This window comes from Ahaetulla prasina, chromosome 2, assembly GCF_028640845.1.
Source record: "Ahaetulla prasina isolate Xishuangbanna chromosome 2, ASM2864084v1, whole genome shotgun sequence".
Taxonomy (NCBI): domain Eukaryota; kingdom Metazoa; phylum Chordata; class Lepidosauria; order Squamata; family Colubridae; genus Ahaetulla; species Ahaetulla prasina.
Genome location: NC_080540.1, coordinates 195,676,687 through 195,798,582, shown reverse-complemented (window position 1 = coordinate 195,798,582; position 121,896 = coordinate 195,676,687). Strand labels below are relative to the sequence as shown.

The 121,896-nt window shown below is 40.6% G+C and overlaps 3 protein-coding genes across 3 annotated transcripts; 1 reads left to right on the top strand and 2 right to left on the bottom strand.

Moving 5' to 3' along the window:
- Positions 1-487: 487 nt before the first annotated feature.
- NOA1 (nitric oxide associated 1) lies at positions 488-16,164 on the bottom strand. The gene is made up of 7 exons (XM_058171530.1): positions 14,845-16,164; positions 12,056-12,220; positions 8,816-9,027; positions 5,502-5,633; positions 3,703-3,819; positions 1,870-1,987; positions 488-857 (listed from the first exon to the last, which is right to left on the bottom strand). The coding sequence occupies exons 1-7, from the start codon at positions 16,046-16,048 to the stop codon at positions 628-630; spliced, it is 2,178 nt and encodes a 725-aa protein (XP_058027513.1). The 5' UTR covers positions 16,049-16,164; the 3' UTR covers positions 488-627.
- A 6,160-nt stretch (positions 16,165-22,324) lies between these two features.
- POLR2B (RNA polymerase II subunit B) lies at positions 22,325-57,859 on the top strand. The gene is made up of 25 exons (XM_058168952.1): positions 22,325-22,464; positions 23,657-23,729; positions 24,089-24,239; positions 25,759-25,871; positions 26,020-26,239; positions 26,772-26,930; positions 27,663-27,827; positions 29,313-29,509; positions 36,293-36,412; positions 37,679-37,865; positions 39,341-39,484; positions 43,699-43,838; positions 43,927-44,038; positions 44,399-44,553; positions 46,163-46,361; positions 46,486-46,654; positions 47,634-47,730; positions 48,151-48,245; positions 48,605-48,855; positions 48,947-49,036; positions 54,911-55,018; positions 55,481-55,594; positions 55,687-55,847; positions 56,294-56,489; positions 57,696-57,859. Exons 1-25 carry the CDS (start codon positions 22,446-22,448, stop codon positions 57,783-57,785), a joined length of 3,525 nt encoding a protein of 1,174 aa, XP_058024935.1. The 5' UTR covers positions 22,325-22,445; the 3' UTR covers positions 57,786-57,859.
- An 89-nt stretch (positions 57,860-57,948) lies between these two features.
- IGFBP7 (insulin like growth factor binding protein 7) lies at positions 57,949-95,851 on the bottom strand. The gene is made up of 5 exons (XM_058168954.1): positions 95,281-95,851; positions 66,372-66,481; positions 60,210-60,326; positions 58,580-58,703; positions 57,949-58,117 (listed from the first exon to the last, which is right to left on the bottom strand). The coding sequence occupies exons 1-5, from the start codon at positions 95,732-95,734 to the stop codon at positions 58,098-58,100; spliced, it is 825 nt and encodes a 274-aa protein (XP_058024937.1). The 5' UTR covers positions 95,735-95,851; the 3' UTR covers positions 57,949-58,097.
- Positions 95,852-121,896: the final 26,045 nt, after the last annotated feature.

Genomic DNA, 121,896 nt, shown 5'->3' with positions numbered 1-121,896 from the left:
AGATCAGTCCCATGGTCTCTGTTTTCAAGGAAATTCAGATATAAGAGGGAGTGAAACAAGTGACAATCATCACATAAGCCTGCACGGATAATAGTGCTTTGTCCCCTATGATTAAAAACTGCCTTGTTAAAAGAGTGTAGCAATTTGTTTTAAAATATGTATTGTATTTCTTATTTGCAGCTGTTTATGCTAACATGTGACCTACATTTTGGAAACTGATATCTTTAAAGGAAGGTTGTGAATAATTTGTAATAAAATAATTATTGTGGACTAAACAGATGTAATTTATGTACAGTAGATAAATATTCTAAACCCTGAAGGAAAGTTTCATATATTGTTGGAGTTGTAAGAGGTCATCTTTCCTTTCTAGCAATATTTGGCTACCAAAACTAGAAAAAAGCTGAAAAGAATTACTGGTCTTTAAAGAAAAGGAAGTATAAAAAGAAATACTATAGACTGCAATGTAAAACAGTACAATACCACAAAGTTGCAAGTAAATATGACCTTTAATGTGCAGTGACAATTTATCAAAACAAAATAACAATAAGAAAACTAATGTCTTTACTTTTAAACAAATAACTATTTGCTGTTTTGGGATTAAAAAAATTACATTGGTGATTCCATTGTTTATAAAACCTTATATTTTATATTTTTCTCATTTATATTAGATTTTAAATTTTGCACGAAGGAAGGTGGTCTTTTAGTTCTATAGGCTGAACTTCCTTTCACACGTTCCCCTTTCAAATGAACAATGTATGGCAGCAGAGGTGGTTGACGTATAGTTACCAGTGTTCCTTCAGGAGTATAGCATCTTAATTGCATTTTGTTATTTGAAGGAGCTGTAACTGCAACCCAACCTAAAGAGAGGAAATACATCACTTTATTACTAAACAAATAAAAACTCTTAATTTGATTTTAATTTGTGAACTTCAGTGATGCAACAGAGAGTCATATTAATTTCCACATTAGGATCAAAGCAAGAGCTATTTTAAAAAATCTTCAGTGTTTATCCCAAAAGTCTTCATAACAGTACTTGACAATGTCAACAGAATTAAAAGACCAAACATTAGTCTTAAGTATTAAAGTTCTTTTTTTGTAGTAAATGGAAACAATATTCTGAGAACTGGTTGCTCCCTTCATGTGGTGCACTAGGCAGATCTAAAAGATTGCAGTATTTCCTTGTCTGACAAGAGAGCACTCTTTTTTTCAGGTATGGGATTGAAAACCAATGGGAACCACAAAGGCAATTTATAGGAAAATGTTCCTAATCCTTAAGAAAATAATCCTAAATTTCCTGTTGATGTGAATATGACAAATTCATAGAGAAGTGTAAGCACCTGCTACATAAAATAAATTCTGATAGGAAAAAAAACCTTGCTCAATGCCATAAAATTCTTTCCCACTGAACAACTAGCAACTTGGGCATTCTGCTTGGACTTCTTTCAGAATTATTTGCTGAAGAGAAGATGCTTCTTATATAAGAGAGTAAAAGATTGGATCGCTTTTGACTGCAATCCTATCTGGATTCACATTGTGAATATAGTGACTGGGAAATACATCCTTTCATTCAAAAATCTGGAGTACAGGTATCCTTCCTGAATGATGGTAATTGGGACTAGCCACTATCACTAAGTGACATGGTCATAAAGCATGATATCACTGTGGCTTGCTGTGATGTCATAATTGCAAGCCAGGCACCTAAGCAGCCAGATTGTGATCACATGACTTTGGAACACTGCTAGGGCCACAGCTTCACAGATTGTAAAACCCCCTCATTCAGCACCATTTTGAATGAGGGCTGAATGAGTGGTTGTAATTCAATCACTACCTGTAATAGGTCTATTCAAAAGAAAATTTAAGGATCATTACCAACAGATGAGAGCTTTATATCAGCTATTGCTTCATCTGCCCCAATTCCTTTCAGCATCACTTCCTGAGGAACAAGTGGTGGAAATTCTTTCATTCGTTCTTCACCTCCCATTGGAACCTTGTGTTACAAATTAGAAATACAGTCTTTTAAATAATAAAAATTAAGATTCAACTGACAAAGTTAATCAAGTTATACACTAAGTAATAACACTTTAGTAATTTTCCTAAGTATATATACCAGGTAGATACTATTTATAATCAATTTCTGCCTTCAGTTTTATAATTTAGTAAAAGCAAAACAGTAAAAGTAGAAAGCAAAAGAAACAGAAAAAGTTGGAAGCCCAGTGATTTAAAAAAGCATTGAAATTGTAAGTGTGTTTCTAAAAAAGATTTAGGTGAAGCAGTAGCTGATGTGTAGTGGGTTTTCATGTGAGAAAAACTACAGCTGAATACGCATGGATAAAAAAGGCAGAAGACAAGATTAAAGAATTTCAGAAGCAGTTAAAATGAGAGAGAAAAGGATAATGAAAAAGAAGATGGACAGACATCCGAGATATGGCTGAAGTGATCAGAGAAAAATGAAAATCAGTTAACAGAATGAAAAGAATGAGACAAATAGATAAAGTGAATGAAATAAAATATGCCTATATGTAGGAGATGACCAGGTTGATCGAAGGTTGGATCAAATGTATCATCAGTTTGGAGTCTCTACACTCCTGTAAGAAACCCAAATCCAATCTATCTTGAAGTCCATTGACTTATCTGGTGCCAATTCGCCTTCACTGTTAGTAGTTCAGATTCCTGTGTATAGGTAGCATGAAATAAAACTTGTAGTACTTTTAAATTCTATCCTAGTTCCTTATTTCTTCTATCTGACTCTTATCCTGCTATCTTGTGAAGTCAAATGCAGAATCCCAAAAGAAGAATCAAGGCTAAACTGCAGTGTTTGTTACACAGCACGTGTTGGTGGGACTCACTGCTGAGAATCTTAAGAGAAACCCTATCTAACAAAGGGATGCACTCATATTTATACATCCCAGAAAGATGGAATGACACTAAAACATAAGCAACAGATGATGTCAGTATACGTATTCATAAGTAAAGGATCTGGACCTCAGGTGACTATCTGAAAGAAGGGGCAGTATGAGAATGCCAAGTGCAAAAAATAGATAAATAAAATTCTCATTGCAAATGTATGGGATTATCCTAAAAAGATAAGCTGGCCTTATATTTCTATGTATCAACTTGTTTTAATCTATTCCAGTAATCTAAGAATTGGTTTTCCCCACAGTCCAGCATACAATTAAGTTAGAAGAAATGAACTAAATTTGCTTAAACTTGAAACTTGTCTTTGAATTAAGTTGTTTAGTGGGTAAAAGCTGCCAATTTCAACAGAACATGCAATCCCGTTAAGTGTTTCATAAGCAGAGAACAATACATGGGGAACATTTCAATATTTACCAACGGACTGCATCTTGGCAGTGGTGAGAGTTAAGTTTCTACATAAAAGATGAGTGTCAATGAACCTACTTAATGACTGTTTCTTTGTATTATATTTTACCTGGAACTTACATACAAGCTGCTTTTTACTATTTTTTCCCCGCAGAGATTGGAAAGACACAATGTGCAAAATTATTATCATTTTTGCATAAAGTGGAAGACCACCAAGATAGGAAAAACTTGTTTGAGACAACACAGTCCTGGTATTGTCTAACAGCAGAACAAAGCTTCTCTTGTCCAAGTCCCAAGAGGCATAATAATGAATGCCTGTGAATGGAGAGAATCACAAGGCTCAACAGATTCTCCAGTCAGTGTACATAAGTGCAGGCTTACCTTTAGTAGTGTTTGACCTGCATGCTTTTGATAGCAAGCATCTGCTTTTTCTGTGGAGATAATATGTACTGGCAACAAATTAGACGCCACAACAGAAAACCAGGAGGACTGATTCCCCTAAGGAGTAAAAAGTTTGAAAATTAAACTGCCTGAAAAATTCTTAATTCGATTAAGTCTTAAAAACCAACTTTATTAATTGGTGTAATGATAACTTAGCTTCTGAAGGCTGCTAGTCTACTGTAATAGTAAATGAATGTCATAGTAAAACAATGGCATTTTAGTCCCCACAGTTGAATTATTCAACTTTTATTGGAATAATGTAGTCTTAAGTTTATTATCCCATTTTACCCTATTTAAAAATGAAGTAATTAGCTTAGGTTTTTTTTTTTTGAGGAAAAACATTTCATCTAATTCATATGGACGAAGACCAAACAATTTTAAAGCAATGTAAGATATTGAAGTCCCGAATAAAATGATAGTTCCTGAGTCATAACAAGTCATAGTCTGGTATTCCATCCTTGTTCTTTCCTTTAGATTTAATTCATTTTCTCATTCACAGCAAAAAGCTGTCGATCTTACCAAGGTAATAATTTGATAGACCAAAAGGGAAGTCTTAATTCCTTTTCTAGTGAGAAAGCAAAGCCCCAAAAAACATTTTTCTTGTCATTTGGGACAAAACTTGTAGGAACTCACTTCAGCCATATGGCAGTGTCAACTCTATTGCTTGGAATATTGCATATAACCAAAAAAAGTATAATGGAATACTGAGATTCATTTTCCATCCCTATTCTGTTAATGTTCTCTGTGTGGAATGCCTCTTTATAGACTTAATTCTATATGATACTTTGGGAGGGGGGCTGCAGTTATCAGTGACCAAAGCTGCTATACAGTACATTCATTACAGGTTTTTGGTCACCAGGTAAGAATGTATTCAACATTCTTAGATCTTGCATATCTATTATAATAATACATCTGGAAAAGACTTTGTCTATTTTGTAATGTCTAATGAATGTTGAAGGAGAAACCCAGGTTACTACCTTGCAGAGGTAGGTTAGGGACATTCTCTAGAACTGCCACATCACTTTTCTCCTCACAAAAGGGTATATCTGGCTGTTTCTATGACTTCCTTCTTCTGGATGATATGGTTGGTATGTTTGGGATTGCTTCTATTGTCTGATTTCTGCACTGCCCCCCCTCCCTCCTCCTTCTTGCAGGTGCATACTTTTCTGGTCTTCACTTGAAATTATTTCTGCATGGAATTCCTGATGTTGTTACTCTGTGGTAGCTGAGGAGATATTCATAAAAGTATTGTCCAGCTGCTGCTTCAAAACAACTTTTCCCCACTTTTCTACTTGCCACTCACTGCATGTTCCCCTTTGGTTTGACACTCTTGAGAAGCTTCCCAGAGCATACAATAGTCAGTGACTTCAGATCCCACAAATCCTTCCATACACAGAGATGGCACATGACTGGTTATGAAGTCAGGAGTCAGGTGGTTAATTTCGGTTTCCCTGTCTGCTGTGTGATTTTTTTTAAAAAAATAATTCCGTTCTGTGGCTTGATTCTCTCCTTCCCCCCCCCCACTATTTTTTAATTGGTCCAGTAGTGGGAGTGAATGGGATGCACTGAGAAGTAGAACCCACTGAGAGCCCCCACCACCCATCAACTCTGATAAAGTGGAAATTATTCAGCAGCACGAGAACAAAAGAGTTGATTACTGATACCCTCAAACAGTCCAAATAATATCTTGTTCTATACATCGTCTACACTAAATTCAGAATTCCCACTGCAACTCTTACCTGTAAATAATCTATACGTCCCAATGCACCCAAAAATAGTGTCATTCCAGGTCTAAGTATAAATGTTCTCGGAACAATGGCAAAGGTCGGCAAAACACATTTTATTTCTTTTTCTGTTAGGAGATTTAAAACCTAAAAGAAAATCAGAAAACATGAAAATTAGAGGCTGAAATGTTAAAATATTACAAGGGTTCACAAATAGATGGCATGTTGGATGGGGCTAAAATATAGGAAAATTGATGAACAGCACTCATACAGACTCATGCAATAGCTAGGATCCACTTCCCTGTTGCAAAAGGACAATTCAAGACAAATAAACTCAGTTGCAATTATTCTACTTTACTTAGTTACGATTGAATTAATGAGAATTGTAATCCAAGTGGCCATAATCCAAAAATGAATATGCACACTAGAGATGTATTGTAATTTTCTGCAGCCTTAAGTCCCAAAAAATAATAATAATACACTATTCTGTTTCCAAATAATACACAACCAAATTTGGCATGCTGAAAGACAATAGTTAATCAGCGGCTTTACAATAATGCAGGGCAAACAATTTTTAAATCATGGGCAGTTTCTGAAAGCCTAATGTTTACCTTTCAATGCAATGAGATGAAGAGAATTAAACATTTCACTGAACAGCTGCCACCCAATAAAAGTGAGCAAAGTAATTGTTTGGAAATCTTCTTGGCTCAGAATAGTGTTATATTTGTCCACCTACCAACCACTCATTGACATTGTTTGCCACTAAGAACTGCTATGGAGAGAAGGAAAAGAAAAATACACTGGTATATCTGGTTGGCTTCCATGTGAACACATCTTTGTACTGTGCCCAGTTTTTTCTAAACTATATTGCATTTTATATTAAGCTAAGAATCAAGTTAAATGTTGGAAGTTTAAACATTTTTCAAAAAGCTATGATTTAAAGTTTGAAAAATGGTAACAGGAGTCTGGAAATAAAAGTCAGGATTGAAGACAATAAAAGCTAATAAGGTGGATATTGTTCTAACACCACCTTCTGTTAAAGGTGGCAAATATATCTGAGGGAGTATCTTCCTCTTCTTTTCCCCATAACAGACCTGTAAGATAGGTTGGGCTGAAAGTGATTGACTGGCTGAAAGTCAGTCAGTCAATACTGTATATAAATGTGTGTGTGTGTGTGTGTGTGTACTACTATTGTGGCATTTTGGAAGTTCTTTTCTCAAAAACTAGATTATTTTTAAGCAAATTAAAAAGTACCTTTCAACAAATAAGTCCCCTTTTTCATAATTTATGTTCCTGTTCTGTCTACATGTGGCAATACTGTAAAAAACGTTTATTTCTTCATTTTAAAGAATTCTCTCCTCTGATCCAGAAGAACTGACTATGTAACAGTCTCAAATAATTTATTCTTTTGCGAAGGTGACTGAAAGGTGGTAGGTTCATAATAGAAACTGAGTGAAAACCTATATAGAAATGAGGTATACCAACAAATCGATAAGGAATGTGGCCCCTTGAACTATAAAACAGCTTTTGAGGCCTATTATTCTGATATTCTTTTGGACCACCTGGCAGCAATGGGATTTGTGTGCATTGTATTGCATTGGTCACAGTCTTTCTTCTGTTAATCTTTCTTGAGCATTATTATTTTGACTACAGCTCTTTCTTATCCTTTGCTTTATTCAACATTTACATAAAGCCAGCTGGACAGATAATGCCATCAACGTCTGCTAGCAGTATTGACTGCCACTCAGCATCAATGAATGGATTGAATAAAAGTAAAATACACCTAAAATTATATCCAGATAAAACAGAAATACTATTTGTCAGAAGAAAGTCAGGTTCAAGATTTTAATTCAATATATTTTAGATGGGCTGCATACACTCGAAAGCTCAGGTTTATAACTTTGAAGTACTTTGATCTTTCGTTATCTTTGTTTTGAGAAGTGGAGCTAATGGTAAAAAACCCATGAACAAGACAAAGCTTTATTTTCCATCTTTAGTCATTCTTGAGTATTTTGAACTTGGCAATATTTAGCAAATTATTAAATGATGACTAGCTTACAGCAAGGATGTTGATAAAGGATAATTGGTGAAAATCTAATTCTTGAAAATTGTCTGAAAGGCTAAAGATGAAATTATAGCAGCTTTGCTTCTATATGGTTGACCTGGCTGCTAGGTTGTAATTTGTATAGCATTTTGTCATCTTGTCTCCTCGTAGACACTATTTTGGTCCACATTGCTACTGAAGGTATCCTCCCTGGATTCAGAATTAGGTATTCTTAGGTAACTATTGCTGGGCCTTCAACCTTTCCTTGAAGGGAAGGATATTGAGATGGTTGCAGTAAAACAACGACTGAAGCCCTAATGAACTGGATTATCTAGGTCTATTTCAGTCAAAATTCAAATCTGAAAATGGGATACAGAAGACAATGACAGAACCCAGATGAGGAATGTATCTTACTGTATTGAAATGTCTTATGGCAGGGGACCTCAACCTATTTGGAACTACGCCACACAAATGGCTTGTGTGAGAAGGTCCATTTGTGTGACCGTCGGCGTGTGGGTGCACCTGCTATTTGCACAAATGAAACTGTGCGTGTTCACATAGAATCATCCCTTCTCTCCCCACTGCCAGTCTGTCAAGCCAAAAATGCTGGAGTCTGCTGCCTTACGGGATTGGAGATTTCAGACATTGTTTGCAAGGGTTCTGTTTCTTCCTCAATAGGCAGGTACAGTCAGTTTAAGTAGGGAAAAGAAGATCAGCACACAGATCACTAGTAGAAAACTAGATACGCCATAACTAAATAGCATAAAATCCATGCTTCCATCATTATCTTTGGAAAAACGTACAGAGAAAAGGGGAAGAATCTTTCTTATAAATCTTTACAAAGCACAGCAACTGTACAGCCATAACTTTTTAAGGCTTTGATAAGAGCATGTATGTAACAGAAATTTCACATTTAATACTCAGTGTAAGCTATTTAAACCTAAATGCTAAACTAATTCAGATGTTTTCTTTAAAATAATTGGCAAGATTTGAAAATAAATTGAAAAATAAAAGTAGTTGCTTTCACTATTTTGATAATGTTTTGTGAAGGATTTACAAAATGCTAAAAAGGCTTTTACAATGATTATATTTCTATACATAGTTGTGTTATTTATAGTTGGATTTTTTTTCAGAAATGCTCCAAGTAGCCCAGACAGTCCATATATGAAATACATTTTCAGCTCCTCAATACTTGAAACAGAGAAGAATTAAGATCACAGGAAGCTGCTGAAATAGTGGTTTCATTTCTGTTTTAGATATCAAACAAATTTAACAGTATACTCACGCATTCATCTTTTATAATCCCTGGTGTATCGTGAAACCAACGACAATCTTTCACTTCATTGTATGTCAATTCAATTTTTGTGGTATTAGCTTTGAGTGGAAGCTCAAAGGAGGGTTCTTCCTCCATGCTAGTAGACAATGCCTCAACATCAAAATCAATTTCAATATTTTTCTTATTTTTTCCTGGTTGTTTAAAGGTTCTTCCAATTCTTCCTGTATCAAAAATAGAAAGATACACAGGTAGATATAGATTATTTCTTTTGTGATATGTTGTTCTGAGGCTAGCAAATGTAATAATTCAACCAAAAATTAACGCCTAGACTTTGTATAGCCATTGCATTAGGCCACGGGTGTCCAAAGTTTTTTTGGTGAGGGCCAAATACAGAAAAATAAGCAAAGGCCCGGGCCACACCATTGAAGGGGGGGGGGGAATTTTTTTCCGTACCAGTTCTGTGGGCGTGGCTTATTTTGGGGTGTGGCTTGGTGGTCATGTGACTGGTGGGCGTGGCTAACTGCTCATGTGACTGAGTGGATGTGGCTATGGGCATAGAAACTACTCAGAGGGCTAAAAAAAGTAATTTTTGACCAGTCCTCACACTTATGACCATCCTCACATTTATGCCCATTGCAGCATTTTTAACAACCATATCACTCATTTCACAACTGCTTCTCTTCACCACGGTTACAAGATAGGGTGCAAAATGTAAAGATAGTTGTAGGTGTGAGGACCAGTCAAAAGTGTGAGGACAGGTCAAAAAAAACTTTTTCAGCCCTCTGAGTAGTCCTTATGCACAAAATGCTGCAACAGGCATAAATGATGACCGGTCATAAGTGTGAGGACTGGTCAAAAGTGTGAGAACCTGTCAGAAATCACTTTTTTCAGCTGTCTGGGTAGTCCCTATGCACAGTTTAGGCTTAAGTATATACGAAAGTTTGGTGGTTGAGACACGAAGGACTTCACAGAGATGGCTATCAGTCATTCTGGATCTCAGTCTGCTTTTGTTCTGATTTAACAGAGAAAATGTTTGTTCACATATGTATGTTGAGCCAAACAGGCTCATCATTCTTTTTGCGTGGCGTCTCATCAGAGGAAACTTGGCATGATCCAAACTCTGATAGAAGTCAGGGAGGGAGAGAAGCTGATGTTGACTCTTCAGAGAATCATCACATTGCATTTCAATCAGTTCTAACTGCAGACTCTCCTCCACTTCTTCTGCATCCACCAGGAAGGGGGTCGAGAACAGCTTGATTTGTTTTTCAATGACAGAAAAATCTTGAAAACGCTGGTTGAATTCTGTCACAAGAGATGTAATTACAGAAACATATTTCTCCTTTTTAGCAGAAAGGTCTGTCTTTGGAAAAGCAGACTTGATTTCAGACAGCGCAGGGAAGTGTGCAGTTTACAATATGTGGATATCATCTTCATTTAAGGGGGGAAAATGTTTCATATTCATTCATCTTGGCCAGGGGTGTCCAAACTTGGTATCTTTAAGACTTGTGGACTTCAACTCCCAGAGTCCCTCAGCCAGCAAAGCTGGCTGAGGAACTCTGGGAATTGAAGTCCACAAGTCTTAAAGAGACCAGGTTTGACACCCTGATCTTGGCTTTTGTTTTGTATTTGGTATGAACTTGAAACTCCCTTCGTTATTCCCTGCCCAAGGGGTGGAGGCGCGAGGAGCCTCGCCAGGCGGCCCGAGGAAGGCGAGGGTAGAACTGCTGGGGTCGGGCACGGCCAGCAGCCTCTTTCTCGCTCGCCGCTGCCTCCTCCGCCCCCTCCCTTCGTTATTCCCTGCCCAAGGGGTGAAGGCGCGAGGAGCCTCGCCAGGCGGCCCGAGGAAGGCGAGGGTAGAACTGCTGGGGTCGGGCACGGCCAGCAGCCTCTTTCTCGCTCGCCGCTGCCTCCTCCGCCCCCTCCCTTCGTTATTCCCTGCCCAAGGGGTGGAGGCACGAGGAGCCTCGCCAGGCGGCCCAAGGAAGGCGAGGGTAGAACTGCTGGGGTCGGGCACAGCCAGCAGCCTCTTTCTCGCTCGCCGCCGCCTCCTCTGCCCCCTCCCTTCGTTATTCCCTGCCCAAGGGGTGGAGGCGCGAGGAGCCTCGCCAGGCGGCCCGAGGAAGGCGAGGGTAGAACTGCTGGGGTCGGGCACGGCCAGCAGCCTCTTTCCCGCTCGCTGCCTCCTCACCTGTTTCTCGATGGCTGTCACTGCCGCCACGTGTGTCCGACATGGGGAGGCACGAGGAGCCACACCAGGCGGCCCGAGGAAAGCGAGGGTAGAACTGCTGGGGTCGGGCACAGCCAGCAGCCTCTTTCCCGCTCGCCGCCTCCTCCGCCCCTTCCCTTCATTATTCCCCGCCCATGGGGAGGAGCCGCGAGCCTCGCGGCGAACCACCGGGCAAGCACCGGGAGGCGGCCGAAAAGGGCCATATTCAGTTATACTTTCAAAATTTGCTGCGGGCCAATAAAAACTGACCCGCGGGCCGCAGTTGGCCCGCGGGCCGTAGTTTGGACACTACTGCATTAGGCTATAATACTGTTTTTTATTTTAGAGTAGTATATTATGAAAAATCAACCAATTGTTCAATCAATAGATTAAGGTTGAACAATCCACTGCTTTAAAGTAATGTGGATGCTAAGTACAACAGTCTTTCATTCTGTAAATTCTGACTCCTCTCCACTGTACATTCTAAACATTCATATTTTTTAACCTTCTGTTGAGTGAATTAAAAAATACACACAGCTGTCTTTATTGTATTTTTTCTTTAAACTTATATCTTACCTGACTCAAAAGACTGTGGAAATGGTAATAATAGAAATTATATATTAATAGAATCTGCCCCGATAAATCTTAGCTTATAAATATTCTTGTAAATATTTTCATGGTATATATGTGGTATTTTCTAGAATCAAGTTTCTTTTCATAACTACTTGTGAAAATATTTGCTTTGGAGAATTATTTATTTTGGACATTCAGAAAAGTTTCCAAATTGGTAATTTTTAATTTCTGAATCAATTTAGAAAAATCTGGTTCTCCAAGTGCACAGAAGTATCTAAACTATCCAAAACAATTTGGAGCCACCTAATTTCATTATTTAGGTGGATTTTATAGTCAGATAATTAAAAAGATCCATTTTACATATGCAATAATATCTGCGTTTAATTGATCTCTGCATTACACATCTGGACATCCTTGGAAAGATCTATGAAATATTTGTGAGTTGCACAATACCCAAAGACCTCACCTACCTATTAAGTATCCTTGTTTTTTGAGAATATTCAGCTGCTTTTGTTCATTTATACTAAGGTCTTCTTCACTTTTCTCTGAATCTTCCTTTAGCCTTTCTTGCCTCCTGAGTACTCTGTAAGGTGTAGGATTAATAATTGGAAATTTCAGGAGGTTCAATGTAGTGCCTAGGAGGAAAAAAATAAAAAAAAAATCCTGTAAATTTCCATGGTTGGTCTAGACAGAATTGGCAAAGAATTAAGAGACTAGAATAGGTTTAAACAATATAGGTCACAAAATTGTTATGTGAGGCATACACCTTTTGCGACATGTCAGAAAATGAATTTGTGAAAGATACTGTAGCTATAGGAAGACCCTATTAAGAAAATGAGATAATGGATAGCAATTGTTAAAAGGAGAAATATTGAGTCAATAAATTCCCATTTCAAATCCTGCTCAACCATGACTAACTTTAAGCAAGTCTGAAATATCAATATAATATTGGATTATCTTACACCGGTCAAATGTATTACAAAGCATACACTGTCATTATATCCACAAATTAAAGCAACAGTTGATAAACCTTATTTGGTCTAGGGCTGCACTATAATTTCCTGCCCTGTTTGATGATTCCAGGGTCTGTGGCTAGTGGTATCAATAGAATAGAGATGGGAATATTTTTGCTTCCTATTTTGTCCACTAATGCCCCACCCCTCTAAACAGCTTGATTCAGTAAAGCCTATTTTGATTTTTGATCACGTGACTGTGGGGATGCTACAACTTATGTGAAAAGTGGTCATAAGTCAATTTTTTCAGTTGTAACTTTAATGATAACTAAATGAATGGTTGCAAGTTGAGGATTACCTGTAATGTTTTTGACATCAATACAGTAGGCTAATGAGGCAAAACCATAAACAGTTGAGACAGATTCACCTTACTGTATTGTTATTTTACTTGAAAGGCAGAAACTTTTGAGGAAAAAAAAGCAATTGTTAGATTTTTAGAAAAAAAATTATAGGGCTTCCATTACATTATTACATGAATGTTTAGGGATCCTGTATAAAGACTAACACAGATCTCAGAATAATGTTTATTTAAGAAATGTTATGTCCAAATTTTGGCATTTACCATAGTTATGTTTAAAAGTTACATTCTTTTTTAAAGAAAGACTGAATTCTTCACAGCCATAAAATGAATTCAACAGTAATATCTTTTACTGGTTAATTCACTGTGAAACCTATGACTGTTACCAAAGTGTTCTCAACATACTTGTTATAAAATTATTAGCATTAGGTTTCAAACAGCATTAGTTGTCTAGGAAGAATTATTTAGGCTTTCTATAACTCTATTGCCTGTTTTACATTAAACTATCATTTTCAGTAATCATGCTGCTTCTGCTTGCTGGGAAATCTTTGTGAGGTCCAGCACCCAGAAACACTTTGACATTGAGATAACATGGCACCAGGACTGGGCAACTTCTAACCCTGATCTGTTTAGTATCTGACACAGTATAGCGCCCCTTCAGCTTTGATCTGGACAGCCTCAACTGAAATTGAACCATGGAAATATAAATGGGGGTTGGTTGATAATCCTAATTGTGACTGTGGAAACGTCCCACAAACTTTACATCATATTGTAACAGAATGCTCCCTCAGAAGGTTTCCTGGATCCCTGCATGAAAGGATACTGTTGTCCAATGGCTAAATGATTTAGATATCCAGTCATGGGTTTTGTCACTCCAGTAAATACTCATGCATAATTTAAATTTATTTATACCATGTTTTCCCCCAAATAAGACTCTGTCTTATATTTTTTGAACCCCGAAATAAGCACTTGGCCTTATTTTTGGGGAGGTCTTATTATTTTGGGGCACATGGAGCAAGGTGGGGCTCCTCTTGACATCTTGATTTCCAGCTCTGCGTTTAAATATTTTCGGGGAGGGCTTAAACAAACATGCGTACTGGTATATTTAAACCAGACTTTAGACACATCCACATGGCATTTAAGTTGCGCTAGCACAATATACTCTACTGTGTTTAACTTAGGCAGATTTTTCTTGTTAGTTCACCTTCTCAGGTTTACATGATATACTGACCCATACACTGGACTGGGTTTGTAGAATATAGTAGCTAAACTGTAGTTGGCTAGCTTGTGATTCTGAGCCAGCAGTTGCTTTTAAATTGGGAACAATGTAAAGAAATCTGTAAATATTACAGATCATTCCAAGAATACTGTGAAGAATAAGAGTGCTTAAAAGGTTAACACATTTTCTGATACATTGGGTATATGTGAAAAATCCAATTTCATCTCAGCAAAAGGATTTCTATACAAAAACAACTATGATAAAGTAGTTAAAGTACTGGCAGAGAAACCAGGAGACTGTGAGTTCTAGTCCTGCCTTAGGCATGAAAGCTGGCTATGTGACTTTGGGCTAGTTACTTACTCTCAGCCCAATCTACCTTACATTATGTTGTGGGGGGGGAAAAAGAGCACTATGCATGTTTTCCACCTATAAGAATAAAGGCAGGAAAAAAATCAAATAAATAAATAAGAGCTATGGAACAGTCCTTAAGTAATGCGTTTTAAACAAAGTGCTCCAAAGTTCCATGTGGGTTTTCCTGAATGGTCTAAAGCAGGGATCTCCAGCCTTCGCAACTTTAAGCTTGGCGGACTTCAACTCCCAGAATTCCCCAGCCAGCAAAGCTGGCTGAGGAATTCTGGGAATTGAAGTCCACCAGGCTTAAAGTTGCCAAGGTTGGAGATCCCTGATCCAAAGGATAAATTGTCAAAGTATGCCTTAATTCCCTCTTACCAGGGAAAGGTGAGATGGTTGCTCTGTGGATCACCTCAGAAGCATTGGATTTGCAATAGTCAGAATGCAAGAGAGTATTAAAGAGAGTAGACTTTCCACTGTTGGCTGCTCCTACAAGGTACACATCCCCATTTAGTTTCCAAGACTGCTGCAACTTGGAGATCAGGGCTTCTATTCCATAGCCTGTCTTGGCACTGATGAGGTGCACATCAATTATACGCTGGTTTGGGGTTCCCGAAGGCTGGCTCAAATCCACAAGGCCAGCATCCACACAATTCTTCAACAGCACCTTCTGGAGGTGCTTCAGGTATTGTGGCGAGTCAGCAGGCAGAACATCCACCTTGTTGCCTAGGACAAATACGTGGGCATCGGTCCCCACCAACTCGGAGAGGTCAGTAAGAATGGAGTCCGGCAGATCCAGCATATCTACCATGCAGAGCACAAGGTGTGAGCGTCCATGACGGGGCGGCCGTTTTAAGGCGGCGCTCACCAGCTTGTAATATGCCTCCCGAGTCATTTCCACCTTGAGGGCTTGGTGGTGGTGCACCAGAAGCCAGCAGCGCTGGCACACCGTTCCCTCCAGCGCCTTCCTGACGGGGTCCTCCCAGGCCTTCGCCCCCTCCTTCGGTTCTCCTTCATCTTCCTTCCGCTGCAGGAGCGCTTGAGGCCCCAGCAGGCTCAGGTATTTCTCGCTGGGCAGATATCCCGGCACGGCCGGATCCCGGCAGTGGAGCTCCGCGCCGCATCCCGAGCAGCTCACTCCGCTCGACCGCACCGAAGCGTCCGGCCGCCCCGCCGCTTCGTGAGTCCGTGCCGCCTTCTGGAGTCCTTCTCGACGCTGCTCCGGCTGCTTCTCTCTTTCAGCCCGCTGCTGCTGCTGCCGCCGCCTCTGTTGCTGCTCCTGCTCCAGCTCCTGCACCACCGCTGCCTCCACCAACCGCTTCTCCTCGTCGAAGGGCAGCTCCTCAGGGACGTATTCGGGGAAGACGAACTCCTCCTGCTCCATCAACTCGGGCGACACCGACACCGCCGCCCTTCCCCAGCGTTCACGGGGTTCCTTCCCGAGTGGGAAGTGAGGGGGGCCGCCCGCCGAGGTGCGGCCAAGCAGCGCGACGATTCTTTTCCCGCAAGCAGGCGCGGAAAGCGGGGGCGGCTGCCAAAAGCGAGGAAGGCCACCGGCAAAAACCCGCCGGAAGACGTTCATCGCCGCCCACGAACGACGAACGGAGCTGGACAGCCGAAGTCACACCAACAATGCGGCCCCTTCAGCTACTTGCGACCTCCGCGGGAGGAGCGCAGGCGCAGGCGAATGGTTGAGGGCTCCTCCCCTTCCTGGTGAAGTTCAGGATTTCAAGCCTGAAGCGCCCTGGAGCAGGAGACCTTGTCAACTTTAAGACTTGTGGACTTCAACTCCCAGAGTTCCTCAGCAAAGCTGGCTGAGGTACTCTGGGAGTTGAAGTCCACAAGTCTTAAAGTTGATAAGGTGGGAGACCCCTGCCCTGGAGGGATGGCCTGAGGCCAAAAACTCAAGCCCAAATTCATTATTAAAAATTCCGAGTTCAGGATTCAGTTTTAAGGGTTAGAAATGAGCAGAATTCAGGAGAGCTCCGGATTTGTCTTGAAAGATTTGAATAATTTCAGCAATGCCACGCTGGGGTTCTCAGAGGAAGCGAAAATGGGACTTTAGAGCAGGGGTCTAGAGCTTTGCTGGCTGAGGGACTCTGGGAGTTGAAGTCCACAAGTCTTAGAGGGACCAAGGTTGGAGACCCCTGCTTTAGAGAAGCAGTACAGGAAGAGTATGGAACCTGTGAAGTTTGGTGTTGGGAGAAAACTCCTGGCAATGCGCCCTGGAGCAGCTATGAAAACAAACATATTGTTGTATTTGCAAAACAACAGCAAGAAGTGAGGCAACGCAGGAGAACCATTAACAGTTCTTTTATTAACTACAAACAATTAACAGGTGCGCAAGCGAGCAAGCTCTAAACTGACAGCCCTTTTATATTGGAGCTGTAAACAGCTCAGCCAATAGCAGCTCCTTAATTCTCCCGCTGGCTATAGCATTGGCGGTTAACCAATCAACTGCTGGTTACTGGTCATGTGTTCTCCAGCCGAACACAACACATATAATCAAAGAAATTGACCCAGAGTTGTCACTCAAAGCACAAATAACTAGGCACAAATTATCCCTAACTCCATAGAAGAAGGCTGTGATGCTGGAAAGGGCCCGGCTAATGCGAGGCCGGGCTGGCTGTGGGAGCTGAGCTCGTTGGCGGGCACCCGGCCGTAGCTCCTTGGGAGGCCGATCAGGTGCGTGGCTGCGGCGGCGTCAGGCTCTTCTCCGGGGTCCTCCCTTCCTGGTGAAGTTCAGGATTCAGTTTTAAGGGTTAGAAATGAGCAGAATTCAGGAGAGCTCGGATTTGTCTTGAAAGATTTGAATAATTTCAGCAATGCCACGCTGGGGTTCTCAGAGGAAGCGAAAATGGGACTTTAGAGCAGGGGTCTAGAGCTTTGCTGGCTGAGGTACTCTGGGAGTTGAAGTCCACAAGTCTTAAAGTTGATAAGGTGGGAGACCCCTGCCCTGGAGGGATGGCCTGAGGCCAAAAACTCAAGCCCAAATTCATTATTAAAAATTCCGAGTTCAGGATTCAGTTTTAAGGGTTAGAAATGAGCAGAATTCAGGAGAGCTCGGATTTGTCTTGAAAGATTTGAATAATTTCAGCAATGCCACGCTGGGGTTCTCAGAGGAAGCGAAAATGGGACTTTAGAGCAGGGGTCTAGAGCTTTGCTGGCTGAGGTACTCTGGGAGTTGAAGTCCACAAGTCTTAAAGTTGATAAGGTGGGAGACCCCTGCCCTGGAGGGATGGCCTGAGGCCAAAAACTCAAGCCCAAATTCATTATTAAAAATTCCGAGTTCAGGATTCAGTTTTAAGGGTTAGAAATGAGCAGAATTCAGGAGAGCTCGGAATTGTCTTGAAAGATTTGAATAATTTCAGCAATGCCACGCTGGGGTTCTCAGAGGAAGCGAAAATGGGACTTTAGAGCAGGGGTCTAGAGCAGGGGTCTAGAGCTTTGCTGGCTGAGGTACTCTGGGAGTTGAAGTCCACAAGTCTTAAAGTTGATAAGGTGGGAGACCCCTGCCCTGGAGGGATGGCCTGAGGCCAAAAACTCAAGCCCAAATTCATTATTAAAAATTCCGAGTTCAGGATTCAGTTTTAAGGGTTAGAAATGAGCAGAATTCAGGAGAGCTCGGATTTGTCTTGAAAGATTTGAATAATTTCAGCAATGCCACGCTGGGGTTCTCAGAGGAAGCGAAAATGGGACTTTAGAGCAGGGGTCTAGAGCAGGGGTCTAGAGCTTTGCTGGCTGAGGTACTCTGGGAGTTGAAGTCCACAAGTCTTAAAAGTTGATAAGGTTGGAGACCCCTGCCCTGGAGGGATGGCCTGAGGCCAAAAACTCAAGCCCAAATTCATTATTAAAAATTCCGAGTTCAGGATTCCGTTTTAAGGGTTAGAAATGAGCAGAATTCAGGAGAGCTCCGGATTTGTCTTGAAAGATTTGAATAATTTCAGCAATGCCACGCTGGGGTTCTCAGAGGAAGCGAAAATGGGACTTTAGAGCAGGGGTCTAGAGCTTTGCTGGCTGAGGGACTCTGGGAGTTGAAGTCCACAAGTCTTAGAGGGACCAAGGTTGGAGACCCCTGCTTTAGAGAAGCAGTTGTGAAATGAGTGATATGGTTGTTAAAAATGCTGCAATGGGCATAAATGTGAGGATGGTCATAAGTGTGAGGACTGGTCAAAAATTACTTTTTTTAGCCCTCTGAGTAGTTTCTATGCCCATAGCCACATCCACTCAGTCACATGACCACCAAGCCCCCCCCCAAAAAAAGCCCCCCCCATCCCCCCCCCCCCCCGGGTGGCCCGGGCCTTTGCTTATTTTTCTGTATTTGGCCCTCACTCAAAAAAGTTTGGACACCCCTGGTCTAGAGCTTTGCTGGCTGAGGGACTCTGGGAGTTGAAGTCCACAAGTCTTAGAGGGACCAAGGTTGGAGACCCCTGCTTTAGAGAAGCAGTACAGGAAGAGTATGGAACCTGTGAAGTTTGGTGTTGGGAGAAAACTCCTGGCAATGCGCCCTGGAGCAGCTATGAAAACAAACATATTGTTGTATTTGCAAAACAACAGCAAGAAGTGAGGGGCCGCCCGCCGAGGTGCGGCCAAGCAGCGCGGCGATTCTTTTCCCGCAAGCAGGCGCGGAAAGCGGGGCGGGATAAACAGGCGCTGCTCCCGCCGCCGCCCGTCCCCAGTGCGGACTGAAGCGGCGGTGCCTCGGCTGCCCAGGAGGAAGAGGCAGCGGGAGGCGGACGGAGAGCCGCTGGTGGTTCCGGCCAAGTTCCGCTCGGAGGCCGGGCCAGGCAGGAGGCGGCCCAGGGCTGGTGAGTCAGGCGGGAGGCGGGGAGTGGGGGGGAAGAGGCTGAGGGGATCGCCACCTGGGAGCCACTGACTGCCACCTGCTCTCCGCCTAGAGACGAAGGGCCACGGGAGGCCGCCGCCCCCGCTGCTGCTTCAAGGGCCGGAGGACGCCAGCCGCGGACTCAAGGTCCGGGCGGCCCTACTGCTTTTGGAGGCCCCGGCCACGCCCCGCACGCCCCCGCTGCCCACCAGCTGCTGGAAAGGGGCCCCGGCTAATGCGAGGCCGGGCTGGCTGTGGGAGCTGAGCTCGTTGACGGGCACCCCGGCCGTAGCTCCTTGGGAGGCCGATCAGGTGCGTGGCTGCGGCGAAGCGTCAGGCTCTTCTCCGGGGTCCTCCCTTCCCCTTGGGGGCAGCTGAGCCGTCGCTCTTTTGCGGCGTTTCTGTCCCCGGAGCATCCCGAGGCCGAGTTCGCCTTCAATCCAAAGGACAGCATCACTGCTCCCACTGAGAGCAATGTTCTTCACATTATAGGTGAGTTAGAAATACACACAGTAATCATGTGTCAATATGTCACCTCTTGTGTGTGGCCGGCCACACATGAATTCTAGGCTTATATACTGTTTGTTGTCCAGCCGCATGCCTTTCTGAATAATTATATTTAAAATATTACATTAAAATCAACATAACACAAACACACACGTACACAAACATAGAGATACACATGCACATATATATAACTCACACACATATAGTATACTTAAGCCTAAACTGTGCATAGGGACTACCCAGTCGGCTGAAAAAAGTGATTTCTGACAGGTTCTCACACTTTTGACTGGTCCTCACACGTACAACTATCTTTACATTTTGCACCCTATTTTGTAACCGTGGTGAAGAGAAGCAGTTGTGAAATGTGTGATATGGTTGTTAAAAATGCTGCAATGGGCAGAAATGTGAGGATGGTCATAAGTGTGAGGACTGGTCAAAAATTACTTTTTTTAGCCCTCTGAGTAGTTTCTATGCCCATAGCCACATCCACTCAGTCACATGAGCAGTTAGCCACGCCCACCAGTCACATGACCACCAAGCCACACCCCAAAATAAGCCACGCCCATTCCCCCCCCCCCCCGGGTGGCCCGGGCCTTTGCTTATTTTTCTGTATTTGGCCCTCACTCAAAAAAGTTTGGACACCCCTGGTCTAGAGCTTTGCTGGCTGAGGGACTCTGGGAGTTGAAGTCCACAAGTCTTAGAGGGACCAAGGTTGGAGACCCCTGCTTTAGAGAAGCAGTACAGGAAGAGTATGGAACCTGTGAAGTTTGGTGTTGGGAGAAAACTCCTGGCAATGCGCCCTGGAGCAGCTATGAAAACAAACATATTGTTGTATTTGCAAAACAACAGCAAGAAGTGAGGCAACGCAGGAGAACCATTAACACAGTGGTTCCCAACCTTTTCTTGTTTGAGGCACAACCTTTTCTTGTTTGAGGCACCCTTGGAAAGCCTTTCAAAAGTTCCCGGCACCCTTATAAGGAAATAGATATTTAAAATCTCCGTAGCTCAAAAGTTCCCGGCACCCTCAAAAGATCTCACGGCACCCCTTAGTGCCGCGGCACACTGGTTGGGAACCACTGCATTAACAGTTCTTTTATTAACTACAAACAATTAACAGGTGCGCAAGCGAGCAAGCTCTAAACTGACAGCCCTTTTATATTGGAGCTGTAAACAGCTCAGCCAATAGCAGCTCCTTAATTCTCCCGCTGGCTATAGCATCGGCAGTTAACCAATCAACTGCTGGTTACTGGTCATGTGTTCTCCAGCCGAACACAACACATATAATCAAAGAAATTGACCCAGAGTTGTCACTCAAAGCACAAATAACTAGGCACAAATTATCCCTAACTCCATAGAAGAAGGCTGTGATGCTGGGAAAGGTGGAAGACAAGAAGAGAGTGACCAGCAGCCAAGTGGATGGATTCAGTTACAATGGCAATGGGTGTACTGTTGGGGAGACTTGAAAGAACAGGTTAGGGGCAGATGTCATGGGGAAAATCTATCTACGTGGTTTCTAGGATTGAAAATGACTTAATAATAATAATAATAATCACATAATCAACCAATACTGGAACATATAGAAAACCCCTTTTTGCAGCTACTGACCCACAACTGAATCAGAAATCTATGACCAGCAGATTCAGATCTAAACATTTCTTGAAAACAAATTTATTTATTTTGAATATTCAAACTAAACTTGTTCTCTTATTTAGGAATAACGTATTAACTGCATACTCTACTGCATTCCACAGGACTTGCTTCTCTTAAGAAAATGAGCACATTGGATGTCTTAGAGCATTAAAACGGTTGCTCTTCTTGAAGGAATATACAACTCCATCTATTATTCCTAGATCAATAACAGACTGAATCAATAAAAGACTGTGACCCCTTAGGTATTTTGGGCTCCACTTTTAATTTTCCCCCCAAAAATTAATGACTATTATCTTTTTAGAATTCTATAAACGCAGTGATTACTGTTAAGATTATATTGTGGAAGACAGGGAGAAAAATAAACTCCTGAAATAATTGCAGTCTTTTTGAAAATCTATCTGAACTGTCACCCGCCAAACCAGGGCGGCATTCATTTGCATACGAGATACTTTGCTTTTTACCGTCGCTTAACAGAGAAATCCTAAATAGCAATAGTACTTAGTTTTATATACCGCTTCATAGTGTTTTACAGCCCGCTCTAAGCGGTTTACAGTCAGCATATTGCCCACAATTTCGGTCCTCATCAAATTATAACTCAGAAAATCTGTCTACTCTGATTCGTGCTATCTCTGCACACAACACTGCATATTAGAAAAGGGGGGAAAGGAGGACTGTTCGGATGCCTATGCAGCCCGTCCTCAGATAACAATTCACGGGAAGATCTTCCGCGCAGCAAAACTAGCAGGAGAGAGGATACCGCATAAAGTCCCGCTATACGGCTACGCATGCGCAAATGTTTTGCCGAAGGACCATAAGCCTTTGCACGGCCCTTATGGGAAAGGAAATGAGGTTTTGAAGAGATAGGAAGTAGCCGAGAAACGCGAGCTCTGCGCAAGCGCGATAATAATCCTGTGGCTCTGTTTCAGAAGTGAGCCGTCTCGGTGGCGGTTAGTGTCTTGCGTGTATTCGTGACCAGCCGAGAGGCACCTTTGCCAAGATGTATGATGCGGACGAAGGTGAGTCTCTTATTAAGGCAGCTGCTTGGGGAAGGGAGCCTTCACCTCCGGGGAGCTTTGTTCCATATCATTTCTGGCTCCTAAAACTGTTTTGTTGATTTTCCTGCTGGCATCCGAAGTTACCTGCTGATTAGTAGCCTGGCTGCTTTTTAATCATTCCATATTGTTAAAGATGGTGGGAAATCCGAAGGGTTTCGATTATACTATTGCAACTATTATGATAATTTCTAATCAGATCAGGCCGATATAGATTGCTTCTCCGTGATTTAAGGTTGGAGGAGGACAGTGTAGGATGGGTCCAAGGGGTGTGCAACGGATCCCATTGTTAGAATTGTAATGTAATGTAAATGGGGACGTTTGATTAAGAGCCACTGTTCAGCATCAGGTTAAACTGGATATTTTAATTGTATTTCAGGAAAACAAGTCAACTTCAAACCGCAGCATAGGAAGTGGCTGTTTCAATGTATAGTGATACAAAATATATCTTAATTTTTTTCAGTTCAGACAAGCTGCAGTTAAATGACAGCGTGACATTTTCTGTGCAGCTGTGCCTGCTGGCTTGTAGGGTTTCATTTTTAAAACTTTAAAATTCTCTCGTCAATATGTAATACATACAGTTTACAAAATATAAGAAAAAATACCTAGAAAAAAGATATTTGGTAAAGATGTTGAAGATTGTTGGCATGGGATTTATCAGTTAATATATGCAATATTTTTTTTCAGTCACTACAGATCAGACCAGAAACAAAATCCAGCATTTATTTTCAGTTATTTGGTCTTCCTGTGATTTTTAATCTGTATTAGACATGATTGCTTTCGCAAACAAAGGCACAGGCAATGGATTGAACATGTCCCATTGTTACATGAAATTTATTCCCAGATAATTGTAGCAGACATTTTTTACTCCTGTAAAAAAGAGTTTTTAAATTAGAAATTACATTATGTAATCCAAAAGCAAATTCATAACTCAGTTATTTACCTTAACTAAGGTAAATAATTTATAAGAAGATCTCAGATTCAATTTCCGTACCTCTGCTCAAGATATTGAAAAGATGTTACTAATTTATTATCCAGAGATTTTAAAAGTAAACATCAAAAATAATAAACTACTAGCATTAAAAATAATACTTCCTATGCAAAGGAGTAGAAAGATGCTGTAGAAGTTCTTTATCTTCCCCCTACTTTTTTATAGATATGCAATATGATGAGGATGATGATGAAATCACTCCAGATTTGTGGCAAGAAGCATGCTGGATTGTCATCAGGTAACATTTCATACTAAAAAGATACAATGTGTTGTATTCCCAGAATGAAACATTCTTTATAATCCATGTACATTTTGGGAGAAGAGAAAATCAGACGGACGTGTTTTTTTCAACCAAAATCAGTAGAACAATGCATTTTTACTCAAAGTTATTGCACTAAACTTAGGAGAAGCTACTCTTAAATTTAAAAGAGTTGTTGATTGTAACTTATAACTTAAAGCAGCTACTAGTGAAAGTCGTAGATTGCAAGATGCATTTTTCTTTTATTTCATATAGGTGGGAACACTTCTTTTTTTATTGTCTATGCTATGGTAAAAATTGAATCTAAATATTGACTGGCTCTAAAATATTTTCCAAAGCTCCTATTTTGATGAAAAAGGTCTGGTTCGACAGCAGCTGGATTCTTTTGATGAGTTCATTCAGATGTCTGTGCAAAGAATTGTAGAAGATGCCCCACCAATCGATCTACAAGCAGAAGCTCAACATGCTACTGGTGAAGTAGAAGAACCAGTAAGAGACTGCTCTGTTTTTAAAGATAGTGTGAAGCACAAGTTGTGATTGTCAACAGCCAATTGTTGTATATCCTAAAAGAGCTAGTTGAGTGTTTTATCATAGAAGAATGGATCTGCAGTCTGAATAAGGAAGTATATGTTTGCATTTTGTTTTGTTTTTTAATCTCGGCAGTATGCTACGTAGGGTATTAACATTTATTTAAAATATTCTGCCTTGTTATTTCACTTCAGAAAAAAATTGTAGCATATTAGTTACAAAATAGCAAAGAAATCTTGCACCACAAATCCACGCATATCCACACACACATATACTGCCTCATAAAAAAAAATCTGGGTAGTAAATTATAAGTAAACAAGAATAGCTTCTATACATAGTCCTCTACTTACAGCCATTCATTCAGCAGTCATTTGAAATTATGACTGCTGAACACAGGGATTTATGACCTGTTATGGGCGCTGCAGCATCCCCACAATCATGTAACAAAAATTCAGGTGCTTGGCAATCTGCTTGCCCTTACGGCCAACTGCAGGAACACTGTAGCTGCCCCCACCTGCCTATCCCTCCCTCATCCTGCCTTCCTGGGCCCCTTGGGCCTTCCTAGTTTCCACCAAGCTGGGTCTCCCACAGATCTTGGGCCTGCTTTTTGCACCACTGGGTCCCACACCCTTGGGTTTCTCCTGCTCCATCATGCCTCGCTCCACTTCTGAAGATCGCCTTTCACAAGGAGTAGCAGCTGATGTGTAGTGCAGACTTCCTATATAGAAGCTGTGTGCTGCCATCCCAGAAACAGGCACCATTTTGGAAACAACCGCAGTTCTCACAATCCAAGAATTGTGCATGTTCCCAAAATCCCTCCTGCTTCTAGAATGGCATGAGGCACCCTCTGTATAGGAAGACTGCATGGTGGATCAGCTGCTTCTCTTTCTAAAAGGCAATTTCTGATTTCACTTTTAGCTTTCTCTTTGGTTTCTTTTGTTTATGTTAATTATCTTCCTTTTTAAAAATCTTTAATGAAATGTGTATATTAGAAAACCAGATGTAATAATTTATTGTTAGGCTGTCCAACTTGACAATATAGCTATAACATACTACACTAGTTGTAGTTGCAAGGCCAACTTCATAGGTAACCTACAAGCAGGGGCATTATGGTAGTCCAGTTTAAGATTGTCAGTGCGTGTATTATTGCAACCAGATTATTGCTACAGAAAACAGACCAACCCAGGCTATGAAAAGGCACTTCTTGCTACAGAGGTTGCTTGTTACTCTATCAGAAGTAACAGTTTAAGGAGCAACTTCCAGTTATACATCCATTCCTTCATCCAAAGCAGATGATATAACCTTCCAAATTCGCAGAGAATGTAATTGGCTCTCTGTCATGTTCCTTTTTGGTCAATATTCACCTTCAGTTTCTTGATCCTCATCAAAAGGTTTGCATAGCTTCTCCTCACTTCATATATTTGATAAAGGTGCCACTGGATGAGATGCCTAACTGATACCATGCTTATATTATTTTCAGCCACGTTATCTTTTGAAATTTGAACAAATTTATCTGTCCAAGCCTACTCATTGGGAAAGAGATGGTGCCCCTTCACCTATGATGCCAAATGAAGCCAGGCTCAGAAATCTTACGTAAGAGCTGTCTACTTCTATTATTTATTGTCCAAACAAGGGTTGTATAATAATTTGAAGTACTGTACAGTGGTTCAAAATAATCTTGATTATATTGGTATTTAAATGATTTGAGAAGATAAAACATACTGTAAACTTTCTTCCAAAGGTATTCTGCACCACTGTATGTGGACATCACTAAGACAGTTATTAAGGAAGGAGAAGACCAGTTGCAGACACAACATCAAAAAACATTCATAGGAAAAATTCCAATCATGTTGCGATCCACGTACTGCCTATTAAACGGTTTGACTGATCGTGATCTTTGTGAACTGAATGAATGCCCTCTTGATCCTGGGGGCTATTTTATTATTAATGGATCAGAAAAGGTAAGGTTTAGCTATCTTAAGGAAAGAAGCATGAATAAGAATCTTCCATCTGCTTGCTGCATTATAGCTGTTCTGTCTCTTTTGAACATTCGTCTTTACATTTAAATTTAGAGGGTTTTTTTTCTTCAAAGAGATTGTTTAAAGAGAGTCCCATAGTGTTTTTTGATTAACCATCTGGTTTTCTATATTGAATTACATCCTGGGTATTTAAAGATTACAAAATATGTGAAGAATGTGTGAGTTTTTCAGTTATTTAACAAGAACAATCAACACAAGGGTTTGGTTGAAACAAAATAGATTGTTTGGGTTGTTGTTTTTTAGTGGAGATTGGAACATAGAATTCTTTGTACCATGCCTATTCCGTTTTTTTTAAGAAGTGAAAATAATATAAATATTATAAATAATTATGTATATCATGACTTCCAGCAATTCTTATGATTATAGTTTGTAGCATTTCAAAAGACTGTTTTAACAGTAAAATGTTTAGCTATTAAACAGGGTTTTTAAATGCTTGTTTATATTCTGCAAACAGGTTCTGATTGCTCAAGAGAAAATGGCTACAAACACAGTATATGTGTTTGCAAAGAAAGATTCTAAATATGCATACACAGGAGAGTGCCGTTCTTGCCTGGAGAACTCCTCTCGACCAACAAGTACTATATGGGTTAGCATGTTGGCTAGAGGTGGGCAGGTGAGAATTTGCAATTCATAATTTTCAATGCATAACTTAAAAAAAACTAGAGATTGATAAATGAATAGAGTGATCTTCCTTCTGACCCTCCTGTCTATATTGTGCTTGCCTTGATTTGTCAGGACATAAGATTTATTTCATTCTTTTACCATGCCGGTCTAAATTGCAGGAGTGAAAAATGCAGGCCAAGGTCGAAATCCAGTCAGTTAGAAATCCTGTTGGATTTCCCAGAGTCTGTCCCCACCTTCCAGGGACTATTTTGCCTGGGGTTGTGTTGTTGTTGTTTTGGGGGGGGGGAGTTAAGAAAATTGGGTGCCTTAAGCCCATTTGACACTTAGAGCTCTCAAATGGGGAAAGTTACAACAACTTCTGAATTGTGTATAAGATATGTCTATATCTTTGCCTGGGAATGGACAAAAACCGCATTGGTCACTCTTGTGGATACTTTGTGGATACCTGACTATTCTTGTTTTGCTGGACCTGATAATGATCTCTAAACTGTCAGTTTATGGTGTTCTACTGAACCACTGCAAGGATTAGAAGTTGGAGATGCTTTTTTTTCTGCTCAACTTGAGTTCATAGGTCCAAGGGATTTGGCTGTATGTGGAGAAAGGGAGAAAGATGAGAAGAGATCCAAATGATTTTTTAAAAAATTGCACTGCATCTGAAAATCATCAAATAGTGCCTAAATACAGTTTGATGGCATAGATGTTGTGTTTGTTCTAACTTTAGGGTGCAAAGAAGAGTGCGATAGGTCAACGTATTGTGGCAACTTTGCCATATATCAAGCAGGAAGTGCCCATCATTATTGTGTTCCGTGCATTAGGGTTTGTATCTGACAGAGACATCTTGGAGCATATAATTTATGACTTTGAAGATCCTGAGATGATGGAAATGGTAAAGTACATTTATATATATATTAATTGCTAAGTTAGATTAATGTATATTGTTAGATATGCTTTTCTGGCATTAAATTCCAAAGCAAATTGAACTGCATGTGATTTCTAGAGGAAGGAATCAACTGTTTCTTGGAGAATAAAAGGATGGTAGTAAAGAAGAGAGAAGCAGACCATCAGTGCTCTCACTGCCATGTTGTCAAGGCATGTATAGAATCATGCACCAGGAGGATGCCATGGCCAAATAACAGAGTAGCCTAAGAGTTGGAAGTTGGACAGTTAGTGAAAGAGTCTTGTCAGGCCTCCAGAAGTGTGGGAACTTAAAAGATGCAAGCAGCAGCAGCATTGTTGTCATTCAGAAGCAGTCCCCCTGCACCTTTGACAGACAAGATACAGGACATCAGCAGTCCAGAAATCTGAAATAACATCATATTGGTGAGAAGAAGCACTAACAAAGCATGATTGGCCAGTTTGAATAATGAAGTCCATTGATGCCAGAATGGGCATGCAGGATGGCAGAAAATCAGATAGAACTACGGTTTAACTTAACACAGCCTATTCCATCACAGAGAATGTATGGCTGAAGCTATGCAAAATGTTAGGAGTTCATTCATTAGACAGTCTTGACTTCCTCATAGAAACAGGAAATCAGAGGAGATGTGTTTCATGTTCTAATATAAAAAATAGAGCAAGAGAACGCATTGCCTGGCGTTCACAGCCAGTGTGATATTGCCTCTTTCCTGCTTGAGTAGTGTCATGTGACTGGCCTCAATAGACACTTGGATGGCTGCTCTGAGATGCAGCCACCTATGTTTATAAAGATGATAAACTACAATATATGCTGTAGATCCTCTTCAGGCACCAACTTCATTCACACATGGTCACAAAGAGGCCATATAGCTCTTACCTGTTAGCTTCACCTCCAAGAGTGGTAGTTGAACCACTCCAAAGTATCTTTTTGGTAATAGAAAGATGGACCTTACACTCCTTACTGTAGGACAGAAAGAGAGTTTCTTCACTGTCTATGCATCCTTTACCAGTTACAGTGTGTTAGAATGAAATTTAAGGGATGAGCCAAATCACATTGAGCTGAAATCAGCACAAGCTATTAAAGAAAGGGGGTTTGCTTTATGGAACAGGAAGAAATCAAAATCCCTACTTTCTAGTAGAAGAGGTAGAATTAGCTCTTACTTGTTCAGTTCTTCTTGTGATCAGAAAGGTACTTCAATTTACTATAAAGCACCTTGAACTATAATTTCCTTATTTTGCTTTAGAAACCTAGAAATTACATAATACTATCCTTATTTGTGCCCATCAATAAACTTTTGTTTCACAAGGATGAACATTAAATAAGTTCTGCAGGAAACATGTTAGAAGTTGTTGACTCTTGACTATTTTTGTGCGTTTTCATTTACTAATGTATTTCTAAATACCAAGAAGTTCCTTATAGAAGGTAGCTCTCATTTTCTTTTTGTGTGCGCAACAGGTTAAGCCCTCTTTGGATGAAGCATTTGTCATTCAGGAACAGAACGTTGCATTGAATTTCATTGGTTCAAGAGGTGCAAAGCCCGGTGTTACTAAAGAGAAGAGAATCAAGTACGCCAAAGAAGTTTTACAGAAAGAGATGCTTCCACATGTTGGTGTCAGTGACTTCTGTGAAACTAAAAAGGCTTATTTTCTTGGGTATGTATTGATAAAGAATACTATTCATGTAAATGTTTATGTGCTCATATTGGCTGGGGATTATGGCAGTTGAAATAAACATGGGTAAAATGTCCCAGGTAGGGGAGATTCATATTTGCAATATGAAGTCAGAGACTTGTTGGGGGAAAAATGATAAAAGTGGAACATCTTGCTGCTTTGGGAGTGAGTATTTTAAAATATATTTATTTATGATATAGTGCATTTGTAAAGTTCATTTACTGGCTCCGTGTGATGCAATGAAATGCTGTCTTAAACTCCACTAGTGTTTTATTACGAATGAAGGCAAATATAGGTGTCCCAGGATAATGATGCGAAATCGAATTTGTTTTTTTTGTTTTGTTTTTTTTATTGAAAAGGTTTTACAACAATTAAATTTTTCCCCCTCCCCCCCTCCGGACTTCCCGGAGCAAACACAAGGTATAGTTCCTTAAACAAAACAGTTATACATTAAATTTTTAAAATCTAACACAAATATAATCTTTCTCTCTCACATAACCTGACTTCTTCCATTAAAATCAAAAATAACATCCTTCATTCAAAAGCAATCCGAAATTTCTTAATCTGATATCTATTTTGAATATAATCAATCCAGTTCTTCCATTCATTTAAATATTTTTCTTGAGTACTGTCTTTCAAGAAGGCTGAGATTTTAGCCATCTCAGCCAAATTGGAAACTTTCAATATCCATTCTTCTATTGTGGGTAATTCTTTTTTCTTCCAATATTGTCCAATCAACAGTCGTGCTGCTGTTATTAAGTTCAAAATCAACTTAGTCTCAATCACTGTACAGTCCGTTGTTATTCCCAAAAGGAAAAATTGCGGTAGGAACTTTATCTTCTTCTTCAGAACATTCTGCATAATCCACCAGATTCTTATCCAGAAAGACTTAATTTTCTTACAAGTCCACCATACATGAAAATATGTAGCATCATCACAATTACATCTCCAACATTTCGCTTGCATATCTGGATACATACATGATAATTTCTTAGGATCTAAATGCCATCTATAAAACATCTTATAAAAATTTTCCTTAAATTCTGCGCTATGTAAATTTAACATTTCTAACCCAAATTTTTTCCCATGTTTCCAACATTATTGGTTCTTGAATATTCTGTGCCCATTTTATCATACAATCCTTTATTAAATCTCTTTCAGAATCTATTTCTATCAACACAGTATACAATCTCTTTATATGCCCCTGAGTTTGATTTCTAATTTGTTTAACCAGATTTTCTTCATTTTGAATGATACCAATTTTCTGATCTTCTTTCCATCTAGCCTTTAACTGTCCATATTGAAACCAAGTATAATTCCTCCCTTCTTCTTTTAATGTATCCAAAGATTTTAGTTGTAAATTTCCCCATTGTATAAAAGATCTTTATAAGTAATCATTTCTTGTTCCTGTTCTATATTTATATTCTCTACTGCGTGCGAGGACATACCCATATAGGAATTTTGTAATTTAACTTATAATAATATTTTTCCAGACACGCAGAAGAGAAATTCTCAACACATGATTCTTAAAAGCTTTATCTACTTTCTTATCATACAATAAATATGCATGCCAACCATATAATAAATCATAACCTTCTATATTCAAAATCCTTTCCTCCGTCAAATTAAACCAATAACTTATTACCGAAAGAACAACTGCTTCATAATACAGTTTTAAATTAGGCATTTTAATCCTCCTCTTTCCGTGTATCTTGCATTATTTTCATTTTGACTCTCGCTTTTTCCTTCCCATATAAATTTATTAATTCCAATCTGCCATTCATCCAAATTTTATCTTTCTTAATTATTGGTATCATCTGAAACAAGAACAAGAATTTAGGCAAAACATTCATTTTATAGCTGCTATTCTCCTAACAAAGATAATTGTAATTTTTCCAAGTATTCATTTCCTTCTGAATTTTTTTCCATAACACATCATAATTATTCTTATACAATTTTCCATTTGATGAAGTAAGAAAGACTCCTAAATATTTAACCTTTTTTACAATTTCAAATCCTGTTATTTCCTCTAGTTTTTCTTTCTGGTTCTTAATCATATTTTTGGTTAACACTTTTGTTTTATTTTGATTCACTTTAAACCCTGAGACCCTTCCATATTGATTAATTACTTCCAACAAATATACACTCGAATTTATAGGCTGAGTCAACATAACAACCAAATCATCTGCAAATGCTCTGACTTTATATTCATATCTTCTAATTCTAATACCCTCTATCTCCCTTAACTCTCTTATCTTATCCAATAAAGGTTCCAAAGATAAAATAAACAATAAAGGTGATAAAGGACACCCGTGCCTTGTTCCTTTCGCAATTTTAAAACTATCTGTCAAACTACCATTAATTATTATCTGAGCTGTTTGCTCTCCATAAATTGCCCTAAGTATTCGTATAAAACCATTTCCAAATTGCATTTTGTCTGTTAATTTAAATAAAAATTCCCAATGCAAACGATCAAAAGCTTTCTCTGCATCCAAGAATATAAACGCTGCGGAATCTGATTTTCTTTTCCAAATATTCCAATAAATTCACTATCTGCCTAACGTTATTCCTCATTTGTCTCCCTTTTATAAAACCAGACTGGTCAGTGTGAATCCTTTGTTGTACAATTTCCATTAACCTATTTGCCATTATTTTTGCAAAATCTTATAATCATTATTCAAGAGTGAAATCGGTCTATAATTCCCAGGCTTAGTACAATCCTGATCCTCTTTTGGTATCAATGAAATAAAAGTAGTCCTCCATGATGGTGGTACTCCTCCTCCCATCAATATCTGATTAAATAACTCCATAAGTGGACCAACTATCTCATCCTGTAACTTTTTATAATATATTGCTGTAAGTCCATCTGTGCCTGGGGATTTCCTATTTTTAATTGCTTTATTACCAAAATAATTTCCTCAGAAGTTATAGGCCGATTCAACTCTTCCCTTTGTTCATTAGTTAAACCTTTAACCTTATATTCTTTCAAATATTTATCAATATCCATATTCAATATTGTATCTCTGGCATATAAATTTGTATAATATTCCAAGAAAGCTTTTTTAATTTTATCCTGTTGAAATCGCACTTTACCCTTGTATTCAATTCCTTCAATAGTACGTGCTTTCTGTCTTTTCCTTAACATATAAGCCAACCACCTCCTGATTTATTGGCATTACAAAAAGTATTATGTTTAGCATATTGTATATTGGTTGCCACCTGATCTGCCATTAACATATTAAATTGACTCTGTAATATCTTTATCGCTTCAGTAGTTTTTAAATCATGTGGATTATATACCAATAATTGTTGTTTCCTCTGAATTTCCTCTTCTAAATCCCTACGCTGTTTTTGTAGTTTTCTCCTCTGTCTACTATTAATATATATCAAATTTCCTCTCATAAAGGCCTTGCTCGCGTCCCACACCATTTCTATCGAAGTTCCCTTTCCCAAATTATAATCAAAAAATTCTTTCATTTGTTTTTTACATTGATTTACATTATCCTCATATCTAAACAAATTTTCATTTATTCTCCATGATCTTCTTCCACCTTCATATTGCAACTCCATCCATACCGGACTATGATCAGTTAAACACCTTGGAAATATCTTTGTTTTCCTAACCCTAGAAAGCAAGTCATTGGTAATTAATATAAAATCAATACGTGAAAAAGATTGATGCCTATCCGAAAAATAAGTATAATCTCTATCATCAAAATTCTGCCTTCTCCATATATCTTTCAACTCAAAATCTTCCATCAAATCAAAAAGATTTAGGCAATTTTGCATGCATAGGAATTTTCTTAGAAAGAGTTCTTTTATCTTTTCTAATGTCCATTACACCATTCCAACTCCCTAATATAATAAATGTTTTATAGTCCCAAAAAGTCAATTTTTCATGTAACAGTTTATAAAATTTTTCTTGTTGTTGATTAGGTGCATATATGCCAATCACAAGTGTCTTTTTTCCTTCTAAAATCAATTCAATAGCAATATATCTTCCTTGAATGTCCGTTTCAATTAATTTACTTGATATATTTTTCTTCAAATATATAACTATACCATTTTTCTTATTCGGAGCAGAAGAAACAAAATGTTTACCTAATTTTGAATTAATCAAATATTTCTGATCTGATAATTTTATATGTGTCTCTTGCAAACATATCACATCATTTTAAATTGTTTCAAATAATGGAATATTTTTCTTCTTTTCTGTGCTGAATTTAAACCATTAACATTCCATGTCAAAAATTTATTTGCCATCTCTGGCCTCTTGAAGCTTCTGAGCAATTAGCTGAAGACCCTCACTCTTCGGCTTGGCTCCTCCCACAGCTTCAGTAGTAGAATCCCGTTCCTGTCTTTGAAGTCGCTTCCTCCATCTCCTTACGCCTAATAGCTCCCTTGTCACTCTTTGTTCTTGAGATTGTTCTTGAGGTACTGATATCACAGGTGCAGTTTCAGCTTCCCCACTCTGTTTCTCTTGAAGACTTTTATCCACTGTTTCTACATCCACTTTCAATACATTAAAAAGAAAATCTTTTGCTTTCAATTCAGTATCAATTCGATATCTCCTGCCTTGAAAAAATACTGTTAAACCAATTGGAACCTCCCATCTATATTGAATCTGATGCTTCTTAAGCTCTTGTGTAAAAACCTAAAATCCTTCTATCCTTTAACATTTTAGCAGGGATCTCTTTCAAAACCAACACCTCCTGTTCTGCTATTTGCAATTTCTTTTGGTATGTAGGTTGCAAAATCTGATTTCTTATTGTAGAAGTTAAAAAATAAATTACAATATCTCTTGGGAGCTTTTCTGCCTCGCTACCCAAGAATTAACCCTATATGCCTTATCAATTTGAAAATCAACTTCTCGAGGGTCCATGCCTAACATTTCAGCTAAGGCTTCTGATATAACTTTTTTAAGATCTTCTTCCTTCCGGTCTTGAAGATTCTCAAAGCCTTCTCCAACGCTCTATATTGCAATACCACCACATGATCCTCATTTTTATCCACTTTATTTTGAAGCTCTCCAACTTTATTATCCAAATACTGATTTGCTTGACTAATTACTTCCACTTTATCCTCCATTACTTCCAAATTTTTTGCCAAACCTTGAAAAACCATCAATAAATCTTCTCTAATTTTTTTATTAGTCTCTTTAATTTCTTCCCTAAGTTGATCCTTCACACCATGAATATTATTCATAATTTCTTTAAATCGCTCTTCAGAAACTCTATTCTGTTCCTTTAATATATCTTCTAAATTAGTTTCAGACCCCCTTCTCGTCATGGGAGCTTTTGGTGGCTTAGAAGCCATTTTAATTTAAGTAAAGTCTCTAATTAGAATTATAAAATCTCAAAGTCTCAAAAAGTCTCCAATTAAAGTTGTAAAATAAAAACTTTCACCTTGCCTCCTATGGAAAGCTTCTATTCAGCTAAAATCCACAAAGACGAACTTCGCTTTCTCTCACAAGCAGCCTCCAATCCACTTCCTCTCAGACGCCATTTCTTCCTTCACTAAGTTCAAGTGAGAAAAAGTTTTCCCCTTTTAAAAAGGAGTAGAAGTCAGCTCTCTTCTTGCTTCCCCAGTAATCGATCGCTTGTATTTGTCCCGTCTGCTTTTAGTTATTCAAAACGGAATCAATTGAGCAGAGGTGGGCATTTTCCTCTTGTCCTGCTTAATTAGCAGGATCGAGCCGAGTCTGGAGTGGGGCTGGGTTAGGCAGGCACCCCTCCGAGACTCTGCATAAGAAAGCAGAGCCCCTGGGGCAATCTTCTGCTATCCAGCCGCTCTTGCTAATCTCTTTCACCCAGAGAAAAGCTTTGAAGCTGGCTAACAGCTGTTTCACCAGCTTTTACAGAATCTCAGTTCGGGACGCCATTCCAGACGTCCTCCCGGGGAAAACGAAACCACCAGAAGCCGCGAAATCGAATTTGGATTGGTCACCAGGACCAGTGTTTTATTAGTTTATTTATTATTTATTATTTATTTAAGTGCAAGTGGTAAAAAGGTACAGTGGAAAATTTCTGAATGACTATGCTGTTGGGAGGATCTGAGTACCAGCATTTCTGTCTATTCCATTTATTTATTATAGTTTATTATTTAATAGTCTATTGGTGCTTCATTAATATTTTGGAAAGGAAAACTGATCTATTTACAATATTTTTATAAGATAAATTAAAGGTTCCTCAAATACCATACAGATATTCTGGGTTTTGTTATCTACAAAATTCCTGGTCCTTCATGATTTTAAGCAGCATTTCAAAGGGATTCCCTAGAAAGCAGTGAGGCTCAGTATATATTTAATTGATATGTAATATAAAATAGTAAGGAATTCCAAATTTGAGAATAACAAGAGATACCTTAGCACAAACGTTGCTGAGTGGAAAGAGCTTTTAAAAATGTAGACTGACTTGGTTCTGTTGAATTGTTCATCCTGCATAATTTCAAGGGAGTTGAACTAGTTGTGGCCTTATATAAGAAGTAATATCAGAGGCTGCAGTGATCCTCCAGAAATGAATCACATAATTTAGATAGAGTTATAATAAAACAAAATTGAAATTCTCTAATTACAGCTTGAAAATCATTGGCAGCAAATTTAAGTAACATGCAGTGAGATACTTGAGATGACAATTTGATTTTTGAATTGATTATAGATTGGGCAGATTCCTTTATTAGGAGTAAATTGCTGATTTGTATTATGTACACAATCCAGAGACCTGAACTTCTACCTTCCTGTAATCTATGTCAATCACTGTTTCTCAGGTACATGGTTCATAGATTGTTGCTAGCAGCTTTAGGGAGACGGGAACTAGACGATAGGGATCACTATGGCAACAAGCGGCTTGACCTGGCAGGACCATTGCTTGCTTTCCTCTTCAGAGGGTGAGTACATGTGGTCATTATTACTTTAGATTGGGTAAGTACACTGTACCTTTTTGAAAAGTTATGTGTAAAAATACACTTATTTTACTTCCCTGTAGAATATGATGGCCTGCAGGGTAATCTGTGGATAAGAGATGGGTGATGGTTAAATGTGAATTGAATTTTTAAAAAGTGACTGTTATGAAAGCAGTGCAAAAGAAATACATTGAATTGGTTTGATCCTAGAAAATCAAAGTGAGATAAATATATGAAGGAAGAATGAATGGCTCAAGAGGACAGAAAAGACTGGGAATATAATATTATAGTTAGCTGAAATTAATGAGGCCCTCAAAGAGAGAGAAATGTCAGGTTTAGAGGATAAAAAGCAATATATTGATAGTGCACGGAAGCAAAGCTGGTTTGCAAGGATAGAATGGTATAGATCAGTGGTCACCAACTGGTGGTCCGTGAGAAAATTTTGGTGGTCCGCAGAAAAATTATTTTCATTTTTTATATTGCACTAAATACTATTTATCTTTTTAAAAAATCCATATTACTGGTCCACAGGATTTGAAATTATGAATTAAGTGGTCCCAGAGGTCCAAAAGATTGGTGACTCCTGGTATAGAAAGCTGTAATTAATAGTGTATTTGTAAACTAACATTAATTTCCCTTTCCTTTATCTCTTGCCTTTAGTGTTTTTGCTTTCTAATCTTTTTTCCCTTCTTTGCAAAATATTGCTTATCCTGGAAGAATAGCGTAATGCACGTTTCAAGGATTGTTGACTTTATATCCAATAAAATCTTCATTTTGAGACCCTTTAATTTTGCATTAACTATCAAACCACTTGAAATTATCGTGACTACTGAAACACATTGCTCTTCTAGACTATTTGAAACAGTTCTCTTCTTTCTAAATAGTGCTTGGATAATCAAGGAGACAGAAAATAGTAGGCATGAAAGGCATGAAAATAAAAGGCATGAAAGATTTTGCTCCTCAGTCTGGTTTTTTCCTGAAACATAACTGTTGTACTGTTTTATTTTTTTCAAATGTTTCATTGTACAGTGTCAGGTTTATCAGATTCATAGTATCTGAGTGATTTAAATGGTCTGACATTGTTGAAAAGATTATTCATCTGGTATCCATCCTGAGAATGTTAGTCCCGTTGCGATCTGGTTTCAGCTGTGACTAATCTTTTGCAAATAGAGATCTTTTGGTTTGATATTGTATGTGGAAGATTATGGGGAAATATGCAAAATTGCACTTATTGTTATGTTCCCTAAACAGAATGTTTAAGAATTTGCTGAAAGAAGTTAGAATATATGCCCAGAAATTTATTGACAGAGGCAAAGATTTTAACTTGGAGTTGGCAATTAAAACAAGAATTATATCAGATGGTTTGAAATATTCATTAGCAACTGGCAACTGGGGAGATCAGAAGAAAGCTCACCAGGCTAGAGCTGGAGTATCACAAGTAAGTCTATTGTCTGTTGTGTGAAAGTGTAAGTGTAAGTGTGTTTTGTTTTAGCTACTCCTGCCATTCAAATTACCGTATATACTCGAGTATAAGCCGAGTTTTTCAGCACGTTTTTTGTGCTGAAAAACGTCCCCTCGGCTTATACTCGGGTCTATACGGCTTATACTCGAGTTTTTTTTTTTAAGCCCTCGGCTTATACTCGAGTATATACGGCTTATACTGAGTTTTGTTTTTTCACATTTTACCGGACGCTGGGAAGCCCTGCCGGTGCAGTGAGAGGGCGGGCGGGGGCCGCCAGCCTTCTCAGCTGAGGGAGGAGGGTTTCAACCGGTAGGTGCCTCATTTCCCACCCTCGGCTTATACTCGAGTCCCCAGTTTACCCCAGTTTTTGGGGTAAAATTGGGGACCTCGGCTTATACTCGGATCGGCTTATATTCGAGTATATACGGTAGGTTCTTATCAGCTCAGTAGAGACATGGCTATATCACCTTAACTCTTTTTAGAGAATGACAGCAATTTTAGCTCAGCGGGTTGGCTGAAATATAAGAATGCTCATTTTATTTTCCTTATTGTTTTTTCCTAAATAAATAGTTCTTTACTAGTCTTGTTTGCCCCATTTTCTGCCCATCCTTCATTTTGTTCCTTCTACTTTAGCTTCTTTTCTCAGTATCTTAACCCCAAGCCACCCTCTTCTTCAACCAGCAGCAGTCCTAATTCTTTGGCATTAGATTATTTGTTTCCAAATGGATCTTTTATCCAAAATTTTCTTAGTACAATTACACTGCATATCTTCCTTGTGCCTTTTCCTTCCCGCTTAGTACATAAAATAATCTCTTTTGTTATTGCAGATATTTAGTTCATGGGTGGGAGGAATAAATGATATTTTAATCCACAGGGAAGAAACTTCCTTAAAATTCAAACTTCTAGATTTTCCCATCTTTCACATTGCAGATAATGGCTGAGTCTTTCTGATTTGTTGTGATCCTTTTAGGGGTGTCCAAGAAATTTGCTACAGTTATAAAGGAATTGTAGAATGAATCTTGTCTGGGTGAGGAAAATTAAATTTAGCTGAGGAATTACAGTGTTCAGAGAATAAATCCTCTAAAAAGAAAAGAAAATTGCACTGTTAAAGGATTTCAGTAAACTTCCACCTGAAAGAATCATTAGATGTTGTTCTTCGTTAAAAGTGCCCATTGTATTTTTTTGGTCCTTTAATAATTCAGAAGTAAACTATGCTTAATAGTAAAATGTAAAATGTGGTGCTCAAATTATATGTGATAAATATTGCAAATAAAACTTTTGTAATTATTTATTAAGACAATTTGTATGGCTGGCCAGCTCACTCTTAGTGACTCACTCTCAGTGATATATTCCTCATAGCTGATAACATAACTTTTAGACCTTATAGCAACAACATAGGTTTTGTATGTTATGAAAAGTCTAAACAATCAAGAATGATTGCATTTCTTCAGGTATTGAATCGACTCACCTTTGCTTCTACACTTTCCCATTTGCGACGCTTAAACTCACCTATTGGAAGAGATGGTAAACTAGCAAAGCCCAGGCAGTTGCACAACACTTTGTGGGGAATGGTTTGTCCTGCTGAAACTCCAGAGGTAATGCAAAGATTGTATTTAAGTACCTCTATACCATCAGTGAAGGGAATTTTCTAAAAAATTGGAGCTGTAATGTTTTTTCCCATGTGAATTAAGCTACTTTACATAGGGTAATTTAGCTTGTGTAGGACAATTAGCCTAATTTTCATAGGCAAAATTGCTGTATAAATGATGCTTATGAAAAATGCATGTGGAAAGTACAACTTCCATAAAAGAGGTCTCTCCCTTATTATTACCATCTTTTTCTGCAGTATTTAGTAGAGTGTCTTTTCAGATTTTTAAACATCTTCTCAAGTTAAAATTGGTTGGTAATGAAACCCAGTAAATTAATGTGAAAGATTTGTGAACTGAGTTATCTTTGAACAGGGGCAAGCACATTTCTGTTGGCCACAAGGAACATTTATGGAAGAGCTGCAATGAATGTGGTATTAATACATTTTCTTAGGCTAGGATATTCTTTTTCTCCCATTTCTGGGAGAATCTAAGTATTTGGTTTGTTCTAGGGCTTTTGCCACACATTTCCTTATTGTTTCTACAGGATCTTGGAATAGCAGGAATGTTTTAACAAACCAACTGCTAAATTCAGGGCAATTATCATCTCCCGGCAACTGTTTTCCCCTAGCGAAGTAGTATTATTTCACGATTCGCCTATGTTATTCGGTACAGGAACTCTTGCGCCTGCGAGGTGCCCCCGCCTCGCAGGAATGGCCCGTTTTATTACCAAGGGCCGGCCTCAATGACGGATCTTGGGATCCACAGAGGTGGCATGCGAAGAGGAAGAGCCTTTGGGGGTTTTTAGATAGGGCATTTTTAAGGGGTGGGAGGGGTAGGGCGGGTGTTGGGGGAAACCTGCCGGGTGGGGTATCAGTTCCTGCGCATGCTCGTGGCGGTGAGCTAATAGGTCCGAAGGTTATGGGGGGAGTTCAGGTTCCATTGGTGGAGGTGGCGTTATTTGCACGGTTTGGGGAGGGCAGATTTGGCGGGCGGGGGCTCGGATCGTGTTAAGGGGCGCTCGATATTTGCAGGCGATCGCGCGCCCGAGCCCCAGACTTCTCCTGCCCCGGATAGCCAAGACCCTCAGAGCCTGGGCCTTGGCTGATGTTATGTAATGCACGGTCCGTGGCCAATAAGGCCCCTAATTTACGACCTTATTCAGGGGTGCAGCGGATTTTATAGGCATTACGGAAACCTGGTTGGGCGCAGAAGGGGCGTGCCCTGGTGCAGATGTGCCCACCAGGTTTCCGTGCATTCATCAGCCGAGAGCCCAGGGTAGGGGTGGGGGTGGCGGTTGTGATTAGAGAGTCTGGGCGAGGGAGACCACTGTACCTCAGATTGTCGGTGTGAATCCCTCCTTGTGAAGTGGGGCCATAGATGTCAGATGGGCTTGCTAGTCGCGTACCTGGCTCCTTGCTACGTGACAGCTGCCCTGCCCGAGCTCCTGGAGGTGCTTGCTGGGGTGGCAGTTGAAACCCCCAGACTTTTAGTTATGGGGGATTTTAACTTGCCTTCCTCCGGCTCGTCATCGACAGCAGCTCGGGAGTTCATGGCTTCCATGACGGCCTTAGACCTGACGCAAGTAGTTGATGGCCCTACCCACACCGGGGGTGGTACACTCGATTTGATTTTTGTCTCTGGTCAGTGGTCGAGAGATCTGGACTTAAAGGAAATAGTCACCGAACCTTTGTCATGGTCAGATCACTCTCCTTCGCCTAGACTTTCTGACCGCCACCCAACACCGCAGGGAGGCGGAGCCGATCGTTGGTTCCGTCCCAGGCGCCTGATGGACCCGGAGAGGTTCGGACGGAGCTTGGGCCATTCCTGAGGGTCTGGCTCACGGCACGTCTGAGGAACTTGTTGCGGCCTGGGAGCGGGCGGCGGGGCCTTAGATCGTGTCGTGCCTTTGCGGCCTCTGACCCGCGCAGGTCCCAACCGGCTCCCTGGTTCTCCGAGGAGCTGAGGGGATGGCGCGGAGAAGGCGCCTAGAGAGTTCCTGGAGGTCTAGCCGTTCAGAGGCTGATCGGACACTAGTGAAGTCCTATACAAGGACTTACCTAGTGGCATTGAGGAAGCGGCGTTGCTCGCCTCCTCCCTCATTGCGTCGGCAGATAACCGCCCAGCCGCCCTGTTCCGGGTGACTCGTTCCCTTCTTCACCAGGGGGAGCGGGCTGACCCGCTGCAGGGGCGTGCTGAGGAGTTTAACGGTTATCTATACAATAAAATCGTTCAGCTTGGGACGGGTTGGACCAAGATTGCAGTGACTCAGGTGAGGCGTCCGAGTGGTCTTGGTGACATTGTCTGGGATGAGTTTGACCCTGTGGCTCCCGAGGACATGGACAGGTTGTTGAGTAGACTGAATGCCACCACGTGTTTACTGGACCCGTGCCCCTCCTGGCTGGTGCTGGCCACTCAGGAGGTGACACGAGGCTGGCTCCAGGCGATTACGATTGCTTCTTTGGTGGAGGGTGTCTTTCCGGCCGCCTTGAAAGAGGCGGTGGTGAGACCCTCCTTAAGAAGCCTTCCTGACCCGCTGTTTTAGGTAATTATCGTCCAGTCTCAACCCGCCCTTGAAGGTTGTAGAAAATATGGTGGCATATCAGTTTCCCTGCACCTGGATGAAACCGTCTATCTAGACCCGTTCCAGTCCGGTTTCGGCCCGGTTACAGCACAGAGACGGCTTTGGTCGCGTTGGTGGATGATCTCTGGAGGGCCAGGGATGGGTTGTTCCTCTGCCCTGGTCCTATTAGACCTCTCAGCGGCTTTCGATACCATCAACCATGGTATCCTGCTGCGCCGGCTGGAGGGATTGGGAGTGGAGGCACCGTTTATCGGTGGTTCTCCTCCTATCTCTCCGACCGGTCGCAGTCGGTGTTGACAGGGGCAGAGGTGGGCCCGGGCGCCTCACTTGTGGGTGCCGCAGGGTCGATCCTCTCGCCTTCTGTTTAACATCTACATGAAGCCGCTGGGTGAGATCATCAGTGGTTTCGGCGTGAGGTATCAGCTGTATGCGGATGACACCCAGCTGTACCTTTCCACGCGGACCACCCCAACGAAGCTATCAGTGCTGTCCCGGTGTCTGGAGGCTGTACGGGTCTGGATGGGGAGAAACAGGCTCAAGCTCAATCCTCCAAGACAGAGTGGCTGTGGATGCGGCATCCCGGTACAGTCAGCTAAATCGCGGCTGACCATCGGTGGCGAGTCATTGGCCCGATGGAGGGTGCGCAACTTAGGCGTCCTCCTGGATGAGCGGCTGTCTTTGGAAGATCATTTGACGGCCGTCTCCAGGAGAGCGTTTTACCAGGTTCGCCTGGTGCGCCAGTTGCGCCCCTTTCTGGACCGGGATGCCCTGTGCACAGTCACCTACGCACTCGTGACGTCTCGCCTGGATTACTGCAATGCTCTCTACATGGGGCTCCTTGAAGGGCATCCGGAGGCTGCAGTTAGTCAGAATGCGGCTGCGCGGGTGATAGAGGAGCCCTCGTGGCTCCGTATAACACCCATCCTGCGCAGACTGCACTGGCTGCCTGTGGCCTTCGGGTGCGCTTCAAGGTTTTGGTGACCACCTTTAAAGCGCTCCATGGCATAGGGCGGGTTATCTACGGGACCGCCTGCTGCTACCGAATACCTCTCACCGTCCCGTGCGCTCTCACAGAGAGGGACTCCTCAGGGTGCCGTCAGCGAGGCAATGTCGTCTGGCGGCGCCCAGGAAGGGCCTTCTCTGTGGGGCTCCACCCTCTGGAATGAACTGCCCCAGGACTTCGTCAGCTTCGGACCTTGGACCTTCCGCCATGAGCTAAAAACATATCTATTTAATTGCGCAGGACTGAGTTAGTTTTTAGTTTATGGGTTTTATCTTGGGTTTTAATTTTTATATTTTTAATTAAGGCTTTTGAATAAGTTTTTTAATTGTTTTTAGAATTGTATTTATTGTATTTCTTGTTTTTAAATGCCTGTAAACCGCCCTGAGTCCTTTGGGAGATAGGGCGGTATATAAATATAAACAATAAATAAATAAATAAAATAAATTATTACAGGGTGCTCCACAAAATCTTAAAAAAGGGTTTCACAAGTTTTGTCTTCCACCAAATGTGCCTCAGGATCCATTCTCATATAACAGTCTTGAGTCTTAAATTTTATTACAATTTCAAAAACTGCCAGAACTTCTGTGCATAATAGAGCTTGTTAAGATTGAAAACTTAGCCTGTGTTTGTTCTTAGGGTCATGCTGTGGGACTCGTGAAGAACCTTGCTCTGATGGCCTATATTTCTGTGGGGTCTCAGCCATCCCCAATTCTGGAATTTTTAGAAGAATGGAGTATGGAAAACCTGGAAGAAATCTCCCCAGCAGCAATTGCAGAGTAAGAACCAAATACAGTGTAATTCCCTTAGCTTCTATGTGGTTCACTCTAAAGCAGCAGCTTAACTGTTTCCTTTTTTTCCATAAAGCGCCACAAAAATATTTGTGAATGGCTGCTGGGTTGGAATTCACAAAGATCCAGAGCAACTTATGAATACGCTGAGAAAACTGCGGCGGCAAATGGACATCATTGTATCAGAGGTAAATTTTGTTGTAATTCCAGCTGACCCCTTAAAGGTGCTAACCTAGACCAAAAAATAAAATAAATAAAATACGTTGATCTAGAAAAAAGATTTGTGATTTAATTTAAATTCTATATAATTTTGATGAATTAAAACAGATTGATAATCTTTTCAGATACTCAGTTGCTTTTATCTGATATCAGGATTGGTTAATCGCCATTAAGCTACAAAAGCCTTCCTGAAGAGCACCATTTTCACAACTTGCAAAATCTCATGGGGGTGGGGGTGGCATCTGAAAACATGATGTTTTGATATTTCAATCTGTCTGCCAAAAATGGCTAGTTGAAAGTGTTTATGAGAACTGTGTCTTCTCACGCAGGTGTCCATGATCAGAGATATCAGGGAACGAGAAATTCGCATTTATACTGATGCTGGTAGGATCTGCCGCCCACTTTTAATTGTGGAAAAACAAAAATTGTTACTGAAGAAGAGGCATATTGACCAATTGAAAGAACGTGAATATAACAACTACAGGTAAGGTTATCCTCAAATGTTCTCCTTTTGTGGGATTTAGTACTTGTTTTTCCTCAAAGATACTTTTCATGGGAAAAGAAGAGAAAATTCCAGCCATTAATTGGAAGGATTGTTAGCTAAAGAAAGTACATAACCAAGCAGGTTCTACTCTGGAGATAATTGTGTGTGTTAAAATGTTATGTGGAAATGAGCAGAAATTGAAAAGAGTGTTTATGTTATTGATGATTTAAACCAAGGTCCAATTCATACACGAAGTGAATAAAGTCGTTCCTTCTGAGTACAGGTTTAGGAATGAGAAACGTTTTGTCTGAAACATTTGCTGGGCATTTTCAAGAGTGATTTGACTTTGCTAGTACAACTCAAGTACTACTAGGAACAAGTCCTGCCACCATTTTGGAGAGTATTCCTCTTGGATGTGGTAGAGAGCAGCTATTTGCTGATCTTGCGAAAAGTAGTTCTTTTTATACTTGCTTACATTCCTCCTTGTGATTCCCGTTCATTCATCAAAGCAACAAAGGCGTTTTTGAAATTGCCAGAGTTACTGTATGCTAAATATGGAAACTTCAAAATACCGGGAATATACGGTATATGAACTTCTGAATGTTACAGCACTTCTCTTTCCTATCTCTTTCCCAGGTTGCATTAAAGCAGAGGTGTGAAACTCAAGGTCCATGGGCCGGATTCGGCCCGCCGGGTGCTTAGATATCTGTGGCCTGTGTGGCTGCCCTGGAAACAGCGGCCTGGCCCGTGGTACCTCTTTCAGTGAAAATGGAGGAAATATTTCCCCTGAGCATCCAAGAAGGGACAGGAAAGAGGAAAGACAAAGAAAAAGAAGAAAAGATGGGAAGAGAGCAAGGAAAGAAAAGAAGGAAAGAGGGGAAGGAAGAAGAAAAGAGAATGAAGAGGGAAGGAAAAAGAAGAAAAAGGGATAGGAGGAAGGAAAAAAGGGAAGGAAGGAAGGAAGGAAGGAAGGAAGGAAGGAAGGAAGGAAGGAAGGAAGGAAGGAAGGAAGGAGATTATAATGAGAGGGAGGGAGGGTCTGAGGGAAGTCCTGCCTTAGCCGTTGGTCACCATAGGTGCCCCCGACATGAGTGACATCGAGTTAGCCATGTCCCTCCACCCTGCCAAGGTCAAACTCAACTCTGATGCGGCCCTCAATGAAATTGAGTTTGACATCCCTGTGTTAGGGATTTCCTTTTGCCACCATCTTTTGACAGCCAGCTAGATCAATGGGTTCATCACAGATTCTTACGCTCAGAGTTGAGTATGGACAATATTCAGTATACTTTATTTTTAGTGGGTTAGACGGCTAAGATGGCAAGTTTAGAAATTCTAAGGAATCAAGACATTGGTTTCTGCAGTATATGCATTAAGCAAAAACAAAACAAAACCATAAACAAAACAAAACTAATGAAGGAATGGAGCAAATGCCTATTGTATCTGAAGGGGCAAAATTATGGGTAATATAATATTCTTATGTGCATGCTTATACTTTTAGTTTTTCATTACACTGAATGATACACATTTTCTTGGACCTCAGATATAAATTGTCAAGTTTGTTCTTAGAACTCTGTACGTAGTTGCATTAATTAAAATTCATTTTGTTTAGCTGGCAGGATTTGGTGGCCAGTGGTGTAGTAGAATACATTGACACTCTAGAAGAGGAGACTGTTATGCTGGCTATGACTCCAGATGATTTGCAGGAGAAAGGTGTGGCATATTGTTCCACATATACACACTGTGAGATTCACCCCTCCATGATTCTAGGAGTTTGTGCGTCTATTATTCCATTTCCAGATCACAATCAGGTTTGTTGGACTTCATTTTATAATATTTTAAATTAAGAGTTTATGACTTGATGGAATAATATTATGCCTTAATTTTGAAGGGTTTTTTCCCCCATTCCTAACACATTTTCTCCTTTCTTAATAGTCTCCTAGGAATACATATCAATCTGCTATGGGAAAACAAGCCATGGGAGTTTATATCACTAATTTCCATGTCCGTATGGATACACTGGCCCATGTTTTATATTATCCTCAGAAGCCCCTTGTGACCACACGGTCTATGGAATATTTGCGGTTCAGAGAGTTGCCAGCAGGTATGATTGCAAGTTACTGATTAGTGCAAGGATAAAACCTCAACCTTTAGAGAACCAATCCACTTCTTAAAGAGATATGCCAAAGTGTCTTTTTTTATATTGACTATAAATATTCATTTCCGGAATACCAATAATGAATTTTCACTGAGATGTGGGGCTTTTTTTTTGTATTTAATGATTTTATATTTATTAATTGATGATTTAGCAAATAGCAGCTGTGGGATCTCAATACTGGTAGTGAGTAGTTTACCTCAGTTAAGAATATAACTTTTCCCTATACCTTTAATCAATTAGGTTTCATTAATACGCTGAAAAGCATTAGCACCAGTGTGGCTGGATCACAAAGGAAAAGCATTACAACTTTGAAATATTTCTTAACTTGCTCCTTAAATTAGCCCTGCTTGTTTAATATATTTATCAGAGCATAGTACTTTTTGGCATAAACTGTAGCAAAGCAATGGTCAAAACTGTAATTAGTATTCCTTATGTGCATTCTTTCTGTTTCTGTATCTTGTTCATATCTATCTCAGTTATTGCTTGTATTTGGGTGTGCACATTCTTATTATATTTTGCACTGTTTGTTTTTCAATTTTAACAAGCATAAAATATTTATAAAAATTTCAACTATGATCTAAATAGCCAGTTTTAAATTCTTGAAATGTTTATGCTCAAGATAGTCCAGTCTTTGAATATGGATAGCAAATGAACAGGGTTTGAAGACAATTCTTAAGGACATGGTTGAAGGAATATGTGAAATTGTAAGCAAATTCCACACCTGCTCCTCACAAATCCTATCTTCTGTTGATAACACCAGGCTATTCCATAGGAGGTTACTGGGTGTGTTTATATGTTCATCCCATCATGCTGTAGAAAACACATATAATTACTGAGAAATTAGAGTTCATTTGGCATTAATACTCAATCTGTAAAGTGAAAAGAATATGTGTATAACTGAAGTGTATTCTTGAATCTTTTACAGGCATCAACTCTATCGTCGCCATAGCTTCATATACAGGATATAATCAAGAAGACTCTGTTATCATGAACCGCTCTGCTGTTGACAGAGGGTTTTTCAGGTTTGGCTCGTTATATATTTCACATCTTGCCACATTTCTATTTCCCTATTAAAGAACTATTTCACATGCTTATAAAAAATAGGCCACTAGCTCTGAAGCATTCTTGGTACGCTTTTTACAATTATCTGTTGTATCAAAGATTTCACTTCAATGGTTCTCTGTAGGTGTTAGTCATCAAGTATTTTTCTTTTGTTTTGTTGTCGGAGACTTACCTTTTTGCTACACTTTTAGATTAAAGATTAGTTGTGGTGGTGGTTTTAGTCCATAGGCTTTCAATCTCCAGTGGTTATTTTGCTAATGTATATCAGCATGTCATCATATTTTGTCCTGCTGCTTAAGAATGTTAGATCATGCCTCAACCTGAATGAAAAGAGTGCTGTCTGACTTGGACCTGATGGTGTCACTCCTCTCTTCCATTAGATCTGTGTTCTATCGCTCTTATAAAGAACAGGAATCCAAAAAAGGATATGACCAAGAAGAAGTATTTGAGAAACCTAGTCGTGAAACATGCCAGGGTAAGAAATACCGGTAAACAGTGACCAGGAATACATCGTGAAGACAGAGACAGTAAATAACTGCTCAGTAATAGAATTTCCTAGGTTTATGCTATTTGCAAAGAAGAATATGATTTCACAGGGGTTACAAGTGAGTGATCCTGCTTTACCTGTCATTGTCACTGGTGGCTATAGCGTTATCCATATGTAACATTAGTCTAAAAAGGGGATCTAGCAGAAATGGATTTTTTTTTTCTGAATTCAGAATGGCACTGGAGTAAACACAAAACAGTATTAACCTTGAAATGTTATCCTATTAGAAAAGGGAAACAAGCAGAAACCTTGATTTGGAAGCACGTAACTTTTTCTTCTTTTCTCAGGGATGAGGCATGCCATCTATGACAAGCTGGACGATGATGGTTTGATTGCACCTGGTGTACGCGTCTCAGGAGATGATGTCATCATTGGCAAGACAGTAACTTTGCCTGAGAACGAAGACGAACTGGAGAGCACCAATCGTCGCTACACTAAAAGGGATTGCAGCACTTTTCTACGAACTAGTGAAACTGGTATTGTTGACCAGGTCATGATTACCTTGAACCAGGAAGGATACAAGTTTTGTAAAATAAGAGTAAGTATAGGAGCTATGCAAATGTGTCTGCAAGAATAAATCCAACATTTGTGAATAGTTGGTGTAATAGATTATTATTTTATCTCTCCAGGTACGGTCTGTCCGAATACCACAGATTGGAGATAAGTTTGCTAGTAGACATGGTCAGAAAGGTACCTGTGGTATCCAATACAGGCAAGAGGTAAATGCTTCCAATTTTGTTTTTGATGTAGGGGATATCATGCTTAGCCGATTGGATTTGAAATAACGCCTTGGTTTTTACACTACTTAGAATAAGTAGTAAGCCTTAGATAAGGCTCTGCGCATGCGCAAGATGGCGGCCCGCTAGGTGAACGGAGCCGCCGACGGGAAGATCGCCGCGGGATGGCATTGCCCAGACGGCTAGCCGAGCCGCCTATACCCCCCGGCCCGCTTTGTCAGCTTCTCGGCAGCCGTGGGAGGGGTCTGCGGGCCTTTTCGGTGCCACGGCTGCCGAGAACGAGGCCGGGTGAGGGAGAGCGGCGAACGGCGGCCATTTCCTGGGTGCGTGGGGCGGTGAGGCGCAGCGAACATAGGCTTGCTGGTCCATCATGGCCTGTGGACTGTGGATTGCGGAGTGCTGGACTACCTTGGGTATGTTTCCTTCCCCCCAGCTTGGTTTTCTCGGGATTGTTTTCTCTGGACGAAGGGGGTGGAGAGTTTACCGGCCTTCCATTGCCGGCTCGCCCACTGCCTTCCCTGCAGGGAGGTTCTCTGAGGACATTTTACCCCATTTATGCCGTATTTGGGATCTACGGCCTATTACATCTTACCGGCCTTCCTCAGAGGTGCCTGGCCCGGTTTCTGGGAAAGGCCCTGGATCTGAGGAGCGGCCAGGTTTCTGGATTAATTCTGGATTAACTTGGAATGTGGGATTTGTCTGAGGCTTCCCTGGAAGATTGTTATCTTGAACCATCTTAACAGAGGGAATTGGCGTGGTGATTACTGGAGATGTTCCAGCCGTTGGAGACCTATTTCTCCCACTATTATTTAAGCACTGTCATCTGCATTTATATGGCCTTTTGGGATCTTTGGCCAGGATTGTTCTTTGGAACTATAGTGGAAGAGACTTGGAGACCGATTTGAGACCTGTCGGAGGATGTACCCACCTCGTTTTCCCCATGGATTTTGGGACTGGGCTACTTTTTCCATCTTCCATCCTTAGCCTATCTATCATTTCAGCCACCATCGGATGATGGGTATCCATGTGCAGAACTATAGACTAATATCTTGCCATCCCGGACAATGATCAGCTCCCGGCGACTGTTATCCCCTAGCGGAGTATTATTTGCACGATTCGCCTTTGCTATTCGGTACAGGAGCTCTTGCGCCTGCGAGGGGCCCCCGCCTCGCAGGAATGGCCCGTTTTACCAAGGGCCGGCCTCAATGACGGATCTTGGGATCCACAGAGGTGGCATGCGAAGAGGAAGAGCCTTTGGGGGTTTTTAGATAGGGCATTTTTAAGGGGTGGGAGGGGTAGGGCGGGTGTTGGGGGAAACCCGCCGGGTGGGGTATCAGTTCCTGCGCATGCTCATGGCGGTGAGTTAATAGGTCCGAAGGTTATGGGGGGAGTTCAGGTCCCATTGGTAGAGGGTGGTGCTATTTGCACGGTTTGGGGAGGGCAGATTTGGCGGGCGGGGCTCGGATCATGTTATGGGGCGCGTTCGATGCTTGCAGGCGATCGCGCCCGAGCCTCCAGACTTCTCCGTTCCCGGATAGTCAAGACCCTCAGAGCCTGGGCCTTGGCTGATGCTGTGTAATGCACGGTCCGTGGCCAATAAGGCCCCCTAATTCACGATCTTATTCAGGGGTGCAGCGGACTTTATAGGCATTACGGAGACCTGGTTGGGCGCAGAAGGGGGCGTGCCCCTGGTACAGATGTGCCCACCAGGTTTCCGTGCATTCCATCAGCCGAGAGCCCAGGGCAGGGGTGGGGGGGTGGCGGTTGTGATTAGGGAGAGTCTGGAGCCGAGGGAGACCACTGTGCCTCAGATTGTCGGGTGTGAATCCCTCCTTGTGAAGTGGGGCCATAGATGTCAGATGGGCTTGCTGGTCGCGTACCTGGCTCCTTGCTACGTGACAGCTGCCCTGCCCGAGCTCCTGGAGGTGCTTGCTGGGGTGGCAGTTGAGACCCCCAGACTTTTAGTCATGGGGGATTTTAACTTGCCATCTGCCGGCTCGTCATCGACAGCAGCTCGGGAGTTCACGGCTTCCATGACGGCCTTGGACCTGACTCAAGTAGTTGATGGCCCCACCCACACGGGGGGTGGTACACTCGATCTGATTTTTGTCTCTGGTCAGTGGTTGAGAGATCTGGACTTACAGGAAATAGTCATCGAACCTTTGTCATGGTCAGATCACTCTCTCCTTCGCCTGGACTTTCTGACCGCCATCCAACACCGCAGGGAGACGGAGCCGATCGTTGGTTCCGTCCCAGGCGCCTGATGGACCCTGAGAGGTTCGGACGGAGCTTGGGCCATTCCTGAGGGTCTGGCTCGCGGCACGTCTGAGGAACTTGTTGCGGCCTGGGAGCGGGCGCGGCGGGGCCTTAGATCGTGTCGTGCCTTTGCGGCCTCTGACCCGGCGCGGGTCCCAACCGGCTCCTTGGTTCTCCGAGGAGCTGAGGGGATGGCGCGGAGAAGACGCCTAGAGAGCATTTGGAGGTCTAGCCGTTCTGAGGCTGATCGGACACTAGTGAAGTCCTATACTAGGACTTACCTAGTGGCATTGAGGAAGCGGCGTTGCTCGCCTCCTCCCTCATTGCGTCGGCAGATAACCGCCCAGCCGCCCTGTTCGGGTGACTCGTTCCCTCCTTCATCAGGGGGCGGGATGACCCGCTGCAGGGACGTGCTGAGGAGTTTAACGGTTATCTATCGATAAAATCGTTCAGCTGCGGGACGGTTGGACCAAAATTGCGGTGACCCTGATGAGGTGCCCGAGGTGGTCTTGGTGACATTGTCTGGGATGAGTTTGACCCTGTGGCTCCGAGGACATGGACAGGTTGTTGGGTAGGCTGAATGCCACCACGTGTTTACTGGACCCGTGCCCCTCCTGGCTGGTGCTGGCCACTCAGGAGGTGACACGAGGCTGGCTCAGGCGATTCGACCGCTTCTTTGGTGGAGGGTGTCTTTCCGGCCGCCTTGAAAGAGGCGGTGGTGAGACCCCTCCTCAAAAGCCTTCCTGGACCCGGCTGTTTTAGGTAATTATCGTCCGGTCTCAACCTTCATGGCGAAGGTTGTAGAGAGTATGGTGGCATATCAGTTTCCCCTACACCTGGATGAAACCGTCTATCTAGACCCGTTCCAGTCCGGTTTCCGGCCGGTTACAACGGAGCGGCTTTGGTCGCGTTGGTGGATGATCTCTGGAGGGCCAGGGATAGGGGTTGTTCCTCTGCCCTGGTCCTATTAGACCTCTCAGCGGCTTTCGATACCATCGACCATGGTATCCTGCTGCGCGGTTGGAGGGATTGGGAGTGGGAGGCACCGTTTATCGGTGGTTCTCCTCCTATCTCTCCGACGATGCAGTCAGTGTTGACAGGGGGCAGAGGTCGGCCCGAGGCGCCTCACTTGTGGGGTGCCGCAGGGTCGATCCTCTCGCCTTCTGTTTAACATCTACATGAAGCCGCTGGGTGAGATCATCAGTGGTTTCGGTGTGAGGTACCAGCTGTATGCGGATGACACCCAGCTGTACTTTCCACCGGACCACCCCAACGGTTATCAAGTGCTGTCCCGGTGTCTGGAGGCCGACGGGTCTGGATGGGGAGAAACAGGCTCAAGCTCAATCCCTCCAAGACAGAGTGGCTGTGGATGCGGCATCCCGGTACAGTCAGCTAAATCCGGCTGACCATCGGTGGCGAGTCATTGGCCCCGATGGAGGGTGCGCAACAGCGTCCTCCTGGATGAGCGGCTGTCTTTAGAAGACCATTTGACGGCCGTCTCCAGGAGAGCGTTTTACCAGGTTCGCCTGGTACGCCAGTTGCGCCTTTCTGGACGGGATGCCCTGTGCACGGTCACTCACGCACTCGTGACGTCTCGCCTGGATTACTGCAATGCTCTCTACATGGGGCTCCCTTGAAGGGCATCCGGAGGCTACAGTTAGTCAGAATGCAGCTGCGCGGATGATAGAGGAGCCCTCGTGGCTCCCACATAACACCATCCTGCGCAGGCTGCACTGGCTACCTGTGGCCTTCGGGTGCGCTTCAAGGTGTTGGTGACCACCTTTAAAGCGCTCCATGGCATAGGGCCGGGTTATTTACGGACCGCCTACTGCTACCGAATACCTCTCATCGACCCGTGCGCTCTCACAGGAGGGACTCCTCAGGGTGCCGTCAGCGAGGCAATGTCGTCTGGTGGCGCCCAGGAGGGCCTTCTCTGTGGGGCTCCCACCCTCTGGAGCGAACTGCCCCGGGACTTCGTCAACTTCCGGACCTTCGGACCTTCCGCCGTGAGCTCAAAACATACTTATTTCATTGCGCAGGACTGAGTTAGGTTTTAATTAATGGGTTTTAAGTGGGGTTTTATTTTTTATATTTTTAATTATTTTAATTGTTAGGCTTCATAATAAGTTTTTTAATTGTTTTTTAGATTGTATTTATCTGTTTTTTAAATGCCTGTAAACCGCCCTGAGTCCTGTGGGAGATAGGGCGGTATATAAATTTGAACAATAAATAAATAAATAAATATATCATTTGCTTTATCTGTGTTGTCAGTGTCACCTGAGTAGTGCAAATGGATGTGGAGCCTTCTTGGGACTGTTGAAAGGACTGTGTTATAAACTGGAGACAGGTGATGTCATATCCCTCCTCCTTTGTTGAGAGAGGGCTGTTGACATAGTTGACATAGATTAAACAGCCCTCTCTCAACAGAGTGGGAGGGATATGTCATCTACCTCCAGTCTACAACACAATCCTTTCAGCAGTTCCACGAAGGCTCCACACCCATTTGCACTACTCAGGTGACCCTGACAACACAGGTAAACCTCCAGGTGGCCTTAACGACTCACAAAAAGAATGCAAATGATCAGCTGTCTGCAAGAAGTATACATCCTTCCATTCCCCACCATCTAGTCAGAGCTGAAGAAGCTTCTTGGATGAGAAGTGAAGCATCTTCAAAGAAAAACCAGAAAGTCTAGTTGCCTCTTGAAAAAGCACCTTTGGGACAACCATGACCTGGATGACTGAGAATCTCCATAGACATTTAACTTTGCAACTGATGTCTGCGGTATCTCAGTCATGTGTTTACCATTAAGTCAGTATGTGTTGTCCTGTGCCTGACCCATTTTTTTTCCTCCCATCACCACTGGCAGAGCAGAGAGATTGCTTAAGTAAGTGGTCTCTTCCTGAGTTTCTTTTCTCCCCAGTGCAGCATGTCCCTGAAAAGTGCTAAGGCAAGTTTTCCAACTACTCCCTGAAGTTGACGAAACACTAAGGGCTTTTCTTTGCTTCCTGGAAAGTTGCATTTGTGTGTCTGCTTATTCCCTTGTAATCCCTCTCCAATGAAAGTAAATTCAAATGTCAGTTTTCTTGCTAATTATCCCAGTGCTGGGATGAACAATTCAAAGGGTGGGGAGTGAGGAAAGCAAATTTAACATTTGCCCTTTTTTATAGCTTCCTTGAGAGTCAAATCCTGGAAACCTTTCCTTCTCATTGAGCTCTCAGCTGTTTAGGATTATATCCTTCTGATGTTATAAAGCAAGTGTAAACTGACATAAAATCTTAAGCACAGTTTTGGTGATGATTTAACGACTGATTTTCTTAAGGACTGCCAGTCTCAATTATGGTTGTTAAACTAGAATTCCCTTTTTTAAAAAAAGTGTATAATGGCATTTAAAACTCTTATCCGTGAGTATATACAGTATAGTGAGAAATCAATAATTGATCAAATACCTGACAGAATAAAGAAATTGTACAGTTTATTTTGTGACTTATATCATATAAAAAAAAAAAAAATCCAGCAAGGCTTATAGATTAAGCAAACTATAATCAAGAAAAAATGGTGCTGTAGAAAACGGTATAATTCTGATCTGTTTTCATGTTTAGGATATGCCATTTACCTGTGAAGGTATCACTCCTGATATAATTATCAATCCCCATGCTATCCCTTCGCGAATGACCATTGGTCACTTGATTGAATGTCTTCAAGGAAAGGTAAGTCTCTCTGCTTGGAACTGAGATATTCTCCATCATGGTCTCTTTGAGAGCTTCCAGGGCCATCTCTGACTCTAGCATATCCAGCCAAGGTTGAATCAGTTTTTATCTCTTGCAATCTGGAGCCATTTTATTTTCAAATTAAAAAGCTAACTCTCTGGCCCGTGGCATTAATCTAGATCCTGGGGAAACACAATCTCTAAATTTGCATAGTATGATTTAAAATTCTTTTAACGTTTAGTTCATGTTTACTCTTTTCTTCCTCCAAAGAAGTCAGAGTAAGTACTACATAGTCCCTATTCCTCTGATTTTTGATTTACAGAAGCCCTTCAGATTAAGTAAAGTGACTCTGTGTGCTCTAGGCTTCAATGGGAGTTAGAATATAATCTTCCCAGTTTCATTTTAGACAGTTATTATGAGGAATAGTGTAATAATTGCCGGTCTTTGCTTCCCCTTTTCCAGGTATCAGCAAATAAAGGGGAGATAGGTGATGCTACACCTTTTAATGATGCAGTCAACGTGCAGAAGATTTCAAACTTGCTTTCTGATTATGGGTATCATCTGAGAGGAAATGAGGTAATCTGATAACAACGAATGAGTGATAAGTCTCATTCTGTCTGTTCCCTGCATTGATATGCTATTATAACAGGAGCAATTACTTTTTGCAGGTTCTGTACAATGGCTTTACTGGTCGCAAAATCACATCACAGATCTTTATTGGCCCCACTTACTATCAGCGACTAAAACACATGGTAGATGATAAAATTCATTCCAGGGCAAGAGGACCTATTCAGATCCTTAACAGGCAACCTATGGAGGGTCGATCTCGGTAAGAAATAGATGCCTGCTTTCCAATTTGTCTTTACTTCAGCAAAGTATTGAAGCCACAGTCCTTAGAAATCTTACTAGAAAATGCCACTAGTTTCTGAGATTTCCCCAAGCCTTTTCATAGCTTTTAGTGATACTATTTGCAACTATGAGGGCTAGAAAAATAATACGACCAGAAATACTAGGAGCCCAGATGGGAGTGTTAAAATACATTGTCGAGAAACATATTGCCTTTTTAAAAAACTATTAGCCGGTCTTTTATTGACAATGTGCATATGTAGCACTTCTTTGGAGCTTCTGGTATGTTTTGTTTTTTAAGACTTCATTTCATTAGGAGCATTTTTGATACATGAGCTGGCTTCTCCTCTAGTAGCTTTTTACATTAAGTGAATTGTTTTTCTAACTTGGAAAAATAAGGAAGTGAACTTGATTTTTTTCTCCCACCAGTGACGGAGGTCTTCGGTTTGGAGAGATGGAACGAGACTGTCAGATTGCTCATGGAGCAGCGCAGTTCCTAAGGGAAAGATTGTTTGAAGCCTCAGATCCATATCAGGTTCATGTTTGCAACTTGTGTGGGCTAATGGCAATAGCAAACACCCGGACCCACACCTATGAATGCAGGGGTTGTCGTAATAAGACACAGGTATGTAAAGAGGATAGGAAAATGCTGCCCATTCCATTTCATTCTTCTCTCGTTATTTTTAACTTTTAACTTCACCTCACCTTGAGCCACTTTTTCCAATACTTGTCTATGCTATGTTATCTACCATGAATACAATATAATCAGAGTCACTAGCCACAAGAGGGAGAGCATAAAATTCTCCCATCCATTCAGAAGAGCTAAGAAAATTTCTGAAATAATGCCATTGAATTTTAAAATGCTGAAAATGCTGTTATCTTACAGCAGGGGTCTCCAACCTTGGCAACTTTAAGACTTGTGGACTTCAACTTTGCTGGCTGAGTAATTCTGGGAGTTGAAGTCCACAAGTCTGAAAGTTGCCAAGATTGGAAACCCCTGTCTTACAGTATTACAAAATGTGATTTTATTTTTCTGGCCGTAGTATGTTTTTAATACTTAAATTATGATGATGCCAAGTTCTACTTCATTTCAAATTGACATACTGTGAATAGAATTGTGTGTCTCTTTGTGTGTGTGAGAGAGAAAGAGGACTCAGATTCCAAACAATAGTTGACTGGAGGCCAAGGGCCCCTTTAATGTATACTTCAATATCCTGGAACCCCTAATACTCAGTGGTTACATCATCTTTAAATCCTTCCTCCTCACCCAGGTTAGGCGGGAGTTGACATTGAAGAAAATGGCTTTCTTGTCTGCAGCATGCAAGGTTTTCTGTCAGGCCCAAGCCCAGAGAGGACACAATGAAATGAATCAAGTTCAGTCCTGTTTGCTTACAGCTAATAGACAGAACCTTGCCAAACTAAATCTACAACCTACTAACATACTAATTATATCCTGAGAGGTTCTACAGTGTGGCTACCCTGAACTTTCTCCTCCCTCCCTTTCTACTTGTGCAGTCTCTTAATCTGTGCCTCTCTCTGGGAAAGTTCTGTGCTGCCAGACTCTTCCTGCACTGCTCCTCCAGGTACATATTCTATCCCACCACTCCGGTGAAGTTTGGCCAGTACTGAGCAGTGCCTTTCTACATTTTCTCACATTTCCCAACTTGTTCCCAAAGATGTTTTTATCACTGTTACTTTCACAGTCTTTGAAGCCTTTTAAAAATTATTTCATGGTGTGCTCTTCTGAGCTCCCTAACCCCATATGTGGGTTTTTTTAAAGTAAAGATATAGAATGTTTTCTGAAATGTTTTTGCTTTTTCATTTTTTCCAGATTTCTCTGGTGAGGATGCCGTATGCCTGCAAACTACTTTTCCAAGAACTGATGTCGATGAGTATTGCACCTCGAATGATGAGTGTGTAGTCTTCAAACAATTTGCCTTTTCCTGAAATTCCTATTGCTTTAAACTTACTTTTTAAATGTGTTTTAAATCCCAACAGGTGTTGTGTTTTATTGGAAGGTTTTTTTTTCAGATTATGAATATGTGAATTTCATGTTTTATGTAAATAGAAATAAAAGCTTTCCAGACATTCGCTTAATACTTTATTGTAATTACAGTGAAAATGGTAGGAATTAAGGGACTACAGAGCCATGGCTGGTTGTGAGTTTTCCAAAAAATAAACTTGTTATAGATGAAAGGCACTGTCTCAATATGCAGTATCTATGGTTCACCTTTTACAGCTCAGTACTTTCACCTACAGAGAAAATGAGAGTGTGCTTTAAGAAAACATGTTATTCTTGAGATGCATTCCAAAGAAATGAGTTGCTATAGAAATAATCAAAGGTATTTCCCTGAAGCAAGAAAAATAGCAGAAATAGATAACAATTCCTTCTTCCTCCACAATTATTTCAGATTCATTTGAAATCATAGATAACAAGTAAGCAAACTTACTTTGGTATTTGACTTTTTTTCAGAGGCTGTGGTAGTATGGAACATAAAAGGGATTCAGTGATACCACCAGATGGAGCAAAAATTTTATGGGGGAGATGGTTTACAATAATAAATACGTTAAGCCAGTTGAAGCTTACAAAGATGTGAAACACTTATTCTGGTCACAAATGACAAAACGTACTACCAATTAATAATCAACCCAAGCTATTTGATTTTTCTTAACCAGATCCAATAGAAAAGGGAATGCTTACGCAGACCTACATACCTTTTGCAGGTACTTCGTTTAAGGAATTTACCACAGTAATTTTTCCAGAAGCTGTGGCTTCTCCTTTAGAGTTAGATGCGTGACATTCATATTCTCCAGCATCATCTTTGCTCAGTGGAGATATCTGTCGGAGTAGAATCATAGTTAATTGCATTTCTCAAGGTTGTTAATAATATCCTTGTATCATACATGCTATGGCCCTGAATGTTCTTTAAATAAACTTGATAGCAATAGCACTTAGACTTATATACTGTTTCATAGTATTTTAGAGCCCTCTCTAAGAGGTTTACAGAGTCAGCATATTGCCCCCAATAATCTGGGTCCTCATTTTACTGATCTCGGAAGGATGGAAGGGTGAATCAACCTTGAGCCGGTCAGGATCGAATTCCTGGTAGTGAGCAGTGAGTTAGGCTGCAATACTGCATTCTAACTACTGCACCACGATGGCTCTGTTATGTCTCCATTAGGTACTAATTCTGAAAGGATTAAGAACAGCTTCAGCAATTCCTGCCAATAGTGGAAAGCATTTGAGACCTAAAGACAACAGTATCATCAGATGCTAAGAGCTCGGCCTTATATTTACTGATTTTGTCTGCCCGGCGGTCTTATATGGAATGGGGAGAAGACAGACATGGTGAACCTTCTAGAAACAAATAAGGAGCTCCGAAAACCATTTTCATGAAGAAATTCTCATAATTGGAACTGAGTGTGGCAGGGATTTCTTGTCCTTGTTTCTAACATTGCATCTCCCTCTTATACTATTAGCTGGAAGGCACATAGAGATAGGGAAGTATATATATGAGTGTATGTTTGCTTGGATTGTAACAATCTATATCCACAGTTTGATTTTGACTATGACAGGCCATTGTAATATGCAAAAACAAGTCCCTTTGCACAACTTGAGTTAGTAAACCTCAAAATGGAATTCTGGTAGGAAACAAAACTCGTGAATATCAGAAAACAAGCATTCTGTGCCTTACCAAAAAGATCTTAGCATATATTTTGGGGAAGGTGGAGAAGTGGGATTAATTATCCTTTTGGAAAAAAAATTCTTATGATAAGTGCAGATTAGCGGGTACAATGATTTGAATTTTATGTGGTAAGTACTTTTCAACCTCTGCATTTTGTGGAGGATGTGGTATAGGGCAATGGTGGGTTACTACTGGTTCAGCTTGGATTGGTTTTACAAAACAATTGGATTTTGCATTTTGCTTTGGAAGATATGATGTTAATATTCCTTCCCTGATCAATGAAGGATAGTAAAAAATGAATCTATCTCTCTTGTTTGAATGTGTGAGAAATTAAAAAAAAATGCAGCATGTTCTGTCCTTGGACATTTAGAGTTTTACATCTGGATGCAATATTGGCACTATATTCTATAGATACAGGCCTGCACTTCCCTAATTTTGCATATAAATTGGACAGTTGACAGCATAACCGTAATATATTACGGTATATACTTATTCTTAGGTGAAAGCTAATCATTTAACTTAGAAAGCCAATATGTCATTTACCTCATGATGTGCCAACATTCCGCTCAACCAACCTCCAAGAAGAAAAATCCTATTTCCTCTTACTTGCTGCAAAATTCTCAAAATGGCAATTTAATTTGAAAGAGAATTTTACTTACCAATACCCACCCTGTCACCTCGTGCTTTTCAGGACCACCACGAGTCTGAACAGCTAAATTGTCTCGGTCTCCTGGAAGAAGTTCCACTCTCTGGACACTATATTGTCCCCTTGTTACCTGTATATGAGAAGAAAGGATGGGCGTCAGGAGTGTGCAACCTTGGTAACTTTATGACTTATGGACTTCAACTCCTAGAATTCCTCAGCCAGCCATGCTGAGGAATTAAGCCATAAGTCTTAAATTTGCCAAGGTTGGATATCCCTGATGGAAGTAAAAACTTGGAAAAGTGGGTGGGTAAAGTTTTGGACTAGTCAGGAGGACTGAACCTGGTTATTTAATATACCATATAGTTAAAACATTTCAGACTTTCTATACTGAATAAGTTGGTTAAGAGCACAAATTATTTTCAGGACACCCAGTGGGTTTTAAGAATATATTTTTAGAAAAATAATTGCTACCAACCTGCCTTCCATTGAGGACCTGTATACTGCACGAATCAAGAAGAGGGCCGTGAAAATATTTACAGATCCCTCACATCCAGGTCATAAACTGTTTGAACTCCTACCCTCAAAACGCTATAGAGCACTGCACAACAGAACAACTAGACACAAGAACAGTTTTTTCCCGAAGGCCATCACTCTGCTAAACAAATAATTCCCTCAACACTGTCAAACTATTTACTAAATCTGCACTACTATTAATCTTCTCATAGTTGCCATCACCAATCTCTTCCCACTTATGACTGTATGACTGTAACTTTGTTGCTGGCAATCCTTATGATTTATATTGATATATTGACCATCAATTGTGTTGTAAATGTTGTACCTTGATGAACGTATCTTTTCTTTTATGTACACTGAGAGCATATGCACCAAGACAAATTCCTTGTGTGTCCAATCACACTTGGCCAATAAAAATTCTATTCTATTCTATTCTATTCTATTCTATTCTATTCTATTCTATTCTATTCTATTCTATTCTATTCTATTCCCTTAAAAAGCAGATTTTCCTGTGTTATACAATGAACTGCATTTTTAAAAAAGATGAATTGCTTATATAATATTGTAGGGAGAGTTGCCAGTTGCTCAAAGAGAAAGTAACCAGTGTGACTAATGAAAAACAGCCATGGGAATATAAACAATTATCCGCTGGTTTTGTGTTTTCACTACTGAGGAGGAGATGCACATTTTATTGCCTAGTTAATACTTTATTTCCCAGGCATTAGAAATTCATTCCTTTACTGGGTAAGTAAGAGAATGAGTGAGTTCAAGAGTTCAAATCAAAGCAGTCTTTTCTTTCTTAATGTTTTTATCACTGTTGTTAACTGTCCAGAATTGCAGAAATCTTTTAAATAATAAAAAAATATTAAAAACACATAAATTCTCCTCAAGCATTGACAAACAGCATTTTAGGTGCTTTTCCCTTCTGACAAAGCGCTTATTGAACAGAAAGTTGGAATACTGAAATCAGGAGAGTATTTGTGATTGGTATCACTTTACCTTCTTGAGTTAGGAAGGTCAAGCAAGGCACTAATTTAGAAGTAGTAAGAGTCAAGAGCTCTGATGCGCCAACAGCTGGTTGGTCAAGCAGAGGGCAGCTAAGCAAGGTCTGACCTGGGTTTGTGCTTGGATGGGAAACCAGGAGGGGATATTAAACTGGAAGGAAAGGTCAAAACCTATCTCCATATTTTTTGCCAAAAATAGGCAAGAATGTTCCTCTGTAATCAATTAGCTGGAGGCCAACATTACTAAGCATGGTAGTCACCCTACTGGAGAGAATTGTGGGAGCTGCTGTAAAGGATCACAAATCAAACACAACCACTTCTTTGTGGACATCCGAGTAACTTAACATTTTCTTTTAACCTTCTCTTTTCTCAAAGAGAGTGATTTATGAATAGCAGTTTTAATATGACTAGTAAAAGAAAAGACCGCAGGGGGTAGAGGGGTGGAAAAATGGAAAGAAGCCAACAGAGGTACCGGTTCCCAAAGTTACAGTAGAAATAGTTTAAGTTGCTCCTTCTGACAATTGTGGAAGAGCCAAATATAGTTGGCTTCTCGGCAGAAGGGATGAAATAGTCCTGCTTCTCTTCCCTCTGTAGTTCTCTTGCTTCTCTCTGCTACATGTCTTGGAAAAAAGCCCCATTGTAAGAGTTACCATCTGAAATCCTATTTTTGTAACCACTCTATTATGCCTTCTAATTATCAGTTCAGCCTCCATTCAATCCTCCCATTATTGCTTTGTGTTTCAATCTGCATCTGAACACTGTACACCCATGATGTCATATCCCAAACCATCTATCCATCTTCCTCTCTTCATTTTTTCCTCACTCTCAACCCTACAGCTGGCTGACCCTGCAACGATTCTGGGAACTTATGAAATGAAAAAAGGAAGAAACCTAGAAACAAAATAGTTCCTAGAAAGATGGCAACTGCCCAGGGGAAAAACAATGAATACTTTATTTCTCATGCCACATTCAACTGAAAGGGTACAACCCTCATCCCTGGGGCAAGAGCCAGGTTTTCAAAGCCTATTTAAAGGCAAATATAGCAAGGGTGGTTTGAATCTTGGAAAGAAAAAACACATTTCCTGGGTTCTGCTCACTTTAAATTCATGTCAAATACTGAGAATTCAGATGGTAACTTAGGCCTCTCCATACTAAAGTTTTGGTTATCTGGAGCCCTCCTGAGGCCCCTTTGCTTTCTTCTTATTCCGAAAAGAGTTATCTTTCTGCTTTATAACCTGCCTTTTGTGCAGTACTTCAAAACAATTATCTCTAAGCTATATTAATTTTATTCATCTCATAATATAGAGATGGATTAATTTCTATATTAAGAGATCTTGCTTCATTTTATCCCCATCACAACAATCATAAGAGGGAAGTAAGGTGAGAAAGAATGACTGGACCCAAAGCCCAACCTGTGAGCTTCCATGGCTAAGGTTGGACCTAAACCTAGATAAAGACTTAAACAGGGGGCTGCTGGATTTTAACCCAGGCCCTTCTACTCCAGCAGTATGTTCTTACAGTGGACAGCCACCTGCACAAGGAAGCTTGCTAGTTTCTCAACAGATGCAGTCACATTGCTATCAACTCTAAATCTACTGATCTCCATAAATTCATAAATGTTGGGCTTGTGTGTTGTCCCTTGTTAGAAACACACATGCAAATATTGGCTTAATATTAATGGAAGTGCAGGATTTCCTGCTTTCTAGCAAAGCTAAGCTGCGCTGCACAGCTGATCCCACCCCCCGGCTGTTCTACTTACCAAGCCTTGTTTTGGTGCGTGCTCTGCACGCGCATGCGCAGTAGGCACCAAAAGAAGGCTTGGGAAGGTAAGTAGAACAGTGAGGGGGGGATCAGCTGTGGCGTGTGATTTAGCTTTGTTAGAAAGCAGGATTTCCTGCTTTCTAGCTAAAGATAAACCCTGCTGCACAGCTGATCATCGGAAATACCAGTTCGGAGAAATTGGTAGCTTTTTTAAACTACCGGTTCTCCCAAACTGGTAGCTAACTACTTGTTCTCCCGAACCGGTATCTTTTTTTTTTACTACCGGTTCACTTGAAATGGTAGCTTTTATCACTACTGGTTTGGCCAGACTGGAGCGAACTGGTAGCATTTCACCCCTGAATTATGTGCTGTGGAAAAAAATCCTAGATTTCATTGGTCATATTACTCTAAAGCTTTAACTACTACATCACAGTACTCACTGTTTTACCAGCAGCACTTGATATGAACGCTTCTATATTACCTTTGCTATTCCTGACGTAATTTCTCCCATTGTTTCCCATTGTCTTTTAAGGCTACTACAAGTACGTATGTACGTACACACACACACACACATCTTATTGCTGACTTTAAATCAGTTATTTCCCATTTGTGGAATTACCACGCAAAGCGATCAACTAATTTCTTGCAGCCCAGATCTAATAGCCCTATTGACCACCTAACTTTCTGGACATCCAGAAGCACATTGTAAAATTCTGGCTTCTCATGAATAAAGCCAAGCTAAATTAATGTCTAAGGAGAGTCTGGAAACTAAGAAAATGGGTAAATCAATGTCTTTCTAACACATGGCTCAAATTCTCACCCACTACAACACAAGTCAAGGTCATCAATATCATCTGATCTCCTACTGCTGAAGCGGCAACTCCTTTCCAACTCCTCTGTTTCTCTCATTCACAGGCAACCAAGACATCTGCATCAAAAATAGGCCTTGTATTTGTTGGTTCAAATATTTCAAGGTCTGCAGAAATACACTGGCATTCTGTTCAAGTGATTCCTTAGCACTTGCTCCTTTTGAAGACCTAATATGGTGACAGAGCTCATATAAAAGGGTAAACAGAACTGAATCCAGAACTAGATTTCTTCATGGCATTATTTTTTGAAAAGAATGTTCTATAATTTAAATAACACTTCTAAGGCTCTACAGAAAGTTTGGCTTGACAAAGCACATACCTAAATCCATCTGTCACCATGCTATATTCTAATCCTTTTGCATTTGTACTTGGGATGGTTTTAAATGAGCCATTAATATGATGAATTTTCTCTTTTTTCCTCACGGTTACATATAACATTCTATTTCTGTATCCTTTCTGTACTCTTAAGCATTACAAATAGCACAGACTTCAGGATTTCTGCTTTCTAGCTAAAGATAAACCCTGCTGCACAGCTGATCATCGGAAATACCAGTTCGGAGAAATTGGTAGCTTTTAAACTACCGGTTCACTTGAAATGGTAGCTTTTAAACTACCGGTTCACTTGAAATGGTAGCTTTTAAACTACCGGTTCACTTGAAATGGTAGCTTTTAAACTACCGGTTCTCCCAAACTGGTAGCTAACTACTTGTTCTCCCGAACCGGTATCTTTTTTTTTACTACCGGTTCTCCCAAACTGGTAGCTAACTACTTGTTCTCCCGAACCGGTATCTTTTTTTTTACTACCGGTTCTCCCAAACTGGTAGCTAACTACTTGTTCTCCCGAACCGGTATCTTTTTTTTTTACTACCGGTTCACTTGAAATGGTAGCTTTTATCACTACTGGTTTGGCCAGACTGGAGCGAACTGGTAGTATTTCACCCCTGAATTATGTGCTGTGGAAAAAAATCCTAGATTTCATTGGGCATATTACTCTAAAGCTTTAACTACTACATCACAGTACTCACTGTTTTACCAGCAGCACTTGATATGAACGCTTCTATATTTCCTTTGCTATTCCTGACGTAATTTCTCCCATTATTTCCCATTTGTGGAATTACCACGCAAAGCGATCAACTGATTTCTTGCAGCCCAGATCTAATAGCCCTATTGACCACCTAATTTTCTGGACATCCAGAAGCACATTGTGAAATTCTGGCTTCTCATGAATAAAGTCAAGCTAAATTAATGTCTAAGGAGAGTCTGGAAACTAAGAAAATGGGTAAATCAATGTCTTTCTAACACATGGCTCAAATTCTCAGCCACTACAACACAAGTCAAGGTCATCAATATCATCTGATCTCCTACTGCTGAAGCGGCAACTCCTTTCAAACTCCTCTGTTTCTCTCATTCACAGGCAACCAAGACATCTGCATCAAAAATAGGCCTTGTATTTGTTGGTTCAAATATTTCAAGGTCTGCAGAAATACACTGGCATTCTGTTCAAGTGATTCCTTAGCACTTGCTCCTTTTGAAGACCTAATATGGTGACAGAGCTCATATAAAAGGGTAAACAGAACTGAATCCAGAACTAGATTTCTTCATGGCATTATTTTTTGAAAAGAATGTTCTATAATTTAAATAACACTTCTAAGGCTCTGCAGAAAGTTTGGTTTGACAAAGCACATACCTAAATTCATCTGTCACCATGCTATATTCTAATCCTTTTGCATTTGTACTTGGGATGGTTTTAAATGAGCCATTAATATGATGAATTTTCTCTTTTTTTCCTCACGGTTACATATAACATTCTATTTCTGTATCCTTTCTGTACTCTTAAGCATTACAAATAGCACAGACTTCAGGGATTTCTGCGTAGGACTCACTGCTGTAAAAAGAACTCGGGAGACCCCTTCATTTATGTGGCATGAACTTGGCAGGGTCCTGGCATGGCACTCATTTATTCTAATGAAGCTGTCTAGGAAAATCTTCTGGTGGATCACCTTCAAAACTTGCCTAGTTTCTACTAACCTTGTTCCAGGTGAGAATTGGAGTGGGAATTCCAATGACTTCGCAGCTCAGGTAAACCTGGGCTCCACTGACATTCCAGATGTCCTTTGGAGGGGTCACAATGGATGGGCCTAGAAATTAAAAAAAAGAATCCTTTTAAAAAATAAACAGTGTATTCATGAATTTATGAAATTAAAGCAATTTTATCATTAACCAAAAACAGTTAATAGAAACCAACCCCTCTCTTGTTATTTGGTGATTATACTCAGAAGCCTGGTTCTTTCAACTTGTTTTATGTGTCCTAAGAGGATTTAAACCTCTGTTTCTCTAACTAGCTCCTTGCCTGGGACAATTAGAAGACTTTGGGAAGCAGTTTGTGATAAGGATTTGAATGATGGCTTCAAATGGAGGGGGGGGGCGAATCTCATCCAGGGCAGGCCTGGGACCTTTTGGGTATCTTAAGTTCTTTGGTTTTTGGACAGCGACTTGTAACTGTCCTTAAAAGAATGTAAATCTTTCTTGATGCTACTGAATATATAATGAAGACTACCTGCACTTCAAAATAGAATTACTATTTGAGTTCTAGCTGTTGTATTCCCCCAAGATAATCAGACAGACCACTGTTGTGGGAAAGCCAGAAGCAGAGTGAGGGGATGCTGTTCCCATTTTGCAATTGAGAGAATTATGACAAGGGCTGCTTGACACATTGAGATATGATCACCTCCTCCTGCCAACCCTTCCTCTTTTGTGTCATTATTAATATGTGTCAATTATTCTTAGATATCAAAGTATTCATCCTCACCAATGAAAAGGAGGCTGTACAAATCACACTGGATTTAAACATTAAAAGGGGGGCAATGAGCGAGGAAGTATGTAGCTTCAAAAAGCAAGCAAGAGAGAAAGATGTGAGTGAGGGATAAAACATAGTATTAATAATAAAGAGTCTATCTTGTATTCTATTTATATGCAGGTGCTTTTCAACTCGGCTGTACAACCCAGGAAGCTGATGCAGGCCTATCTTATGGTTATATATGTTCATAAGTATGCAATATTTTCAAACATCAGCATCAACACCAGACACTGATAGGGAACAATTCATACATAATAGTCTTTCAAGTAGCGGAGATTTTGTCATCTCTGCCAGATTTGATACTTTGAGTGTCCATTCTTGATTGTAGGTAATTCTTCTTTCTTCCAATACTAAGCAATCAAAAGTCTTGCGACTGTTATTAAGTTCAAAATCAATTTAGTCTCTATAGCTGTATAGTCCATAATTATTCCTAGTAGAAAGAACTGCAGAGTAAACTTAATCTTCTTTTTCAAAATATTCTGCATGATCCACCATACTTTAATCCAAAATGCTTTAACTTTTTTACAAGTCCACCATATATGGTAATAAGTAGCATCTTCACAATCGCATCTCAACATTTAGCAAGATCTAATATGTGTTTCTTGTAAACAGGTAATGTCATTTTTAAATTGTTTCAAATAATGAAATACTTTCCTTCTCTTCTGCGGTGAATTCAGGCCATTAACATTCCAAGATAATAGTTTAATTGCCATTATCGGCCGAAGGAAACTTTTGGAACACCAGCCGCAGATCACATTTTACTTTAGGCCTTGCTCCTCCCACTGTTTCCGTTGTAGTAGTTGCCAGTTGTTGTTGTGCCTTCATCTCTTGTTCCTTGCGTTTAGCAGCAGCTCTTGTCAGCCTTTGTTCTTTTGAATCTAAACCCGTTGTAGGTATTTCCAACACTTGTAATAAATCTTCTTCCATCACAATCTGTTCTTGTACCTGCTTCACTTCTCTTTCCTTCACTTCAGCCTCCTTCTTCTAGCTTCCAATGGGGAAGACTTCCAACTTTTAATACCTCAACATAAAATTCTCTTGCTTTTCCAACCGTATTGAAGCGATGTACTTTCCTGCATAATATACTATTATACCAGTTGGAATATCCCATCTATATTCAATCTGATGTTTTTAAGTTCATTCACCAGGAAGGCAAATTCCTTCCTAGCCCTTAACATTTTGGTGGAATTTCCTTTAATATCAAAATATCTTGACCAGCAATCTGAATCTTCTCCCCTTATATGAAGCTTGCAAAATCTGATTTCTCACTGTTCTGTTTGTAAAATAAAATAACAACATCCCTTGGCAACTTTTTTGCCTTGCTATCCAAGAATTCACACGATATATTTTATCAATTTGATAAGCCACATCTGCTGGACGAGCTGCTAATATCTCAGCAAATACTTCAGAAAAAATTTCCTTAAATTCTCTTCCTTATTTTCTTTCAAACCTCGAATTCTAAGAGCAAATTCCATATTTCTATATTGTATCAAAACTATTTCATCCTCTGTTTTTCCATTTTACTTTGAAATTCATCCATTTTATTTTCTAATTTTAAATTATGTTGCTTAATTTCTTCAACCTCCTCTTCCAAATTTCTAGTGTGCTTCAGAGAGACATCTACCATAATTCCTGTGTGTACATTATATTTTTTCTCAGGAAGGAATATTTGTCTTAGTTTTAGTTCTAAAAATTAGTTCTAAGTTGTAAAGAAAAGATTTCTTATCCTAAGATTGAGGTTCCTGCAGTATGAGACAAGCTGCTGTTCTTGAGATTGTTGGCTAGAATTACTAGATTTTTCTTTGGCTTAGCTGAAGTTGCATAGCTGTGACCTTTTGTTCTATTCTGCTCTGATCTCCTTCAGCTCTAGCGAGGAAATATCCCTGGGGTGTATTATTACCATGAGAAGAGACAGACCTTCCCACTCAAAGCGGCCACAGTTTTCAGCAGAGGATAAAGTGCTGCAAACCGAAAGCATCCAAATATCATGAGTCAGATAGTCCTATCTAAGAGAGAGAAGAGGGGGTTTTCCGAACCGCTGGACAGCAGATTTAAGCTGTCCTAGCGATTCCACATAATCCAGAGGTTGGTGATCGTAAAGATCACCGCCATCACCTACGGTGCCAAACCGGAAGTCCGTTCTACTTGGGATGGTTTTAAATGAGCCATTAATATGATGAATTTTCTCTTTTTTTCCTCACAGTTACATATAACATTCTATTTCTGTATCCTTTCTGTACTCTTAAGCATTACAAATAGCACAGACTTCAGGAATTTCTGCGTAGGACTCACTGCTGTAAAAAGAACTCGGGAGACCCCTTCATTTATGTGGCATGAACTTGGCAGGGTCCTGGCATGGCACTCATTTATTCTAATGAAGCTGTCTAGGAAAATCTTCTGGTGGATCACCTTCAAAACTTGCCTAGTTTCTACTAACCTTGTTCCAGGTGAGAATTGGGTAGAATTCCAATGACTTCGCAGCTCAGGTAAACCTGGGCTCCACTGACATTCCAGATGTCCTTTGGAGGGGTCACAATGGATGGGCCTAGAAATTAAAAAAAAGAATCCTTTTAAAAAATAAACAGTGTATTCATGAATTTGTGAAATTAAAGCAATTTTATTATTAACCAAAAATAGTTAACAGAAACCAACCCCTCTCTGTTATTTGGTGATTATACTCACAAGCCTGGTTCTTTCAACCTGTTTTATGTATCCTGAGAGGATTTAAACCTCTGTTTCTCTAGCTAGCTCCTTGCCTGGGACAAGGAGAAGACTTTGGGAAGCAGTTTGTGATAAGGATTTGAATGATGGCTTCAAATGGTGGGGTGGGGGGCGAATCTCATCCAGGGCAGGCCTGGGACCTTTTGGGTACCTTAAGTTCTTTGGTTTTTGGACAGTGATTTGTAACTGTCCTTAAAAGAATGTAAATCTTTCTTGATGCTACTGAATATATAATGAAGACTACCTGCACTTCAAAATAGAATTACTATTTGAGTTCTAGCTGTTGTATTCCCCCAAGATAATCAGGCAGACCGCTGCTGTGGGAAAGCCAGAAGCAGAGTGAGGGGATGCTATTCCCATTTTGCAATTGAGAGAATTATGACAAGGGCTGCTTGACATGTTGAGATATGATCACCTTTTCCTGCCAACCCTTCCTCTTTTGTGTCATTATTAATATGTGTCAATTATTCTTAGATATCAAAGTATTCATCCTCACCAATGAAAAGGAGGCCGTACAAATCACACTGGATTTAAACATTAAAAGGGGGGCAATGAGCAAGGAAGTATGTAGCTTCAAAAAGCAAGCAAGAGAGAAAGATGTGAGTGAGGGATAAAACATAGTATTAATAATAAAGAGTCGTATCTTGTATTCTATTTATATGCAGGTGCTTTTCAACTCGGCTGTACAACCCAGGAAGCTGATGCAGGCCTATCTTATGGTTATATATGTTCATAAGTATGCAATATTTTCAAACATCAGCATCAACACCAGACACTGATAGAGAACAATTCATACATAATAGTCTTTCAAGTCCATAGTTGGCTTCCCAACAGGAAGTTAAATATTAGCAAAGTTTGTTTTCAGAAACTTCCGTTTTGACATTTCAAAACTTAAAGGCCCATCTCAATCTTAAATGAAAACACAGTTTGCTCTTAAAACAACAAGCAATTCTTCAAGACATTTCCCTTGCCACTACTTTTTTGTTCTGCCAAGTTCAAAAACTAAGCTGAGTCTGATTGTTGCTCTGGAATGGTATGTGGGAATGACCTTGAGAGACAGGAAGAAGAGCCGCAGCCTAGACTACCATCATGTGAAAGTTAACTCAGCTCACAAAAGGAAATAGGACTGGGAACTATCTCAGAAGGGACCCTCCCTAGTTTTCTACAGAGTAAAAATAAAGAAAGAGAGACTTGCAAGATCCTGCTACTATAGCCTTACAATAAAGGTAGTTTTGGTGTTCATGGATTGGGTTTCTTGTCAGGATTACCTCAAAGGGCTGGCATATTCTCTCCATAAAACCTCAGTTTAAAGATTTAAAAATCTGTTTTGACTTGGTCTCTAGTACTGGAGCTGATAGTTATAGATATTTATTTGTTTAACAATTTTATGTAGCTATCCAAGTACCAAAAGGAACTCTAGATGACAAAATGACAAAAACATAATGATTTTTTTTATAAAAAATCCACTTAAAACAAACTATGTTGAGGCCCTGCTAAAATCCATCCATCAACTATCACATGCCAATTCTATCATTATCTTAACACCAATGTCTAAGGGAAAAGCCAGGTCTTCAACTGCTTTCTTGAAGGTCAATAGGGGTTAGGGCCATTGGTACTCTCTGGTGGAGGCTGTTCCATAACACAGGCACTATGACAGAGAAAGCATGCTTCTGAGGCAACACCAGGTGACACTGCTTCACCAATGGAATCCAAAGTGAGCCCTCCCTATCACATCCAGCAGGATGGGCAGGAACTATAGGGAACCGGCAGTCCTATAAGTAATCTGGAAGTAATATTCAGTCTTACTGACTGAGCAGTGCCCAATCTGCTTTTAAACCATGAAAAGAAACGTGTTTCATTTCTTGCTTAAGAATCACCTAAGCAACAGAACCAAGATAGCAAAAAGGAATGGCTATTTCCTATTTGTAAGCACTACTGTATTGTGCCTTTGACAGAATCTGCAATATACTCTCCTCTTCCAAATTTCTAGTGTGCTTCAGAGAGACATCTACCATAATTCCTGTGTGTACATTATATTTTTTCTCAGGAAGGAATATTTGTCTTAGTTTTAGTTCTAAAAATTAGTTCTAAGTTCTAAAGAAAAGATTTCTTATCCTAAGATTGAGGTTCCTGCAGTATGAGACAAGCTGCTGTTCTTGAGATTGTTGGCTAGAATTACTAGATTTTTCTTTGGCTTAGCTGAAGTTGCATAGCTGTGACCTTTTGTTCTATTCTGCTCTGATCTCCTTCAGCTCTAGCGAGGAAATATCCCTGGGGTGTATTATTACCATGAGAAGAGACAGACCTTCCCACTCAAAGCGGCCACAGTTTTCAGCAGAGGATAAAGTGCTGCAAACCGAAAGCATCCAAATATCATGAGTCAGATAGTCCTATCTAAGAGAGAGAAGAGGTTTTCACCAAAGCAAAGTGACCTAGTTCTAAGATTTTTGGTAAACATCTTAGAAGAAACTGCTAATATTGACATGTACTCAGTCAGTTATCCTCAAAAAGAAAGCATGACTGATGTAGGCAGGGCTGGATGAAAGCCATCTCATGCCTCAAAAAATAAAATAAAATAATAATAAAATAAAATGGCATCCCTCTCCCTACTTAAAAAGTCTAATGAAAAGCTGAATCTTCTGCAGCATCCATTTATATTTCACTCTCTGCTAAAATTTAGTCCAAGGGCTTCTGGTGTGTACAATACATTGTTTGTACAATTATTTAGGGAAGACTGTGTTGTAAAAATGGCTTATGTTTCTGTTTCTCAAGAGCTCAAAATGATTTACAAATTATAGCACAAAACACCATGAGTCCACAAAGCCCCATTTTAGCTCCCAGCAACTCTGGTAAGAAGAACCTCAATGAGCAGAAGGTCCATTAGAAATTCTTGGCCTGAAGGAATTCTTAGACCAGGGGTCTTCAACCTTGGCAACTTTGAGCCTGGTGGACTTCAACTCCCAGCTTTGCTGGCTGGGGAATTCTGGGAGTTGAAGTCCACCACGCTCAAAGTTGCCATGGTTGGAGACCCTGGTCTTAGACTAAGAAATCGTGCCAGTTAAATTTTTTTGGACACAACAGAAATCTAAAAGCATCAGCATTTCCCATTAGTGTATTGATAATATAACTCGTCGATTGAAAGGTTGGCAGCTCAGCGGTTCGAATCCCTAGTGCTGCCGTGTAACGGGGTGAGCTCCCGTTACTTGTCCCAGCTTCTGCCACCCTAGCAGTTTCGAAAGCACGTAAAAATGCAAGTAGAAAAAATAGGGACCACCTTTGCTGAGAAGGTAATAGCGTTCCATGTGCCTTTGGCGTTGAGTCATGCCGGCCACATGACCACGGAGACGTCTTCGGACAGCGCTGGCTCTTCGGCTTTGAAATGGAGATGAGCACCACCCCCTAGAGTCGGCAACGACTAGCACGTAAGCGCGAGGGGAACCTTTACCTTTTTAATATATAAATATAGTACTGGTTTTCTTCTCTTTCTGTCCTCTGTCCAGATCTCATTTCTAGAAATCAGTGATTTTCCAGGGTTGCTGAGGACAGTTTACTCTCTGTTTTATTATTACAGCACAGAACACAATGAGAAAGGATATACTGGGGCTTCCGGTGGTTTCGTTTTCCCCGAGAGGACGCCTGGAATGGCGTCCCGAACTGAGATTCTGTAAAAGCTGGTGAAACAGCGGGAGAACGGCTGTTAGCCAGCTTCAAAGCTTTTCTCTGGGTGAAAGAGATTAGCCAGAGCGGCTGGATAGCAGAAGATTGCCCCAGGGGCTCTGCTTTCTTATGCAGAGTCTCGGAGGGCTGCCTGCATAACCCAGCCTCACTCCAGACTCGGCTCGATCCTGTTAATTAAGCAGGACAAGAGGAAAACGCCCACCTCTGCTCAATTGATTCCATTTTGAATAACTTAAAGCAGACGGGACAAATACAAGTGATCGATTACTGGGGAAGCAAGAAGAGAGCTGACTTCTACTCCTTTTTAAAAGGGGAAAACTTTTTCTCACTTGAACTTAGTGAAGGATGAAATGGCGTCTGAGAGGAAGTGGATTGGAGGCTGCTTGTGAGAGAAAGTGAAGTTCGTCTTTGTGGATTTTAGCTGAATAGAAGCTTTCCAGAGGAGGCAAGGTGAAAGTTTTATTTTACAACTTTAATTGGAGACTTTTGAGACTTTGAGATTTTATAATTCTAATTAGAGACTTTACTTAAATTAAAATGGCTTCTAAGCCACCAAAAGTTCCCATGACGAGAAGGGGGTCTGAAACTAATTTAGAAGATATATTAAAGGAACAGAATAGAGTTTCTGAAGAGCGATTTAAAGAAATTATGAATAATATTCATGGTGTGAAGGATCAACTTAGGGAAGAAATTAAAGAGACTAATAAAAAAATTAGAGAAGATTTATTGATGGTTTTTCAAGGTTTGGCAAAAAATTTGGAAGTAATGGAGGATAAAGTGGAAGTAATTAGTCAAGCAAATCAGTATTTGGATAATAAAGTTGGAGAGCTTCAAAATAAAGTGGATAAAATGAGGATCATGTGGTGGTATTGCAATATAGAGCGTTGGAGAAGGCTTTGAGAATTAGGGTCTTCAAGACCGGAAGGAAGAAGATCTTTAAAAAGTTATATCAGAAGCCTTAGCTGAAATGTTAGGCATGGACCCTCGAGAAGTTGATTTTCAAATTGATAAGGCATATAGGGTTAATTCTTGGGTAGCGAGGCAGAAAAAGCTCCCAAGAGATATTGTAATTTATTTTTTAACTTCTACAATAAGAAATCAGATTTTGCAAGCTACATACCAAAAGAAATTGCAAATAGCAGAACAGGAGGTGTTGGTTTTGAAAGAGATCCCTGCTAAAATGTTAAAGGATAGAAGGGATTTTAGGTTTTTTACACAAGAGCTTAAGAAGCATCAGATTCAATATAGATGGGAGGTTCCAATTGGTTTAACAGTATTTTTTCAAGGCAGGAGATATCGAATTGATACTGAATTGAAAGCAAAAGATTTTCTTTTTAATGTATTGAAAGTGGATGTAGAAACAGTGGATAAAAGTCTTCAAGAGAAACAGAGTGGGGAAGCTGAAACTGCACCTGTGATATCAGTACCTCAAGAACAATCTCAAGAACAAAGAGTGACAAGGGGAGCTATTAGGCGTAAGGAGATGGAGGAACGACTTCAAAGACAGGAACGGGATTCTACTACTGAAGCTGTGGGAGGAGCCAAGCCGAAAGTGAGGGTCTTCAGCTAATTGCTCAGAAGCTTCAAGAGGCCAGAGATGGCAAATAAATTTTTGACATGGAATGTTAATGGTTTAAATTCAGCACAGAAAAGAAGAAAAATATTCCATTATTTGAAACAATTTAAAAATGATGTGATATGTTTGCAAGAGACACATATAAAATTATCAGATCAGAAATATTTGATTAATTGAAATTAGGTAAACATTTTGTTTCTTCTGCTCCGAATAAGAAAATGGTATAGTTATATATTTGAAGAAAAATATATCAAGTAAATTAATTGAAACGGACATTCAAGGAAGATATATTGCTATTGAATTGATTTTAGAAGGAAAAAAGACACTTGTGATTGGCATATATGCACCTTATCAACAACAAGAAAATTTTATAAACTGTTACATGAAAAATTGACTTTTGGGACTATAAAACATTTATTATATTAGGGGATTGGAATGGTGTAATGGACACTAGAAGAGATAAAAGAACTCTTTCTAAGAAAATTCCTATGCATGCAAAATTGCCTAAATCTTTTTTTGATTTGATGGAAGATTTTGAGTTGAAAGATATATGGAGAAGGCAGAATTTTGATGATAGAGATTATACTTATTTTTCGGACAGGCATCAATCTTTTTCACGTATTGATTTTATATTAATTACCAATGACTTGCTTTCTAGGGTTAGGAAAACAAAGATATTTCCAAGGTGTTTAACTGATCATAGTCCGGTATGGATGGAGTTGCAATATGAAGGTGGAAGAAGATCATGGAGAATAAATGAAAATTTGTTTAGATATGAGGATAATGTAAATCAATGTAAAAACAAATGAAAGAATTTTTGATTATAATTTGGGAAAGGAACTTGATAGAAATGGTGTGGGGCTGAGCAAGCTTTATGAGAGGAAATTTGATATATATTAATAGTAGACAGAGGAGAAAACTACAAAAACAGCGTAGGGATTTAGAAGAGAAATTCAGAGGAAACAACAATTATTGGTATATAATCCACATGATTTAAAAACTACTGAGCGATAAAGATATTACAGAGTCAATTTAATATGTTAATGGCAGATCAGGTGGCAACCAATATACAATATGCTAAACATAATACTTTTGTAATGCCAATAAATCAGGAGGTGGTTGGCTTATATGTTAAGGAAAAGACAGAAAGCACGTACTATTGAAGGAATTGAATACAAGGGTAAAGTGCGATTTCAACAGGATAAAATTAAAAAGCTTTCTTGGAATATTATACAAATTTATATGCCAGAGATACAATATTGAATATGGATATTGATAAATATTTGAAAGAATATAAGGTTAAAGGTTTAACTAATGAACAAAGGGAAGAGTTGAATCGGCCTATAACTCTGAGGAAATTATTTTGGTAATAAAGCAATTAAAATTAGGAAATCCCCAGGCACAGATGGACTTACAGCAATATATTATAAAAGTTACAGGATGAGATAGTTGGTCCACTTATGGAGTTATTTAATCAGATATTGATGGGAGGAGGTACCACCATCATGGAGGACTACTTTTATTTCATTGATACCAAAAGAGGATCAGGATTGTACTAAGCCTGGGAATTATAGACCGATTTCACTCTTGAATAATGATTATAAGATTTTGCAAAAATAATGGCAAATAGGTTAATGGAAATTGTACAACAAAGGATTCACACTGACCAGTCTGGTTTATAAAAGGGAGACAAATGAGGAATAATGTTAGGCAGATAGTGAATTTATTGGAATATTTGGAAAAGAAAAATCAGATTCCGCAGCGTTTATATTCTTGGATGCAGAGAAAGCTTTTGATCGTTTGCATTGGGAATTTTATTTAAATTAACAGACAAAATGCAATTTGGAAATGGTTTTACACGAATACTTAGGGCAATTTATGGAGAGCAAACAGCTCAGATAATAATTAATGGTAGTTTGACAGATAGTTTTAAAATTGCGAAAGGAACAAGGCAGGGTGTCCTTTATCACCTTTATTGTTTATTTTATCTTTGGAACCTTTATTGGATAAGATAAGAGAGTTAAGGGAGATAGAGGGTATTAGAATTAGAAGATATGAATATAAAGTTAGAGCATTTGCAGATGATTTGGTTGTTATGTTGACTCAGCCTATAAATTCAGTGTATATTTGTTGGAAGTAATTAATCAATATGGAAGGGTCTCAGGGTTTAAAGTGAATCAAAATAAAACAAAAGTGTTAACCAAAAATATGATTAAGAACCAGAAAGAAAAACTAGAGGAAATAACAGGATTTGAAATTGTAAAAAAGGTTAAATATTTAGGAGTCTTTCTTACTTCATCAAATGGAAAATTGTATAAGAATAATTATGATGTGTTATGGAAAAAAATTCAGAAGGAAATGAATACTTGGAAAAAATTACAATTATCTTTGTTAGGGAGAATAGCAGCTATAAAAATGAATGTTTTGCCTAAATTCTTGTTCTTGTTTCAGATGATACCAATAATTAAGAAAGATAAAATTTGGATGAATGGCAGATTGGAATTAATAAATTTATATGGGAAGGAAAAAGCGAGAGTCAAAATGAAAATAATGCAAGATACACGGAAAGAGGAGGATTAAAAATGCCTAATTTAAAACTGTATTATGAAGCAGTTGTTCTTTCGGTAATAAGTGATTGGTTTAATTTGACGGAGGAAAGGATTTTGAATATAGAAGGTTATGATTTATTATATGGTTGGCATGCATATTTATTGTATGATAAGAAAGTAGATAAAGCTTTTAAGAATCATGTGTTGAGAATTTCTCTTCTGCGTGTCTGGAAAAAATATTATTATAAGTTAAATTACAAAATTCCTATATGGGTATGTCCTCGGCACGCAGTAGAGAATATAAATATAGAACAGGAACAAGAAATGATTACTTATAAAGATCTTTTATACAATGAGAGGGGAAATTTACAACTAAAATCTTTGGATACATTAAAAGAAGAAGGGAGGAATTATACTTGGTTTCAATATGGACAGTTAAAGGCTAGATGGAAAGAAGATCAGAAAATTGGTATCATTCAAAATGAAGAAAATCTGGTTAAACAAATTAGAAATCAAACTCAGGGGCATATAAAGAGATTGTATACTGTGTTGATAGAAATAGATTCTGAAAGAGATTTAATAAAGGATTGTATGATAAAATGGGCACAGAATATTCAAGAACCAATAATGTTGGAAACATGGGAAAAATTGGGTTAGAAATGTTAAATTTACACAAGCGCAGAATTTAAGGAAAATTTTTATAAGATGTTTTATAGATGGCATTTAGATCCTAAGAAATTATCATGTATGTATCCAGATATGCAAGCGAAATGTTGGAGATGTAATTGTGATGATGCTACATATTTTCATGTATGGTGGACTTGTAAGAAAATTAAGTCTTTCTGGATAAGAATCTGGTGGATTATGCAGAATGTTCTGAAGAAGAAGATAAAGTTCCTACCGCAATTTTTCCTTTTGGGAATAACAACGGACTGTACAGTGATTGAGACTAAGTTGATTTTGAACTTAATAACAGCAGCACGACTGTTGATTGGACAATATTGGAAGAAAAAAGAATTACCCACAATAGAAGAATGGATATTGAAAGTTTCCAATTTGGCTGAGATGGCTAAAATCTCAGCCTTCTTGAAAGACAGTACTCAAGAAAAATATTTAAATGAATGGAAGAACTGGATTGATTATATTCAAAATAGATATCAGATTAAGAAATTTCGGATTGCTTTTGAATGAAGGATGTTATTTTTGATTTTAATGGAAGAAGTCAGGTTATGTGAGAGAGAAAGATTATAATTGTGTTAGATTTTAAAAAATTTAATGTATGACTGTTTTGTTTAAGGAACTATACCTTGTGTTTGCTCCGGGAAGTCCGGGGGGCGGGAGGGGGGTTTAGGAGGGAGGGGGGGAGGGGGAAAAATTTAATTGTTGTAAAACTTTTTTAATTAAAAAAAAGAAAAAAAAAAGAGAAAGGATATACTGTAATGAACATTTGTTTCCTGGCACCTATTCACACAATTCCATCTAGTACAACTCTCCTTCTCCTTACCTTCATTTTCCTTGAGGGAATAACCAAAGAAAGGAAATGGTAAAGTGGAAGTTTTCTACTTTACTGAGCAACTCCCCAGCCCAGTGATCGGTCATCTATCAGGCTTGTCCAAATGATGAGTTTTGGTTATTGCTAATCCTGCCATCTAGCCCTTTGTGAAGACTATCTGCCAATTATAGCATTTAAGAAATGGTTTTGTTTAACTTGCTCTACAACCTCAACATCAGAATGCCACCATTCAGCAGCAAGCCAAGGCCGAGACCACGGGCTCAGGAAAGTAATCTTCAGTGATGACAACAAATGTTAGGTTGGTATAGTTTGCTGACAAGGATTGATGGATGGCCCGTCAACTCAGCTGTGGGGAAAGAGTTGTGGCATAAGTTGTTCTTCTTTTGCCATATCTCTAAAACTCTTGATTTTGGGGGAACTAGATGGAAATATTAATGAATGCTGAAAACTATACATTTAGTTCTATTTAATTTAAATTCAATGCAACCCCCATGACATTTGAAATACTTTTAGTAGTTGGAGTCAGCTTCTTATTCCTTCTATAATCATAAGGAAGTCTAGGATCTACTGTATAGTCTTCTCAATGCAGAAAGGAATTCAGACCTGCTGGGATCTCTCTAGGAAATTAAAATATGCATAGTTGAAGTCTGGGAAACCGAGAAATTCTCAGGACTCTGAAATTAGTGACTTTTGTATGGTGAACATTACAGTATACCCATTTCCCCCAGAGGGCTGTTATATTCCTATAATAAGCATTTCGGCCACTGTTACTTAGGCAATGTATGTTTAATAGTGAAATTAGTATATTGTTAAGCCAGGTCTACTATAACTCTGGTTTCCAAATAGATTGCTATTTTTTACTTTTCGACACTAAAGAAGCACCAAGCACATTCTCCTTTTTATGAGAACATTAAATGATTTGTAAAAAGAGGAAAAATAAGAAAACGTTTAAAATAAATGGATGCTTCATATTAAACGATGAAAGTATGCATCATTAACACTTTAATATGAACTATGCATGATTCATTTGTTAATGGAAGCCCTGCAGTCATTGCAACATTCTACCTGTTTGGTTACCTGGTCTTAGTTGTAGTGAGTGTTGAAAATCCACTTTTCATGGGGAAAGTAATTAAAATTTATGGAACAATGTCAGGTTTTTTGGGGAGCTCTAGTGCTGAGTGGAGCATAGTTTCAGAAACATGCTGATAGACAAAGTGCCTGTCCTCATTCCTACTAAGGTGACCCAAAGATGTCTCAATAATTATTTTAAAGAACAATACTGTTGCTTTCATCTCATCCATAGCCAGAAGCAAGACAACTTGGGTTCATACTGAGTTTTCTGTTATTGATGCAGAATATGAAGACAAAATCTTGAAAGTTTGACAGATTCTCCCCCCTCTCCACTTATTCCAAAGAGAATAAAGGTTGATGGATCTTGACTTTTTTTCTTACTCCTTCCTCCCTTCCAGGACTAAGTTGGTGTCAGCCTTAGATAAGAAGCACATCTAGAATACTAGCTTTATATTTTTTGTACATTTATATTAACAGAGTCTTGCAAGTCTGAAAGTTTATCTCTCCCTTCTATCCTTTACAATCAAAGAAACTAAGAAGGGTTCCTTCTGAGATGTTTGCCACACTCCATTCCTCCTCCAGGTTCAGCTGCCTCTTATCTGAATGTTGTCTAATTGTAGACAACACTGTCTACAGTGTTGTGTCTCCCAAAGTCATTCCCACATATAGCTGGTGTTCATCTAATAGTGGCTGAATTCCTTCTTCAAGGCCATCTCCATAGTTGCCTACAGTTTGTGATGATGGAATCAGGGCTTGGTTAGCCCCTTAAGAATAGAATAGAATAGAATGTACACTGAGAGCATATGCACCAAGACAAATTCCTTGTGTGTCCAATCACACTTGGCCAATAAATTCTATTCTATTCTATTCTATTCTAAGACTGTTGTGGTTATACGCCCTCCCACCTTCTCACTGGGCACTCTTCTCTGTGATTATTTATATATTTATGTATGTATTTATTTATTTGTCAAGCATGTATGAGAAAATAAGTATAAGTATAAACATAATATATAAACATATAAGCATAAACAAGTATAAGTATAAACATAAGAAATGAGTACAAATAAATGGAAGCAGTAGGACAGGGACAGTACAGTAGGCATGCTGGTACACTTATGCATGCCCTCTTACAGACCTCTTAGGAATGGGGTGAGGTCGACGGTAGACAGTTTAAGTTTAAAATTATGGGGGTTTGTGGATGTAACAACAGAGTCAGGTAGTGCATTCCAGGCATTGACCACTCTTGTTGCTGAAGTCATACTTTCTGCAATCAAGTTTGGCGCGATTTACTATGAGTATCTATTGTTTGCCCGTGTATTATTGTAGTTGAAGCTGAAGTAGTCATTGACAGGTAGGACATTGTAGCAGAAACTTTTGTGTATTAAACTTAGATCAGATCGTAGGCGGTGTAGTTCTAGGTTGTCCAGGCCCAAAATTTCAAGTCTGGTGGCAGCCTTGCAAGAAGAGGAGTGGAGTACTCTTCTGCTTTATGCTGGCTTGGGCTGTGGGAAGGATGGGTCTCTGGGCTTCTTTGGAGGCATCTGCTTACCTAATGCCTGATCAGTGTTTTCCAAGTTCTCATTGGGTATTTATACAGCTACTTCTAAGCAAAAAAAAAATGGTTAGAAGCTATTCCCTTGTTTCCTTGAAGTTTGGAAAATTGGTGGTTTCTGCTGTGAGGAAAAGTACCCTGTATTTTGTCAGCGATACTGTTTTCATGGCTTGGGCTTGTGCCTCATGAATTAAAAAAAAAAGGTATTGGGGTTGGCAAAACTCAGTCCTGGGATCACTGCAAAAGAGGAGCAGCAGGCTTCAAAACTCCAGCAACATTTTCAAGAAAATATGGTTCTTGCTCTCATCCTGAGTAGTTCATTAAAATGAGACAGACCCTGATAGGAGATGTGCAGAGTGGTGGCCTCCAAGGACAGAGGAGGTGCATCCACACCAGGAAGGGAGGGAGGGAGGGAGGGAGGGAGGAAGGAAGGAAGGAAGGAACGAAAGAAGATAGTTACATGGCAATTCCTGAAGGAAACGGGATGGGAGGAAAAAGGATTTATAGAGGATTTAGATCTTAAAAGGAAACTACTTTTACAGCAGCAAAACATATATATTACAAGTCCAGGATGTTAGTCAATGTGGCATGTTTGTGTTAGAACTACAAAGGGCATAATATATATGCCTGTGTCACAGGAAATAAATAACAAGTTTCTACTAATTCTAGTATTTCAGTATATCTATTTCCGGAAGGAAGGAAGGAAGGAAGGAAGGAAGGAAGGAAGGAAGGAAGGAAGGAAGGAAGGAAGGAAGGAAGGAAGGATTGATTGATTCACTGTTACTTAAAGTACCCCTGGCAGAAAGCAGGAAAGTGCTGGCTGTGCTCTACTCCCATGTCTCCATCAATCAGCAATGGTGTCTTGTCCAGCTTAGAAGAACATCTGCCAGAACATTCTTTGATATCAGATGGGCTCAGGCTCTCCTGGCTTTTTCAGCAGGCCTTTGGAGTTTATGTTCTACATGCATCACAGTCCTTGGTGTTGGATATTTTGTTGTTGAATCTTATTTTTACCTAATTACTGAGTGGTAGTTTTAAAAGCTGCAACGAAACAGATATGGGGGAGGCAGCACATAAGCCTAGGAAAGGAATGAAATAAAATAATCTGTCCCATGCTGAAGCTGTAAAAACAACATTCCTGGCTGGCTTTATTATTGAAGCAGAATGGGCTGAGGAGTCAAGAGTTAGCACTTTAGGCAGCTCACTTTTCTGCTGACTCAAGGACTGGAGAAATGTCTGTTAACAATCCTTATGATTTATATTGCAATCCTTATGATTTATATTGATATATTGACCATCAATTGTGTTGTAAATGTTGTACCTTGATGAACGTATCTTTTCTTTTATGTACACTGAGAGCATATGCACCAAGACAAATTCCACAATCTGGGCCCTCATTTTGCCGACCTCAGAAGGATGGAAGGCCGAGTCAACCTCGAACCCTTTCAGGATCAAACTCCAGGCTGAAGACAGAGTTGGCCTGCAATACTTACTTTTTATTGTTAATACGTGATTTGTTCTTTGGTGTGCCTCCTCCTGATTGTGGTGTGTGCACAACAAGAGAGAAGTGTGCCTCTCTCTTCTCCTTTGGTCTTACAATCACTTCTTAGAATGAAGTAGATTTTCATTGCATAAATTACTGATTCATGCTGGAGAAGATGGTTGATTTTTCACACTCTCATTTTAACTCTGATTTAACTGATTGGCTGGAAGTCACCCAGCTCAGGTAAAATTAGCTTTTCAATTAGGAGTCTAGAAAGAATGTAACTGAATACATTCATCTGAGTTCTCCATACCATAACCTATACCTAAGAGAACATGAAGAATCAACCAAGCATGAACCTTCATAACTCCTGCTAGATGATAAATGCAAAGTGGGGGGAAAAAAGATGCTTTTCTGCAATGCATAGGTGAACAGAGTCACAGAAGGGTCATTATTAGTGCCAGAGAATAGATTCACCTTTAATGTGTCCTGTACAGTAGAAGAACGACTAATGACACAGTACAGTTTAGCCTTTTACAGTTATGGCTCTGAGCAGAACACAACAGGATGTCAGCGCTCTACTAACATCCTGCTGCTTGTGGAATTGTTCCATAAGTCTCATTTCCCGTCCCAAGAGGATGACAATCATGCTTTTAATACTTGGAAAAATAGCCCCAAATAACCATATTTTTCCCCTTTGGAATGCTTTCATAATAATGCAGGAAGATATTTAAGCTGCTTCCAATCAACAGCATACCATAGTGCGCTGGATCCAAGTTTTGTATACTTGCATGAAGGAGTTTTACTGGAATTTTAAGTGTGATTCCCAGGAAAGAGGTCTGAATTTCTGATTAAGACCTTACTAACCCTAATGGCTTTACAGTTCAATACACATGGAGAATGTGCAATACTTTTATTTTACTAAGTCAAGCTGTTTAGATTCAACTGAAGGGAGTATAGAATGTAGGTTTAGGCAGTATTTTTAGACTTAGAAGACTTAGAATAACTTTATTGTCACTCTGAATGTATACTAATCAGCATACATTAAAATGAAATTTTGTTGCATATAGCTCATTGCATTTGAGGGTAAAATGTCTACAACTCAATCTCTCAATCTTTAAGGATTCTCACATTTCCTCTCTTAAAACACTGCAAAATACTAAGAATGTACCCAAAATTCTGCTTTTCTGCCAAATTTCAGTAGTATGTTTTGGGGTATAGTATTGGTTACCACCTGAAGTCCATCCATAACTTTCTATCCATGGCTAATGGACCACAGGCAGAATTTCAACTTCTTAGAACCAAGCTCTGGCTTCAGCTACTAGAAGTCTTTTCCTCTCTACAATTTATCTGTATTCAAAGTACATCTAGAATTCTTTTGCTCAGTGAATCTTACAGCAACGGTGTCGGTTTGACGCCAACTGCTACACTGACTTCAGTAATATCCCCATTGCCTATCATTATAAAATAAAATATTGTGCTGCTGATACGATTGTTAATTGAAGCCTAAGGTTAGCACTAATATACAGTGGATCTGGAACTTTTATGACTAGACTTAAGAAAAAAACCTTAATGGATATACACTTACTAATCCTGTGAGATGATTACTGGAAAGTAGCTGGGGGACATTGTCCTCACTAATGCAGATGAAAACAAAAGTGTTTTCCCCAATCCATATTTATCCAGACATCCTGGATTGCAGTTCCCATGATTGCTCTATTGGCCATGTCAGCTAGGGATGAGAGTTTCTTTCAGTTAACCCAGTGGTTCCCAACCTTTTTTTGGCTATGCCCCACCTCCAAAATCCTGATGCCCCCCCCACCGTAATATAATTTTTATTTTACTCAAAAAGTGAACTCTACTCACATGGAGGAAGCCTAAAAGGCTATTAACTTGGTTTAAATAAGGTTCAAATTGCCCCCCTGTGGAGTGTGGGCCCCATGTTGGGAACCACTGAGTTAACCAATCCAGAAATGAAATTTTTTGAATGCTTCCTGCAGCTTGACTGAAAAGCATGTAAACAATAACTTGTTATAATTCAAAGGACAAAGTTCTTGAACAAACTTCTGCAGCTGGCACTGACTCCATTCACAAAGTTCAACTGTTGTGACTGAAAATTATCAGCAGGTTCTAGTAAACTTTCAGGAACTTTTGTCTTAAGGAGTGATATGAAACCTTTGTCAACACACCTCTGGCCTTGTCAGAAAAACTGTCCCCAACACACAAGTTATTTTGCTTTCTTCGTCCTTCATCTATTCATGAGAACTCTTTACTGTTTTTATTCCAAAACCACAACCCCCTTCCATGGCTTACAGGACTATTTCTGGTAAGAAAGCAACAGGATTAAAGAGACTGGTTATTGTGAGAATTTATTATCGCATCTGGAAAACAAATCAGTTTGAACGCCTCCTCAAATCAGGCCAGCAAACACATCTCATGATGAGGTCTCTCTGGACTCGCTTTTGAAAACAATGTCAGTTAGATTTAGAGAAAGTGGGTTGTTTTCTTAGAAACATTTTTACAGAGTATAAATGTTTGGTCGCTATGCAAATGCACCATGGATTTAAAGAATGAAAAGAAGCAACCATGTAAACCAAGAAGCATGTGGACTCAGCATAATCCAAACCCTGATTCAGCAAAGGTCACTGAACACATCTAAAGAATGGAGAAGCTTAGAGGATTAATAAACATAACAATACACAATAATATATTAGAGAATAGGCGGGAATCTTTAAAAGTGGCACATTTTCCCCTCTTCTTCCTTTAAACCTGTCCAACATTTTTTAGCTTAGTAACATGTTAGTAATTAGCAATATAGAGGGTTATTCACTCCATAGCAATTGTGAGTTGCCCCCAGTTCGGACCGGTTCTATAGAAACAGTAGTAAAACTGGCGGGAGGCTCCGCCCACTGACCCGAATGTCATCAAAAGTGATCTGCGCATGCACGCGGGCACAGTGCGAACTGGTAGTAAAGGTAAGTAGAACCCACCTCTGCTCCACATTGCATTGGGAACTGGTTGGCAGCTGGGAGCAGGTAGGAAAACAAACAACATGACAGCATAATTTGGTGTGAGGAAAAATATGAGGAAAAAAAGCAGTGTTTTCAGAGGCAACCTTCTACATATCCTTATTTCTACTTCCAATCTTATTTTACAACACAGAGGGGCAATTTTTCACCATAATGGATCTACTTTAGTTTTCTAATAGCATTCTTCAGGTGTGCTACTTATGGCTAGATCAAGGTTAACAAGCAAGGTTCTTCTCAGTATTTATGCAACCCAACAATTTGTATACAGAGCCAGAATCACTCTCTCAAGAATTCCCAAAAACATTCTTTTTTAGCAATGTTAAAAACTAAATGATTGTTTCAGTTAGGCAATGGGCTAATCTGGAAACTGTTGTTGATACACTGTAGATCAAAGAAAGATCTTCTGTCCAGCCTTTTGTATTGCAGTAAAGAATTAAAATGGGAAGGAGTAAAGGCATGGGGAATCAGCCACCAAGGCTGAAAAAGGCTAGGAATGTTTTTAGAAATAGCAATAGCACTTAGACTTATATACCACTTCATAGTGCTTTTACAGCCCTCTCTAAACGGTTTACAGAGTCAGCATATTGCCCCCAACAATCTGCGTCCTCATTTTACCCACCTCGGAAGGCTGGAAGGCTGAGTCAACCTTGAGCCGGTGAGTTTTGAACTGATGAACTGCGGCTACCAGTCAGCTGAAGGACGACACTCTAACCACTGTGCCACCTCGGCTCTCTAAAATAATGACCTACAGGAATGCTGATGGCCTCTAAGATACCTTTGTGGAAAAGGTATTTTTTTGCACAAAGGTATCTTAGGAATGTCAAGTCACATCATGTGGCAGTTATGGGTTCCTGGTGCTTTGTTCTCTCTTTTCTTTTACAGTGCACGCACAGACAGATATTGAATAATAAGTGGATTGGCTTCTCCCACACCTAACCTGGATCTCTGCAATGTGGCACTGGACTACTATCATTCTCATTGTTTGGTGCCCCCCCCCCCATGTCATGGCACCTTTGTGCAGTGCACAGCTTGCACACATATGTGCAGTGGCCCTTGATGACCTATCAAAACTGGCTAGATTGCTGTTCCATGATAACAGCATTAGGAGACCCCAATCTGCAGTTTCTAGCCATATGCTATAGAATCCATGTATTGTATATTTGTCTTTAGGATTTTCAGCTGCCCATTTGTTATTCCATAAATATCTAGCTGTTACTTAACTGCAGCAGCACATCCTTCCCCTATTGCAGTTTTCCCAGAATTCAAACTATGTCATTCATCTCATTTGTCCAAACAATGTGAATTCTGGAACAGTACTTTGCTCTAACTTCATTTTCTAGGGCTGACAGAAAGTGCCCAGCTCAAAGTAACCCAGCTGGCTTTATGCCTATGGCAAGAACACAGCTCACTCTCTCCCAGTTTCTAGCCTGGTATCTTAGCCACTACACCAACTTGCTCATCAAGAGAGTCCTTTCCCAAGTCTAATGGGTTGAATTTAAGGCTACCATCTCTTGCAAAAGTCTGGATCAAAACTCTTTGCTGTCATGTAGTGGTCCTCCAGAGTTTTGCAGCTCAAATCTGATAGCCCAGGCTGATGTTGAAGAATAGTAATTCCTTAGTATCCCATAAAGCTAGCATTTAGCTGGAATCCTGCCATGGAAGCATCTGAAAGCAAGTCCCTAGTCTAATGCTAGAAGGAAGTAACTGTTCCTTTCTTTTTGAAATAAAACAGAGAAAAAAACCCAACAAATTCCCAACTAGCTTTTGATTCTAGGAAAGAAACCAAGTATTGTTTGAATGGAAGTTGACTCATGTTATTTGCTTGGCAAGAAATGCAGAAATAGTTTGCCACTACTTTCCTCTGGAATTTTTTTTCCAACTTCCCAGTCTATCTATAGCTCCCATCTAAGTACTCATCAAAAGAAAAACTATAAAAATCAAGTTTTAGTTCTTTTGAACTAAGAAAGAAAGAAAGAAAGAAAGAAAGAAAGAAAGAAAGAAAGAAAGAAAAGAAAAAAAGAAAAGCAGAATGAAAAATAAAAATAAACCTAGGCAAAAACAAAGGGAAAAAATTAGCAGAAAATTTGTAATATGGGGATAGGAGGGGAAGAGAGAGCTATTAATTTGCACAGACTGACACGGCTTTGGTTGACTAATTCTGCCTTATAAGTCTATCTGCATTCCACTTTAAAAACTCAAAACAATCTCTGGGACTTAGAGGACAACTTGTCCTGGAATATTTAGTGCCAAAGACAGCTAGAGGACATTTTGAAAAGCCCTGTGAAATAAGCCTAAAAACATCTGAAGGGTCTAATTTTTTCTGCACTTTCCTCTTACACAGGATAGCTATGGATGCCAAGGAATTGTTTTTAGCCGTATCTTACTGTTAAAAGCTTCATGAACCTTACTGCACCCTTACCAAGAAGAGTACTTATAATAAAAGCATTTAGACATAGACTTTTAGCAAGTTTATAACACATGCAGCTACAAATTGTATAACAAGATCCAGCCTTATAAACTTTGCAGTAAATCTTAATTAACATTTTATAATTTAATTAGGCATGTGTCCTAGTTGGGCAGAGACTAAAATTCTACTCTCCATAGAAATGCTATGCAAATAGTCCCTGCTTAATGATTGCCCTGTTTAGCAACCTTGTTTGAAGTTACAATGTGCTGAAAAAAGTAATTTTATGACCCCTGCAGTGTCCCAACAGTCACGTGATTGAGATTTGGCCATTTTGCAACTGGTGGGGCATCCTCTAGTCATATATCTGTCATTTGCACATTTCACAGCCAGTTTTCAAAACACAGAATCCATGGAGAAGCTGGCAGTAAAATCATAATTTGTGGTCGTGTGATGTCTTGCTTTACAACTATGGGTTGTTAACTTAATGACCAAGAAACTCATGTTATAAGTCCGGAGAGATCAAACCTGGTTAGGTGAGGATTACCCGTGGAATGATTATAATCAAATATATTAGCCAATTTCCCCCTTTGTTGGAATATTTTATATCTTTTCAGTATTACTGAATTGATATTATTAACAACTATTATATGAAAACCATTGATAAAGATAGAGATCAGTATCTGCGGCTCATTGTTTTAATGTACTTTGCTGTAGGAATCTGTAGGTAGTGAGAGTTTTTCTGTTATGTTTCAGTAAATGATGATGATGAAAACAGGGTTGAGTTTTTGGAAAAGTTATGTAGCATTCTAAATGAATACTTTTATGGGGGGCAATTATTCTATAGATGAAAGAATAGATAGACGAAAATGAAGTAAGAGATTAAAGAAAAAACAACTGGACAGATAAATATATATTTGGTAAGCATCTGCTTATAAAACAGTCTATTTCTATTACATGGTTTGTGCATAAATCTATTTTGTGTGTACATGGAAGGGGAATGAAAAAAAATGCATGATTGACTTGACAGTTTATTGGGGGTCGGACAGATTCAGTAACTACATAAGATTGCTGTGAGGATTAGCTATTATTTGGTAATGTCAAGTCTAGAGAATGCATAATCTTGTTTTCTTAAAAATGCTTTTTTAAAAAAATTGAGAATATGCTAAATGCATATATAACTTCCCAGCAAGGAAAAAGAGCAAGAATAAGACTGAAAATGCTGCAAGAATCTAAAAATAATGGGGGCTTTGGGTTCCCAGATTGGGAGTTTTACTACCAGGCCTCTACAGTCTCCCCCCAAGGCTGTGTGCTCTCCCCACTTCTCTTCTCTCTGTATACCAATGACTGCATCTCCAATGATCCATTTGTTAAGCTACTGAAGTTCGCAGATGACACAACAGTGATTGGTCTCATTCGAGACAATGACGAATCTGCATATAGACGAGAGGTCGAACGACTAGCCTTGTGGTGCAACCAAAACAATCTGGAACTGAACACACTCAAAACCGTAGAAATGGTGGTAGACTTTAGGAAAAACCCTTCCATACTTCCACCTCTCACAATACTTGACAACACAGTATCAACAGTAGAAACCTTCAAATTTCTGGGTTCTATCATATCGCAAGATCTCAAATGGACAGCTAACATCAAAAACATCATTAAAAAAGGACAACAAATAATGTTCTTTCTGCGCCAACTCAGTAAGCTCAAACTGCCCAAGGAGCTGCTGATCCAATTCTACAGAGGAATTATTGAGTCTGTCATTTGCACCTCTATAACTGTCTGGTTCGGTTCTGCAACCCAACAAGAAAAACAGACTTCAGAGGATAATTAGAACTGCAGAAAAATAATTGCTACCAACCTGCCTTCCATTGAGGACCTGTATACTGCACGAATCAAGAAGAGGGCCGTGAAAATATTTGCAGATCCCTCGCATCCTGGACATAAACTGTTTCAACTCCTACCCTCAAAACGACGCTATAGAGCACTGCACACCAGAACAACTAGACACAAGAACAGTTTTTTCCCGAAGGCCATCACTCTGCTAAACAAATAATTCCCTCAACACTGTCAGACTATTTACTGAATCTGCACTACTATTAATCGTTTCATAGTTCCCATCACCAATCTCTTTCCACTTATGACTGTATGACTATAACTTGTTGCTGGCAATCCTTATGATTTATATTGATATATTGATCATCAATTGTGTTGTAAATGTTGTACCTTGATGAACGTATCTTTTCTTTTATGTACACTGAGAGCATATGCACCAAGACAAATTCCTTGTGTGTCCAATCACACTTGGCCAATAAAATTCTATTCTATTCTATTCTACAGTCTCTTGGGTGAAAGGATGGATAAATGTTAGATATCGAAGATTACTATTGTTGGAGGGACATGATCTTCAACAGGGATGGCATGCTTTTCTGTGGTATGAAAAGAACAAAATACATAGATATTTCCAAAGACATTATGTAAGAAATGCTGTATTTTTAGTTTGGGAAAAAGTTAGGGCAAAAAAACCTACATGAAAATACCAGTCTGGCTTTCCACAATGGAAGCACTGATACACCCAAATGTTGTAAATTTAGAAAAATTTGTGACGTATAAAGATATTTTAAATGGGAAAGGGGAATTAAAAATTAAACAGAAATTACAAAACCTTGCATGGTGGCCACATTTGCAAATACAACCGAGATATGAGAAAGATGTAAAAACATATACCTTTTATAAAGAGCCATCAACACTTGATCAGATACTATTGGGAACAGATGAAAAGTTAATAAAGAAAATGTATAGAATATATATATTATTAAGCTTTAAAATGGAAGATGAACAAGTGAAAGAAACAATGATAGTATGGACAAAAAGTTTTGGCTATGCTATAGAGCTAGATAAATGGCAGAAACTTTGGAACAGAAATTATAAATTGACAATGGCAACTACTTACAAGGAAATCCTGTATAAAATGTTTTACAGGTGGCATTTGCCACCAGCAAAGCTAGCAAATATGTTTAAAGATACGTCCGCCAAATGTTGGAAATGCAATCAGATATCAGGTTTGTACTATCATATGTGGTGGACATGTCCAAAAGCAAAAATTTTTGGGATGAAAATACATACGTGGTTAGAGAAAATGATAAAACAACATATAGATCTAAAGCCAGAAATATTTTTGTTAGGTATATTACTAGAAAATTACGACAAAGGGAATGTATATTTAATATTGCATGTTTTGACAGCAGCGAGGATTGTATTTGCACAATCCTGGAAAAATGAAGAAACTCCTACAGATGAAAATATAATCAAAAAAATACTAGACTGTGCGGAAATGGATAGGTTAACATTAAAGATAAAGGATAAAGAAGATACAGAATACTTTTTAACGGTAGAAATTAGAAACTGGAAGAATATTATTATATACTAAAGAATATTATGGTTAATAGAATTATGTATATGTAAAATGACCCAGACAATACACTGTTTACTAAATACTTATATATGTTAAGAAAAATGTATAAATAAAAATATTTTTTAAAAAAGGAGCAGAACTGCCCAGGAAAAAAGCCAGAATCTGACTATCAATTCTCTTCATTTGACTTTAGAAAACCTCTCTCAAGTTTCTCTTCAGGACAGATTTACCGAAACTTCATTATCATGAGCTGATGTATCAGGTGAAAGTACATCTACTGAGCATGTTTTTTCTAGACAAAGATATTTTAATTTCCTTTAAAAAAAATACTCTCTGGTCAAAGAGAGGGATTTAAATCACTCTATTTCAGACGGGTTGCCAAATTTTGTATACATAGCAAAAAGCCTGTGCTGTCAAAAGGTCATCCTTATAGGACAGGGAAACTAAATTGTATTTTGGGAGCTCTTTGAGTAGTCATTAAGAGAAAGAAAATGTTCTTTTTGCCTCCAATGCTACTGTAAATATTTCTTTGTATCAATGCTGATGAAGTTATATAGCCACCTTAGCCAGAGACAGTAATGATTATTTATGAAGGCACTAATATTGCTATTTTAAATTCTTTCTGAAAGAATTCAGTTAACTCAAGAAGTGAACTTTATCACGAAGCTTTTAAACCACCTGGAAGATGACCACAATCTTGATTTATGGGGGTTCTTAGTATGCATGATCAGATAGATCTGATTGTTATTGTTATTATATCTCTTCTATTCAACTGTGATATATGGAAATGATAATAAGTTTGGAAACTTGATTCTGCTATCTTTGCAAGTCTTAAAGCTCTATTCCCCAATGACGTGATGTTCCTCAAATTATTCATCACAAATACAAGATTTCCTGTTTAGAGTACTCTTGACTTAAAGCACTAACAACATTTGCAAATATTCTATCTTACTGTAGGGTCTGAAGGTCATCTGAGGTTTAGCTAAGTATTTTGCTTTTTTGGAATTTGTTCTTTGGCAAGTTTAAAACATATCTCAAGCCTGTGTGGTCCTGTCCTCCCATTTCCTTTTATCGGTATGTGAGACTCAACATTATAGAACCACCAATAAATTCTTTCATTTAATGTTGGTATCTTTTGAAAAGCTGTCAAGAGTTGGTATAATGCCACATGGTGTATTAATGCAAATGGTGAATAAATACTTGGAATAATTGGTTTGCTATAAAAGTTTTACAAGACCTTTTACTGGAAGTCATGAGAAGTTAGCCATAATCATTATTTTAATCATCAAAATTGTGATTTTTCATGCTCTTAAAAACAAAAAGTAAGGATAGGTTTTCTTTACAGTAGTGGCCAAAATTGTGAAAACCTTTTGGAAAAAGTGTATTTTCTAAAACTAGCTAATAACACCATTTTTTTTGGAGTAGTACCATAAACTTATATATCAATGGAAAGATAATTTAATCAAGAATGTAATGCAATAGCTGTTATGAAGGATTTGTTATTAGAATAACAGTTACAGTATAAAGAAGAAAAGTGAAACGTAGAAAAAATGAGATATACAAAAATTATCACGTCAGTTAATACTTAGTTGGGTAATCTTTAGCATGAATTATGGCCTTACAATGTCTTCTCCTGGAGAAAACCAAGTCTTTTAGTTCTGTAGCTGTTATAATGTGAAACCAAGATGGAATGATTGCTTCTATTAACTGGGTTTTATTTCTGGGTCACTTCTGACTAACAAGTTTCTTTAGTCGGCTCTGTAGATTTTCAGTTGGATTAAGGTCTGGGCTATTCCCAGGCCATTCCAGCAGTGGAATATGATTATCTTGAAACTCCAAAAAAAGTGGTGTTATTAGCCATCAAACCTCAAAAATACACTTTTCCCAAAAGGTTTCCACAATTTTGGCCACTACTGTACAACATATGCTGGTATATGTTAAATGTTCTGACCACCACACTTAAAACACAATTTAAAGACCACAGGTAGTCCATGATTTAGGACCAGAATTGGGACCAGAATTTCCATTGCTAAGCAAGGTAGTTAAATGCCTCATGACCAATTTTACAGCCTTTTTTTGACATGATAGTTAAGTTAATCGCTGCAGTGGTTAAGCAAATCATGCAGTCATTAAGTGAATCCAGTGAACTGAAATATTACAGTACTCTAAATATTGGAGTTTACCTTGAAATAAATTATTTAAAATTCAGCTGAACCTGTTTGCCAGCAGGCAAGGTTGTAACAGACAAAATTATCCCTAGGATTCCCTAGGGATAATAATAAGGAAATTTAGGACTATATAAGGAAATTTAGACTATAGGGATTGAAATCCCAATTTTGGTTAAACTTGATGCAGATTAGCAGAAATACAAGGAACCATTGGAGACAAATAATAAAAGACCTGAACATTCTCAGCCCTAAATTAATCAATAAAAACTCATCTATGAAGTGCCAGCCAATGTTATGGTGCTCCCACCACAAAAAGCCCTAACCAGGGTTTTACTGAATATATGAATCAACTCTAAAAGAATTAAGATTTCAGCCAAAACCTAAATTTATTTAATTACGGCTCTTTACCTAAGCCACACTTTTTTTTAAGAACACCAGAACTTGTTTCAAAACTGTCAAGACTGGAGGACCAAAATTAGACATAACAACATGGAAAAGACCAGATAACTTTTGATTTATGGGACTCAACTTTTGCCAACTTGAACTCCATCCAAAGGTGCCCAATTCTACCGTAAACTCGTATCCAGACATTTTTTTAAACATCCTTTGTGAGGTTAAACAACCATCAATAGTTGGTTGGATGTTGCTTTTTTTAAAAAAATGGATTGCTATGCTTGATAGCCTTGAACAGCCTTCTTCAGAAATTATGCAAAGGGCGCTAGATCCTGTCTGTGCGCGTACTCCGAAGTCAGCCCTAGAGAATGCAGTGGATTTACATTCAAGCGAAAGCGAGGAGGGAAGCCTCTAGGAATACAGCCCCACTTCGGGGATTCACTGCGCCAGACCCCCATCCCCACCCTTCTCACCTTTAATCCCTGATGCGCAGCCCCCTCCCCCCCGTCTCCCGGTTCTGCCTACCTTGCTCGCAAGGCCCCTTGCTCCGCTGCTCGACGGGGCGCTCGCCTCGACTCTTGGCGCGCAGGCTGGCCGCCCGCAGCTGGCAAGTGCTGGGATAGGTGAGGCCGTCGGAGCCGCACACCGGGTAGCGGCTCTTGCAGACGCACACGGCGGTGGCCCCCCGGCTTTTGGTTCGGCGGCGGCACTCCAAGCCGGTCGCGCAGCGTCCCCAGACGACGGTGACTCCGCCCGAGACTCCGCTCCCGCACGCTTCTCCTTCGCCGCGAGCGCATCGCCAGCAGCAGCCGCAGTTGTCGCGCACCTTGCCCAGCGGGCAACCCCAGGCTGGCAGCGGCGGGCACTCGTCGGGGACGCAGGGCGAGCAACCGCCGGCGGAAGCTCCTGGCTCCTCCAGAGACGCGCCAAAGCCGAGAAGCAAGAGTAGGCAAGACGGAGCGCACCAAATAGCCCGCATCGTTGCGAGAGGCTCGGCCGGAGACGGCAGGGGTGGCGGGGACTCCTCTTCCTGGCAAGGGCTGGCGAGGGACCTAAATTACTGGCGCAAGATCTGCGTTAAAAGAGGCAGGGATATAAGCCTGGAGTTAAGTCTCCGCCCCGTTCTCCGCCTGCCCAGCCTCGCCGTTATAAACAAAAATGATGGCGAGAGGCTTTTTGTGTGTCCTTGGGAGACGGAGTGGGGGTGAGTGGGTTTAAGGGATGTGAGAGGAGAATAAATCGGGGGCTTCTAAGTTTAAATGGCCCAGAAAGAGGTAACCTCACGTACTTTCTGTTTTCTGTTTCCCAGAAAGAGTAAATCATAATTAAGTTTAGACAATGTCCTATCTCTAATTAAAGCAGTCAATTTGGCCAGCTCAACTAATTCTATTGTCTTCGTTATCCACTACTCCATTGTAGATAAAGTCAAACCTTTTCACCTTTGTGCATTTAGTAGTCTTGTTGTAGTTATATCGTATAACAAAGTGCCATATTTTTTTCCCTGCTGCTTATCCATCCCCAAGAAAAGTGTCTGGTTTCAATCAAGAGTCTTTAAAGTCTTCTGTATTATTGTATGTAATTGTGTCCAAAATTTTTGGCTTTTTTACATTTCTAGCATGATTGAAGAGACTTTATACTTCTCGATAGTTTTTCGGATGACATTTTATAAAAATTATATGTAAGACTATAACAGTGTAAATTTTAATTCTTCCTGCCACATATTCTCCCATTGATCCATATTTATAACAAAACTTTTAGCCTGTTGTAGTATTTATTTTACTTATTTGTATCCTGCCTTTATCATTTTTACAAATAAGGCAGTGAACATATCCAACACCTTTCTCCTTCTGTTTCCCCCCCATCAACAACCCTGTGAGGTGGGTTGGACTGAGAGAGAGTGACTGCCCCAAAGTCACCCAGCTGGCTTTCATGATTAAGGTGGGACTGGAACTCACATTCTCCTATTATCTAGCCTGGTGCCTTAACCATTAGGCCAGGGGTGTCAAATTCACAGCTTCATGTTGTCCTTGCATGACATATTGTGACTTTTTCTCCCTTCACTAAAATGGGGGTGGGGGTGGCCAGCGTGTGACACATCCAGCCTGTGATCCACAAGTTTGACACCCCTGCACTAAGCCAAACTGATATATTGTACATTCTTTCTGTTATTTTTGATTTTTCAATATATATATTTATATTAAAAAAGGAAAGCCCTAATTGCTGTTACAGACCCTGGACCCATTGCAGCTTCCAAGTGGCCTTCAAGGACCACCTCATGTAGAGTGTATTGTAGTAGTCCAAATACTAAGACATGAGTGATTCTGAGAAGAATTAATATTCAGTGTTTTTGCCAAGAACTTTGAACAAGATTCATTCCATATGTTTCTTCAGTCTGTGATCATTGTTGGAAAATAAAATATTAAATGACCATTAAAATTCTGCATGCATATTTATAAAGAATTGTAAGTAGGGGTAGATAGATCATTAGATTCAGTCTCCTGGCTTGCTATAGGAATTGAAAAAATACATGTTAAATAGTCCTTAGCTACTAACGAGTATAATTTTAAAAGTTAAATGATCAGGTAGACTTGAGAATCAGGGGATGTGCTATTAATAAAATACTTTTTAATATATAATTATATTTTATGTCTTCTGTTTTATTTTGGATTGGTCAGTAAGTATAATAAGGAATGAAATAATTGAAATTACAGGACCCTTGATGTCCGTCCAGTCCTATAGTTTGAGACAGTGGTTGAATGTGTAATACAATAAAAATAATAATATAAGCCACCTGGAACCCCTTATGTGTGAGTTGAGCAACCCTATAAATTTGTTTAATAAATACATTGACCTTTCTGCCAAACACTGCGGTGTACAACCTGTCAGTATCAGCTGCCGATCAAGCAAATTCTCAGTTTTCCATGAAACGGCTTATTTTTTTTTTTTAAAGCCACTCAAGCTAATGTTACTTGGCATGGGCAGAGTACTTCAGAATACAAGGCAGAATTCTCTTAACTTAAAATAAAGATACATATTTATCCTTTTCTTGCACGCAGACAGCCAGCATGTCTTTCAGATGAGTCAACCTTTTTTCTCCAACATGTTTTTTTAACATGCAATGAACTTTGTTGTAAAAATGAAATACAGGTAGTCCTCAACTTACAACAGTTCATTTAGTGACCATTCAAAGTTACAACGGCACTGAAAAAAGTGGCTTATGACCATTTTTCAGTTACCACCTCTGCAGCATCCCCATGATCATGTGATCAAAATTCAGATGCTTGGCAACTGGTTCATACTTATGACCATTATGGTGTCTTAGGGTCATGTGATCACCTTTTGCAGCCTTCTGACACACAGTCAATGGGGAAGCCAGGTTCACGTAACAACCAGGTTACTAACTTATCAACTGCAGTGATCAACTTAACTCTGGCAAGAAACATCATAAAATGGGGCAAAACCCACTTAACAAATGTCTAACTTAACAGAATTTTTGGGCTCAATTGGTGTCACAAGTTGAGGACTACTTACATATAAGATGACTGCGCAACATGCTGAGAGGCATGTTCAAGACTTAGCAATTCAAGACATACCATATTCAAACATGGGCAACTGCACTGATACATGCTAAAATAAACTTAGTTTAAACTTAGTTTAAACTTATTTAAACTTAGTTATTTTTGGGGTGGTCCCTGGGTTGTGTGAACCCAGCCCATTTGGTTCTTATCTGTAGTATATATCAGGGGTCTCCAACCATGGCAACTTTAAGCCTGGTGGACTTCAACTCCCAGAATTCCCCAGCCAGCTTTGCTTTGCTGGCTGGGGGGTTTTGGGAGCTGAAGTCCGCCAGGCTTAAAGTTGCCAAGGTTGGAGACCCCTGGTATATATAAAACCTCTCCTGAGTTTCCACCATTAAACACCTGCAGGTTAGACTCCTCAAAAGAGGCATTGATGTAAGATTGTTCAAATTGACTTCCTGAGAACCCTTGGATTCTGTGTGAATATGCAGAGGTTCTGAGAGAGATTAAAGTTGTTCTGAATGCAGCCAATTTTTGAGCACTAGAGCTTAATTGGGGGTTCTACAATTTAATTGTTTAAAGTAAGCTGTTCTAACTCCTGGTATAGAAGAAGCAGCTGTCTGCTGCTGCTAAACATGTCTTCCAATACTTGAACTTTCCCAGAGTTTAATTTCTGTTCATCCAGCATTAGAGAGATGAATCAGACGCAATGCAGTAGGCTGCTCCTTCAGAAGCTCTTTACTTTCTGAATCTTGCCTGAATCTATGGGAGGTCTACATTTCTTAACAGAAGTCAGAGGAAGCTGCACTTGTGACTTACTAGCCATTAAACAGCACCAGCTCAACCAGCAATGGAGGGAAGCATCCACCAGACCTACCTTCAAATGTAAGTATTATGCTAGAATTTCTTTTAATGAAATTCTGCAGCTTTCTATGGGAAAACTCCTTGCTTACAAGTTGGAGCAAGTTCTATCTGATGTAGATGCTAAAAAAGTGGAGTTTAGTGTGACTCATAAGCTCCATCTACTGGCTGGCAGTCAGATTACAGCTTCACTGAAATGCTACAGTGCCCACTTCTGAAAGCATTGCCACATGAATGGGATGGGTTGGCAGCTCATGAAAGGGTTGGCAGCTGTTAAGTTTTTACTAGCACCTTTGGGCATGAGGTGCAAGTTAATGGTGAGATGAAGAAAAGGATTGACCAGGCTGAGAAGTAGAGGAATATTGTTCAAGCTGGTATTCATAAAACCACTGAAAGATAACCCAACTGAATGGCCCGTCTTATTTTCAGGCATAATCATTTTAAATTCCCACCGTAGTGTTCATACTCATCATTCAAATTGCACTGTGATCTCCATTTATCCTCACCACTAGAAAAAGGAAAGAACAAGAAATATTTGATGCAGGTGAAGTTTTTATTAGTTTACAATCAGGCTAATTTGTGACTTTCCATCTAGTTAACAAGACAAATATTTGAAATTCTCGTAGAACTGAAGCAAACGCTACAAGTTTTGCACCACTCCAAGTGAATATTGTCCAGTCCTGGATAAATTACATAGAAGTAGTCAATTAAAGGAGCTTGCGGTTATATCTAAGCATGCATAAGAGACGTGCACCTTCCTGGGTAAAGCCATCCTCGGCCACTGGTAGATTGTAGAAACCTCCTGGGAGGAAGGGAGACCTGGGAGAACAGAGAGGCAGCCAGAGGTATCGCCGGGCCAGAGGGCTCAGCACAGGAAGCTGCCCAGCGTGTGCCTCCCACCACTGAGGCAGGGAGACATCATCAGGAGCTGCTTCAGCTAAATGTTGATACCGAAACCATTCCATTTCTGGCACCTCCAATAGGCCAGGGATCCCCTGGTCTTGCTCTATCTGGCTCCATCCTACAGCCCCCAGTTGCTTGGGATCAAGTACCCGCACTGCTTTCAAAGTGGGCATTGCAGGATGAGAGTCAAACAAATGCTCCAGGTGACTCAGGCTCTGAGCTAAGATTTTACGAAACTTTTTGGCCAGCTGAGGTGGGCACAGAGCCAGATGCTGTTCTGTGTTGGGCCCCAGTCTTGCATCTAAGTGATAGGCGAAAGAAATGCGCAAGGAATCTAGTTCTCCATAGATTCGGTGGGCCAGTGGCTCACCTGTCTGGTGGAGAAACTGTGCCATGGCCAACAGACCTTGGGCATGCTCAGCTATAAAAGTGGCTTCTGCCACAAGTTCCTTGTCATTCTCCACTAGGATACTTTGCAATTTCGCCATAATGGGTCCCTCGACTTCATCAGTTGCTACAAATTCCCTCAGAACAGGGAGATGTTCTGCAATGCCTACTGCTTTCTCCAACCAAACTTCAGGGCCAACCTGCCTATTGCACACAGGGAGAGACAGCTTCAGTTCACGCTCTTTCAGGAATAGTGCATAACGGTGACGGAGAGTTGGACGCCGTCCAAATGTCTCCTCCAGAAGATGCTGCAGTGAAACCAGCCGTTCTAACTTATCTTGCCATAACTCCATCACCAACTCCAACTGATGGTACAAGCAAGGAACATGAAGGGCAGCTGGCAACACTGCACCTAAAATCCCATTTGCAGCAAAGGCCTGGATCATAGGCACACCCCCTGAAGTGACCACAGCCAGTACCCGGTGGAACAAAACATTCCCTTCACTCAGCATACGGGCCACAGCACGGGCCACTAAGGGATGGCTCAACTGTTCCAGGATCTCAATCCCAAGAAGCAGTGGAGACTGCCCAAGTCTATTAAGAGGCAAAAGGGAGAGGCCAAGGGCTGCCCGTCCATCATCTGTGGTAGCCTCATGAAGGAAGACAAAGGCATCCCGATGCCGAAGGCTGTGACAAAGAGCCGATTCATGCTGTCGTCTCAGGGCAGGAAGGAAACTACCATAGAGCTGTGCAAGGGAGGGGAGTGGTCGTCTAGCTCCTGCCTGCCGCACAAGAGCTTCAAAGTACTCTGCTTCCGAAAGTGGGACTCCTGTCTGGGCCAAGGCCTGGAGCAGAGTCACCGTGACTGAATCTGGCACAGCAAAGGATTCTGAGCGACGGTATGGGGACACATTCAATGGCGTTGCACGAGTTGGTCTCTCAGGGCGGAGAGATGAAGCAGAAACTTGCTTGCGAAGCTGGGAGCCCTTTGAAGAACTGACATCCAGACGGCAGCTGTGGGAAAGCAGGGAATGTGCCTCATCCTTTAAGGTCAGGGAAGAACAGCGTGGAGAGAGCTTTGTAGATCTCCTTGGTTGATTTGCCATGGATTCACTCTGAAAAGTAACAGACATAGCACTAAATGAAGGCAAAGTCTTTCTGGAGCAAACAGTATATTAAACACAGCCTATGTTTGAACTCATTTTCTGTTGCTGAGATCTTGGTACCAATTTACCAAGCCTTTTACACTTCATCTAACAATACAGCCATGTCCAGGCTGACTGCTTTATCGGGTGATCCTTCTAGCAGCTGCTGCTGCAGCAGTTTGAAAATTTAATATCATTTTAACATAGAATTTAAAGATTTCTTTTTCTTATTATGGCAGTTCCACTCAATGATAAGCCCCATTATATGGGGTATATCAAAGATGGAACCAAAGATATAACAAACATTTCTTTCCCATGAAAGGCTATCATTTTGGGTTAAGAGGTACCTGTGCTGTGTTTTTAACAAGCAAAGTTTTTCTATGGTTACTGTGATAAGAAAGCAGTTTCCCAACTTGCTTCTAGCTGCTCATGCAGCCATTACATTCACAGAATTTCTACTTGTAAGAAAGAAAATTTTACTTGCTCTTTAATTATGCTGGGCCTACAAAATATATCAATTCTGCAAACGCTAAAGAGCCAAGCAATTCAATACAACACAACACAACATTTGGTAAGTCACAGTTCCTCCACCATACAACCCAAAGTTGAGCCTATTAATCATCATTTTCTCAGCTATTAAAGGCTTCAAATTGCTTTGGAAAGGTCACAACCAACAAGGGGTTGTTACCCCATGGAGCCATCCCTTCCCAATAGCACGGCATTCTCCCCAAATCCTCATACTCACGTTCTTTGGAATTCTAGATTGAAGATAACACTTCAGAGCAAAAAAAGCCTTCCCTACACCCAATGTCACCACTTGATTAGAGAGAGAGAGAACTAACAGACATGGCAGCATCCAAGCAAACTTCAAGAGCCCACCCTTGTTGCCTTCCTCTTTTTTAACCACAGTAATTTGTCTCCAGGTGTGTTGACTCCTCCCAAATAATTGCAATCCACTGTTTTCCCATGAGCACTAAGGGCTTTCAATCACAAAATGGGACTGGTAAGTATTGAACTTTTTAATCCTGAGATAAACGTGGCCTGTTAGAAACATGTTGAACAACTCTTCAGTGGTGGAGACTAGGGATCAGCAGGAATATAATAATCACAGTAGGGAAACCTAGAAAGAGCAATCAATGAATAGACATATAATAGCCATGCTTGCAAAGTCCCTGCCAGCATTTCCTTTAGGGATTGAAATAAAATAAGTGCTTCAAGTTCTTTAGAATACTGAGAGTAGAAAGGCGAATTTTAGCTTGGAGAAAGGTCTCCTCTATAGACACTGCTGAAGCTTGCATCTTGAGTGATCCGATACTGATGCCTGCTGGAATTCCCTTTTGCCCAATCATTTCTGGTTTTGCTTTCCAAACATTTTATGTTATGATGGTAGTAGCATAAACATCAATACTGGTAGCTCCTGCTTTACAAAGTATTTTTGTTTAGTCTACAGCAACACAAGTGGTTTCAGCGACCACCAGTTACCATTTGGGTTTTCCCTTAAGCTTTTACAGGTGAAAGCTCTTGCTAACATATTTCTCAGCATCTTCTTGAAGATTTCATGTTGTCCTCCCCTGCTTGACATAATCAAGCAGAAACAATTTTTGTACAAATGCAAAAAGTTACTGGTAGAGAGAAATAAAGCTGCATTCAACTTGGAAATAGCCAGATATTTAGGTTTTATTCATTTTAGGAAGTGTAACATACCAAGGACACTCTATATGTATATAGAGTATATATATATTGGGGAAGGGAAGAAATACACATCTCTTTCTGCCTCTTTTTAGAGTTCATTTGGGTTTTCTCCCAGGAAAATTTACCCAGGATTCCATCTTCTCCTTGGTAGAATGTCTGTGTCTTTAACAGTTGTTCAATAAGTAAAAAAGTTGTTTTAACAGCTTTCCCCAGTGTTTTCAAGATTAAGGCTACCAGATCTGGGCTGCAGAAAATTGGATCAGCACTAGATGGCAATAAAGACATACAAATACTAAACTACCATCACCTGTAACAAACCACAAACTCTAATCCTTTGCTGTCATCAGCCAAATGCTTGCAACCAAGATTTGATAGGTCTATTCCAGAGCTATTAGGAGATATAGACATCCTGACAACACAGAATGCTGACTCAGAATGATGGGGCTAGAGAAGCCAAGGAAAACTGACAGACATAATGGGAATATTTTTACCATGGGAAATATCCCTGTATTTAAGAGGCCCACTTAGATATACTAGGCATATATTTTAGATTGAATTAATGATCAGGAGCTGCATGAATGAAAGGAACATGTGACACTACTACTAACTGTATGAATATTGCCTAAAGTGAAAACCAATACTTGCTAAGTATCTTTATGTCACACACATTCTCTACCTATTAATAAAATGTATTCAGTTCAGTTAGTTGTGCCATTTGTCTTAGTGCCATTTGTCTTAGTGAATCTTGTACCACTTAGCAAAACTACATGTAAAAGGTGAAGGGATGTATTTCCAAGGTACATGGAATGGATTTGAGGCAGGATTGGTTAGATATATTTGATTTTAATATGCTAGTTTTGCAAACTCAAAAGTTATTTGATGGGCTGGGCAGCCTAATTGCTTGCAAGATTTGAGGGAATAGCAATAAGGTTGTAATTTAAGGACCTCACGGCTGATCCAAAGGGAACATTTCTCTAATCTTTGTGTGCAAGATTGCTAGCTACAGTGCAGGCTAACCATTCACAGCTTGCTACTGATTATCCCACCCAAACTCTTTTAAGAATGTCTTTCCTCTACACAGGCTTGGATATCTAGCAAAATTTGCTTTTTGGATTAAATCAGCTGCTGTGCTTTTTAGGTATATTTATTACTCTTGAATATATTCATTTGGAATACCATCAGTGTACGATATATTATCTGTTTCTGATGGGTGTTCTGCAGCATGGTCTTGTTGACCTATTGAATTTCTGCCTGCAACATTATTATAGCAGCTGGATGGTGGGGAGGACTTTCTCCTCTAACCTGCATCAAACATAGATTCATCAGGGGCCTCTTTATCAAATGACTAAAGGAGTTTGCACTATGTCTGTCTGGACATATTCTTTTCCTGCTGATTATGGATTAAAGAAATCACAATAATTCTTTGTTCTTTGCAGATATATTCTTTGCCTGGTTGCCATCAAAACAGATGAGAAAAATATTAACTGGAATATTTGCCATTTATGAGGTACAGTATGTAAGAGGGGGTTTTCATATTACAATGTTCATATAACATGGTTCTAAAAGCCTGAGGAGAAATTGCATTATTTAGTATATCAAAGGACATTGTGTAAAATCTCTTCATCTTTCTGACAAGGAACTTGGAAATTGTAGTTGATTGCTAAACCTCCTTGTTCTGTAAAAAGACTTTACAGAAATCTTTTTCTGCTTTTTGAGGAAAAACAGATTTCAATTTGTAGATATCAACATCATCTTCAGCAAAAGTGTGACTTGATAATTGAATAAACACTTCCTAAAATCGTAAAGGATGAACTGCAAGACCCATTTTCTAGTTTCTCTGCATCAAGAACGTAACAGGCATAAACTAGAACAGGGGTGTCAAACTCAATTTCACTGAAGGCCACATCAGCATTTTGGTTGCCCTCAAAGGACCAGTTGCATGTAAGACTATGATGACTCACAGTGCCAGGTGGGCCTGGCTGACTCCATGCCACTCGTTGAGGCTGGGTTGGGATGGCTAAATCAGACATGTCAAACTCAAGGCCTACAGGCCGCATCGCAGGTGGGGTTAGATCAAGCCCGCCCTTGAAACAGCATGGACAGGCTTCAGCCTAATTTTCCACACACACCCACTCACGCACTCACACACCCCGCCAGAATCATATTGCAGGGATGCAGGGGGTGGGAATATAAATGAAGCCCAGAGGTGGGTTCTACTTACCTTTACTACCGGTTCGCATCGTGCCTGCGCACGCTTGCTCTGCTCATGCGCAGAAGCTTCTGCGCATGTGCAGATCGCTTTTGATGATGTTCGAGTCAGTGGGCGGAGTCTCCTGCCGGTTTTACTATAGAATCGGTTCTATAGAACTGGGCTCTGCATGGCAGTCTGTTATTAACAGCAGCTGCTTGCAATTACTGCAGGTTCAAGTCCCACCAGGCCCAAGGTTGACTCAGCCTTCCATCCTTTATAAGGTAGGTAAAATGAGGACCCAGATTGTTGGGGGAGATAAGTTGACTTTGTATATAATATACAAATTTTTTATTTATTTATTTATTTATTTATTTATTAGATTTTTATACCGCCCTTCTCCCGAAGGACTCAGGGCGGTGTACAGCCGAAATAAGAACAAAATATATACAATTTAAAACAACATTTAAAAAGAGCAAATTTTAAAGGCTGATTATTAAAATTTAGATTTAAAATTTAAAAAATATTAAGAATACCCCATTAAAATTCATCAATAATTATGCCAGTCCCGCTTTAATGAATAAATATGTTTTAAGCTCACGACGGAAGGTCCGAAGATCAGGCACTTGACGCAGGCCAGGGGGAAGTTCGTTCCAGAGCGTCACTGCCCCCACAGAGAAGGCCCTACTCCTGGGGGCCGCCAGCCGACACTGTTTGGCGGACGGCACCCTGAGGAGACCCTCTCTGTGAGCGTCTGGTCGGTGGGAGGCAAAGGGTAACAGCAGGCGGTCTCGTAAGTACCGGGTCCTAAGCCATGGAGCGCTTTAAAGATAGTTACCAAAATCTTGAAGCGCACCCGAAAGACCACAGGAAGCCAGTGCAAGCTACGGAGCAGCGATGTCACGTGGGAGCCACGGGCGGTTCCCGTTACTACTCGCGCAGCCGTATTCTGGACTAACTGGAGCCTCCGGGTGCACCTCAAGGGCAGCCCCATGTAGAAACATTGCAATAATCCAGCCTAGGCGTAACCAGGCGTGGTGACCGTGCATAAGGCATCCCGGTCAAGGAAGGGCGCAACTGGCGAACCAAGCGAACTTGGTAAAGGCCCTCCTGGCGGCCGCCAGATGTTCATCAAAGACAGCCGTCCATCCAGGAGGACGCCCAAGTTGCGAACCACCTCCTTTGGGGCCACTAACTCGCCCCCAACAGTCAGCTGCGGATGCAGCTGACTGTACCGGGGTGCCGGCATCCACAGCCACTCCGTCTTGGAGGGATTGAGCTTGGGTCTGTTTCTCCCCATCCAGACCTGTACAGCTTCCAGGCACCGGGACAGCACTTCGACCGCTTCGTTGGGGTGGTCCGGGGTGGAAAAGTACAGCTGAGTATCATCAGCGTACAGATGATAACTCACCCCGAAACCACTGATGACCTCACCCAGCGGCTTCATATAGATGTTGAACAGGGTAGGCGAGAGAATCGACCCTGAGGCACCCACAAGTGAGGCGCCTCGGGGCGACCTCTGCCCCCTGTCAACACCGTCTGCGACCGGTCAGAGAGATGGGAGGAGAACCACCGATAAACGGTGCCCCCCACTCCCAATCCCTCCAACCGGCGCAGCAGGATACCATGGTCGATGGTATAGAAAGCCGCTGAGAGGTCTAATAGGACCAAGGCAGAGGAGCAACCCTGTCCCTGGCCCTCAGAGGTCATCCACCAAGCGACCAAAGCCGTCTCCGTGCTATAACGGGTCGGAAGCCAGACTGGAGCAGGTCTAGATAGACAGTTTCCTCCAGGTGCGGGAGCTGCCATGCAACCACACTCTCTACAACCTTCGCCACAAAGCGAAGGTTGGAGACTGGGCGATAATTACCCAAAATAGCTGGGTCCAGGAAGGCTTCTTGAGGAGGGCCTCACCACCGCCTCCTTCAAGGCGGAGGGAAAACCCTTCCATCAAAGAAGCATTTATAATCCCTGGAGCCAGCCTCGTGTCACCTCCTGCGTGGCCAGCACCAACCAGGAGGCACGGGTCCAGTAAACATGTGGTGGCATTCAGCCTCCCCAACAACCTGTCCATGTCCTCGGAGCCACAGAATCAAACTCATCCCATACAATGTCACCAAGACCACCCTCAGCCGCCTCACCCGATCACCGCAATCTTGGTCCAAACTATCCCGAAGCTGAGCGATTTTATCGTATAGATAACCGTTAAACTCCTCAGCTCGTCCCTGAGGTCATCCGTCCCTCTTGATGGAGGAGGAGCGGGTCACCAAACAGGGGCGGCTGGGCGGTTATCTGCCGATGCAATGAGGGAGGAGGCGAGGTACGCCTCGCTTCCCTCATTGCCACTAGGTAAGCCTAGTATAGGACTTCACTAGTGTCCGATCAGCCTCGGAACAGCTAGACCTCCAAGTACTCTCTAGGCGTCTTCTCCGGCGCTTCATCCTCTCAGCTCCTCGGAGAACCAAGGAGCTGGTTGGGACCTGCGCCGGGTCAGAGGTCGCAAAGGCACGACACGGTCTAAGGCCCCGCCGCGCCCGCTCCCAGGCCGCAACAAGTTCCTCAGCCGAGCCGTGAGCCAGACCCTCAGGAAATGGCCCAAGCTCGTCCGAACCCTCCGGGTCCATCAGGCGCCTGGGGCCGGAACCAGCGTGTCGGCTCCGTCTCCCTGCGGTGGTGAATGGCGGTCAGAAAGTCCAGGCGAAGAAGAGTGATCTGACCATGACAAAGGTTCAATGACTATTTCCTTTAAGTCCAGATCTCTCAACCACTGACCAGAGACAAAATCAGGTCCAGAGTGCCACCCCAATGTGAGTAGGGCCATCAACTACTTGGGTCAGGTCCAAGGCCGTCATGGAAGCCATGAACTCCCGAGCTACCGTCGATGACGAGCCGGACGATGGCAAGTTAAAGTCCCCATGACTAAAAGTCTGGGGTCTCAACTGCCACCCCAGCAAGCACCTCCAGGAGCTCGGGCAGGGCAGCTGTCACGTAGCAAGGAGCCAGGTACGCGACCAGCAAGCCCATCTGACATCTATGACCCCATCTCACAAGAGGATTCGCACCCGGCAATCTGAGGTACAGTGGTCTCCCTCGGCTCTAGACTCTCTAATCACAACCACCCCTACCCTGGCCCCTCGGCTGATGAAATGCTCGGAAACCCGGTGGGCACATCTGAACAAGGGGCACGCCCCCTTCTGGGCCCAACCAGGTCTCCGTAACGCCCATAAGGTCCGCTGCACCCCCCTGAATAAGATCGTGAATTAGGGGGGCCTTATTGGCCACGGACCGTGCATTGCATAACATCAGCCGAAGGCCAGGGCCCTGAGGATCCTGACCATCCGGGGAACGGGAGAAGTTTGAGGGCTCGGGGCGCGCGATCGCCTGTAAGCATCGAGCGCACCCCTAACACGATATGAGCCCCACTTCCGCCATATCTGCCCCTCCCCTTACCGTGGAAATAGCACCACCTCGACCAATGGAACACCAACTCCCCATGACCTCGGACCCACCAACCCCGCCACGAGCATGCAGGAACTGGACTCCCCGACGGGTTACCCCAACACCCACCCTTCCCTCCCACCCCGCAACCCAAGCCCGTCGGTTTCCCTCCCCCCCCCTTAAAATCCCCTTTAAAACTCCCCTTAAAAAATCTATTAAAACAGCCAATTAAAAAACCCCTAAGCCTCCTATTTTTCGCATGCCACCTCTCGGGACTCCAAAGCCCGTCCTCAAGGTGGGCCCTCGATAATCTGGAGGGCCAGACCCGCGAGAGAGGGGCATCTCGCAGGGCAAGTAGGTCAGCCGCGGTAAATGTTCGCATCACTGAGACGGTCCGGGCAAGGCCCATCCTGGGCTGGTCAAGTTGGCAGCAAAAGTCACAATAGATGGTAAAATGACCATGACCAGTCTGTCCTGATGGGAAATAGTTCGAGATAATCCATGTGCGGTAGGTGACAAAACCGCTGACTCAGTCAGTTCACCACCCCATACAAACGACCTGGGGTGGGCTAAGGAAGAAGGGGAGAGGAACGATGGTAGAGATGGCAGCCAAACAATTAAAGTCTACTGTAACAAAGGGCCCTGGAATCTCCTCAGCTGGTGCCTCTCCAGCTCATACAGTGGAGACTAGAACATTGAACTTAGAGGCGGTACAAGAGAATTTAAAAGACTTTATGCAAGAAAAATTTAAAGTAATAACTGAGGAGATGTTGGAAATGAAAGAGCAGATATCAGAAATTCAAGTGGGAAATAAAGAAGTTAAGGAAGGATTTGTAATTGCAGTACAAAGCTTGGCAAATAATGTGATTTTATTGGAAGAGGAGGTTGAAGAAATTAAGCAACATAATTCAAAATTAGATAATAAAATGGCTGAATTTCAAAGTAAAATGGAAAAAACAGATGATGAAATAGTTTTGATACAATACAGAAATATGGAATTTGCTCTAAGAATTCGTGGTCTGAAAGAGAATAAAGAAGAGGATTTAAGGGAATTTTTTTCTGAAGTATTTGCTGAGATATTAGCAGCTCGTCCAGCAGATGTGGCTTATCAAATTGATAAAATATATCGTGTGAATTCTTGGATAGCAAGGCAAAAAGTTGCCAAGGGATGTTGTTATTTATTTTACAAATAGAACAGTGAGAAATCAGATTTTGCAAGCCTCATATAAGGGGAGAAGATTCAGATTGCTGGTCAAGATATTTTAATATTAAAGGAAATTCCACCAAAAATGTTAAGGGCTAGAAAGGAATTTGCCTTCCTGGTGAATGAACTTAAAAACGTCAGATTGAATATAGATGGGATATTCCAACTGGTATAATAGTATATTATGCAGGAAAGTACATCGTCTCAATACAGTTGGAAAAGCAAGAGAATTTTATGTTGAGGCATTAAAGTTGGAAGTCTTTCTCCACTGGATGCTAGAAGAAAGGAGACTGAAGTGAAGGAAAGAGAAGTGAAGCAGGTTCAAGAACAGATTGTGATGGAAGAAGATTTATTACAAGTGTTGGAAATACCTATGACGGGTCCAGATTCAAAAGAACAAAGGCTGACAAGAGCTGCTGCTAAACGCAAGGAACAAGAGATGAAGGCACAACAACAACTGGCAACTACTACAACGGAAACAGTGGAGGAGCAAGGCCTAAAGCAAAATGTGATTTGCTAGTGTTCCAAAAGTTTCCTTTGGCCGATAATGGCAATTAAACTATTATCTTGGAATGTTAATGGTTTGAATTCACATGAAGAGAAGGAAAGTATTTCATTATTTGAAACAATTTAAAATGACATTACTTGTTTACAAGAAACACATATTAGATCTTTAGACCAGAAATATTTGATAAATTCAAAACTGGGAGTACATTTTGTTGCCTCCTCTTTGGAGAAAAAAAATGGTTTAGTTATATATATAAAGAAGGATATATCAGCAAAATTAATTGAGGTGGATAAGCAAGGAAGATACATTGCTATTGAACTCTTGTTGGAGGAAGAAGACATTATTAATAGGAGTTTATGCTCCGAATCAACAACAAGAAAATTTTTCAAGTTTTACATAAAAGAATAGTATTTTGGGATTATAAATCATATATATTAATGGGTGATTGGAATGGTGTGTTGGATACTCAAAAGACAAAAAGTTTAAGGAAGATATCAAGCAAAAATTACCAGAGGCTTTTTTTGAAATGATGGAGGACTTGGAATTAAGAGATATTTGGAGAGAACATAATACAGAAGAGAGGGATTTTACCTTCTTTTCTGATAGGCACCAATCATTTTCGAGGATTGATTTTATTTTGATTACTAATGACTTGTATTCTAGAGTGAAGAAGACGAAGATTTGTTCAAGAACTTTATCTGATCATAGTCCAGTTTGGATTGAATTTGATCGGAAAAGGAGGCTAGGAGATCATGGAGGTTGAATGAGAATTTGTTTAAATATTTGGAACGAAACAACCAAGTATCAGCGGCATTCCTTTTTGGATGCTGAAAAGCTTTTGATAGATTGGATTGGCAGTTTTGTTTAAAGTAATAGAAAAATGCAATTTGGGGATTATTTTATTCGTGCAATTAAAGCAATATATCAGAAGCAAACAGCACAAATAATAGTAAATGGTGGGTTAACAGAAACTTTTAAAATTGAGAAAGGGACGAGACAGGGATGTCCCTTGTCCCCATTACTTTTATTTTAACTTTAGAAATTCTTCTGAATAAAATACGTGGTTCCGATCGAATAAAGGAAATTAGAGTTAAACATCAAGATTATAGATTAAGAGCTTTTGCAGATGACCTGGTTGTTACTGTATCTCAACCAATATACTCAGTAACTGGTTTAAAAGATATAATTGGTCAGTATGGTAAAGTATCTGGATTTAAGGTGAATCAGCAAAAGACAAAGATGATAACTAAAAATATGAATATACAACAAAAGAAGAGTTAGAAAGAACTTCAGGTTTTGAAATCGTTAAAAGGTTAAATATTTAGGAATATATATTACAGCTTCAAATGTTAAATTATACAAAAATAATTATGAGGTATTGTGGCAGAAGGTATGGAAAGAAATGGAGAGTTGGAAGAAGTTACAACTATCTTTGCTGGGAAGAATAGCGGCTATAAAATGAATGTTTTGCCCAAGTTTTTGTTTTTGTTTCAAATGATACCGGTGTTTAAGAATGATATTAAATTACAGGAATGGCAAAAGGATTAGTAAATTTGTATGGATGGGCAAAAAACCAAGAATAAAATTAAAAGTAATGCAGGATATAAGGGAAAGGGGGTGTCTTAAAATGCCTAATTTAAAATTGTATTATGAAGCAGTTGTTTTATCATTAATTACTGATTGGATTAATTTAACTGAGGAAAGAGTTCTGAATATAGAAGGTTATGGTTTGTTATATGGGTGGCATGCCTATTTATTATATGATAAGAAAGTTGATAAAATATTTAAAAATAATATAATTAGAAATGCATTATTGAGGGTTTGGAGGAAATATCAATACAAATTAGATGGAAAGATTCCAATATGGGCAAACCGAGACACATGATAGAAAATATAAATATATATCAAAAGATGGAGGTAGTTACTTATAAAGAACTTCTTTGTATGGAAAAGGGGGAATTACAATTAAAATCTAGAGAAAAGATGGGGGAAGAAGGGAAAAATTATACATGGTTCCAATATGGACAACTACAAGCTAGATGGAAATTAGATCAAAAAATAGGTGTTAAGCAAATTGAGGATAATTTGTTAAAACAAATGAGAGATCAAGGTCAACAGCATATTAAGAGGTTGTATAATGTATTAGTAGAAATAGATTCAGAGACTGATTTGGTTAAGGATTGTATGATTAAGTGGGCACAAAATTTTCAGCAACCAATAATGTTGGAAACTTGGGAAAGAATTTGGGTGAGGAATGTTAAATTTACACAAGCGCAAAATATGAGAGAAAATTTTATAAGATGTTTTATAGATGGCATTTAGACCCCAAAAATTGTCATGTATGTATCCTAATGTACAGGCTAAATGCTGGAGATGTGATTGTGAAGATGCTACTTATTATCATATATGGTGGACTTGCAAAAGTTAAAGCATTTTGGATTAAAGTATGGTGGATCATGCAGAATATTTTGAAAAGAAGATTAAGTTTACCCGCAGTTCTTTTACTAGGAATAATTATGGACTACACAGCTATAGAGACTAAATTGATTCTGAACTTAATAACAGCCGCAAGACTTTTGATTGCTCAATATTGGAAGAAAGAAGAATTACCTACAATTGAAGAATGGACTCTTAAAGTATCAAATCTGGCAGAAATGGCAAAAATCTCTGCTTACTTGAAAGACTATACACAAGAAAATATATTTTAGAATGGAAAATGTGGATTGATTATATTCAAAATAAGTATCAGATAAAAAATATCAAATAGCATATGAGTAAATTTAGGAAATAATTTGTATTAGATATATTTTTGAAGGAGAGGGAATTGAGAGTGTGAATAAGCGTGAGAGACTAGAGATTATAATTTAGGAATTATTTTAGATTATGATTGTTAGTTTTGATACCCTGCATTTTGGTCTGGGAAGTCGGGGTGGGGGTGGGGGTAAGGGAAGGGAATTGGGGGGTTGAGGTTAGTGATGGAGTGATGGTTAATGTACAGGGATTATTGAAGATGTATAAATATAATTAATGTAGGGTCGGGTCTGACCAGTTGCCATTTTAGAACGGTGGGGAGGGAAAAAAGAGAGAGTAGGAGGTAGGAAAGAGGAGAAGAGGAAGGAAGAGGGGTAGAAGAGGGAGAAGAGTGTAGGGTGGAGGGAGGAGAGGAGGTAGATAAGAGAAGGAGAGGAAGGTTTGGAAAGTAAAAGAAGGTAGAAGAGGGAAGAAGGTTAAAAAGGGGGGTGGTGACTGGGCAGGCCCGACTAATTGTATATAACTGTACATTGGATGAATTATTTGATAAGATTGTAAAAATAAAACTTTTTTATAAAAAAAAAAAAGAATAATACATCATAATCATTCAAAAACAGTCTGATAACTCTTAGTCTGATATCTACGTTGAATATAGTCAATCCATTTTTTCCATTCCTTTAAGTATCTTTCTTTCTTTCAAAAAGGCTGATATCTTCGCCATCTCAGCCAAATTGGCAACCTTCAATATCCATTCCTCTATTGTAGGTACTTCTTTTTTCTTCCAGTATTGTCCTATTAGTAATCTTGCTGCTGTTATTAGGTTTAAAATCAATTTAGTCTCAATTACTGTACAATCCGTAATAATTCCCAACAAGAAAAATTGCGGCAGGAACTTTATCTTCTTTTTCAAAACATTTTGTAAAATCCACCAAATTTTTATCCAAAAGGCCTTTATGTCCTTACAAGTCCACCAAATGTGAAAATATGTAGCGTCATCACAATTACATCTCCAACATTTTGCTTGCATATTTGGATACATACACGATAATTTTTTAGGATCTAGATGCCATCTATAAAACATTTTATAAAAATTTTCCCTCAGATTCTGTGCCTGCGTGAATTTAACATTTCTAACCCAAATTTTTCCCCAAGTTTCCAATAATATTGGCTCCTGAAAATTTTGTGCCCACTTTATCATACAATCCTTTACCAAGTCCCTTTCAGAATCTATTTCAAGTAACACATTATACAATCTCTTTATATGCTCCTGAGACTGATTTCTAATTTGCTTTACCAAATTTCCTCGCTCTGCTCTATACCAATTTTCTGATCTCCTTCCATCTAGCACGTAGTTGCTCATATTGAAACCAAGTATAATTTTTCCTTCCTCTTAATACTTGCAGAGATTTTAACTGCAAATTACCTCTTTCAGTATACAAAAGATCTTTATATGTAATCATTTCCTGATTCTGTTCTATGTTTATATTTTCTATTGTATGTCTAGGACTTGCCCATATAGGAACCTTATAATTTAGTTTATAAGAGTATTTTTTCCAAACACGCAGAAGGGCATTTCTTAGCACATGATTTTTAAAGGCCTTATCCACTTTTTTGTCATAAATTAAATATGCATGCCATCCATATAGCAAATCATAACCTTCTATATTCAAAATTCTGTCCTCTGTTAAATTAAACCAATCACTTATTGCAGAGAGAGCAGCTGCTTCATAATATAATTTAAAATTAGGCATTTTTAAACCTCCCCTTTCCCGAGAATCTTGAATTATTTTCATTTTAACCCTAGCTTTTTTACCTTCCCATATGAATTTGTTAATTCCCTTCTGCCATTCCTCAAGATTCTTATCTTTCTTAATTATTGGTATCATCTGAAAGAGGAATAAAAATCTAGGTAAAACATTCATTTTAATAGCAGCAATTCTCCCCAGCAAAGATAATTGCAATTTTTTCCAAACAATCAACTCCTTCTGAACTTTTTGACATTGTGTAAAATCTCTTCGTCTTTCTGACAAGGAACTTGGAAATTGTAATTGATTGCTAAACCTCCTGATTCTGTAGAAAGGCTTTACAGAAATCTTTTTCTGCTTTTTGAGGGAAGCAGATTTCAATTTATAGATATCAACATCATCTTCAGCAAAACTGTGACTTGATAGTTGAATAAACACTTCCTAAAATCGCAATGGATGAACTGCACGACCCATTTTCTCTGCATCAAGAACGTAACAGGCATAAACTAGAACAGGGATGTCAAACTCAATTTCATTGAAGGCCACATCAGCATTTTGGTTGCCCTCAAAGGACCAGTTGCATGTAAGACTATGATGACTCACAGTGCCAGGTGGGCCTGGCTGACTCCACGCCACTCATTGAGGCTGGGTTGGGATGGCTAAATCAGACATGTCAAATTCAAGGCCTACAGGTTGCATTGCAGATGCGGTTAGATCAAGTCCGCCCTTGAAACAGCACGGACAGGCTTCAGCCTAATTTTCCACACACACCCACTCACGCACTCACACCCCCCGCCAGAATTATATTGCAGGGAAGCAGGGGGTGGGAATATAAATGAAGCCCAGAGGTGGGTTCTACTTTCCTTTACTACTGGTTCGCATCATGCCTGCGTACGCTTGCTCTGCTCATGCGCAGAAGCTTCTGTGCATGTGCAGATCGCTTTTGATGATGTTTGAGTCAGTGGGCAGAGTCTCCCGCCGGTTTTACTATAGAACTGGTTCTACAGAACCAGTCTGAACTGGGGGCAACCCACCACTGATGAAGCCTCTGAATTGTTTCTGGGTAGAAAATTAGGCTGAAGCTTGCCCTGCCTGCCTGCCTGCAGGTTTGCTCTTCCTCAGCTACATGGATCCCCAAATGCGGCAGCAATGGCTTGCCCCATTTTAATGGTAGGAGAGCTCTCCTAACACAGTTTTATCTCCAGAAGACAAGGGCAGAGCTGAATCTAAAGCTTCCAACCTGTAGTTATTGCTCAAAAGCCTCAGCTGCTTGCTCAGCGCCACCCGCCACACCCCTCTGCTCTGATCGCTTCTGCAAGCTGCCGCTGCTGCAAATTGCTTAGCATGATCACTTCTGCAAGGCCAAGCAGGGTGAGGCCAACAAGTTGCAACTGCTGCCAGGCACTGCCTGTTGTGGGTCACCAGCTGCCAGCAGGGCTGGCGGCAGACTTGGATGATGAACAGGTTGGGGAAGAACTTGGGCTAGTTCTAGAGCCTGGGGAAGGCTCTGATGGATGCTCAGCTTCAGACACAGAGATAGAGCCAGGGCCGTTTGGCATTTCCTAGCCACTGGAGAGGCAGCTACCTTTGGAGTCAGAGATGAGTGAGGAGGAAGAAGAGCTGGGGCCTGTTCCAGATGCACGCATATGAAGAGCAGATAGGAGAGGTGAACAAGAAGTCAACTTAGGAAGCAAAACAAACGTGGACGTTGAATGGCCCTCCCTGGCAGGGGAATAAATAGGAGGAAAGAGGAGTGGTAGCAGACAACTGTTCCCATTTCTGGAGATTTTGCTCATTGTGTTTCCTGCCTTGCCAGAACTAATGGATACAGATTTGCCATCTTTACTCAAAACAAGAATGAAATAATATCACAATATTATCACCGTAGAAATGGTGGTAGACTTTAGGAAAAACCCTTCCATACTTCCACCTCTCACAATACTTGACAACACAGTATCAACAGTAGAAACCTTCAAATTTCTGGGTTCTATCATATCGCAAGATCTCAAATGGACAGCTAACATCAAAAACATCATTAAAAAAGGACAACAAAGAATGTTCTTTCTGCGCCAACTCAGTAAGCTCAAACTGCCCAAGGAGCTGCTGATCCAATTCTACAGAGGAATTATTGAGTCTGTCATTTGCACCTCTATAACTGTCTGGTTCGGTTCTGCAACCCAACAAGAAAAACACAGACTTCAGAGGATAATTAGAACTGCAGAAAAAATAATTGCTACCAACTTGCCTTCCATTGAGGACCTGTATACTGCACGAATCAAGAAGAGGGCCGTGAAAATATTTGCAGATCCCTCGCATCCTGGACATAAACTGTTTCAACTCCTACCCTCAAAACGACGCTATAGAGCACTGCACACCAGAACAACTAGACACAAGAACAGTTTTTTCCCGAAGGCCATCACTCTGCTAAACAAATAATTCCCTCAACACTGTCAGACTATTTACTGAATCTGCACTACTATTAATCGTTTCATAGTTCCCATCACCAATCTCTTTCCACTTATGACTGTATGACTATAACTTGTTGCTGGCAATCCTTATGATTTATATTGATATATTGATCATCAATTGTGTTGTAAATGTTGTACCTTGATGAACGTATCTTTTCTTTTATGTACACTGAGAGCATATGCACCAAGACAAATTCCTTGTGTGTCCAATCACACTTGGCCAATAAAAAAATCTATTCTATTCTATTCTATTCAATAACAGCTTCCCATAAGAAAGTAGTCAAGAAAAAGAATTGCTGCTGGTAAATACAAATGAAAGGAATGACTGGGGGGAAAAGGATGTGTAAAATAGTTCATTTGGCAATATATTCTGAGATATGAAGAGTTTATACATTTATTTGCTGCTGTCCACCTTCAAACATTCATCTCACAAATCTGATCTCTTACTGCAGAGAGGATATTGACCGGATCCCCAATGGTAGTTTGAAATATCTTTAGAATCTTCGTTGTGAAAAAATGACAGTAATGAGTGACAGAGTTTCAATAATCTCATTTTTTTGCTAGATCAAACTATGTCACTAATGGGTATTCAGGTTAAAAGAAAGTCTGGAATAAAAACTCTTAGCACAAACCCCATAGATTTTCTGCTCTGCTCTAAGTGGAATTGCAAGTAATTGTCCATATTCTACAGAATCTATTGCTCTTTTTGGCCAGGGGAAAAAAATGAGAAAAACTGTTTTTTTGAAAGACTGGAAACCCTGTATAGATTTTTTGTTGAGAGAAAAAAAGGCTGAATTGATGATTTCAGCAGAAGATGAGGGGAAAATAAATGGTAGTTGATAGAAAGAAGGGCAGGATGCATAACTCTTTTCATTTCATTTCATATTTTTCTTTTCTTTTATATATTTTTACTGTATCAAAAATTCTGTATATATGATCCTTATTTGAATGGAAACTATTCCTTTTTTTGGGGAAACCTCTTCCTTACATTAGAATCATGTAGTAGGCAAGGCTTAGTTGATTTGATCATTGAGGTCCTTTTCGTCTCTGTTTAGAAATAGACCCTTCATCCCTTTCGCCATCCTTTCCTCTTCTGACATATCAAAACAACTGCATACTTCAAGAAACCCAGACATAAGGCATCTTATGTCACAGGATTTTCCCGTGACCCGAGTGGCCAGAGTGCTCGGGACCAGGGCCTTCGGCTGATGTTATGCAATGCCAGGTCCGCGGTTAATAAAGCCCCCCTGATTTCAGATCTTATTCAGGAAGGGACCGCGGACGTTATGGGCATCACCGAGACCTGGTTGGGCACCGAAGGGGGGGTCCCCCTAGTGGAGATGTGCCCACCAGGTTTCCGAGCATTCCATCAGCCGAGGGCCCAGGGTAGGGGTGGCGGGGTGACGGTTATTATTAAGGAGAGTCTTGAGCCGAGGGAGACCACTGTGCCTCAGATAGCTGGGTGTGAATCCCTCTATGTGAACTGGGGTCGTAGGACTCAGGTGGGCTTGTTGATCACGTACCTGGCTCCTTGCTGCGTGACAACAGCCCTGCCCGAGCTGTTGGAGTTGCTGGCCGGGCTGGCAGTTGAAACCCCTAGACTGTTAGTCATGGGGGGATTTCAATTTGCCATCAGCCGGCGTAGCATCCTCGGCAGCTCGGGAGTTCATGGCTTCCATGACGGCCATGGACCTGATTCAATTAATTGATGGCCCTACCCACGTCGGGGGAGGCACCCTAGACTTGATTTTCATCTCTGGCCAGTGGTTGAATGATCTGATTTTAAATGATTTAGTTGTCGAACCTTTGTCATGGTCAGATCATTTTCTCCTTTGCCTAGACTTTCTGACCGCTACGCATCATCGCAGGGAGACGGAACCAATGCGTTGGTTCCGTCCCAGGTGCCTGATGGACCCGGAGAGGTTCCTGACGGAGCTTGGGCCGTTTCCCGAGCACCTGGCCCACGACACGACTGAAGAACTAGTTGCGGCCTGGGAACAGGCCGCGGCTGGAGCTTTGGACCGTGTCGTGCCTTTTAGCCTCTGACCCGGCGTCGGTCTCAACCAGCTCTTTGGTTCTCCGAGGAGCTGAGGGAGATGAAACGCCAGAGAAGACGCCTAGAGCAGAGGTTCCCAATCTTTTTCGGTTTGCGGCTCCCATAACACTTCGGATTTTTTCCGCGGCTCCCTTAATAGGTACATCCGATTTTTTTTTTAATTTTTGTCTTTTTTTCTGAATTTTTTTCTGAAAGCTGAAATCTTTTCTGTTAACTTTAAAATGTGCATATTGCCTCCTTGTAAAGAGAGATTCAACACATTCAACTTTTCAAAGATATCACATAGGTATGTGAGTTTAATCAAAAAGTCTGTTTCTACAAAGTGTTTGGCATACTCATGTTTTGCTGATGGACGCGCCGTCTCCTTTGATGGGAGCGGCCTCTGTGGAACTTTCCCAGGCGTGGGGGTCCCTGCTTCGGTCTCGGAGTTTGGCCTCTCGCGATCCCCTTGTTCCCTCGGGTCTCCGCCTTGTGGAGGAGGTGGCTGTTCTCGCCTCCAGCCTGGCTCACCTGGGAGGAACTAACGGGGTGGTTTTGCTATTTTCTGCGCAGCCCCTCTTTCCCGATGCCGTCGAGCGTGGTGGCCGCGGCCGTGTTGGGCAGCGTGTCGGGTGGTCTGGGAGGCCAGTGGCGTCGCGGGCAGACTGGAGGGGAGGTGCGCCGTTGCTTCGTCAGGCGGCGGGTCTGGGCGGGCGCTGTGGTTCAGGCGGGCGGGCGGGGCCGGAGCTCGCGCTTCTCCTTTGGTCCGTCGTCGGCGTCTGCCGTCTTCCTGCCTGCTGTGGCCTGCCCCGCGGGGGGTGTGGGTGCGGCTGTGCGGGGGTCCCTTGGCTTTTGGAGTTGTCCCGAGTTGCGGTGTGCGAGTCCCGGTTGCTGCGGCCGTGTCTGGCTTTGTGCGTCTGGGATCTCGCGGCACCGCGTGTGGAGCGGACGCTGCTTCTTCGCGGCTCCCTTGTGGCGGTGGCACGGCTCCCTGGGGAGCCGCGGCTCACAGTTTGGGAATCACTGGCCTAGAGAGTGTCTGGAGATCCAGCCGTTCTGAGGCTGACCGGACACTAGTTAGGTCCTATAGCAGGACCTACCTAGTGGCACTGAGGGATGCGGCGTTCTCGTTCCTCCCCCATTGCGTCGGCAGATAACCGCCTGGCTGCCCTGTTTCGGGTGACCCGCTCTCTCCTCCAACAGGAGGGGCGGGAGGACCCCCTACAAGGGCGTGCCGAGGAGTTTAACGGTTATCTATACGATAAAATCGTTCAGCTTCGGGACGGATTGGATCAAAATTGGGTAGATCCAGGCGAGGTTCGAGACCCGTCTTGTTGAGGTGGTTTGGGATGATTTTGATCCTGTGACTCCCGAGGACATGGACAGGTTGCTGGGTAGGCTGAATGCCACCACATGTTTACTGGATCCGTGCCCCTCCTGGTTAGTACTGGCTACTCAGGAGGTGACACGAGGCTGGCTCCAGGGGATTGCAAATGCTTCTTTGCGGGAGGGGGTCTTTCCCGCTGCCTTGAAAGAGGCGGTGGTGAGACCCCTCCTCAAGAAGCCTTCCCTGGACCCAGCTGTTTTAGGGAATTACCGGCCAGTCTCCAATCTTCGCTTCACGGCGAAGGTTGTAGAGAGTGTGGTGGCATGTCAGCTACCCCAGTACCTGGATGAAGCTGTCTATCCGGCTTCCGGCCCGGATACAGTATGGAGACAGCTTTGGTCGCACTGGTGGATGATCTCTGGAGGGCCAGGGATAAGGGTTACTCCTCTGCCCTGGTCCTATTAGACCTCTCAGCGGCTTTTGATACCATCGACCATGGTATCCTGCTGCGCCGGTTGGAGGGGTTAGGAGTGGGAGGCACCGTTTATCGGTGGTTCTCCTCCTACCTCTCTGACCGGACGCAGATGGTGTTGACGGGGGGGCAGAGATCGACTCCAAGGTGCCTCATGTGTGGGGTGCCGCAGGGGTCGATTCTCTCACCCCTCCTGTTCAACATCTATATGAAGCCGCTGGGTGAGATCATCAGTGGCTTTGGGGTGAGATATCAACTGTACGCTGATGACACCCAGCTGTACTTTTCCACCCCGGGCCACCCCAGTGAAGCTGTCGAAGTGCTGTCCCGGTGTTTGGAAGCCGTACGGGTCTGGATGGGGAGGAACAGGCTCAAACTTAATCCCTCCAAGACGGAGTGGCTGTGGATTGCAGCACCTCGGTACAGTCAGCTGCAGATGCGGCTGTCTGTCGGGGGTGAGTCATTGGCCCCGATGGAGAAGGTACGCAACTTGGGCGTG

Excerpts from the sequence above, each read along its gene's own strand:
- POLR2B (XM_058168952.1), top strand. Across the intron at positions 46,362-46,485 it reads CATTTCCAGATCACAATCAG|TCTCCTAGGAATACATATCA; the intron begins GTTTGTTGGACT and ends CTTTCTTAATAG. Across the intron at positions 55,019-55,480 it reads TTGAATGTCTTCAAGGAAAG|GTATCAGCAAATAAAGGGGA; the intron begins GTAAGTCTCTCT and ends CCCCTTTTCCAG.
- NOA1 (XM_058171530.1), bottom strand. The coding sequence starts at position 16,048 with ATGAACGTCTTCCGGCGGGTTTTTGCCGGTGGCCTTCCTCGCTTTTGG. Across the intron at positions 12,221-14,844 it reads AACCATCTCACCTTTCCCTG|GCACTACATTGAACCTCCTG; the intron begins GTAAGAGGGAAT and ends TTTTCCTCCTAG. Across the intron at positions 9,028-12,055 it reads AAAACAAGGATACTTAATAG|GAAGAATTGGAAGAACCTTT; the intron begins GTAGGTGAGGTC and ends TTTTTGATACAG.
- IGFBP7 (XM_058168954.1), bottom strand. The coding sequence starts at position 95,734 with ATGCGGGCTATTTGGTGCGCTCCGTCTTGCCTACTCTTGCTTCTCGGC. Across the intron at positions 58,704-60,209 it reads AGGTGACAGGGTGGGTATTG|ATATCTCCACTGAGCAAAGA; the intron begins GTAAGTAAAATT and ends CTACTCCGACAG. Across the intron at positions 58,118-58,579 it reads AAACGAAGTACCTGCAAAAG|GTGAAAGTACTGAGCTGTAA; the intron begins GTATGTAGGTCT and ends TTTTCTCTGTAG.